Below are 144,179 nucleotides of genomic sequence, written 5' to 3'. Positions count from 1 at the left end.
GGGCTGAGGTTGGCACTGGGGCTGAGGTTGGCACTGGGGGTGGGGCTGAGGTTGGGGTTATGGTTATGGTTATGGTTGAGGTTGAGGTCTCCTGCCTGAAGTTCAAGGAGTTCCTCCAAGTGTTGTAGAACACCAAGTCTCTGTGCCACGTCCCCGACACCCAGCCACTCTAGAGGGAGAAAGAGAGGGGGAGGAAGAGAGAGAGAGGGAGAGAGAGAGAGAGAGAGAGAGAGAGAGAGAGAGAGAGAGAGAGAGAGAGAGAGAGAGAGAGAGAGAGAGAGAGAGAGAGAGAGAGAGAGAGGGAAAGAATAGAAGGCAAAGGTCACTTGTAGAACCCGTGAACCGGGGACAGAACAATAGGGATGGAGTGTCCCCATATAACACATACATACATTCACAGAAGTGCGTGGGCAAATACACACGCATACTCTGGTGCGGGCACTGGCGCGAGTGTGTGTGTGTGTGTGTGTGTGTTTGTGTGTGTGTGTTACAGCTTAAATACAGGATGCAGAGGATGTTCCTCTCTCAGCCACCAGTGAAGGACACTGAAGCCTCTCTGGACTAAAGCACACACAGGCCAGGGGTGCACTCTCAAAACCATAGTTGCTAACAACATGAGCTACTTTGTTATTTGCAATGCAATTTCCCATTGGCAACTATCCAAGTTGCTAACTGGCCAACAACTACGGTTTCTAGAAATGCACCCCAGGTTTATAGAAAGCACACTACTCCTCCCAGAGCTACAATTGAATTAAACACAAACAGTTAACACAACATTCAATCAAGCAAAGTGTTCTTCATGGATTAGGGTTTTTTTAATGAACCTGTCTAAGCAAGTAGTGCTAGTATGGTGTTAGATTCGTTTTCTCATAACAGCCCAGATGAGCCTCAAGTCAGACAGAGTCTGAATTATATCAGTCTAGTTTTAGGGTGGGAGATAGTGGTGTCAACAATGATCGATTTGGCGATGCAATCCAATGCAGGCCATGGACGATCCAGAATCGATCCGGCAAGTTCCAGAATCGATCCGGCAATTTTTTTAAGTTTCAATTACTTCCATGGATATTTCGGGAGCAAATGAATGTTAATTAAATAAAAGCACTTCAAAACATTGCAAGACTGATACAGACTGATACAGAAAACAGCCACAGACTGATTAAACATTTGCTTTGCTTTCAGTAGAAATGTAATGCATTGCAATGCATTGTAAAATTGAATCGGATCGGATCGCATAGAATCGAATCGAATCGCTACCTCCCGAATCGGATCATGAGGGCAGTGCCGATCCACACCACTAGTGGGAGATGTGTTTTGGGCTCAGGTGTCAGGTGGAGTAACAGCATATACCGTAAATTAATTAGTAATTGATGGTATATATACTGCAATGAATATGCTTCTTAGATTGCGTCGTCCTGACATTTGCTACAGCTGAAACGTCACTGACCCTTTAAAACAATGCAGAATCAAACATGTTACTCTGTGTGTGCTTACCCTGCACTGTTGCTGTAAATGTCTTATCGATATAAGTTAAGTGACAAGGACATTTTCAGAGAAGGTGTGTAGCCATTGCGGGTGTGCAAGTAACAAGTAAAAACAAGTGCTCAAGTAACAAGTCCGACAGGCGGACAACAGATGCGTCCGTCTATGCCCGTTCTGAACCTTTTTTGCCCAAACGCCCCCTTGGCCTCCTCATAACCTGTCAAGGCAATTTATCAATAAGCCTACCATGTACTGTATAAGCCTGGATTTGAAAAGGTACCATAGGATTTCAACAGTGTTGGGCAATTTACTGAAAAACTGTAATGCATTGCTGATTACATGTTACTGTCTTTTCAAAATAATCCCTTACACTACATTTAGCAATGTGGGGACCTAAGGCGAATTTAGCTAGGGGGGCCATCGGTCCATCCCATATCACATTTTTTTTTAACATAAAATCTCTATTTTTGTTAGGCTATTTTTTTTTTTAATCACGATTTTTTATTTAAAAAAAAATAATAATTACAAACATAAAAAACAGGCAAACATTACAACCCTTTCTGGACAGATTTCAATGAATAGGCTATTTGCAATTTTACATAGGCCTACATTAAATAAACTAAAATGTGAAATTCTCTTTTCACTTTAATATGAGAGCAGTGATGTCCCCCCCTCACTGAAGTGTTATTTCATGTGTGTGCATGATGTTGTCACCTATTTGAAGTGACGTTGATGTTGGATTTCATGGAATACTTTTAAATGCCGCTTTGGGAAGAAAACAGAGTAGGCGACAGGTGAACTGTCTTTCTGTCAAAACAGTGGTTTGCAGGCGTTTGCGTTTTCACGTGGATATTGTCTTCGTGGACCGTAACAGACAAACAGTAAGTTCCATAAACTAATCAATGAGACATTGGCTACGTGTACATGATGTTTTTAAGTCCGATTTAATAAATGCGATTTAAATAGATCGGATTAAGAGTTATTTTGCGATGTGTATACATGGCACTTTCACTTAAATGCGATTAAACGTCTGGGGAAAATAAAGCATTGCGATTGGACTGAGGACGCACGTGTTGAGCGAGCCAAATAAGGCACGGGGGCGTGGTTCAATGCCACCGAGATGCAGGTCATCTTCCCCACGAAAATCGTTGCCTCAGGCGGACTGAAATCACAACATTTCCCCCTTTCTCCCTGGATCATTTACAATGCTACATTAGCTACCCTGTTAGCATAGAAAAACGAGTGGTCAAATGGTAATGTGGAGTAACTTTGTTGTGCTTCATTACTTCGTGGGGCACTTTTACATCAATATATGGAAGCCACAACATTTATAGTCGCTTAGGGACTTTAAATTAAGCAAAACTTTCATGTGAAAATCAACAGGAAGTGCCGCCATGTTTTTCTCACTGGCATTGCACGCATGAGCTCCAGGCCAAAACTGAGCGACTGCCACCTTGTGGACACAAGAGGGAATCACAAGAGGGGGAATCACAAGAGGGAATCACAATTCAGAAACGCATCACGGGAGGGCGGACGGACGGACGGACGGCGGACGGACGGACGGACGGACACCAAAGCCTCTTATAGAGATGCGTGGGACGCATCTAAAAACCTTGTGTCAGTTTACGCTCCAGGGGCATATTGAAACCGTAGCCCTGATGCAGTTGCAACCTTGCTCCACTTGCTGCAGAGGGTTAAAACCATAGAAGATGTGTGTGTATATATGCCCTTGTAGTGACAACCATTTTGGGTTTATGTTGCTCAGCCTTAACGTTAATCAAGCCAGAGATGGGGGGGATGGCGGAGAAGGGGCAAAAAAAGGAAAGAAGAAAAAAGAAAAGAAAAAAAAGAAACGCTTCAGGTCATCATCCATGACTATGCAGAAACAGAGAGCAGTTAACGTCAGAGAGAGAGAAAAAAAAAACACAAGAAAAACACAGCTCTCTCTTCTGTGTTTATACCACACCAACGCTTGATAGTAATCCCTAAAGATAATCGGGAAATGCACACACACACACACACACACGCGCACGCACACACACACACGCACACACACACACACACACACACACACAGAAAGTAAAAAACTCAAGCACTATCACATCAAGTAATCACCTCCACCCATTCAAGTAAGAGAGAGAAAAAAAACCCAGAAAATAACTTCCAGATGTAGCAGCATTGTCCCCTTATTTTCCCTTTCTCTATTCTTTTCTCCTCTCTTCTTCTTAAGCAAAATCTTTACACTCGCACCATTCCCCTTTTAACCCCTCTACCCCATCCCCCACCCCTCTCTCTCCCTCTCTCTTTCTCCCTCTCTCTCTCTCTCTCTCTCTCTCTCTCTCTGCGTTCCATAGCCCGTGTCAGATAAACAGTTTACTCCATGGCCACCGTGGCCCTTGAGCCAGTGTGCAACAACCCCCACATTCCTCAACGCAACACAACGCACCCACCACACCGGCCTCTTCCCGAAAAGCAACACGACGACAGTGAACAGAGCTGGGGGGGGGTGACCCATCTCGTCCCGTCCCATCCTGTCCAGGGTTGCCAGATGAGACTGATGATGTGCAACCCAAAAAAATTGCTCAAAATCTGCCTAGAAGCACTAAATCACACCCAATTCTATTGATTTCTATAGTCAAAAATTAGCATAAAAACCCGCCCAAGTGCCATTTTTACCCACACACGGCCATCCTAAGCAGCCCAATTAATCTGGCAAGTGATCCTGTCCTGTCCTGTCCCACACCATGCACACCCCCCCCCCCCCCCCCCACCCCCCCCACCGCCTCCCCCCCCCCCCCCCCCCCCCCCCCCCCCCCCCCCCCCCCCCCCCCCCCCCCCCCGCCCCCCCCCCTACTATACATCTCTACACCACCAGACATGTTGTCCACAACAAAGGCGAATGCCTCCACCACTGGAAGCATGGACAATATCAACCCCCTAAAAAGACAGAATATGACAAGGGCAAAGGGGAAAAGCCACTGAGTCGAGCGCCGGCTCGCCTGAAGTGTGTTATCATAACACAGGTGACAGCAGAATGTAAGCTTTTTTTCCCGTTTCTTAGCCAATCAAAAAAAAAGGAAACCCAGAAACGAACAACTCTTCTTCACACAGTTCTAAAGTTTCGTCCCAAGTGACAAACTGAATAAAGTTAAAGCTTTTCAAAACAAGTGCTCTGAAACAAAGTCAATCACTCACGACACAAATGGCATCAAGCGGACTCTTGGGAAAGGCTGCAAATGGACAAGGCTGCCGTGCCGTGCCGTGCCGTGTCTCAGAGTATGCAGAGTTAGAGCTAGTTACTGAGGTGTTCCCACGAGGCATCCACTGCGGCGATAGTGATCCACTAATGGCTCTGTGAAAGTCTTGATCTTTCGATGACTGTAGAAGAGTGTGTGTGTCTGTGCGTCCTGTGACTGTGTGTGTGTGTGTGTATATGAGAGCGGCATGGCACAGCACAGAGCACAGAGTAGTGTGTGTCTAATCAAGGTGGGATGATCCACACACACACACACACACACACACACACACACACACACACACACACACACACACACACACACACACACACACACACACACACACACACACACACACACAGTCACTCCTCCTTCAGGTGTGGCCCTGGGGACAGGTGGGTCTGGACACAGGCCAGGTTCACACACACACACACACACACACACACACACACACACACACACACACACACACACCCTCATACCTGTGGTGTGCCGTCACCACCCACCACACCACACCACACCACGCCAAGCTAGACGGGGAGGCGGGAATTCAACAGGATCTTCCTCATAATGATCGCTTAGCTTAAGCCCTCTTTGTGAGAATGATACAATAAACGAGTGTACAGCAGTGTAAAAGAGTTTTCATCATAGACACGGCGCTGAATAAAAAGAAGAGTTCGGTTGTAGGTTGTAAACGCCACAGAGTAGATTTGACTGCCACCGACAAAGTGGTAATAATTTAACAGCGCTTGTTTGTTTGTTTATCAACAAGGTTACGCAAATTGTAATGGAAGGCTCAGAGGCGGAACAACTGTAAGCAGGGCCCAAGGGTAAAACACTGATAGGGGCCCATATACAGCCTACCAAAGTCATAATAGGGCCCCCCCACTACTAATACAGGAGGGCCCTGGGCCCCAGGAGCAAATGCCCTGCTCGCCCCTCCTACAGCCCCGCCCCTGGGAAGGCTTCCTCATTTCCAGAATGCGTCAGCCAACTGCACAACTAAGAACATTTTTTTTTTTTTTTTACAACAGTGGACAACCATTTTCAGGACCACCTTTGATGTCCTGAGAGGACAAGAGAGGGTGAACTTGAGCAAGTTGCCTTGATGAAGGTGTGTGATCTCTCAGTGCCATGTGTGCACTGCAGATGCATTTTCTGAAAAGTAGTAGTCTGTAACGACATACTCAAGTCACGATTTGGTTCGTAGCACGATCTTTGACCTACAGCTCGATACGCCGCACAGTTTTTTAAATGTATCTTTTTTTTAAACTATAAATGATCATTTAAAGGTAGATCAGGTTGCCAGTCACTAGTGAGTATTGAAAAAAAACAGTTTTAAAATAATAATGAGGAGGATTTGAAACTTGAAAGTAGGGGTGGGCGATATGACGATATTATATCGTGAATCGCGATATTGAGTAAAATATCGTCTCGAATCTGCCAAAGTGGAGAAATCGTATAGATCGTCTTGCAGTGAAGATGTTTATTATCAGTATCAGAGTGACGTTTTCTCACTTGTGTTGTTGTCTTCCCTTTATTCTTTACATTATTGTATTCCAATTGTACACTTTATGAGAGTATCATCAGTGTGTTAACATTTTATTGACTGCAAATTACAAATTGGAAGTATATGAAAGTTGTTTTTTGTTGTTTTTATTTTTTGGATGGAAGATCGTGATAAAAAATCGATATCGTGATTTCATGTTAAAGAATCGTGATACAACATTTTTGCCATATCGCCCACCCCTACTTGAAAGCACTATCACATTGTATCATGTGTTTTTTCTGTACTGAAGGGTAGGGATGTAAATAAAATCGAAAAGTATCGGCCGGCGATTCGATCGAATCGCATCGTATCATGGGGAATTCTTAAGAATCGAAAAGAATCGAATCGCTGGGCCCTGTGCAATGACCTAGCTCCATAACACATTAGTAGTGGAAAAGTGATTGGAAAAAATCGAATTAAACCGAATCGCATCCTATCGTCAGAGATATTCTATAGAGATATGCCAACATAATAGGTTTCTATGGGCACCTAACGCGACCAGGTTCCGGTCTGCCTAAAGGGGCGTGTCATAATGCTCCTACAATGAATAGAACAGTCCTTAGGTCTGCCTAGGTCTGCCTAAGGGGGGCCATAATAGAACCAGGAAACAATGGGCCAATGGAACCTCTCTCTCTCTACTCTCTCTGCTATCGTGGGGAATTCTTAAGTATCGAAAAAAATCGAATCCCTGATTTATCGTATCGTCATGAAGGCTGTGATTTACACCCCTACTGAAGGGTAACAAAACTTTGAAAAAGCATATCACGCCACTGCCTCACGACACTGCCTTCTTGCATCATGATGCACTATCTTGACTCTGTGCATCTCAATTAGGGGTAGACCGATACAGGTTTTTTAATGGCCGTTGCGATACCGATTTTTTTTTTCTTCACCCTTGGCCGACACCCGATTTCTGATACCCGATATTTGGAGCCGATATGGGTTTAAAAAAAGGTTAAAAAAAAAAACGAATTACATAAAATAATAAATATTGCGTATCGGCCAAAACCACTCGCATATCGGCCGATACCGATGCACTTAAAAAAATGCAAATATCGGCCCGATACCGATACCGATACATATATCGGTCTATCCTTAATCTGAATTTCTCTGTTCGATACAGTATCCTTAGAGCCCATGCCGTGCAGGTGCGTTTTCTGAAAAGGGATTTGGGTGTGTCATGATCATCATCACAGGCTGTAGTGGTAGTGCCAAAAGCAATACTGGCCTTCAATGGAGGACGTACGCTGCAGGGCACTGGCGGAGGATAGTCCTGACATGCTCTCACACTGATGTAGCATGTGGAAATGTACTGTGTTTACATGTTTATATGCTGCTGGTGGACACCTGCATTTTCTTTGAGATCAATTAAGACTTCAGCATTTCTACTGTACTCTACTGCAGGTAACTTGCCAGTGGTCATATCCACACTAGGGCTGCACGATTATGGAAAAAATCATAATCACGATTATTTTGGTCAAAATCATAATCACGATTATTAATCACGATTATTGATTTTTGCAGATTTTTTTGAAAATTATAACAAGATGAAATATAACCAAGAATGAATTACATACGGGATGAGCAAAATAAAATGAATTGTAATTATTATGTAAAGGCAATAGCATGAAACATAAGTGGACAGATCTCTGGCCAGAAACCCCAGCCTGTCAGTATGTTCTGGCTTCTCAAAAGTAGGTCACTATTGCCACGATTAAATCACGATTAAAATCATGAGTTCGATTTCACTATTTTGATTATTTTTCGATTAATTGTGCAGCCCTAATCCACACCTTTTAAGTCCACAAGTCAACCACTGGCAATGGACTTGTCTTGTAGAGTTGCTTGTTTATTTTCTGATCATGGCGATAGCCATTGGCTGCCCCGGCTGCTTCCATCTCGTCCCTATACCCACCCCAAACACCCCCCCCGCCACAGCCACCACCCCCACCCCTCCTCCTCTCGCCTCAGACCATGACATCCTCTTTGCAGTTGGAGATGGCGTGCCACATTCTAAACGTGGCGTGGGCCAAGGTCCTGCACTCTAATCTAAATATTTGTTCTCCATGTGTGAGCATCCTGGAGCCTCGCCACCCATACATACACCCCTTACCCCCACCCACCCCATTCCCACCAACAATGTCCCCCTTCCTCTCCTTGCAAACCGCACAATCGCCCTCCTCATCAGCCCCCCCACCCCCTCCCCAATCGGTTAGGTTTATGCTTAGTTTACATTATTTGTTTCTATATCGTTTCTATCGCAGATGCACTGACCCTTTCCATTAGAATACTGGAAAACGACTTCATAGGTGGAACTTAGGATTCAAAGACTCCAGAGCCCACATATGCAGTCAAATTTTTTGCATTGGGGTCATTTCATGTGAAATCAGACACCAGGGACCCGACCGACAGCTTTTTGTGACCAACACTGACTGATATAATCAAGGCTGAATGTATAGTGTCCTACCCAGGGCTCCAGAGTGCGACCAATTTGGTCGCATATGCGCCCATTTTTTTCAATGGTGCGCCTAAAAAATATTTTTAGGCGCACCGGTGCGACCAGCCATCAGTAGAACAAAATCAATTACCAAACAATCGTTTTAATGGACATAAAATAATAGTCATTCTACAGTAGTGGCCCATCATCACACAATAAAGCGTGTCGATGCGGTCATTCCTTCAACTCCGCTGAACTACCGGTAGCTTTCTCCCCCTTCCTCGTTCACAGGCAGCCCGACGTTTCAGAATAGAATGTTCGACTTCGCTCAACTATCCGAGTTCACATGTGCCAGCGAGTTTTGTGTTCTCAACCAGGCGAGTTTTGCAACGGACGAGAGAGTTACAATCACGGTAAAAACAGCAAAATGACTTGAGGATATTTTAAACACGAGAGAGTCACAATCACGGGGAAAAACTAAATGGCTTGAGCGGATATTAAACATTGCCACACAAAAACGCAGAAGGGTGCGGATAATTGCCCGTTTCAGCCGCGTGCAGAGCTGGCCAAACAACAGGTGACGCGCTAGTCTGTCGGGACTTCTGTGAGAGTTTTTTTGATAGCGACTAGGGCAGGCTACATACTGCCTATCAGTCGGCAAGGCATCGTTCATGCACCTCGAGACAACACGAGAGACGGGGAGAGGGAGAGGGAGAGAGAGAGAGAGAGAGAGAGAGAGAGAGAGAGAGAGAGAGAGAGAGAGAGAGAGAGTGAGCGAGCGAGCGCACTAGTGCTGTCGTGTCTGTTCGTAGCGCTTGCTAAGATACCACAATCATGCAGAGGGAGAGCGCTCAAAAACGGGGAAATAGACAAAACCCAATTCACTTCAGATTCCACTGTAAACATAGGCTAGGCAAGTTGTGTAATGATTTTAATTTTTTTAGCAGGGTTTGTTAAAAAAAAAATCTATCCATCCATCCATCCATCTATCTATCTTCATATTGTAACTCTGTGCTTGTGCCGTGTTGCAGAAAAGGCTGGTATGTTGATCTTAGTAGTCAAACACATACTGACTAAAAGGCTACTAATTTGATCTTTTCTACCAGCCAAACTGCTTGTAGCCAAGATTAGTTGGGTAGCCTACTGTCATGTCTTTTATAAGGAGCACATTTGGAAGACTAGCCTATAGCACATGAAAGGCTCCAGGTCTTTTAAAATATAGCAACAATAATATAATAATAATAAGTAGGGTAGGGTGGGGTAAAACGCCCCCACGGGGCAATATGCCCCCTCACCTGTTTTCCCTAAAAAAACACTAGAGGGCTTAAATATACATTTTCATTGTTTCTATGCATTACGTTGACAACGGGGATATACAAATTGTCCAGAGAAAACGACTGAAATAAAGTATTTTTTGAAGGGAAACGATTTACATGGTATTGATCTAATTTTCAGATGTGAGTAAACACGTGTTTATAAAAATGTAGTTAAGCATTATATTGCAGTATTATATGATAGAAGAAGAGTGAAGTCTGTAGTTTCAGAGTATATAGGCTGTTTGTAATGAATACAATTACATTTTAATAACTTGACCATTTTTTGAAAAAACAGCTTGTGGGGTAAAACGCCCCCTATGCAGAGGGGCAAAACGCCCCCAGGGGACTATCACAATATTAGGCTATAATAACATTATTATTAACATTACTTTGTCAAAAAACCAACATTTTTTATATTTCATGGTGTAAACAGATGTTAAAGTCTGAATATTTGAACAAAACCTAAAATATTTAAGCTAAGTTACCTCATCTATTTAAATATGCTAGCAGAGTTAGCACAGTTAGCTCAGGCTAATAACTAGCCTATTGTATAATAGGCCTATTATATTTATTAATGCATGTATTCATTTTCATATATACATTTAGCCTAGTTATTGTGATATAGACCTATATTTATTCACAATATATGTTTATTCATGCTAAATTTAGCTTGTATTTTACATTTGACTGTTCAGATTTATGCATATTAGGCCTATATTTGTTAATTCATATCATCCTTAAATAAATATGAATACGATATACTGCACTGTTGAAAATATGACCTCTCTTTTCTTTTCAGAGGTTAAAATTCATACTCTGGTCACTTTGGTGATGATATATGAAGCAAACAGGCTAGTAACAAAGGGGGGCATTTTACCCCATCTCAGGGGGCGTTTTGCCCCACTGGTGGGGTAAAACGCCCCCTTCACACCCAGTTTTGTTTTTGTTAAAATATGAATAAACTATTAATTTGTAACAATTTCCGTGATGGATTATTAATCATGTCACTGCCACCAAATACTGTGACAAAAACTAAATCATATGGCTTACTTCATCTTAGAGAAAAGTTACACTTTCCTTAAGGGGGGCGTTTTGCCCCACCCTACCCTAATAATAATAATAATAATAATAATAATAATCATTATACCACGGCAGTCTGGAATCTCCCATTGTGACGCGCTAAATTGGGTATTGATTAACTGTCTATATATGCACACCTGAAGTAGTCCCACTATTAGGTCACTTTTCTGACCGCATAACTCCAGTGTATCAATGCGCCAAGGCACGCACGTTCATAAATTACACACAAAAAAGTTGCAAGCATTACGCGCTGAAGTGACACATGTGGCACCGCCGCGTCTGGAAACACCAGCAATGTATAGTGAATCTGGAGCAAATCTTAGTAGGCCTAATCAAATTTGAAACATGTTTATTTCTCCCAACTGACCATCACTCTGTCAACTTTGAGAGAGAGAGAGAGAGAGAGAGAGAGAGAGAGAGAGAGAGAGAGAGAGAGAGGAGGGAGGAGAGCACATTGACGAGGTGCCTGTTTTGATGAAGTTAATGGCGAGGTGAGGCAGTTAGAATGTCGCCAAGATGCGCGGGGTATTTTTTTAATCTATTGAGATCTGTACATGTGTAGGAATCATGCCAACTGTAGCATGGTCTAGTGGGCAAGTCAGACGCGCCCATATATCGAATGGGTAGAACATTGAGGCGACTGACTTGACAACCAAATGCGATAGAATTAACGACTGGCTCTTGACTTGACAACCGAATGCGATAGAACTATCAACGGTGTCTTGGCCGTAGCAACCTTCAATTTAGAATTAGCAACGGCAGTTCGCCAGAAAGTTATGAAAAGAAGCTTCTTGTGGCGGAAGGAATTAGTTCTACAGAAAACCTTTGTTTTAGCCATTATAGCATCGAAATAATGCCTCAAATAAATTTCAGACAGTGTGGCAACCGTGGTATAAGCGGGATAATTGACTTCACGGTGTGCGTATAACAGGAAAGATAATGCACACCGAGGTGTAACGGCCACTCCGCTTCGCGTCGTGGCCGCATCACCACCTGGTGTGCATTATTTTTCCTGTTATACGCACACCGTGTCGTCAATTATCCCTTACTTATAGTTCTATTATTATTGCTATAATTATTTTTAATTATTATTTTGTAAAGCTGAGGTGCGTGTGTGTATGGGGTGGTGAAATCATTTGGGTGCACCTAAATTTTCTGCTGGTGCACCTAAAAAACTTTTTTAGGCGCACCAGTGCAACCAGTGCAAAAAGTTAGTCTGGAGCCCTGGTCCTACCCTCACATATGAACCTTTCCTAGTCTGTTTCTCCCTTAATATTAGTGTCAGATTCAAACCAATGCAGTTCTGGGGTGGTACCTTGCTACTAAAAAGGCTCACCAAGTATGATTGAAATCCGGGTCGGTCGGGTCCCAAAGTGTCTGATTTCACGTGAAATGACCCATTGAGAAACGCTGAGAAACAAGAATGCACAGTGCTGAGCTCTAGCTACTCGTCCTAGTTGGACAACACCACTGTGACAAGCTCCTCCCTGATTCGCTGAGCTCACGTTGGTCATGTGACCTGAGTGCTGGGAAGATAAACAAACGGGCGTGCGTCACTTCAGCTAGCGCAGACTAGCGGATATCAGCCGATCCGCACTTCTTTGTAACCAGAGTAGGTTTTTCTTGAGAGGACAGAAACTTTGAGTGTAAAAGCAAAAAGTTTGCAGGACGCCGACACGACGAAAGGTGAAAAGAATGAATGTAAACGGAGCCATACATTTAGCTGCTTACACCCACCACCTCCCTACCCCTCTCCTTCCACAGCCACCCACCCCGCATCACCTCATCCTCCCTCCCGAACCCCATCATTACCTCCCTTTTCTTCCCTTTCCTCATGATCACTCGCTCTCTAGCCTCGCGATAACCCCCTCTACTTCCCTCCCTCTCTCTCTCTCTCTCTCCTTCCCTCTCTCCCTCCCTCTCTCCCTCCCTCTCTCCTTCCCTCTCTCCCTCCCTCTCTCCTTCCCTCTCTCTCTCTCTCTCTCCTTCCCTCCCTCCCCCACGCGATAGGCTGATTATTCTGGTAATGCAGTTGGAATGTTGCACGCTGGAGGCCCAGCAGCACGCGTGCAAAACACACACACACACACACACACACACACACACACACACACACACACACACACACACACACACACACACACACACACACACACACACGCACACGCACAAAGGCACACCCACACAGGCCTCCAATGCTGACCTCATCACTGTGAGACCCTGAATGGGGTTCTATGACTGTGGTGACAGCAACCTCCAACCCCTTCGCCCTCCACACCACTGAAAGCTCTAGAAGGAAACAAACACAACAAACTATTTTTGCAGATGTAGCGTTCAGCATGCACTGTTATGAACTGTTTGAGGTAAAAAAAAGGGGGAATGTGGCGTGTAGCAGGGCGTGCATTAGTAGGCATGTAACAGGGGCCTCCAATACAACCCATGAAGCTGCTGTTCAGTTTTGCAAAAGCTGATTAGTTTGGGCTTTTTAGTTTTAGCAAAACTGGCACACTTTTTGCAAAAGTATCAAACTCAACAAACGTCTCTTTAAAATGTCTTCTTTCAGTGCAAGTTCCAGGCATCAGATTAAGTAAAATGAAACGCTAATTTCACTCACTGTTTTCTTCTCATACTGCGGCCTCAATGCCATTCCCCCATTGAAACATTACTATGACCTTATTAGACACAATCATGGATAGCAAGCTTAATACATTATGACTTGGTCATTGCCATTCTGGTAATAGCATATTTATAACAGAGAACATATCTTTACAAGACATTAAAAATGTGCATTATTGCACAATGCCAAAATCACACATTTAGGCATCAAGCTATCCTCAGTGTCTGAGCAACAAAGCCTGATTGTTGGGCATGGTGTATGTATGTATGAGAAGTGAGTGCATTTTCAGCTCAGAGCCACAAAGTAGCACTACTTAGGAAGAGAGCAGAGATAACAAGCCTGTCCCCATGATGACAGAGGACAAAAGGGGCCATGTCATAAAAACAACAACTTTAAAAAGTGGTGGTGATGCGCTCACACTATCGCCTAATGGTTTTTGCTGAATCCCACATAAAACCATAAATGAATAAAGAAAGTGAAGGACAGCACTCTTCAGATTTTCCGAAACGTTCATGGCCGAATAAACAGAGAAAAAAATCTGAAGAGTGCTGTCCTTCACTTCCTTTATTCACAAAAACAACTTTCCAAAAAAAAATTCTAGTGACATTCTCCCACACTGCTCCGGTGCATACGTGTGCAACAGGAGATTCTCCAACCGTTGACTTCACTTCCTTCAGCTTCAGCATCATGTTTCACACGAGCTATGGAGGAGCGACATGCCGTCTACAACCCCTTTGTCCATAGACGTACCACACCTACAACTAGACACACACACACACACACACACACACACACACACACACACACACACACACACACACACACACACACACACACACACACACACACACACACACACACACACACACACACACACACACAGTACATCTGCCTACAACTACACACACGCGCACACACATGGTAGATCCACCTACAACTACATACACACACATAACCGTTTACAACTACATACACACCACCTACAACTAAATACAACACAAACAGACATGCATAATACACACACATGCCACTTTACAGTCCACTTCTTGGATGACATGAACAAGTGATGGAGAAGTACGAAGACTTTGTTTTGTAGCTTGACAATGTTTCCCCATTCATCCAAAAAGTTAGTAGTGTGGTGCACTGTTACGCCTCTGTTGGGAGGCAAGCGATGGTCTCAAAAGCAGGTGCAGACAAGCAAAGGAAAGAGAAAGCTGAAGTTGAAGTCTGATCCTGTGCAAATGAGGAGCGAATTACGCCTGCTGCGTCAGCGAATCAAATCAACAGTGATTTAACCGACTTGACTCAGTCCTACCATCACTTAGCTGTCAAACTGGAATGCTGAACTATGCTTTGTATATCGGCTCACGTGATTTGCTTGCACTATCATTGTTACAACTTGGCTCCTGTGACTGGATGGCACAAAACTATAACGCGATCACAACAAAACAGTCTTCACAGACGAACACACACACAGCATTTCGGCTCCAAGTATTTCTCCCTCACCCCACTATACATGGGTCCCTCGCACAACATGCCCTGGCAGTAAGTCACCATTGCTCTCCAAGGCTCCTGGGCCTCTGGCAAAGACCACGGCAACGGCTGAAAGTGCATTCCAGTAATAGCAGGGGTACTGTGACCCCACTGCCCCCTGTGACAGTGCCACCTCCACCCAGGTTCAGGCCCTTCGACAAAGGGGTGGGGGTGACAAATGGGTCTGTGGTGTCGGGCACAGCAGGGACAGGGACCCCCAGAATTGGGACCCCTATTACATTGTTTCAAGAGTTTCCAAGTTTCAAGAGTTGTACGGTCATCATCGTCATTAAAGGCAACGGAATTCTGTGTGGACACTGCATGCACCCCCCCCCATACATTTTGATAAATAAATGAATTAAGTACAAAAATAAGTCCACACATTGAAGGTTGAAGCTGTCAGTGGCTCTGCATTCACCATCATCAGCTGTACCATCCCTATCCCCAACTCTCTACCACTCAAAAACACGGGACACTAGAACACAGATCAGGAGCACTTGGGGAGTGTGGGGTTATGTGGGGTGGTGTGGGGTTATGTGGGGAGGGAGAGAGCGCATGTTAAACATGCCATTTGACCTCCTATAAGTGAGCACACTTAAAGCAGCCATGCACTGTTACAGCTGACTGCTCTCTCTTCATGGACACTTTCCAACAGTTTAATCAGCAGCAGCAGCTTCTCAGGCTACGCTATGATGACTGGCTGCCATCTATGACACAGCGAGCGACCACACTCGATGTGATTCTTGTGGGCGTTTAAGGATTGAGTCTTGAGTTTTTGTGGGAGGTCGGCTTTGAAAGCTTTTGCTCTTTTTCACCCATAACGGCAGATTTGGCGACATGCCCATGGTCCAGTCAGTGTATTTGCATGTTTTACCACACTAATTGACAAACACTTTTGAAAATATAACTAACAAGTCATAGACATTACTCACCGTCTATTCATTTTAGTACTCTTCTTTGTGTATTTGCATGTTTTACCACACTAATTGACAAACTTTTGAAAAGATAACTAACAAGTCATAGACATTACTCAGCGTCTATTCATTTTAGTACTCTTCTTTGTGTATTTGCATGTTTTACCACACTAATTGACAAACTTTTGAAAAGATAACTAACAAGTCATAGACATTACTCAGCGTCTATTCATTTTAGCATCCTTCTTTGTGGTTATAACAAGTTCCTTTTTCTTTCACTTCGCACGTCAAAAAGTCATGACTTGGCTGACCTGGTATGTCAATTTTGGAATGGTTACCAGATTCTGAAACTTCCCTTTTCAGCGGTGATATTTTGTCTTTATCTTATCTTTAAAATATCAATGCTTTAAGAGCAAAGTTGAGCGTGAATTTTCTCATCTAAAATAATAAAAACAACCTTCCTGAGGAGCCTACCCTAGACCATGTGCCTTCTTGTCATAATTAGTTCATCTTTACACCCCCTCATGAAAAAGCGTGTCCAGATCCTCAGTTCCAGAAAAAGTTCATTCAAGCCCCTAAAGCAAAAGAGGACCATGCCATCCTTGTGACCCCCCACCCCCACCACAGATGAAACAGCTTGTGAGTTCCAGTAAAAGATTCCTTCAAGTGCCTGTGGCTGGCTGTGGTACACACACACACACACACACACACACACACTGACTGTGGCGGCAGGGTTACAAGGTGGACGTCGTAGTCACAGCAGTCATGCCACCATGGCGACAGAACGCAGGAAAATGGAGGGAGCCTGAGGGTAGGGGGTGGACCATTGACAGTATATATATTCTATTTACTCTCAATGGGGTGGACTCAGGAGGCGTCTAGATCTTCTCTGAACTATCAACCAGGGCGCTAAATTTACTTTATTCATCAACAGCCAAAATGGCTTGTAGATGTTAATCTTACTAGCCAAACACACACTAACTAATGGGTCAAACTGAAATTTCACCAGCATTTGGCCAGTTGGCTGTTGTTAATTTAGAGCCCTGCTAACAACAGTTGGATACTATTCATAACATATGGAGTGTGTAGATGTATTATCCATCATCAACATGGTGCATATGAGCCAGCCATTTCTCTTGCTGTTACACTTCAAACTTCAGTTCTACTTCAAACTTCAAACACTGAGAAAACTAGTTACAACCTAGTTACCTTTGGCTTGAGTTCAAATTAACAGGTTTATGTCCATTTTGAACTTGTTTAGCATCTAAACGTCTCATCATACGGCTGATTATGGACTCATCTGTGATCTATGTAGAGAAACAATACAACTTAAACTTAATAAAGGGGGCCTGTTTGAAGATTCCTCCATTGACTGAGTGGAGGGAGGGAGGGAGAGAGAGAGAGAGAGAGAGAGAGAGAGAGAGAGAGAGAGAGAGAGAGAGAGAGAGAGAGAGAGAGAGAGAGAGAGAGAGAGAGAGAGAGAGGAGAGAGAGAGAGAGAGAGAGAGAGAGAGAGAGAGAGAGAGAGAGAGAGAGAGAGAGAGAGAGAGAGATGGATGGACGGAGAGACCGGCAGAGGGGGAGAGGAAACAAGAAAGGCAGAGAGGGGGAAGAAGGAAAGAGGGATTATGTGAGTGGGTGGGTAGAAGAGAAGCAGGAGGGGAGGAGGAAGAGGAGGAGGAAGAGGAGGGGAGGAGGCTTTTGGGAAAAGGAGGGGGAGGGAGGAGTGAGAAACACATGGCAGGAACCAAGCAGGAAATGCTACATTCCAATCTGGGAAGAAGGCCGAACACTGTGAGAAGACTACTGGGAGAGGTGGAGAGAGGGAGAGGGCAGGAGAGAGAGAAAGAGAGAAAGAGAGAGAGATAGAGAGAGGTGGAGAGAGGGAGAGGGCAGGAGAGAGAGAGAGAGAGAGAGAGAGAGAGAGAGAGAGAGAGAGAGAGAGGGTGGAGAGGGCAGAGGAGAGAGAGAGAGGTGGGGGGGCAGAAGAGAGATAGAAAGAGAGAGGGGGAGAGGGCAGGAGAGAGAGAGAGAGAGAGAGAGAGAGAGAGAGAGAGAGAGAGAGAAGGAGAGGGCAGAACAGAGGGAGAAAGAGAGATGGGGTGGAGAGAGAAAGAAAGAGAGAGGGGGGTATAGAGAGAGAGAGAGAGAGAGAGAGAGAGAGAGAGAGAGAGAGAGAGAGAGAGAGAGAGAGAGAGAGAGATGGGAGGTAGAGGCAGAGAGAAAGGTATGAGTTTCAGTGATGCTGTGTAGTCTCTCCCTCTCTCTCCCTCTCTCCCACCCTCTCCCTCTCCCTCTCTCCCTCTCCCTCTCTCCCACCCTCTCCCTCCCTTTGAATGTACCGAGTGGTTTCTCTTGGTGTCCATTACAATCTGGGACATGCTCGCGCTGTGCAACTGGATGAGAGCCTGCGCCAAGAAACTCTGACACATCTATACACTCGACTCACTCTGTCTTTTTTTCCCTTTTACCCTACTTTCTCCGTTTCTCCACCTACATTTGCTCCATACACTACACCCTCTAAATACACGTAGCACCAGCTTTTTTATGGGTTCGCTACGCTACGATCGGTTGAATGTTTCAGTTTACATGATGATGATTCAGTTCATTGGACAAGAAAGCAACTTCCCAATGGCAAAAGACTGTGTATTCATGAAACACACACACATACATACATTTCAGAAAATTGAAAAAAGGATTCGAGAAAGAAAAGACCATCTCCTCTAAGGCGACCAGCCATCTGAGGTTTTTGTTTTTCTTCCTTCATTTCGTCTTTGTTTATCTTTCTAAGCCCATGAGAAGCCTTTCAGATGGGTCTGACTCCTGGGGAAAAGTCAGCTCAAGTGACTAAAGGAGTATACAGTATACATACACCGAGCTTCAGTTCAAACCATTTTGTTAACTGACATGAACTAATGATTTTGACATAACTTTGAAGTGCAGTCACCAAGTTGCTTAGCTTGGACTTCTTTCATTCCACTGGTGTACCAACCATTCCGTCCATTTACACATAAATCTTGTCTAGGGTGAAAACGAAACCTTAGAACACACATCTCAGTTCCTTCCAGAACTCCCCACATACATAAAAAAATAAACTTCCAAGAATTCTGTGCTTCAGAACTTCTGGGTCATTTGATCCACGCCAGGGCTGACTGTTGCCAGATTCCTTTGCTGTGGTTAGCCCCCCCACCAAATAGCCACCCACTTCAACCAAATGGCAGCGCTCGCTGGCTGGGCCTTCTCTCCCTCTTCTCCACCTCTAGCCAAAAACTCCATCATAGAAACTACATACCCCCCCCCCCTCCCCACCACCACCACCAACCCCACCCTCACCCCTCCTTCTTTCCAGTCACCATCATTTAATAGGAAGCACGTGCCCTGCTGAAGATGAGCTCTTTCTTCATCTTGGTCACTGGAGCCACCCTGTTAGATCTGTGCGAGAACATAAATGTAGGAATTCCTTTGTCTTGGAGGGAAATCCCCTTTAGGACAAAAGAAAACACTACTAGGTCTATGGCGCTTCTCCTGTGCATTTCATTTGTGTACATGTGGGTCCAGCCGTGACCGTGGACACGGGTTCGATTACGTCCCAGGGTCATTTGCCAAACCTTCCCCGTCTCTCTCTCCCCCCGCTCACTTCCTGTCCCTCTGTTACGGTCCTGGCACAATAGCACATAAAAAGCCCAAAACATGTTCTTTGAAGGAAACGGCTTAGGTGCTGCCCAACATTGCAAATAGTATTGGTTATTGCGAAGCCATTAGCTGCTTGACATTGGCCCTGAATGCCACAAGCACGCTGTATGCCTTATCATGCGACCTAATAAATCTTTTGAACAAACTATAAACTCACCGCTTCAACGGTCTGCAGATTTTACTTAAATGCAAAATCAGGATTTTACACTTCAAAGGATTATTCCAAAATCATGTCAGTGGTTCATCAACTATTTTTCTTTGCCTCCAAAAGCCAAACAAGTGGGTTTGGAGGAGTGCAGTGGCTTTCTGTAGTTGAGAGATGAATGATCGAATGGGAGACTTTCAAAAGCAACTGAAATGATGTGAAAGAGACAAAAAAAGAGTAGTTTTCGGATTGAGGAGTCCGCACACTTAAAATCATTTTTGCTGTTGTTATTACTGTTATTATTTCATAGAAGCTAATAAATAACTAAAAAAACAACAACAAAAAGGATTTCAAAGTGTGCGGACGCCTCACTCCGAAAACTGCAGTCAGCCTTTGTCTTGCACCGTTTCCTGGGATGTACACAAGCCTCACCTTCCACCAAAAGAGGCAAAGAGGTCAGCAGAAGACTAAGGAGCCACAATGTGATGGAGAGGAGACACCTCAGCTGTTAGCCCTGTGGCGTATCTCAAACAATAAACAATTGGGGGGGAAAGATTTGTTACCTTGGCTACAGACGCGTACAGCGTGTTACACATCTTCTTCAAAGCCTGACGAATGATATTACAAGGGTGTGGTGAGACACCAGACCTCTACACACACACACACACACACACACACACACACACACACACACACACACACACACACACACACACACACACACACACACACACACACACACACTGTCTGAAACAGGGTGACACATTCCATCCTCAGCAGTGCTCATGGAAGTTTGGAGCTAGAAAAGTATCAGCGTGTGACGAATTCCACGAGGGAGGAGCTTGTGATTGGCTAAGTCTGAGTGTGTGTGATGTGTGATGTGTGGTGCTTCACATTACTGTGCTTCTCAAGACACAATGCTGCATTATTATTACAAACGTGACCTTTTACTATGCACCGTTCCCGTAACCCTGTGTGGTCTCAGATGACAAACCTTACGGCCAAGGGACAAAAGTCCCGGACGAGGGTGACAGCATAGGAAACAACAGCCGCTCAGAAAACAACATGGAGGATGTTTTTGGAGGGAAAGTTTGAGGGCAAGCGTGTAATATGTGTGTTACTGAACATATGTTATCATCCTCGCCCATGTATGTAACGACACATTAAGCACAAAATAACAGAGTGCGAAGTTGTCAAATGCCAATTGTCAGCGTTGTTGAGAACTGTGTGTGACTGGAGAGACATTATTTGTAAGAATAATAAATAAGTAGTTAACTGTGGACTGTTTAGTGGAGTCGCTGGCAGGAGACAGAAGTGAAATGCTTTGTGGAAAGAGGACTCATGCCCTGAGTCAGCACAGAAGACTTTGGCTCCTTACTGAAGAGAGGAGGAGGAGGAGGAGGAGGGATGGAAAGACCATGGGTGGGTGGGAGGACGGAAGAGAAAGAGAGCGCGAGAGAGAGAGAGAGAGAGAAAGAGAGAGAGAGAGACAGAGAGAGAGAGGGAGAGGGGCATTCCTTCACTCTGAGTCAGGCCAGCTAGAGTACTTCTGCAGTGGGCACTCACTATCTCAACAAGCAGCCAAAACAAAAGCCCAAATCCCCCACTCTCCTCAGCTGCACCATTCTGAAGAAAAGACACCGGACAAACGAGGAGATAAAAGACACTGGGCAATAATGATAAGCAATTGGGCAACCATTTCCCCCTTGCTGGCAGACAGTTCCTGAGGTACCCTTGTGAATTCTTACAAGGGGTACCACAGAAGAAGGAAAAAAACGTTCTTTCTTACCAAAACACGAATCAGACATGCAGTTCCAAGGAAAGATGCAGAGCAACTGAGGTCACTACCATCTGTATCCACATTGTGAATTTGTAAAAGGAAGATGCAAATCAATGAGCAGTCATCAACGCATATATGCGTGTGTGCTGAATCTATACTTTGATGATACTGAACAGGCCGTATCTGTTTTTCCATGAGAATTAGTGGTCAATACATCTCAGACATAGCAGACAAAAATCCACACCATGTGAATTACCCCACTACAGTTACTGTGAAGCATATCTAGTGCTCTAAGTAAGCACAAACGCACACATCAAACCTTCATGCTGCTCAGATTGAGAGAACTTCTTTACTTCTTTTTATTAGACAAAAAGGTGAAGGGTCACCATGTCCCCAAACGTAGCATGTTACATCCCTGATTGATGTGCTGTCACTGCAAGGAACGAGGGAGAGCTTCAAGGCCAAACCTTGGATTTAACTTTTTCTATGGGGTCTGACTGAATGATGGACATTGGAAAAAATATAGAATGAGGTCAGTCATTGCAATACATCAAAAAGATTTGTTGCCAGTTTATCTTATCTGTAGGAATGCCTCCATTGTTCCAAGATAGTGTAGTAATGACGTCCCCGGGAGCAAACACATTGACCTGTGTGGCATTGACTTAGGACAGGCTTGATCCTTTTCAGACAGGATGACTTCATTTGATCAGAGGTAATATGCACTACATGTACATAGACCAAGGGAAGTGTTGCTAAAAGCTGTAGGACAATAAGTGTCTTGGGCCCACACTTAGAAGCAATTAAATTGGCTGAATGGGACCGGGCCAGCGCTACCAGCAGTCGTAAACATCAGCACCTGAAGATGCCATAGGCACCAGTTGTATCGCTGGAGTAATACAATGGATTTACCCGTTATCACCCCAAACCTGACCAAGCATCATCGTACTTGTATGCCGTTATGTAGTAGGCCTATAGTATTCATGTATTCTGTACTATTATGTGGGGAAAGTCACAAGACTATATGTGCCCCGTTCAGTCATAATAGTGTAGTGCACATCGACTGCATCGTCCACTTAGTGAAAGGCATGGTGCAGTCAAAACACAAGCCTATTAAGATAATGGCGAAGTAGTGTCATTAGTTTGGCTAATGCAAGCTAAGAAAAACTTTGCTGTACACATAGGCCTACCTTTCAATGAAGTATGACTGCGATATTTCCCGTCTTGGTGAAGCGCTGTAGCACCCGGTTTTCTCCCATCGATTCTGATTTTATCAAAAATGCGCGTAGGCTACACTCGGAAACGAACTTATAATGTTTACAAAGTTACTTCCAGTCGGTCCGAAGATAGTTCTCGCGTTGTATGTGTGCTTTTTCCCAAGGAAAAGGCAATATGCCGACATCCCGCTTCATATTTTCAGTTGTTCAAAAGTTCAGGAATGTCTTTTCCACTAGATTGCGCTATGGGGAGAATGCATGAAAGGACTGCCCCCTTTTACAAACCGCAAAGTCGCAGCAGCAGCAAATTCATGCTCGCAGGCCGGACACAAGCGCAACCCCCAAGCCCCCTTGAAGAAAAGTTTAACGGAGTCCAAAGTTTTTTAAGGTGGGGACTTCCCTCCTTCTGCGGCCGCTATAGGAGGCCAGTCAGACATGCTTGCGTTGCCGTTGGCTTTTAAAAACGTCGCTCAAGCATTAAACAAAAATTGACAAAAGCCCTTTGTGTATTTAGATCAGCTTCTGGGGCCTGCGAGAATGGCTGTAGAGACTGACTGGTGGCTGCTTCTCTCGTGAGCCAGCGTTGGACTGTGCCTTAACCTAATAGGCTACTGAGTAACGGCGCTGGAAATAATGTTACACTGTAGCGGGAAAGTGTTACAATATTGCGCGCCCTCTCGTGTAGCACGTTATAGTTGCTGGTGAAATCTTTATTGGGCATGACCAAGTATTGTAGGCTGAAAGTTTGTAAAGCGGTGGGATTACTGCATTTTCACTTTAACGTGGCTAGAACGGAATTTAACAGACAGCCTACTTAAGAAGACAAGTTAATGAAAGCAGCAGAAGCAACAACATACATAGGCCTAGGCCTAAAGCCGAATTATTAACACAATATGCCACAAGCCATATAAGGAACAATCTATTGAGGTATTTGTAGAATTTATATTCTCTTATTGTAAACGTTAGCCTCTTGTTTGCCATGAGTAATTTTAACATTACGTTCAATAATGTGGTTGAAAAGTAACAATAAACATATGAAAATATTCGTGTATGCTACTATGCACTAAAAAAGCATGCATGCATTATTGCACTATAGTAAGTATAGGAAGCCTTCAGCCTGCAGTTCTACCCGCAGCATGCTGTAGAGTTGTGAAAGCACTCCCTCTGGTGTTCAGATGCAACCTTTTTTTTTACCATACCACACCAACCACTGTATCATATCAACAATAGGCTACACGAGCAAATTCTTGTTATCATCATGACTAAGCCATTACTTAACCTATACTCTGGCCTCATAATCCGCAATATGCCTACTTGGCCAGAGGTGGACACAAGCAAAGGGCAGTCATGGGTAAGTCGTTCGGGCGTCAGACTTGTAGCCCAAAGGTTGCCGGTTTGACTCCCGACCCGCCAGATTGGTGGGGGGAATAATTAACCACTGCTCTCCCCAATCCTCCTTCATGACTGAGGTACCCTGAACAGGGTACTGTCTTGCCGCACTGCTCCATTGGGACGCCGTTGAGGGCTGCCCCCTTGCACGGGTGAGGCATAAATGCAATTTTGTTGTGTGCAGTGTGCAGTGAACACTTGTGTGCTGTGGAGTGCTATGTCACATTGACAGTTGGAGTTGGAGTTTCCCAGTTGGACTATTGACTATCGGCAAACTGGATATAATACAATACTTTCAACAGCCTTCTATTGATTTATCCTTTCCATCTTGTTCCTTTTTGGACTTGTTTGGAGTAAAGGTGGCATTGGCTAACCTGCAGCCAAAACTTGTCAACATTAACCTTTGAAGTAACCAAGCATACAAGTCTGAAGGAATGATAGAGGACACAGTGCTGAAGCATGCCGATGGAGTCATCCTCGTCTTGGAGTTAGTCCCTTTGGACTAATGACGGACAGTCAGAACTGTCAAAAAATAGACCAAACTGCCAGCTACATTTAAATAAACACAGACAGACCTTACAGTGTTTTTCACAACATAGTAGGCACTACTTGTGCCATGCAGGTTACCTATGTGAAGCCCATATTTGTTCAGGTAAAAAAGGAAAACCATGGCTGAAGCTGACATAGGCCTACCCCCTATGATGAAAATATTATGAAGGTCTGATTCTCACCAAGAACTGAATCACTGATATCCAACAGATCCAGTCCAGACACAGAGTTATCTAAAAAAAAATACAAAAAACAAACATGAAGAATATCAACAACAAGAACTGAAAACTGTCATAACATATAACCTACTTGTGTCACTCAGCAAAGCTACAGGTAATGTTCGAGTGTTACGTTGGTTCCACCTTGTGGTAACACAGTTAACAGCAGTCGAATTCAGAAAGGAAAACTTGTCTCCATCTACTTTTGGAAGTGGCACTATTGCCCCACTTTACGCTTAAATGTTCAATATCATATCTTTCTTTCAGTGCGTTGTGATTTGTACAATACTGAAATAACGTACCCAAAAAACTTTGCGCATGTTCAGCGAAGCCGATATGTTTTATCCAAGCTGAAACTTCATCTGGTGTCCAATGCTCCACGGGAATCATGTTTGCCCTCGTGTTCCCTCAAGTGTGAGGGTTTCGGCCTTTAGGAAAATAATCGAAGGAAGAACACCCTGTGGTATGAACTCTGGCAGAATAGCACATTCATCTTAATATCATAGAACATCAAAATGTTGACAAAGGCGGTAGGCGTCTAGTTCTTGTCCTCCAGTTTCAATTTAATGAACGCTTTGCCGTGGCGCCGCCACAGCAGTCATGAACAGAAGCTTTGTTTTAAGTCTGACCGTGGCGACCTTGACATGATAGTAAAACTTTATCAAATGGCATTTTAACATCCTTCCAAGTTTAAATGTTGTGGACTACTATCTGAGTTCTGTCTCAGTTCAGTAAGTTCGACACGAAGAAAAAAAAAATCTGTTGTCGCGCGGCGCCCCGCCAGGTGAAATCCCCATACAAGCGAACATCAGTTCACTGTAAGTGAACTGATGATATTCGGTGTCCGTAACCTTAAATCGGACCGTAACTATACTTGAGGCTTAAATATAACGTGTTAAAACTTACCAGCAATCAGTCGTCACAGACAATAAGTCTCATTTTCGGCTTCCCGACAACAATAATGGATGTACATCAGAAGCACACCTCTTCAGGTAAGGGTGGAGCCACAGCGGACAGTTAGCCAATGCCCAGTGCATCACCGGAACTGTAGTTCAAAACATTCAGCTTCATAAAATCAGTGCGCGTTCTCTCTCCCTCTGAACAATAACGTCAAGCGCTCCACCCATCGCTGCAACCTCATGCCAAGTAGAGCTGACGCTGCGCTCTCATGTGTAGTGTCTGTGCTCCATTCATGAGTTGGTGTAACACAACCACAATACGCTACACATGAACAGCCAGATTCCTAGTGTAAAACAAGTAGCCTACAGCTACTGTATCTCTGCATGTTGTTCTATTGGATATTTACCACACTAACTGGTGTTTCTTTTTTTTTCTCCAAACATTTCTTTATTAACTGGTGTTTCTGTTCAGGATAATTTGCTGAGTTAAGTGCCATGTAGAGACAGCTCCAGGTCAGCTGTTGTGGAATAGCTTAATCAAAGTATTTTTTTTTTAAATACTCGTGTGACAATGAGAGAGTGGACTGAGAGGACAAAAAGTAAGGCTGACAAATCAATGACCACATTACACAATATATTTGGGTATTGCACCAATACGTTTATTTCACAAGATTAATTAATATTAACCATGTTGAGTAAACCCAGCTGGGTCGTTACGACTATCGTCCAGGCAGACACTTTAGGATGACAACGACAAGCCCTACTGTTACAGTATTTAACATCTGGAGGTGACAAATACAAAATAAAAACTCTATCGAGTTATAACATGAGACAACTTCTACATTGCCAGAAGGTGACACAGTGACACACACACCTCTTGCCTGATTGTTCATGACAAGACGAAAAAAAAAATGGAAAGGAAAAAAAAAAAGAAACATTCAAACAGACTAACATCTTTTGTGCAGCACCCAGACACAGATGACCAACGTGTGATGTGCAATGGAAAGTCAAGAGATAAAACATCCGATTAACAACCGATGCCAGAAGCACATTTCATCTTCATCCTCCTCCTCCTCCTCCTTCCCCTGTTCCTCCTCCTCCTCCTCCTCCTCTTCTTCTTCCTCCCCGCAAAACTGTGGCAGGCGTGAAAAGCTTGCTGGTGGCTCCACTGCCCCAGGGAAAGTGTGTATGCGTCTGCATGTGCGGAGCTAAGGGGAACATGTGGGACAGAGCGGGGCAGGGGCAGATAGGGGGAGAGAGAGAGAGAGAGAGAGAGAGAGGCAGAGAGAGAGAGAGAGAGAGAGAGAGAGAGAGAGAGAGAGAGAGAGAGAGAGAGAGAGAGAGAGAGAGAGAGAGAGAGAGAGAGAGAGAGAGAGAGGCAGAGATGGAGAGACAACAAGACTAACCAATCGAAAGAAAGAAAGAAAGCCAGTCAATCACTTTATCAGTCGTTTCTCGCCCATCGGTGCAGAAGCAGAGGAGAGATGGAGGGCTGTTGGTCATTAGTGTCCTCTTGCTGGAAAGACTGACTTTATGAATGCAGCTTTGTGTGTGTGTGTGTGTGTGTGTGTGTGTGTGTGTGTGTGTGTGTGTGTGTGTGTGTGTGTGTGTGTGTGTGTGTGTGTGTGTGTGTACGCGCGCATGCGCTTGTGTGTGTTGGGATGAGCAAGGGGCGAGGGAGGGAGAGGGACAGTGCATCTTTCGGGTAAGTGCTTCCACACTCAACGAGGGGCATCTGTGCTTACGCACTGCTCAGAGCGTCCACACCAGGCAGCACTTTACCTGTAAGTAACAGAAAAACACACAAGACAAATGATCACTTACGGCCACAGTGCTCAATACCCTCTTGAAGTTTACAGACCAGGGGTGCATTTCTCGAAACTGTAGTTGTTAGCAGTTAGCAACTTGGGTAGTTGCCAATGGGAAATTGCATTGCAACCAATAAAGTAGCTACCGTAGTTAGCGACTACGCTTTCCAGAAACGCACCCCAGAGTAGGTGTGTAAATAATAAATCGATGTGTATTGATGCATCGATCCTTCGGCCAACAATCGAATCGTATCGTGGGGCACTATCTTAAAGGGACAATGTGTGAGATTTTTAGTTGTTTATTTCCAGAATTCATGCTACCCATTCACTAATGTTAGCTTTTTCATGAATATTTACCACCACCATGAAATTCTAAGTATTCATTATGACTGGAAAAATTGCACTTTTCATACATGAAAAGGGGGATCTTCTCCATGGTCCGCCATTTTGAATTTCCAGAAATAGCTATTTTTAGCTGCAAAAATGACTGTACTTGGGCCATACTAGAAAATATTAGTTTATTACTTAGTAAACTATCATGAAAAGGTCAAATTTGGCAATAGGCGACACAGTTTCAATGATCAGCATAGTTGCAGTACCTTTTTTGACCATTTCCTGCACAGTGTCCCTTTAAGTGTCAAAAACAATCGAATCGCTCGCCCCTGCCCAATGCCCTTGCTGTCAATTGTGCAACATACATGTAATAGAAGTGGAGAAGTACAGTAATTGCAAAATAAAGGAAATTAAATCGAATCGAATCGTATCGTGGGGCAGTCTTAAGTATAGAAAAATCTAATCGCTGCCTTAAGAAATCGATATCAAATCGGATCATCATGGAGGTAGAGATTTACAGCCCCGGAGCAGAGTCTCAGAAAGGCCACTTGTTTAACTGGCTTAACCAAGAATGGAAAAATGGAAGGAAGGAGGGAAGGAAGGAAGGAAGGAAGGATGGATGGATGGATAGAGTTGTAACTCAGGCCGGGCAATTTAAAGATTTACTGATCAGTGTACTAATAACATTAGTTTAGATATTACATACAACAAAACATGTTCATAACGTTTAGCTTCCTGCTAGAGCCCACATAATACAAGAAAAAGTCACAATGCCCTCTATTGATTCTGTGTGTAGAGAAGAGAATGGGCACGTTCGTGATGAAGCAGTGCTGCTTTTGCTAGGCAGCACGCATGCGCACTTTGCCAGTTTGATGCATAGTGGCTAACCAGAATGCATCAAACTGGCAAACTGGCAAAGTGTGTGTGCGTGCGTGCTGCCAAGCAAAAGCAGCACTGCTCATCACAAACGAACGTGCCCATTGATTTCTGACAGGAAGTGAGGTCACGTACCCTCCAGCAGCTCCAGACTGGCTCCGCCTCCTGTGCTCACGTGGCTGACCTTGTCCTCTGTGCCCCATTTGGCGCAGCAAGTAGCCGTGTCTCCCCCGCCTGTAGACACACACACACACACACACGGTCAGATAAACTGGTGTGCGTATACTCAAACGACACACACAGCTTGTTGCTCTCTGGCCCGCAGTGCAGTCCTTGAGAAACATAGGGATAGGGTGGGAAATAGGGATTTTTTTTTCAAAGTAATGTTTGTATGTATACAAATGGGTGCTAGATGATTGGATATGTCAAATTTCTATCTCCCCCGCCTGTAGACACACACACACACACACACAGATAAACTGGTGTGCGTATGCTCAAACGAGCACGCGCGCACGCACACACACACGCACACACACACACACACACACAGGTGTGCGTATGCTCAAATGAGCACTCATACAGTACACACATACAGAGAGGCGTTGAAGCGTACAGTATTGACGGCAGTGGGGCAGGGATGGGACTAAAGGGGTATTCCGGCTTAGAACCTTCAGCTCTCCTGTCTGCGTCTGTGAAACTACACTAGGCCTCTCCTCCTCCTGAAATGTTTTGCACTCGACTTGGCTGGTTGCTGTAATTACTACTCTCCGTCGACCACATTTGGAGCCAGACTATATTTTAAATGGGCCTGGTCGCCCACAAGTCTTCACACAGTGCAGCAATGCCTCTGAGCAAACTTCTCCTGAAAACTCATTTTGTATTTATGTACTAGCAAGATGGTCCATGAATGTGCTGTATTATATACAGTATATTTGTCAGGCAATTGCTGGAACTCTCAATGTTGAGATCAGTTTATTAATTGCAGTATATACTTGTATAATCATGTTGTGACAAGTCTTTTCAGGAAGGAGATTTGTCTTCTGTCTTTCACCAATCTGGGGATTAGTATGCAATGTATACATTATGTCATGATGTCAATACATGATGGGTTTTTTTTTGCCTAAATATTCATGATTAACGTAATGTACAAAAATATGTTCTTGCTGAAATATAATAAATAAAAGGGTATAAATAAGGTGGAAATAATATGGCTAGTGCTTCACCTCTCCCAGATGGTCTTCCATGAGGGTAAACTGTAGCAACCCACACTATTTACACAGTACAGTACACAGTAGTCACACGCTGCATTTCTGGGACTCGATGTCCAAAGGCACCATCTTGTGGCCAAACTGCATCAGTACACAAACCAGATTCAAAATGGCTCCCTCCCAAGGGCTAAAAATAAAATAGGCGTTCTTCTTCTGACCACCAGGTAATTGTGACTCCTTAAATAAATATATTCTTCGGGTTGCAAAAGCCAAATAATGTGTTAAATTTGAAAAAGCAGCATTGAAGATGGGCCTCAAATTGAAATGCCTACATATGTTTGAGGGCATGGTCCAACAAACCATTGCACTAAAAAGACAGAGAGATCTCTGTTATTCAAGATCACATTACATTCCTTGTTAAGCAGCATCACAAGGAAAACCATCCCTCCTACACAGCCTCAAATGTATTCCTAATACCTTCGACTTGTCTGAACAGGTGGGGAACAAAAACCCCCGGCCGTCACTACTGCGAGCACCACCTAGAGAAAACATCCAGCAGCCCATACTTCACATTCACACAGTCATGTCTCTACAGTGTGGGGCTTGGGGTTCTGGGCCATTTACAGTCCGCAAGAACAGAGATCGCAAATACAAAAAAAACATCCCGTCAATGTTGCCTTTTAACATGACTGAGTCGTTCATAGGGGGTCATCCCTATGTTTTTTTTTAAAAGAAAAAGGGTCCCATGTTCCCCGGTCCCAAACAAAGACAGGGGAACATAAGCCAGGCCGTGCCTTCCTAGCGACGCTTCAGCTTCAGCGTTGCTACCAGTCAGGTCAAGAGTCAATGCAAGTACTTTCTGAGTTCCCGGAAATACGGGAACTCCTCGCACTTTGTTGGGAAGCAAACAATCATTAGCAAACCAAGGGAGGCCATTTGGGAAATGCGGTTTGGGAAATGTTAATTGTTATGCTCTTGGTCAGACCAAGTCTCGAAGAGATTTGTAAGTCGATGATAGTCAGGCTAGGGGGAACATAGGACCCGGGGAACATAGGTACGCTCCCGTTTATCGGTAGGCTCTACTAACAAAAAAAAGTGTGAAAGGCAGACTGCTGCTGAAAAACAAACATTCCTGAGCTATGGCAATGAAAGTACTTTTTGGAATAAGGTTTTAAAAATGCAACCAGGTTTGTGACAAGAAAGGAGGACTCCAGAAACCCCCCTTGCTGAACTGAATGTGGAGACGAACGTTACTCTAAAAGCTGGATGCCAGTTGGAGCCCTTATGAGCCCTACTTTATTGGTTTAGCAGTAGTGATATTATTAGATGAAGTATACTAAAAACAATATTTAAAAAAGGTGCACTGTGTAATATTTTCAGTAGTTCATTTCCAGAATTCATGCGGCTCATTCACAAATGTTACCTTTTTAACAAATACTTACCATCACCATTACATTCTAAGTTGGACACCCACTTGGACACCCACTTGGACAATAAAGACTCATATGTGAGAATGCTGTTCATTGACTTCAGTTCAGCATTCAATACCATAATACCACAACAACTCATCAGAAAACGGGACAAACTAGGTTTCAGCACCTCCCTCTGCAACTGGCTGCTGGACTTCCTGATGCAAAGACCACAAGCAGTACGGGTAGGGAACAACACCTCAAGCACCCTGACCCTGAGCACGGGGGCTCCGCAAGGTTGTGTTCTCAGCCCCCTGCTGTTCACGCTGCTGACACACGACTGCACAACGACCCACAGCACTAACCATCTAGTGAAGTTTGCGGATGATACAACACTGGTGGGCCTCATCACCAAGGGCGATGAGACTCACTACAGAGAAGAAGTAGACCTGCTGGCCAGATGGTGCAAAGACAACAACCTCCTGCTGAATGGCAACAAGACCAAGGAGATTGTTGTCAACTTCCAAAGGGTCCAAAAACAACTGCCACCACTGACCATCGACGGCGATGCTGTGGAGAGAGTGAGCAGCACCAAGTTCCTTGGAGTGCACATCAGCGACGACCTCTCTTGGACCACCAACACTACATCACTGGCGAAGAAGGCCCATCAGCGTCTCTACTTCCTGCGCAAACTAAAGAAGGCAAGTGCTACACCCTCCATCATGACAACATTCTACAGAGGAACCATAGAGAGCGTCGTGTCCAACTGCATCACAGTGTGGGGAGGAAGCTGCACGGAGAAAAACAGGAAGACACTCCAGCGTGTTTTGAACACAGCGAAGAAGATCATTGGAGTACCACTCCCCTCCCTGCAGGACATTTACACCACACGCCTCACCCGGAAAGCACTGATGATCATCAAAGACACAAGCCACCCTGCACACAAACTGTTTCAGCCTCCTGCCCTCTGGTAAGAGGTACAGGCGCCTCCGTTCCCGGTACCACCAGGCTGGCGAGCAGCACAATGCACCAAGCGATCAAGATGCTGAACACTCAACCCACTCTCCCTCCACTGTCAGCCTCTAGCCAGCAAGGCCACTGACAACCCCCCCCCATTCCCCACCACCATATCTGCGACTGAACATTCCACCTGCACTACTATACTTGTGACTGAACTTTCAACCTGCACTAACTCAAAACACACACACACACACACACACACACACACACACCACACACACACACACACACACACACACACCAAACACACACACACACACACACACACACACACACAAGCACACAAGCACACTGCACTTTCTGCACTAAACCCAAACATACACACACTGACACACACACACACACACACACACACACACAGACACACGAACACACACACAAGACGCACACCGCACCTTCTACCTGCACTAAACACATACACACACATACACACACACACACACACACACACACACACACACACACACTGCTGCTGGTGTACTTGACAGACCTCTTTAATATTTATTTTTCTTCAAAATGCTACTATTACCATGTCAGAACGCTATAAAGGACTTTTTTTTAGGAAAAGCACAAAAGCACAACAAATACCTCTTAATGTGTGTCCTCTACAAGTCTTCTGTTGTCCAGTCTTGCACTTTAAATGTCTGTATGAGCACTGTCTATGTCCATACTGTCTTAAGTCCATGTATAAGTACTGTCTATGTCTATACTGTCTATGTCCTTACCTAGATTAGTCTATGTCTGTATGGGAAAGCAAGAAATGTAATTTCAAATTCTTTGTATGACCAGTGCATGTAAAGAAATTGACAATAAACCTACTTGACTTGACTTGAAGTATTCATTATGACTGGGGAAGTTGCATTTTACATGTATGAAAAGGAGGACCATCTCCATGGTCAGCCATTTTGAATTTCCAGAAATGTGCATTTTTAGCTGCAAAACTCAGTCCTTTGGTCATACTAGTAAATATTGGTTTATTATTAACCATATTTATTTTGGTTTATTGGTTTATTTATTATTATTATTATTTATAAAAAGCTCAAATTTGGTAGCAGGCAGCACAGTTTCAATGTGCAATACCTATTCTGGCCACAATCTTACACAGTGCACCTTTAAAGAACCCTGTGGGAAAATCCAGGCATTAAAGGGGTATGCCACTATTTTGGGCGTTGGCCAGGGTTTATAAAGGTGGTAAAGTGTCTTATTTTTCATGTAAGCCGTTGTCTTGCTTTAAGACAAGTTAAAAAAGAGATGCTACATACTACACGGATCCATTGACTTTCACTAGCTTAGCGACAAAGTCCGTCTTTTAACTTGTCTTAAAGCAAGACAACGCTTAACATAAAAAATAAGACACTTTACCACCTTTATAAACCCCAGCCAACGATTTTAACTGTATTAAGCCCCAAAATAGTGGCATACCCCTTTAAGAAACGAGGGAATTCCTGTTCAATCCCTTACCAATGATGGTGATGCATCCAGACTTGGTCACCTCCACCACCTTGTCCATGAGGCTCTTGGTGCCCTTGGCGAAGTTCTCCCACTCGAACACACCCACAGGCCCATTCCACACGATCTGCTTGGACCTGCCCACGGCCTCAGCGAACAGCTTGTTGCTCTCCGGTCCGCAGTCCAGACCCTGAGAAACAGGAGAATGGGGGAAAATAATGTTTGTATGCATGGCTCTAAATTAACACCACCAAACCGGCCAAAAGCTGATTAAATTTCAGTTTGGCTGGTAGAAAAGACCAAGTTACTAGCTACTTTGACCCATTAATGAGTGTGTCTTTGGGCTAATAACACCAACTAGGCATTTTGGCTGGTGACGGAAAAAAAATATTTAGAGCCCTGTTTGTATGTGTGCAAATGGATGCTAGATTATTGGATATGTCTAATTTCCATAGGTATGCAGCAGATTTGTGCTATTCATTGTTTAATGCGTAGTTCAATGTACTATGACATAGTACATTGCTTGCACTATGCAGGCTAAGCCTACTATGTACATTTATGCATTACTAGACACCATCATTTCCCTCCGGATCAATGAAGTTACTCTACTCCATGGTAGAATAATAGTAGAGTACAGCTGTTTGGATCCTGTGGCAAATTGAGGTATGTGAGATTAGGCCAAGATCTCATCATAAAAGAAATTCAGAAATGGCCACCAAGCCATATCCCACAGGAGGACTATTGATACTTACTTCTGTATTTGATATAAACAAACATGTTATGCCACTAAGTTTGCAGTATGTCAGCCTTCTCTATAACCGGTGATGTTAATTGATCAGTATTCAGGCTCTTTTTTGATGATTAATCACTGTTTACCATTGAGCAACCCCCCAAATAAAAGCAATAAAAAAGTTGATTACAAAAGAAAAGATTTCGGTGAAGTAGAAGCTTGCCCATGCTCACCATCCAGTTGGCAGGGATGCCTTGGGCAACGGTGGCAGTGCCTGTGGTTGCATGCTCGTCAAACTTGTCGCCAGTGACGAAGTCTGTGGGCAGGTTGATCTTGACCTTGTTCTTCTCAGCCTTGGCCATCAGGTCCTTCACGATCTTGGCACCCTCATCGTCATAGAGAGAGTTTCCGATCTGTAGGAGGAAAGGAATGAAATCGTGAGCAGTTGGGAGTTACAGTAGATAATCGGGAAAGGTTGGAAGTCACTTTTTGAACAAATTAATCTCTGCACACTGCCTTTGCGCTCAGTTTCAGAAACCATGTGTGGAGATTCCATCACTTGCTCATGAACTTTTGGATCCAGCTCCTGTTGACTTGTTGGATGTGCATGCACTCGGTCATGCTACTTCTGTCACTTTTTGCACTTTTTTTTAAAACTTTTTGCATCGTTTTTTACTGCCTACTGATTTTATATACTTTTACACTCACAAATAGGGTCTTGTTTAGTGCAGGGTTTTCAAGTAGGCACAGCGTTTGTGGTTCTGGCTAAACAGTAAGAGTTCTTAGATGTTATACGGCATGTTGGATATGGGTAGAGAGCGACAATATGGGTTACAATCTCAGACTGTCATAAATATCTATAGGTTTAATAGCTTACAATTTATGTAGCTCAGTCATGTTTGAATTCTTGTCGTGAAAAAAAATGTGTATGGGGTCCCCAGAAATTGGATGTCAACATGGGGTTAGAGTGTAGTGGAAGGCGCGCAAATCCAACAGGAAAGCATCAGCAGGTGCTACATCAAAAATGGCGAATGTAGAAGGGGGAAGGATCTGCACACTGCTTGCAAAAGACTTGAATTCTCCAAATAAGTAAGTAAGTAAGTATGCCCTTTATTATCCCACAATGAGGAAATTCATTTGTTGCAGCAGTAACGTAAATGTGCAAAAAGCAGACGGCATACATACAGACACGGGACCAGAAGGTTAAAAAGTATATACGATAGACAAAAATAGAGATGTTATAAAAAAAAAAATAGAAATATTTCTGTTAAAACAAATTTAGTCTTTTGCAAGCAGATGTCAACACATGGTGTCCCCATGACAAACAAAAGGTTGGGAGCCGCTGTTCCGACAACTCCTCACTCCTCACGTACCTCCATGTTGTTGAGGACCTTCAGGAAGGTGAAGGCCATGCCACCACCGATGATCATCTCATCGACTTTGTCCAGCATGTTGTTGATCAGCTGGATCTTATCTTTGACCTTAGCACTGAGGAAAGAAAGAAAGAAAGAAAAAAACACAGCAGATCAAAGACAAGCGGTTTAGTGTGTCCCATCATACTACTGTAGGACTCCATCCTAATATTTTAGGACTCTTTCACAATGAATATTAGTTCTATTTCGTTTCTACTGATCCGAAACTCATAGAACCGTGGTTACATACGGAACCTTCATTTTAAAGAGTTAAGTTAGGATCAGGAAAAATCAAAAAAGACATCTGATTCCTATTTTTTTTGTTTCATTTCATGTTTCGGTGATACTTGTGGAAAGTTAAATGAAATGCAACTGTATTATGTACTAGCTCACGCCTGCCTGATTCATGGCAAAACGCCTGAGGTCTTTCATACCCGCATAGCTTCTAAAATGACACAGCTCGACATAATAAACCATCTACTACAATGGCAGTTTTATCAGCAGTTTTGTCTGAAGCACATGGCCGCACGCCAACAAGACCCTTGAACCTCTAACTTGTATACACAACAAAGAAAAACACAGGGGGCCAATCTCTTCCTTGGCCAATGACTATGAGGGGGAGTGTATAGTACAGACGAGGCTTCGTGTTGCACAATGCCTATTACATATGGCCCTGACCAGGCCTCTTAATTAACTTTTTTCATCACCAAACAAAATGGTTAGTAGGTCTCACTTGCCAAACGCACACTCACTATTGTGTCAAAGTGGCTAGTAAGCTTTCTTTTCTAGCAGCCAAACTGAATTTTCACCAGCATTTTTACTGGTTGACTGGTGTTAATTTAGAGCCATGCATATGGCCCTGACTGTGAGAAGTAGTCCATTCAAATCAAATGTATGGATCCGTGTTACTGGTCCATACAAGGGTGGTCATGTGTTACACCTACTTTATCTTTATCTTTCCTTGCCATGTTATGCCTTCATGTTTCAAATATCATTAATTTATTATTATTTCACCTGCAACATTGAATTGCATTTGTGTAGGAAATGCACAAATAAAATGACCTTGGCTTGCCTAACACTGTATAGTATGACAGGGAAGTACCAAGCTTTTTTTCCATCTTTGATCATATTAATACAACATATGATGAGTGCACGATTATAATGCATATCGTTAAAGCTTAAACAAGTATTTAGTGTGAAAGCCGACACCTCAGCATCATGTGACAGTGACACCAATGGCCTGACACACATGGGCTTCACCTTTCTGTGTTATGCTGATGGCAAGTAGTAAAGACTGTTGCATAATGAGGTAAATAAGTCTATTACTCAGGTGAAGTGTCCCTGAAGTGACACTTAGAGGATTTGACCCGCACGGATGGCCCACTTTAGGTCAAACCAGAGACGGTGAAGGAAAAAAGTTTAGATCTTGGAAAATCTCTGGTCAAGGCAGTCGGGTGGGCAGAGTTCACATGCTGACTGACTAATCATCACCATGCTGACTTCAACCCGTCTTGTTAAAAGCTACTGTTTGGTATTGGGCTAGATATGGACATGGGCCATGTATCCACAGAGAATCCAAGGTCATTTTTTAAAACAGTCATTGATATGGGGGATGAGTGTGACCTAAAACAAGTTATAAAAACGAGTCCCCCTTCATGTTGACTCAAACATGTGTTGTTTTAACATGTGTTGTGGTTGGTACTGAGTCACATACCCTTTTGCACCTACTCTCCCAGAGATTGAAAAACACCAAGTAGATGCATTCCAGCCTTCCCTTTTGAATAGGGGCAAGGGTTTTTCTCTTTTTTTCCCTTAAGATAGATTTCATTATTCAAACAGGACCAATGGGAGAGAGAGAGAGAGAGAGAGAGAGAGAGAGAGAGAGAGAGAGAGAGAGAGAGAGAAACAGAGAGAGAAAGAGAAATCAAATGGAGATTGAAATATGACCTTGTGTCAGAATCGAACCCCGGGTTCCCAGTGTAATGGTACGGCAGCTTGGCCCACTGAGCCTTGGTGCCCACAAGGCCAAGGGTACTGCCAGTGAGACACTCTTATGCCGTGTCCAGACCAAGAGCGAACTACGCTGCCTGGTAGCGTGGGTAGCAGAAGAAGTCTCGCCTTGAATTCGCTGTATTCGCTCGAGACGCAGCATTGACATGTTTGATTCAGCTAATCACATAACGGCTCTGGCTTGACAGCCTGGGACATTCGGAGACATTCACGTTCCAATTGGTTTTCGCCGAGCAGCGTCAGAGCGAATTCACCTGCGATTAGATTCAGTTTAATCGTCGAAATTCGCTCTGGTCGCGAAAGAAGCTTCGCTCCTGGCGAATTCGCTTTGGTAGCGCAGGTCGCGTGCCCTCCATAGAGAAATAATGACTTCCTTCGCTTCATTCGCTCCATTCGTTCCTGGTCTGTACACGGCTTTAGAATCTCTGGTACTGCCGTCTCTGCACCTACCCTCCGAGGATGGCCAGGAAGGGCTTCTGTGGTTTCTCCAGAGCCATGGCGAAGTAGTCCAGCTCCTTCTTCATCAGGAAGCCAGCGGCCTTCTGGGGCAGGTTGACGCCCACCATTGAGCTGAGCAGGACAAACACCAGGCAAGGCGACTTTGTTAGTATATAATGTAATTAATACACTGAGGCAGTTCAACTCCCTAAACATCAATGAATGTAATGGACAATAAAGCACAAAATGTTAAAAAAAGAATAGGCATAGCAATGTGTATCGTCAATTAAAAAAAAAAAAAAAAAGCATTTACGAAGAATGAAAGTGGAAAACGATACAGAAAAAGTCGTTAACGGAAAGCGTCTGAGAACAGATTGATCAAAAGTTTATGTTTAAAACGGCCAATAATGAGAGAGGAACTGACAGAAGGGGTGGGGGGGTGGATTTAGCAGCAGTATCAGCAGCCGTTGCTGAACAGTAATCCTCACATATACAGAATCAGCACAGTGGGCTCTGTCTGCACAATGGAATTCCTCAGGCAGAGAATATTCCGTTGGGTTCCATGATCTGAGTGACAAGCACCTGCTTGTACAGTTCATGTAAGGCAGGGGTCGGATGCGGCCCGCCATGCCCCTTTGACCGGCCCTCCACCTCTCTGCACCTCACCAGTTACACTGGCCGAAAGAAGCAATCCTCACAGAAAAAAAAATAATGATAAAATATTCTATCTATTGTATCACTCATAAACTGTCAATCACCATATTTTTCTAACCTTTCCTTGCTATTTTTACATGTGAAGTACTCACTTCTTTTGCAAATCGCTTGTAATGATTGTAACTATTTTGTGCTAGAAATTATGGCTATAACAGGCAGTTGCCTAGCATACAGCCCACATTGATCCCGGCCCCTGATCACAGTCAGGAACGATAATGTGGCCCCCAGAGAAAAAAGTTTGGAGACCCTTGATGTAAGGTCTCCATATTATACTCAGTTGCTCTATCAGAATGGTGTTATTGGTCACAGGTTGTTAATGTGACTGTAGACAAGTGATTTCATGATATATGAGACTTGTGTGTGCGTTTCCTTTCATAGCACAACTAACTTTACCCATCTAAAACTCATGTATTAAAGTTATTCACTGTATTCCCCCATAAATTGTATGATGCTCTTTGCATCTGTAACGGAGGCTAACTAGGAGAGTTTGCGTGAAACGTTAGTAAACCTCCCTCCCGATAGCCTCATACAGTGTCGATGCCGTTGGGCCGAGGGACTGGTCCTTTAGTCCAGCGGTATCGTACTGTGCTGCCCATTTCTGAACCGATGTAACTTAGTCGACGAGGTCGCAGGTTCGCGCCCCGAGGGGGACGAACAGGTGCATGAAGTCCTCCGTCACACATGCTCTTTTTAAGTCTCTTTGGATGAAAGCTGTTTTGAATGCCGATGTAAAGGAGTGTGTGCTCCTGTATGCTGATTGTACTGTAGGCCTACCTGTGTGCTCTGTGTGCGGTGCCGAAAGCGTCGTTGACGTAGACATCGCCGAGTTTGGAGAGGGAGGCCCGGAAGGAATCGATATCCCCCTGAGATGCTTTGGTCTAGAGGTGCACACAGGAAAGATACACATTATACACACACAATGGGGTTAGTCTTCTGATCATACATAGACACTGTGAAACTACACATCAAACTCAGACACTAATTATATATCCATATTTTTTTATTTATTTGACCTTTATTTAACCAGGAAGGTCCCATTGAGGTATGAAAGCTCTTCTTCCAGGGAGTCCTGGTCAATTTACACCCAGTGTTGCGTCACCAGGCTTCAAAAGGTTATCGATGATTACCAATCTTTTTTTCAGTCTTAATGAGTCTGACAGATGTGTGAAGTTAAGCAATCACACTATCCAACTGTACACTGGAAATAAAACGTGAACTAATAGAATGTCAAACGTCAACACAGTACATTAACCCTCTTAACATAGAAGAGGTATTACGTCTACAGAGTACACACTATACAGTAGGCCTATCTCTTTTAATATTTAATGTCACGCCAGTTACACGCTTTATTTAGAACAGAAAGGGCGTGACCCCTGAACCCAGCCTAAGTGAAAGGTTGAGTCCTTCTCCACCTGGCATGTGTGCATGAGGGCAGCAGTGCTTCACTAGATCGGGCACCCTTTACATGAGTACACGCAGGGCCCCAGCTTTAACTGGGCCCGGGACAAAATAATCTGAAAGGGCCCCCTATGATGTAATGGGGTTCCAATTCTAGGAAGGTGAAAAAGTGGATCGCACTCGTGTTCTTCTTTTCTTCTTTTTTTATTTTTTATTATTTACATAGCAGCAGAAGTGTAGACAAACGTTTCGGCTGTTGCCTTCGTCGGTGTCCCAATTCTAGGCCACCTCTCTCCATGGGCCCGGGACAACTGTCCCTTTTGTTACCCCCCCATGTTGCCTTCCCTGAGTGCACCCACTAAAAGGTCAGACGGCCACCAAGTCCCCCCCCCCCCCCCCGCCCCCCCCCCCCACACCAACACACACACATAGATATACAGTACAGGCACTACTGAAGAGCGGCATACCAGTGGGGACTTTGCGGACAGGAAAAGCAACACAACCTACTCTTCTAACCTTCGAACAAATGTCAAGAAGTCACCATCATCAGGATCTGACCCGTGGCTGTCCTTTGGGTGCTCTGGCTGCAAGTACTCAGTACAGTACCTAGTCTTAACTCCCTCTCTGCTCCCACTTGGCTGCATTACAGGAAAATATGTTGTAAAAGACCTCACTTAAAACTTGATTCAGCTGACCAGAAAATGCCTGCCGCTGCAACATAGAATGGCATGCTTCCCTTATGACATTCCATTGGTTTGAATTTTACTGTTTTTAACATGTTCACGCAGCAAAAGTGTTCTTCTTACCAGCAAGTATTCTTTTGCCTGTAGGTCATGTAAGGTGTAGTTTGTTCTGGTCTATTTTTGGAATCACCACTACATCAAATCATCCAGCATGATGTCTAGACACATGCAGTTCGCGCTGCTAGCAATAGCAATAGCCAATAGCAACTGTCTCTATACAGCACATTATATTATATTATACATATAACAATCATTCAATGTGCTAAAGAGTATAGAAAGAGAAGAGAGAATATAGGCCTATATAGATTTTAGAAGGTGTTACAGATAGAAGATGATGATCACTAAAGGTTTTTTGTATTATTTCTTTTTAAAACAGGATACTGTTGGGGCAGTTCTAATTTGGACAGGAAGCTGGTTCCAGCATTAGGCAGCATAATGACTGAATGCCATTTCACCCTGTCTGTATTTGAACCTAGACACAAGCAGTAGAGGAGACTCTGCATTAGTATCTACAGGGGTTGGACAAAAATAGTGGAAACACCGGCCATTTTCCATTGTCAGCTTCCTCTTGCATCCACAGTTAATCCTGTTGGATGTGGTTCATCCTTCTTGGTGGTATGCAGACATTACCTTGGATATCGTGGCTCTTGATACATCACAAAGACTTGCTGTCTCGGTCAAAGATGCAACAGTTACACGCGCACCAAGAATTTCTCCTTTTTTAACTGGGATATATCACCCATAATGTTGGGTGCATTGCACAATTTTGAGCACATCTGTGCTCTTACCCTGCTAATTTAATCTTCACACTTCACCTTACTGGTGCAATGTACAATTAATGAAGATTGGCCAACAGGCTGGTCCACTTGAGCCATGAAACTTCCCACTCTAAAATGACAGGTGTCTCAGTTATTTTGTCCAACCCCTGTATCTTGTTGGCATGAGGCGATGGTGGCAGAGATTCTTCAAGTATAGAGATATGCCAACATAATAGGTTTCTATGGGCACCTAACGTGACCAGGTTCCGGTCTGCCTAAAGGGGCGTGTCATAATGCTCCTAGCATTGAATAGAACAGTCCTCAGGTCTGCCTAGGTCTGCCTAAAGGGGGATTTCCCCCCCAATAATAGAACCCGGAAACAATGGGCCAATGGAACCTCTCTCCCTCTACTCTCTCTGGTGGTGGCGTCTGGTCACCTTGTTTCCGGAAGCGTCCTTGCCCTTGCCCTCCTCGGCCACGTGGAACCTCAAGTTCTCCAGAAGGATGACGGAACCGTCAGCGGGGCTAGCGCACGCCGCCTCCACCTCGGGACCCACGCAGTCCTTCAGGAAGTGGATATCCCTAGAACAACATGATGCAGCAAGTTTTTTTAAAAAAAAATGGAAATGAGTGAGAGAGAGAGAGAGAGAGAGAGAGAGAGATGGGGGAAGTTCGAGAAATGATCTCAGGACCCCGTTTCTCGACAGTGTTGTTGCTAACTAAGTTAGAAACCTACATGGTTTCAATGCAATTTCCCATAGGCAACTTACTAAGTTGCTAACTAGTTAGCAACGACATTGTCGAGAAACAGGGTAAAGGTCGGGAATCAAACCTGGGTCCCCCGTGTGTGTGTGCGTTTTGAAAGCAGTTGCACATGTTCCATATGTAAGGGCGATCATGTGACGTGAAGGCTGATTAGTCATGTGACCAGCGAATCAGCCAATCACAGTTTTTTGGTAACAGATCAGATTTTTAATGACAGGACAGAAACTTGTTTGTAAACGCAAGCCGTATTCAACACGCCCGCACAATGATATGGTGAAATGAATTAATATAATCGGCTCCTACGTTTTTTAGTGAATTCATCGGTAAAAATGCATCAGTTGAATAAATAAATGAACATGTCCATCTCTATATGCATGTAGGTGGTAGCTACTGATTCAAGGCAGGCTCATCTCTGTGTTACAGAAAATAACGAATGCTGCACACTCTGCTACATGTTTTAATGTTGAAGTAAGTTTGAAGAAGGCCAGATGGCCGAAACATCACATCAACATTAAAACATGGTGCCGAGTGTGCGGCATTCTCTTTATTTTCTTTACCATTTGTATGCACAAGAAGCCAGCACCTCAAGAAAGACTTTATTGGTGTGTGATACCTCTTTTTCTAGGCTCGTCATCACTGTGTGCCATCTACATATCTGGCCCGTGCAGCTGTCTAATGGTGAATAATGGATATTCTTGTCATCAGAGCCAAACACAATACAATGCATAATGTATGCACCTAGTTACGCTATGCCCTCTGTGTGGGACTGTGTGAGGCAGTCTCACAATCACCGTACTCTTGCACTAAACTCTTCTGGGGTGAGTTTCTCAAAAGAGAAGTTGCTAGTCTGTTAGCAACTTCGGTAGTTGCTAATGGGAAAATGCATTGAAAACAGTAAAGTAGCTAATGTAGTAAGCAACTTTGGTTTCTAGAAATCCACCCCTGAGTAGTACCACCACCTGGATGGTCAGGAACGTTGGCCACGCCCCTTAACACCCCAAACTCACCTCTCTTGGCACAGAACATTTTGTACCCCCCAATCCCTGTTGACCAGCCCATCTAGTTGAAAGTGAATGGGCATCTTCCCAGGCAGACTAGACTAGACTGTCTCCTGTTACATACTCCTGGTTGTACCCCCCAACCCCACCCCCACCCCCACGGGTGTAAGTGTGGCTGGTGGGGACATGCCCATACCACTTTTGAGGTAAACCTAGATTGTCCCCGCCATGGTTTTTTTTTCATAAATATAGTGGAAAATTGCATACATGGACAATTTGCCATATTAAAGATCAACATTACAGAATAAAAAAACAATTGGCCATTGATAAACAATGTTTTGGACATAATAATTTCAGTATTCATAGTATAACAGCGCCAGAATTCTTCTATCCGCATTTTTGTATGACTACTTGCACATCGCGTTCCAAGCTAAATCTACACCTTGGCCCCCCTATTAACCAGCCTTGCTACTGGTATTTGAAGGTGAATGGGGTATCTCCCGTCACGTACTTGCCCAGCAGCGTCTTGAGCTCTGCGGCCACAGGGTGCAGGGAGTACTTGTCGGGCATGGGGTTGCCGTCGGGACGACCCAGGTGGCTCATCAGGACCACAGACTTGGCCCCATGGTCCAGGCAGTGCTTGATGGTGGGAACGGCGGCTTTGATCCTGGAGACCGACAGAGAGAGAGCGAGAGAGAGCGAGAGAGCGAGAGAGCGAGAGAGCGAGAGAGAGCGAGAGAGCGAGAGATAGAGAGAGAGAGAGAGAGAGAGAGAGAAATTAAACCAAACCACACCTGATCATTACACTCTGGGCATGTCTGGCTTACCAGCTGCATTCTGCAGTAACACAACTCATCTCCAAGTTCTGGGCATCAATCTTGATCTGCACTTTATGCAACATTTTGTGGACTGGTTCAAAACTCAAAAGGAAACTCTGTGTATGTCTTTTGGGGTAATTATATGTGGGGTTGTTTTTTTTTACTCTAGCACCTATTTGAAGTGTGTGTGTGTGCGTCTGTGTGTGTGTGTGTGTATTGTACTGTACATTTTTCTTTTGCAGTAAGGCCTTTGTGACGACTCACCTCTGGTTGTTGGTGATTTTACCGTCCTTCATGGGCACGTTGAAGTCAACCCTTTAATGAGCAAGAAAGAGGAAATTCCAATGACAATCATGACAATGACACATGGACATCAGCACAGAGTGATTCAGAACGGCTACATATGTACTCCATTATATCTCACACACACACACACGCACACACACACACACACACACACACACACACACACACACACACACACACACACACACACACACACACACACACACACACACACACACACACAGAATAGGAGATGCTGTGTCACCGCTGCTGCTCCCTGACTCAGCACTTCCCTGTGTGCAGTACCTAGAGGCATTTTCAAAGGGGCCACATGGGACATGATGGAAAATATGGATACACCTGAACTTCTTCTCACATTACTAAAACCTTACTGGCCATCCTGAGAACAATAACTGTATAGGGCCTATTAGAGGTGCTATTATTCTGACATGACATCCAGTGATGAGAATGGGAAGACAGACATCCCTCCATATGTCATCCATTTCAAGCATATGGAGAGCCAATGGGACGTGGGGAGGATAGTATCACTGGGCAGGCTGCAGATGCATGGAGGGAGAGTGTACTTTATCTATATCATGTGAGCGCATGTGTGCTGACGCGCCTCCCACTGTAGTTCTATCGCAACACTACTATCGGCCTCCCAGACAGGACTTTGGAATACTACTGGCAATTCTATTGACTTTTACGCAGCCAATAGACGAGTTCGTGCGCGCTATTACGCCCCCCGTTTCGTTCGTGTCTCCCGATTGACTAACGGCGCGTGCAAGGGAGCTAGAACAGTCTTTGCGGAGGGGATTTCAGTTGGCTAATCCGAAGGAACATGCAGAGATAGCTGATGGTTAATGTGTGTCACTCACAACGCTACTGGCGACGCAAATAGGTACCGGCGCTTTTGAGTCAGACACACACAGCAGCACGTTCGCCCACTGTCACTCTTGGCAACCACCGATTACGTAAGCCAGAGACAACTCCCCCATCCTGCAGAAGAGCTAGCTCTACCGCTATCGTCTGGGTGCGCACTTGACGCCCTATAATCAAAAACATTTTGGGGGGGATTGTTGAATATTCTGGCGCATCTTTTGTTAGTCATCATAGCCTACGAGACAACAACGAGCGTCCTGAGAAAATGCAGACGCACACTTCATGCTCATCGGCTACTACGTGTTTATTCTGCAAGCACGAGCATCAGTGGGAGGCATCACCTGTCACATAACGCTTCCATAACTTGCATATTCAGCTACACCACACAATGTATGGCTACAACCATTAAAGTATTGCTGACAGGTCAGAGTAAGGCAGAGATGTCCCTGGACCTCGAAATTCGAAAAGTAAGAATCATAATTTTAGTTTGGATCAAGCTGAAACCTCACGATGTGACATTTACAGTGGGAAGCTCCTCGCACACATTCAGTTTGCTGCACCATGGCATGACATGGGCATCGGGCACCGCTGTGGCCGTCTGACATTTAGACAACTGGGTGTTGGTTTTCACTCCTCTGCTTCACGACCGTAGAACAGCCTCCAGCTGTCTAGTTCTACTTCTTTGATATCCAAGAAACTAATCTAGAAACCTCAATGCAAGCAAAGGCCAGTGCTGAAATTGACAGAATTGGTAAAACGTGACGCTTGGCACATCGTCCACTTCCGGTACTTTCAGCACGTCGAGATAGCACATTTTAGGGAATATCTTCAGCTCAAATATACAGCCTAAAGCCGAAAGATGCTGTCATTTCCTACCAATTAACCTACGGTTTTGAAGTTTAACACAATATGAAGTCGACATTAGAATCAGTCAGACAGAAGCAACTAGTGAGCAGCGCAGCACAAATCGATGATAGCCATTCATACATATTCACCTCATGATGACTCGCTTGCCCTTCACATCCACCTTATCCAACGTGAGTTTAGATGACAGAGACATTTTGAATCTCAATTTGATCGTGCCACACCGTGTTCCTTCCCTGATGAGCCTTGGTTGCAGAGGGGTAGACGCTACTTCCCAACTGTGAATGACCTTAGCGCAATGAGGATTTCATGTATCTGTGGAGCCCGCCTTCGCACCACACACACTGTATTTGATTGGTCATCAACCTGAACGGAGACTCTTTCCTTGGATATTACTGGGTAAGGCTACGGCCAATCACATGCGATTAAATATGACAGAGGAAGTCACGTTCTCCCCACCCTACTTATAGCAACAACGGTGCGTAAATGAAATACCTTCACTTGACTAATTTGGGAATCTAACTTCAGAGGACCCATTGAAAGTATTAGTGTTAATTCATTATTAAATGTATCTAAGGCAAGGTTCTTAATGTTACATTAACAGCGTGAAGGCAGCCTGTTGTGCGTGCCACTCAGATGCACATGCTCGAAGGCGCACGTTCACCATGGTAGAAATCATGGAAATGACATGGAGAGGGTCTGAATTACGCAAAGGTAGTAGCCCACATTAAACCACATCTAAACCCGTTTCTTCAATATGGCACTTTCAATATCGATGCATTGTTGTGGGAAATGGAAGCAATAGTCACTAACTGTTAATTTTGTGATGTGTAATTTTGTGATATGCAATATCTCCTGAGGGCCTATGGGTTAGTAGTAGTAGGGCCAACGTGCATACAATGCGCACAGCGCTAGACATTTGAATCAGCTGCTTAACCCTCACTCTGTCACTTAAGCATGAACATGAGAAAGGGCATACACTCTAGGAATACAAGTGCTAAAGCAGGTTATGCATAGGCCACATGTCACCAACACCAACAGCTCCATTTTCTTATAAAGGTTTCTCATTTTTTATTCATTGATAATCAGCCGTGTTACTAAAAAGCGCAGTCTATGCCAATTTTCCTATGTATTCTTTGAATATTAATTGACAATTCCCATCATTTTGCAGTAAATAGTGATGCCAGGCAAACTGAATAGCCACATCTGAACTTATTTTCCACTTTTGAAATATGTCAGTGACATATTGTGATGACATATGGCTGAATATGAGTGACAGATGGCTGAAATGAGTGCGACAGGCTGTACCGTACTGACTCCAAATGTATACAGTATGAATGAAACGAGATTAATTTAACAGTTTAGGATACAATTAATCACAAACAAAAGACTATTTTTACAATATTCTCTAGACTTGTGCTCGTTTCATGATGTGCATCACACATTTTACAGTGTTGTTTCACCTTTCCTGGCTAGATTTTACCTTTAGTGTGATCAGATATCTAGCTCAAGAGGTAAATTAGATGACACAATAGCTAGAGCTTCTATGTCTTGGAGGGGGAGGGGTAAACGTGTTCTTATGTTAGTCTCTGATGTAATCTGGTCAAGAACAGTGCGTCCATATTAATAACACAAACTATAACGTCCACTAGGTGGCAATATAACATCAATCCTGTTTTTTTAATCAACATTGCAAGTCATGCAATGGAGACATAATGTTACTTACATTTCAAGGAGGAAAATACCCTTTTTCAAAGTCAACACATTTTCTTTTAATCAACCCAACATTTGTCTGTTTATTGTTTTTGACCAAATTATCACCAACCCTTGACTTCAATGCACATGCAGGGCAGAGCAGAGCAGAGCAGAGCAGTCCTATGATGCCAGCTACTGTGCCAACCCCTATGCCAGCGGCAAAGCAGAGGAAGAAATGAAGTCCTTTGAGTGGCTTTCTGGCATTCAATCAATCTGAAACCCTTTGCACCGGGCGATTTTATCAAGAGAGGGGGTGTCACTGATTTGGGGCAGCTGCTGAAGGGGATAGTGGCTAGCGGTCTTGGCTATGTTTCCCAACCTTTTTTTGTCTCGTGCACAAGCATTTTTTGTGTGTCATGTGTCCTGAGTAGGCCTACCCCCTCTATATCCCTGCAGTATGTGCTCAAGTACCCCTGGTTTGGAAACACTGCTCTATCCCAATGTGACCACATTCCTTCTGCATATATTTGTTATGATTACGTTTTTTTCCATGTACCCCCTGAGGTGTACTCATGTACATTACATTACATTACATTGCATTTGGCAGACGCTTTATAACCAAAGTGACTTTCAAAAGAGGACATATTCAAGCCAACATCACAAGCAAATACAAAGTGCACAGGAAATATACAGAACAGCAAGTGCAGTTGCAATTGTTGTTTATTTATTTATTTATTTATTTATTTATTGATTGATTGATTGATTGATTGATTAATTAATTAATAAAGAGTAAACACACACACACAAACAAACTAAAACATCATGTCAAGAGTCTGCCCTGGGGCTAGGCCAGCTCAGGCATTAGTTTAGCTTCTCTTGAAAGAGGAAGGTTTTTACTTGTTTCTTGAAGGCTGCAAGAGATGTACCCCTATTGGTACACGTACCCCTGGTTGGGAAACACTGGTCTAGGCAGCAGGCACAGAAGCAGCCTCTCCCTTTGTTGCGTCTGTCTGACTGCCCTCTTTTGGCGGTGCTGGCTAGCCTCCAGCCATTCTTGGCTGCATTAACCCAGTTCACTGACCAGGGGCCTATGCAAAGCTGGTTCAGGAGTGAATCAGGTTAAGTTAAGAGGTAAACCACCTAATTAGAAGAGCCTAGAGTCCGCGTTTTCTTCTCATTTTCTGAGGACTCCACGCTCTTCTATTAGGTGATTTACCTCTTAACTTAACCTGCTTTACTCCTGAACCAGCTTTGTAGTACAGTATAGGCCCCCGATCACTAGAGCCAGGCCTTAGCATCAACCTCAGCCATTGTTGCTGTGATTATTGAGACCGTGGGGCACTTTTGTGAGTTGGTTCCCTTTTTAAGATTTTCCCCTCCATTTCTGGTAATGGTTTGCTCCTATAGTCCCTCTTGTTTCAGAGTTGTAGTGTGTTGCGAGCCTTGCACTTTGCCAGCCTTTGAGGCATTTTCTGGCCTCTGTACAGTAACAGTAACAGTAGGCCCGTGCATGCTGTGACGACAGGAAGGGGGAAAGGGCAAACACACCAAACATGCACAACTTGCAGAAACCTGTTGCTGCTCACTCACAATCTCCTGCCTGTGGGGTTGGACTACATGCCTTCTGGACGGTTATCTTCATAGATTATTTGTGGCTGCAATCCTCCTGCATGAACAGCCCTGTCCCAAATTCAAAGTTGAAAATCTGAAAGCTACGCTATTCCAAATTAGGAGGAAGTGGGCCTGCCCGACCTCTGGTTAGTAGCTAAGTCTGTAACATTGCGTGCAAGAGCTCTAAAGAGACCCCAACAATAAGCCCCTTTTTGGTGACAATAAGCCCCTTTTTGTTGACAATAAGCCCCTTTTTGGTGACAAAGGGTGTATTCCAATCTGTTGACGTCTGTCCTCCCTTGCTCACTTGCCTGCTTGTGACCTCATGATGATGTCACTGATGACAGAAAATTAATTCAGTATCTTGCAAAAGCACAATTCTATTGTCATTTTCTCATTTGCAATTGGGATGGTGAATGAAAAACAGTCCCCTGAAAGTTGTTGTGGTTAGCCTGACAGCTAGGAAACTTTATTGTTTTCTCCACGGAGGAGGGTACAGGAGGCGGGGCGAGGCCACAAGCACAAGTGGAGGACGGGAGTGTGCATACTGGAATGCACCCAAAGTCTCTGGGCCAAAATAGAGCTTCATTTGGGACGGCAGCCAGTCTGAAAGCATAATGGACTAATGCTCTATTGACCTTCTTGGTGAAGATGTCTTGTTGTTGGCTGTTGTGTGGCTGCAAAGTGTGGTGGTTCGACCACTCGGCTCGGAGCTACATAAAATAACCCTGGCTAAGTACGTACAGTACAAACCCACATTTGGGCACTTTCAGATTGCGTGTTTGTATGCTGTCTGTCTACTTTGTCATTTAGTCATTTTGGGTAGGGTGCACACATTTAAAATCACTTGTTGCAGGTGCCAGACAAAAGTGTCAGACAATTCAAGAAAGTAGGTCTGTACACTGCAGAATGAGCTCCAAAAAATAAACGTTATTAAATTAAAACGGCAACGTTTTCACCCTGGATCTTACCTGACGAAGATCCAGGGTGATACAAACATTGCTGTTTTAATTTAATAAAGTTTATTTTTGAAGCTTATTCCGCAGTGTGCAGACATACCTTCTTGAACAACTTTGTCATTTTGCCATAATTATTAAAACATCATGCTTTATTTATTTGGGCATGTGGTACCTAGCCATTCCGTGCCCTCCTAGTGATGCAACAGCTTCAGCGTTGCTACCAGTCAGGTCAAGAGTCAATGTAAGTACTTTCTGTGTTCCCGCAAATGCGGGAACTTCTCCCACTTTGTTGAGAAGCAAACAATCATTAGCAAACCAAGGGAGGCCATTTGAGAAATGTTGTTTGGGAAATGTTAATTGTTATGCTCTTGGTCAGACCAAGTCTCGAAGAGATTTGAAAGTCAATGATAATCAGGCTATGTGGTACCTTGACACTTTCATGAAAGGCCATGATGCCCCCATCCACGTTGTCCTGGCCCCTTGACACCTTTCGCCCCCTGGACCTGAGCTTGGATGACATCCGTTATTATCCCACCCCTTCAGGTATGTAAAAACACAACGTTCAAAATGATTTGCATTCAGACTCAACATGGTTAGCATCTGTGTGGCCAGTCAGAATGTGATGTGGAACTTTCACATACATTCTACATTCTGGGTCTTCAATCAATCATTTCATGTTTATTAGGACCACCATGTACAATTAAAACATAAATGTTTCCATTCCATGCACTGCACCAGATTTACTTACGTACTTACTTAGGCCTTTACATTCCTTTCGGAACATGGGCCATCGATGAAGAGCTTCCACCCTTGTCTGTCTTGGGCCATTTTCTCCAGCTGTTTCCACGACAGTCCCATCTTCTTTACATCATGCTCTGTGCTCCTTCTCCAGTTGTTCTTGGCACCAGATTTAGCCTTAGGCTATAGTTTTCATCTGTAGTTCCTGACATTAAAAATAAAGAATATACAATAGAATAATACATTAGAGCAGTCAAAAACAAATTAAAATACACATAAAAACAATAAACAAATCACTCATATGGCATATCCCCTGTACCGCCCTACCCCCCACCGCCACCCACACACCGACTCGCACCCACCCAAACAAAATATAAAAATGTCTTTAAAAAAATAAAAATAACAAATAAAACATTTACCATAAGACATTGCTATCACTATATGTTGGTGGTTACAAGTTTGGTTCTTTTTAAGAGCATAAAGCTGTGACTAAAGCTTTTGAAAGAGCCACAGCTCTTCAGGTCACCTGGAAGAGCATTCCACTGTGATGTGCCTTTGTAGGAAAAAGAGGATTGCCCAAATGTTGTACGGTAAGGTGGTATACTACAGTCATAAACTGATGCAATTCTTTTTTTTGTTACTTTGTTTATTGGTAGGATTGTTCACAAGGCTTACAGTTCATTTCAACATGACATTTCATCATCATCAACTGATGCAATTCTTGAGGATCTTAGGCTATTACCTTTTGGATGATAGGCTTATGAAATGGTCATTTTTGGCCATGATGTAGAAAGTTAGACAAACTGTCTAAGATGAATTTTCGTTTACAACATAGCCTGCCCTACACCATAATTACAGTCAGTATGTTAATATCAGACAACTCTACTATCAAATCCTACAAGTACCCTGCAAAAGTACCAGCATTATGAATTACCGTAAACCCTCAAAAGAGCCAGACAAGAGTCAGAAATGTGTAGGCGACGTCACGTTCCGAGGTGATGACTACTACACCACTAGTCTGCTTCTGGAAACCAGCATTTGTTCGGTCGTGGACTCGTTTCTGAGACCCAAGGCATAGGAAACCGAATGAACAGATAATATGCACATCATGCTCGAAAGTATAGTTTTATCCAATGGGGGAATAGACTACAGACGTCCCCAGAAGAAACAGCAGTCGAGTAACAAATCAGATCTAATTCGGGGAGGTTTGGGTACCAGTTTAAATAGACTACAACGCTCCGCCCGCACCATCTAAGGGAGACGTACAAATAAAGAAAGGACAATCTGTAGTAGGCTAATATAGCCTATGATAGCATTATATACCCCAAACCTGTAGTTTGGCTTTATGCCTAAAGCTCACGCTTGGTACGTGCATGGAGGAGAAGACGTAATGTCGAGAGAGTGAAGATGTTGTGGGTTGTCCAAGAATGTACGTGCGCGTTTACTAGCAGAGTCACGTTTCTGTTCAGTACGTGGCAGGGGAAGAAATACGAAAGCTTCTCGAAATTTTCGGAGAGTTCTAGAGAGTGGTTTTGCCCGTGTTCAACACAGTGCGCGCTGACCCGAGAACTTTTTCAGCGCTCCATTTCCAGTATCAAAATTCTGCAAGGTAAGACCAAATATAGCTGCATTTGTACAATACAAGGCTACGTTGTTTCTCACAGCTCTTCTAAGAAAGGCTACGTTGTTACATCTTTGTAACAACACCAATGTCAACAACTTTGTAACAACCTGTCCAATGTAGCGAATTCTGTCATTATCGAAGTATGGCTGTAGGCTACGGTTTGAAATGTACCTCATAGCCTGTTTTAGAGAAGTTGAAGCTTATATAGATGTTGAGAACAGACCCAAAATGGGGTGATGAAATATGATGGGTTATGTCGGCACTGAAGGCGGCGAAATCAACAGTGCCTTGCTCTTTTGCGCAAGGGTGAAACAGCCTGATTTTCTCTAATACGATTAATATGTAATTACCACATTTTTTGCCTATAGAGCTTTAGGCTATGTAGCCTACATTTTGTCAATTAGTCAAACCTACCTTCTCACCATGTCAGACATGGGCTTCATGGAATGCGTTGGTATAGCCTACAATTTTCTGTACATTCGTGAGAAATTCCAAACTGCTAAAAGCCACAGAATGGCAAATAGAAGAGCGAGGCTATTCCTGAAACGTTGGTCTGTTTCTTCTCAGACTGTAGATTCCGTTGTGGAAATAATAGTGCAAACTTAATGTCATTTACTTGTGGAGACTTTAGGTGCCATGTGGCAAACATCAGGGCCAGGGTCATTAGGCCTATTTGGACTGTCTTTCCTCTCACACATCCACCCTCACCTTTTCCATAGCGCCCTTGATGGAGATGCGGGCAAGACACCAGTTATTTATTGAATGAAGCACTTTGTGAATTAGAAAAGTGGAAATGTTTTGTGGCAGGGTGTGTGTGTGTGTGTGTAGAATGTGAAGCAGGAGGTGTCAGGTCGTAAATAATCGTGGGGGAGCCCTGGCCTGCAGCCTCTCCAAAGGGCCCCACGGGGGGCCACGGGTCCCCTGCTGGAGGGAGATCTCTGGATGTGTGTGTGTGAATCAGGCTACTGTTAACACTAGTAGAAAAGCTAAATTTAGCCTCTTGTGGTCAGATAGTAAACAGGTTTGTTGTTGTGTTACATGCAGCAATGCAGTGACAGTAGCCTATGAGTGAATGCCATAGGCCAAAGTATGGGACAGATTTCTTAATCAATGCACTATGGGGCACAGTGTTTTGAAGATCTTTCCAATTATGTGGTGGAGAAAGGGGGGGGGAGAAAAAAAAAGTCTAATTCGCTAGAATTAAACGTGATGTGATGGGTGTGGTATAATCTGCACCCTAAGTGGAGTGCAACGATTATGAAGTTGAGATGTAACAACAAAGAGTATGAGAGTCCTCTCTGTTTGCTTTGATTTTATTTTTAGCATGGACATGTTTGCTCTTGATGACACAATGCAATATAATATGACATGCGGTAGGCTTAGGCTATAGATTGTTTCTTTTGTTCTCTATATGGGGTTCTGGCTGCAGGCACATAATTTGATATGATATGATAGGATAGGATATGATATGATATGATATGATATGATATGACATGACATGATATGATATGATATGATATGATATGATGGGATATGATTTGATTTGATTTGATTTGATGTGATGTGATGTGATGTGATGTGATGTGATATGATAAGTTGGTAAGGAAGCTAAATATATAAGAAGATTGTCTCTGTGCCACTGCCAGCCAGGGGTTTCAGGCTGCAGGGCTTCACTGTCACATTAGTCATCCCAGAAGACAGTGTATGGAAGAATAAATGCAACCTGACAATTGGATGTTGACTTTTTACAGAATGCATAGTTACAGCTCTAAAGGTTAAGCTACAATTTATGGTGAGGTTGAGCTACAGTGGAGAGACATTCTGACTGGAAACATGCAGTAATAGTGTCCTTGTGCCAATTACTTGTTCTGCAAACTACATTTTCGTAATAATTTAAATGCACTTACAAAAACATTAAATGATGTGAATGTCAAAAACTTTGACCATTTTCCATCTCCAGCCTCCCCCCTGCTGCCCTGACTGGATGGACACTGTAGAGAGCATGGATGCGCTTGTTTAAACAGACCAGATGTGCTTTTGACTGATGTTCAGGAATAGGTTTGGTCAGAACGCAACTTCTCGTCTGGTGTGGTTAATGCTTTGGCAAGTTCATTAAGAATTCTCTTGCCATTTTGGTCTTCTGTGGTAACATCTGCGTTCAGTCAGCATGTTCTGGAGAACTCAATTTGATTATGTTAAAAGGAAAAGAATATGCTCGAGCAACACTTAGTTTATGGACTGTTGAATGGAACAGAGAAGTTGCAAAACTAAACACAGTTGATGTATCAGCCTGCATTGCATTGTATCCCCCAATGTTTTCACATGGTTTCCTGTAGTAGGCAAACAAAGTTTAGAAACTTTACAACCTTCATGGGGGGATATATGGCATGGGAGAAGGCATGTAAGGAACAATTAAACACTGTAAAAAAACAAAGGAATGTTGGCCCTGCCGTGGCCAACCTGTAGGGCACTCGCCTGCCATGCGGGGTGACCTGGGTTCGATTCCCGGCCCGGGTTCTTTGCCGACCCCTCCCCGTCTCTTTCCCAATTCACTTCCTGTCCACCTCTCACACCGTCCTATCAAATAAAGTTGAAAAAGACCAAAACAATTCTAAAAAAAAAAAAAAAGGAATGTTATCTGTAAATTTTCCATTCCTCGAGCTGCTTGTCTAGTTGTGCATATAGTTTGTTTTGTTGCAGCTGGATTAGTCCAAACAAGTTCTGAGTTTCATGGCGCAATGTGGCATTTTAAAACAATTTAAGTGCTAAATGATATCACATAAAAAACCTGACGCTAGTCATCATATGGTCGTGCCGCTGCAGAAGATTACTGGGATCTCCCATCCTGCACGAAGTGAAGGCCACGTGTTCTGGAAACATGACAGCATTGTTTATAGCTTTGCGGTTGAGCGGGGCACCTGTGCCCTGTGTGTACTGTAATTTAGCAATCTAGAGTGGGATTAATTCTGCACAAGCAAGTGAAGGAAGGGAGCCTGAGGGGGTGGGGTTGAGAAGCTGCTGGTTTGGGATTTAGGGTAGGAGGTGAAAGTGAGGGGTGTGTGTGTGTGTTTGTGGAGTGGATCTGAAGCATGCTGTTAGGTACACAGACGCACCACACTGGCTTTGGAGTAAACACTCATCACACTGGAATGAGCTGCAGCAGCTGCGCTGGGCTGGGGACTGGGGACGGGGGTATGCTGTCTGTGCCCAGAACACCAGGCCTATTCCATCAAACAGTATTGAGACTGTCACAATGTTGTAATGGACAATTTATATTTTGTTCTTTCCTGATTATACTGCATATGTTATTAATGTGTTTTTCTGTGTATACAAAAATGCTTATTCTAGTTTGAGCCTTTTAGTTTGACCTACATCTGTTTAGAGCTACTCCGCTGTGAACTTACTGCTAGCTGCCCTTGTGAAACGCCTTGACGGTCCCAGAGCACGCTGCCATGAACCCCAAACCGTCACTACCACCACAAAAGTACAGCCTTTCAGTCATATGAAACAAACAAAGAAAAGCGCGAAGTGCTACTACAAGCAGAATTGCCAGAATTTATCCAGTGAGTGCAGTATATTTTATGTGATGGGGGAAAGTGACAACGGGGACAGAACGGGACTGTGAGTGTTGTTTTTGCTCCACAGATGTTACACAGCTGCATGACTAGAGAGGCCAGGCATCTGTGCCATATCTCCATTTGTTACTGATTATTTTTAGGGCTTGTTTTGCCTTTATCTTTTACAGGACAGTGGAGGAGAGACAGGAAATGAGTTGGGAGAGAGACAGGGAAAAGGTCGGCAAATGACTCGGCCCGGAATCAAACACGGGTCGCCGGCGTAGTAACCCAGTGCCATACCATTAGGCCACGGCCAACGGGCCGTCTTTTGTTCTCGATGCTCGTAACTCCTCTGGCGTCAACACACCAAAGAGTCTCTGAGCTCTGGGCATGAACCCCTTCCTGTTTAGTTCCAGAGTAGACCAGACGAGCATGACAACACACTACAGCCAAGATCCACTTCACTCTGAGCCAGCCAGCACTGTTTTCACCAGTAAATCAGCAATATAGAGTAGAGTAGAGTATCGTTTATTGATCCCAGGGGCTAATATGTCGGCGTCAGATTGATAGGGTGTTAAGACAGAAATGATAAGCGTCTTAAGCTCGGGCCAAATGGAATCGCAACGAGGGCTGTGTTGTAACCGAGTATGAAAGTAAATTATTACCTCGTCTTCCACCAAGGAGTTTATGTTTTCAGTTTGTTTGTTTGTCTGTTTGTTTGTCTGTCTGTCAGCAGGATGACTCGAAAACGTATGAACGGATTTGGATGAAACTTTGTGGAGTTGTTGGAAATGACAAAAGGAACAAGTGATTACATTTTGGTGGTGATCTGGATCACGATCTGGACCCAGGATTTAAAAAAAAGATTCTTCACTACTGTGGGCACTACTAGGGCAAATTTTGACATTCCAGTTTCCACGCAAAGAAAAAAACTCCACAAAAAGAAGGCAGAAATACTTTTAAAAAACAATATGGTGTAAAGTAGTCAAATGTTCTATCAAACAGCATCCTTGGCGGAGGTCTGCACTCAGTGTTCGAATTACGGGGGGTACCGGGGGGGTTTGACCCTCCCGATTGGGACTTGATACCCCCCAAATGGGACTAAATTACACTTTTGGGGGGTACTGGAAACATTGAGGTATTGTTAAAAATCAGATGTTAAAAATGTCTTGTTACTTGTAATTTTGAACGTGTACTATGAATAACAAAATAACATGAGTTTTTGGAACACCCCTTCAATGGACTGTACCACCAGCGGACGTTTCACATCCTCGCAGTTTGAGAGTTGTCAAAACATTCGGCAGCACCCACTGATAGGCAGGGTTGGTTCTGGTGCGCGGTGAATGTTACAGCTGCGAGCGAGGGGAGTCAAGGTGAAGGATCCCCGTGATTTGTGAGAAATGTACATGAAACTAATATGATTTCAACTTTAAAGAACTGAACTTACTAACACTCAAGACAGGTGACCGCCAATTCCCTTTCCCCCACGAGAGAAAAAAAAACGATAGCCCACATCAGAACTCCATCAAAGTCAACATACACAAGGGGTCTCAGTGAAAGAGGTGGACTGCAGAAAATAAAGGACGAGGCTCACCATGTTTGGAATATTATAATTTTTACTAAGTAAGAAGGCGCAAATGGATAGTGAGACTCCACAAACCAAGGATAGCTGTGTCAAGCAAGCTGTCTAGCGAGGCAAATGGATAGCAAGCAAGCTGTCTAGCGAGGCAAATGGATAGCAGCAGAAAGGTAGGAAAATTGGATTTTTACATTTTGTCCGCCGTGACAAATATAGGAGTAAATATTATTTTGACTTTGTTAGAGGCCATGCCATGTAGCATCTAGCAGTATTTTCCATGACTATGCTAGCATCTGATAGCACTTTTCAATCTCAAGAAAAGCGCACACATTACAAGCTAGCTCTATGTGGAATTTGGGAGTTGTAATTCTGATAATTTACAGCTTGATTCTGTATGTCAGGGTTCACTTTCCTGTTGACACGAAGTTCTTGGTTGTGTTTCCGTGGTCACTCACTACATAATGTTAGTTGCTAGTTTGCTTTTGGAAAGCCGCATATAGCTGTTTGTTTGAGGTTGGCTCGGGCTTTTTTTGTTCAGCATTGAGTGAGTTGGTTGTGCGTCTGTGCTTGTTGTTGCCAACTGTAAATTGGAGACGTTTTTGTTGCAGCAACGCGTGTGTATGACAGAAACTTTGGCTACTAGGTGGTTGAATCGGAGCATCAGTTTTCTCCGGTGTCGTGCTCGCTCTGGATTGTTGAACCTGACGTTGTTGCCAGTTCACTGCGCGCAGCACATAGGCAGTGTACTGCAGTGACAGATGATTTCCACTCCAAACATGCTCAAACTCTGCTTGGTGGCATTACATCTAAACCAAGCCAGTCTAAACTATTTTCTACTTAGGCCTATTTCTATGGCCACAAATCTGAAAACCCTGTCCAATATCCACTTTTACTCGCAGATGTTCATCCAAAACAGTTCAATCATGGAAACACCTAGGCTACTGAGACGGGTGCTTTGATGTGATCTTCCCGCAAACGTGGTCACTTGATTCATATGAGCTCTAGCAGGCAGTTTGCAAATAGTATATTGTTGTTGTTGTTTTGCACATCACGTCACATTAAAGCTCTGTTGTTGTATTACATTTTGTACAGTATATTACCACTCCCAGGAAAAAGATATCTCGCCCTTTTTTTTGGGGGGGGGGGGGGGGGGGGGGGGGGGGGGGGGGGGGGGGGGGGACGTCATCATTTGGTCCGCAAAAAGTCCGACCCCCCCGAACCCCGGTGGATAATTCGAACACTGTCTGCACTCTTGAGTGCATTTCTAGTTATTCTTGTCTTTTGAATAGTAGGAGAGTGTAGCTGTAGATAGTTATTTGAATAATTACTGTACTTATATGAATTCTTGCACTGCAGATTTGTATTCATAATCACCTGTATCAGCTGTACTGAAGGCAAATAAGAGGTGTTTGGCTGTGGAGTTGATGACTGGAGAGTGATGATTGATAAGAAGTGATGGTTGATGAGAAGTGACAGTTTTTAGTGGAAGTGGAAGTGTTTGCATGGCTGTCTTTCCTCACACTCTTAGCCTCTTACCCAATGCTGTCTGGGTGAACTTGCACTAGTAGAAGTGCTTGTCTGGTACAGTTTGCAGTGTACAGTGTTCTCAGTGCTTGCAGTACTTTCTTCACATTTTTGAGCTGGGACCTCATGGTGTCTGGGTGAACTCAAACTACATAGTGACGTGTTGCTCTATTTTGTTGAAGTGATAGTAGTGCTTGTATGGTTTTCTTCAAATGTTTAAGTTCTTACTCAACGGTATCATGTGTATCCATTCTAGTGATCAGGGACCTATACTAAGAAGCATGTTCAGGAGTAAGGCAGGTTAACTTAAGAGGTAACTGAAAATAAAAGAAAGGTCCGCAACACTGTTAAATGCTCCCAAATATTTAATGGCACAAAAAATAAAGGTCCGCAACACTGTTAAATGCTCCCAAATATTTAATGGCACAAAATTTTGTGCCATTAAATATTTGGGAGCATTTAACAGTGTTGCGGACCTTTATTTTCTTTTCAGTTATCTTACGATTGGTCCAGCACCTGTGCCACTGATGTGCGCGCATTCTTTGACTTTCTGAATAACTTAAGAGGTAAATCATCTAATAGAACAGCCCGGACCCATTCTAGTCATATATCTACCGCTGACCTCCCGTGGAGCCACATTTGCTGAACGCACCGCAGCGCAGACCCTCCTCCCGATCCGCCTCAGGCCAACAGCTTACTCACTCAGAGATGAGCAAGAGGCTCCATTTACGAGACAGCCTCTTCACATAAATGAACACACATGCGCATGAACACACACAGCACAGGCATGTGTGCACACGTGAACATGTGTACACGCACACACACACACACACACACACACACACACACACACACACACACACACACACACACACACAACCAGATATGTAGAGAGCTCTGTACGTACCGCTAGATTTCAGTAACTTGGATACTGCAAACAAAGTGACTGTAGGGAGAGCCATTGCTATTTGAACTAACTAAATAACGAAGGGCTGATTGGGTCAGTTTGGGGTCAGGAGAGGAATTGTCCTCTTAATTTGCATTTTAAAGGATATCCCAACTTATATGTCTATGAGGGAGCTTAACACCAACGCTCACCCACCCTAACAAACAAGTTTTTAAAACTGCTTGCACATTTGTGCCACAATGAAATTGAGTGTGGTTAAAATTCTTTTCTTGAACGTTCAGTGTCTGAACAGGTTTCCAGGTTTGTTTTGGACCAAGTTCCAGGTTTTTACACATGCTTTAAAGAACAAGCCAGCTGCAACATGTCATTGGAATAGCCAGCGTGCATGTGTGGCTGAGGTCCCATTTGTCAGGGATGGGAAGGTGTTGTCTCTCTTTAGTTAACCAATGCCTGTTGCTCTCTTTCCCCCTCTCCCTCTCCCTCTTGCTCTCTCTCTCCCCCTCTTGCTCTCTCTCTTGCTCTCTCTTGCTTTCTTTCTCTCTCTCTCTCTCTCTCTCTCTCTCTCTCTCTCTCTCTCTCTCTCTCTCTCCCTCTTGCTCTCTCTCTCTCCCTCTTGCCCTCTCACTTGCTTTCTCGCTCTCTCTCTCTCTCTCTCTCTCTCTCTCTCTCTCGTTCTCTCTTTTTCTCTGTATCTTACTCTTTCTCTCTCTTTCCCTATCTCACTCCCCTCCCCTCTCTCTCTCTCTCTCTCTCTCTCTATCTCTATCTCTATCTGTCCCATCTCTGTAGATACAGCTACGGCGAGATGCAGACGTGTGCAGTCGTCTTGGTGTTCTGCCTGTGCAGTCTGGCGTGGAGAGCAGACGCGGAGATCTTCACCTCCATCGGTAAAGTTATCTGGAGACCCTCTGGCTGTCCCACACGCTTCACTGCAGTGCACAGAACTCTGGCCTGACTTTTGTTTCGTCTTTTCTTGTCTTTCTTTTTTTGGCTTCAACAACACGTTTTGGGTTTTGCACGTTATCTGCGAAAGGGCTGTGAGGGCTAAAAATGTTGCAACAAAGAGAATTTGAAAGAAAAATGTCAGCACACTTAAATCCCCTTTATGTTCTTTTGAATAATAGGCCAAGCTTTTGGTCTACTGACCTTCATCAGGGCTCAGTCAGTAGACCGAAAGCTTGGCCTATTATTAAAAAGAACACAAAGGGGATTTAAGTGTGCAGACATTTTTCTTTCAATTTTACAGTTTTTGTTTATGTTTGGCACCTTTTAATCGAGAGTGCGGTGTGATCTGGCTAAACACGCAACAAAGATAATTTAAAAGGAACGCCTTAATGGGAGCTTTCCAGGCTGACCAGTTCTGCCAAATGTGTTATTTGTTAAACTGTAATTATGTAGTTTATATTGTGATGATGATGAATAATGGCTAATTGTGGGCGCGTGTCTTCATGTGGCTCAGTTACAACTACAACAACTGGAAAGGAAACCATAACAATGGGCAGGTCAGTTCTCGGTGACACTGTTCGATTTTATTGTTTTCCCACAAGCACACTTGTTCTTTCAGTGGAGGTACTGCGCCTTTGGACTTGGTGCCTGGTGTGGGTGCGTAGGTTCCAGTGGATTACCTTGAAGCAAGGAAGGGGAACTCGCACACCATAATGCAGAATGCAATAGTAAACTTTTGTTGCATTAAGGGAAAAAAAAGTGCTACCCAAGTGCAGTGCAGACGTTTCGGTTACAGTCAGACCATCATCAGAAGCACACTCACACATATGCACACACATATGCTAACAATGGCTTTGTTTATGAACGCAAGCCACGTCGTTCTTTTGATCTAAAACTTTTGGACATTTTGATTCTCGAAATGTTAGTGTTCCAAAAAAATGTGGTCCAAATATATCCCCTGTTGTTCGTCATTGTGGCTCTCTCTATTCCCATTTGGAGGAATGAAATAGACGATTGCATACAATCACCCGTGACTAATTATGGGTTGAAAGAGAAGACCAACACTTCCCACGTCAGTCACAGTGGTTTGGAAAACACTGGATTGACAAGAAGACAACAACATTCGTCAGTGTCTGTCAAGTGAATTGTCTGTCCCAAACTTTCAATGTCTCTGTAGCCTCTTACTGCAGATGGGGTCGCCAGCGGGCCTATTCACTATTTGCTGGAAATACTCAACAACATCATAACAACATTGCTATGACATTACTGACAGCCTTAAAGGGACACTGTGCAGGAAATGGTCAAAAAAGGTACTGCAACTATGCTACTCATTGAAACTGGGTTGGCTATCGCCAAATTTGATATTTACATGAAAGTTTACTAAGTAATAAACACATATTTTCTAGTATTGTCCAAGTAGAGTCATTTATGCAGCTAAAAATGGCTATTTTTAATAGCCATGGACCATGGAGAAGATCCCCTTTTCATGTATGAAAAGTGCAATTTTTGCAGTCATAATGAATACTTAGAATTTGATGGTGGTGATAAGTATTCATGAAAAAGGTATCATTAGTGAATGGGCAGCATGAATTCTGGAAATAAACAACTAAAAATCTCACACAGTGTCCCTTTAAGTAACAGATTAGGACATAGCCATTACAATTTTGGTGACAGTAAGGTTATAACATAGGCTCTGCGCTAAGGGGTTACAAGCATCAATGTGCAGCTCTTGTCCTTAAGGTGCCATGTTGCTCTGTAGCTGTGAAGTGTTTGATGAATAGGACGCTGTTGGAAGTGATTGCTATCTGCATTCTTGCACCTCACGTGTTGCTCCCCACCCCATTCCCCATTCCCACAGGCCAAATGACAGACTTGATCTACACGGAGCGGGAGCTGGTCCAGTCGCTCAAGGAGTACATCAAGGCGGAGGAGTCTAAACTTGCAGCTGTCAAGAGGTAGGCCAGCCAGCTGGGAGGGAAAACAAAATGATCTGCACACAATCGTGAAGCAAGATTAATCAGACACTGGCCATGTTTAATTAAATAGTTCTGTCGAGTTTACATTGCACTTTCATTTAGTTCTTTCTGAATTGTGAAGTGTTTACATGTTGTTTTCAAAACGGAATTGAGTTTTATTCTGAATTAAATTCTGTTTTCTTGTCCATACTAGTAAATATTGCGGTAACGCTTTATTTTACGGTACAGTATTTACTATGTACTTTCTGGGTAACAACTGGGTAACAGAGAGAAATTACATGGTACCTAGAATGTAAAAAGGTGGTAATTATGATGTAAATACTATGTAATTACAGGGGAAAAGCTCAAAACTTACCATGAAACTACACTGTGTATTTTCTGGGTAACAATTGGGTAACAGAGAGAAATTACCCAATTGTTATCCAGAAAATACACAGTGTAGTTTCATGGTAAGTTTTGAGGTTTTCCCCTGTAATTACATAGTATTTACATCGTAATTATCCCCCTTTTTACATTCTAGGAACCATGTAACTTCTATATGGTACAGTATTTACTGTACTTTCTGGGTAACAACTGGGTAACAGAGAGAAGTTACATGGTACCTAGAATGTAAAAAGGGGGGTAATTACGATGTAAATACTATGTAATTACAGGGGAAACCTCAAAACTTACCATGAAACTACACTGTGTATTTTCTGGGTAACAATTGGGTAACAGAGAGGAATTAGATGGTGTATAAAATTTAAAAGGGGGGTTACTACAAAGTAAATGCTATGTAATTAAGAAGAAAATATCTCATGAATTACTATGACAGTACGGTGTATTTTCTGGGTAATTATTGTTTGATGGCAATTTAAAAAAGGATGAAAGTACTACCTATTTACCTGTTTGTTTTACAGCAATACCACATTTAATTACTAGGTTAATGTGCTGCTCTGGATGGTAATTACACAACTCCAAAGTCAGAACTTACAAGGGAATTGCCCCAGTATTTCATTGTAGTTACTGTGTTTATCACCATACATACCCATGTATTGCATGGGTAAATGTGGTACTTACCTGACAAAACAATTGCTGGTGTCACACATTGCCATTGGGCTTTATCTTCATTCTTGTAGACGTTGAGTCAAAACTGTTTGGTAAGTACATGGTAGGTTTCTGCACTGTTACCAAGTAACATATATTTATTTACAAGGTAAAGAAGGGGAAACTGTACTGTAAAGTAAAGCGAATGCTCTTACCAAAGTATTACCAATTTCTTAGTAAATGAAAGATGAATCACCGCACACTGGTATCTTTGCTGGTAGTTTATTTGGTGAATTACCAATTTCTTGCCAAGTAATTAAACTTCTTTCATAAATCATGTAAGTACATGGTAAGTTTCTGCACTGTAAACCGAGTTACAAATATTCAGCTACCAGGTAAAGAAGGGGAAACTGTACTGTAAAGTAAAGTGAATGCTCTTACCAAAGTATTACCAATTTCTTACCAAGAAAATAAACTTGCTATGGTAAGTATCTGCACTGTTACCAAGTAACAGATATTCAGTTACTAGGTAAAAAAGGGGAAACTGTACTGTAAAGTAAAGCGAACGCTCTTACCAAAGTATTACCAATTTCTTACCAAGAAAATAAACTTGTTATATATCATGTAGGCCTAAGTACATGGTAAGTATCTGCACTGTTACCAAGTAACAGATATTCAGTTACCAGGTAAAGAAGGGGAAACTGTACTGTAAAGTAAAGCGAACGCTCTTACCAATTTCTTACCAAGCAATTAAACTTATTTCATGTATCATGTAAGTAGGTACGTTTCTGCACTGTTACCAAGTTACAGATATTCAGTTACCAGGTAAAGAAGGGGAAACTGTACTGTAAAGTAAAGCGAACGCTCTTACCAAAGTATTACCAATTTCTTACCACACAATTAAACTTGTTTCATATCATATAGGCCTAAGTACATGGTAAGTATCAGCACTGTTACCAAATTAGGGGTCTTACACACCAAGGCGGTAAAGCGTCGCGGAACGGCCACGTTTTTTACCGGCGTCGGTGAAAATACATTGAAACATATCTGTCCTTACACACCAACCAGCGGTAGTCGGGCGTCAGCGGCGCGGGAGCCGGCTCCGCGCCGCGCTGCATTTGGAAAATAGAACTCGAGCGTATTTTTCACGCCGGCGACCGGCGGTGTCTCATTCAAATGAATGGCAAAGTAGCATGCTAGCTTTGGCTGTGGCTAGGGTTTTGAATAGGACTGGCCGCGCACGCCGACGCTGTCAGTGTGCAAGGCAGAGAAAAGCACGCCGGCCAAAACGAAGCAGAAAGACCGCGTCCGTCCTGCGACCGTTCCGTTCCGCCTTGGTATCTTTTGGCCCTTACAGATATTCAGTTACCAGGTAAAGAAGGGGAAACTGTTCTCATAGGACTCTGTGTTAATTGCTAGCATGTAGGTAACATTTGCACTGATGTAGTCAGAGAACGGCAGGAAGTACAGGAGAAAGGTATAACCCAATAACTTAACTCAAGGGGAAATGTAATATGAGCTCATTTCCAAACATGGGACAGTATCACTTTAACATCCGAGTTGGCAGCAGATATAAAGACTCATCAGACCAGGCCTACATTTTTTACAATACAAGACTAGAGAAAGTATTGCCTGGACTGTTTCTGCTGCCAACTCGGATGGCTGCCTTGTTCCACACACACACAGGTGCATATATTTTATTATTATTATTATTATTATTATTTCATTCCAGAATTCCTGCTGCCCGTTCTTCATTTCCATTTTCATGAATATCACTTTCCAATTTCTAGGTATTATGACAGCACACATTGCAATTTTCATCAATGAAAAAATGAAAAGGGGGATTTTCTCCATGATCCTCAATTTTTAATTTAGAAACAGTCATTTTTAGCTGCAAAACTTACTATGTTCATGTAACCCAGTTGACAAATGCATATTAAAAACGTATTAGTTGATTAAATAGCATAAATAGTAAAATGGGATAATAAATAGTGATAATACTGATAAGGCAATTCATGAATGAAGGTTTGGTATCGTTAAAAACACGATTAACATAGCAGGACTTTTACTGTGACAGTTACGTTATGGGACTTTTATTTTGACATGCGTTTCCACGCATTCAGCTTTCCGTGGAGCCGTTCCAGTCAGTTGAGCTGAGAAGAGCTCGAAAGCTGAAGGAAAGACTTCGTTTCTTCGGCTCCACCTTGGAGCTAGATATTCAGTGTTCGAATTACGGGGGGTACCGGGGGGGTTTGACCCTCCCGATTGGGACTTGATACCCCCCAAATGGGACTAAATTACACTTTTGGGGGGTACTGGAAACATTGAGGTATTGTTAAAAATCAGATGTTAAAAATGTCTTGTTACTTGTAATTTTGAACGTGTACTATGAATAACAAAATAACATGAGTTTTTGGAACACCCCTTCAATGGACTGTACCACCAGCGGCCCAAGCAGCAAAACACGTTTTCTGAACCAATTGACACGTTTTTTAACGGTGTCATTTAGGTGTTGAATAAAACCAACGTGTCAAACACGTTTGTGGAACGTTTTCTTTGACACGTTTGCAAAAACACCTTTTAAAAGCGTTCAATACACGTTTAGGTTTGGTGTCAAATGACACGTGAAAATACCAACGCATCTGACACGAAATCTGAACGTAGAAATTTGGTGTCAAAAGACACGTTTCTTAAAACACTGATCTGACACCAAATTCGAACATGCAGTTTTGGTGTCAAAAGACACGTTTTTTAAAACACTGATCCGACACGAAATCTGAAAGTACAGATTTGGTGTCAAAAGACACGTTTTTAAAACACTGATCTGACACGAAATCTGAACGTACAAATTTGGTGTCAAAAGACACGTTTCTTAAAACACTGATCTAGCACTGAAGTCCAAGTTGTTTTTGTCTGAACTGGATGCAGCTGTGCAGCTCGCGCTTGGCCGGTTGCTAGGCGACCGCTCTGATTAACTGAAAATTCACTTCTTTTGCCTGACCTGACAGACCTTCACCCTCTTGATTTCACCGTAAACTTTTACTATTTTATCCTTCATCTTTCATATTTTCACCTTCTTTGACTTTACCCGCATCCTCTTTACTACCAACTATCAACCCTCCTTTTGACAATTTCTCTTTCTGGATCTACAACGTGAAACTTCAAACGTGAAACTCCGGTGAGTTGTCATTAGCATTTCGCTAATAACATTTACTCATTAGAAACAATGGGGGCTTTTAGACTGTAATGAAACGTGGTTTCCATACTTCTAGTCTACCGTTACGAACATTGTATTGTTCTATAGACTAGTATTTAAGATTACTACAGGTGCCACCTCTGTATTATTTTATTAATAAGGTGAGAAGACATAGAAGTATGTTTACAAGATTTTGTTTCATATTTCATACACGAGTCCCTTGAACCCAACGGACATTACAGTGAAATCCTCGCGACCAGCAAAGCATGATTTTTAGAGTGGGCTCATGCAGCTGCGGCCCATTATATTTGTCATGAGCATCACTTGTTGAATAAGTTCTTCTTTTCATGTTTCAGGTGAAGCCAACGCAAGCGTCCTCTTCAGCATTGACAACAGAAAGCCCAGACACAGACTGCACTCTAGCCCCTTAAGTCCAAGTGGCAGCTTGTTTTTAAAATAAATAAATACATGCATTACACATATGCTTTTCTTCTTTTGCATAACTAGGCTAACTAAGGCTATAATAATAACAGTTGTAATAATGGTAATGGCCTCATAAATGCTATAGGATAAAGCATAGGCCAAATTTTAAGCCCCTAACTGAAAAAGCAAGCCCATATGGCGCTGCGGCAGGTTTTATTTTTGGTGTCAAAAATAGGTGTTGAACACGTAATAAAACCCAAATGTACACCTTATTTGTACGTCCGTGGACGTGTTTTTCCGAACGTGTTGTTTGACACCATTTTGAAACGTTTAGAGAACGTGTTGGACACCAAAAAATAACCCTTTCAGAACGTGCTGAGCACGTAATCGGGAACCTACAAATTAACCATATCTGAACGCAATTCTGAACCTATTCTGAACCAATTCTGAACGTGTCACTCACCAAAAATAAACGTTAAAAAAACGTGTTGGGCACGTTAATTTGCTGCTTTGGGGACGTTTCACGTCCTCGCAGTTTGAGAGTCAAAACATTCGGCAGCACCCACTGATAGGCAGGGTTGGTTCTGGTGCGCGGTGAATGTTACAGCTGCGAGCGAGGGGAGTCAAGGTGAAGGATCCCCGTGATTTGTGAGAAATGTACATGAAACTAATATGATTTCAACTTTAAAGAACTGAACTTACTAACACTCAAGACAGGTGACCGCCAATTCCCTTTCCCCCACGAGAGAAAAAAAAACGATAGCCCACATCAGAACTCCATCAAAGTCAACATACACAAGGGGTCTCAGTGAAAGAGGTGGACTGCAGAAAATAAAGGACGAGGCTCACCATGTTTGGAATATTATAATTTTTACTAAGTAAGAAGGCGCAAATGGATAGTGAGACTCCACAAACCAAGGATAGCTGTGTCAAGCAAGCTGTCTAGCGAGGCAAATGGATAGCAAGCAAGCTGTCTAGCGAGGCAAATGGATAGCAGCAGAAAGGTAGGAAAATTGGATTTTTACATTTTGTCCGCCGTGACAAATATAGGAGTAAATATTATTTTGACTGTGTTAGAGGCCATGCCATGTAGCATCTAGCAGTATTTTCCATGACTATGCTAGCATCTGATAGCACTTTTCAATCTCAAGAAAAGCGCACACATTACAAGCTAGCTCTATGTGGAATTTGGGAGTTGTAATTCTGATAATTTACAGCTTGATTCTGTATGTCAGGGTTCACTTTCCTGTTGACACGAAGTTCTTGGTTGTGTTTCCGTGGTCACTCACTACATAATGTTAGTTGCTAGTTTGCTTTTGGAAAGCCGCATATAGCTGTTTGTTTGAGGTTGGCTCGGTTTTTTTTTTTGTTCAGCATTGAGTGAGTTGGTTGTGCGTCTGTGCTTGTTGTTGCCAACTGTAAATTGGAGACGTTTTTGTTGCAGCAACGCGTGTGTATGACAGAAACTTTGGCTACTAGGTGGTTGAATCGGAGCATCAGTTTTCTCCGGTGTCGTGCTCGCTCTGGATTGTTGAACCTGACGTTGTTGCCAGTTCACTGCGCCGCAGGCCAGCACATAGGCAGTGTTACCAGTGACAGATGATTTCCACTCCAAACATGCTCAAACTCCTCTTGGTGGCATTACATCTAAACCAAGCCAGTCTAAACTATTTTCTACTTAGGCCTATTTCTATGGCCACAAATCTGAAAACCCTGTCCAATATCCACTTTTACTCGCAGATGTTCATCCAAAACAGTTCAATCATGGAAACACCTAGGCTACTGAGACGGGTGCTTTGATTTGATCTTCCCGCAAACGTGGTCACTTGATTCATATGAGCTCTAGCAGGCAGTTTGCAAATAGCATATTGTTGTTGTTGTTTTGCACATCACGTCACATTAAAGCTCTGTTGTTGTATTACATTTTGTACAGTATATTACCACTCCCAAGAAAAAGATATCTCGCCCTTTTTTTTTTGGGGGGGGGGGGGGGAGGGGGGGGGGGGGGGGGGACGTCATCATTTGGTCCGCAAAAAGTCCGACCCCCCCGAACCCCGGTGGATAATTCGAACACTGTAGATATTGATAGAAAATTAATTCTAAGTTAGAGATACCTACTTCTAAGTTTCATTTTGGACCACCGAGCGACCTGCTCTGTAAATCTTTTGTGTTTTGAAGAGCAAGAAGCTGCGCTTCGTCGTGTATTGTTTCTGTTGAATCGTCTCGGTAAGGCAACCACCTGTATTTTCCCTACGGATGTAACTTGAATGTTATTGCTTATCACTGTGAAATACTTCGGTGAAACCTCAGAATTGTATTTTGTTTCGTTAATACTTGTTGTGTTTAGTGTGAAAAGGGTAGCCTATATTTTGGTTGAATTGAGTATAAGTTTAAAGCTTGGAATGAGCGGCCTGTAATTCACATGCTTGTGATCACGCACCCAGCAAGTGCGAGGGGAGAGGTCTGAACAAGTCCTCCTGATCATTACTGTGCTCGGCAATATCTGTGTGTAATTCCCGCGGTTTCAGTACCGAGTGATGTTTTTCATAGTATTCATCCTGTTATTTGATAATGGTTATGTAACTGAATGGTATGCAATGCTTTTCAGTATAAGTGAAGTGTATGCGGTTTGCATATATTTTCCTTTGAGAAGATTGATATTAATGTTGTACAACCAGAGGTGGAAAGAGTACCGAAAATTGTAGGCCTACTCAAGTAAAAGTAAGCTATCTTTAGGCTACTTTGCCAAAATCCTGCTCGAGTAAAAGTAAAAGTAGGCCTACCTATCTAAAAATCTACTCAAGTAAAAGTAAAAAGTACTTCACTTAAAAATGCAATTTGAGTAAAAGTACTTAGTTACATTTAATTAGCTTTTCTAGACAATGTAATGTTTCTTTTTCTTGAATATCGTCCTCCATAACCTCTATCTCTTGCTTGGCACCAGCCATCATCCAATACATTGATCCAAGATAGTACAATAGTGAAAATGCTGTGTGCCATCCTGCATCATCTTTAATTCCCGGCAGATTGTGGCATTATTTTGCGTGGCATTTTGTCTATTTTTTTACTCAGTACTCAGGCCAGGTTCCAGTGTAATTGAGTTAACAACTTGGGTCAAAATGTACTCAAGTACTAGTAAAAGTATTAATTTTAAAAACTACTTAAAAAGTTCAAAGTACTCATAAATGCTACTCAAGTACAATACTTGAGTAAATGTAATTAGTTACTTTCCACCCCTGTGTAGGCCTACAACTACTTTAAGTTTAAACTGTTTGAACTGATATTTGATAAGAAATGTGAACATTGTCCTGTGTACATGTGTAGCTTAACTAAGGGTATGGTTACACAGGTGAAGTTTTTTGGACCTGGATTCCGCTGTGGATTGATGACTGCGTTTGATGGCGAGCCACCCACCCCATTGAGTCGGATCCTGTCCTGTGTCATTGTACGTGGCGCATATGTGGTAGGGTTGTGACCTGCCTGTGTCACAACAACACTGACTGACTGACTTGAGTTGTTACTTTAACGGTTTACAAACTGAACTAAGGCCTTGAACTGAACGGAACTACTATAAAGGAACTACTTTTTCTTTTTTTTTCTTGAACAACTGAAAGGAACTCTTTTCTCTTTGAGGATTTAAAGGACTGATTTAAAGGACTGTTCCCAACTTTTATTTAAATTACTCACTTTTGAAGGACAATTCATTTTATTTTATTTTAAAGGGTCAATTCTTTTCTTTTATTTTGGGAATATGTACATATTTTCTACCTTGCAATTCATAACTAAAGAAAGAAAAAAAGTATATCCTTGTGTGGTGTCTTTTAATTGCACTTATCTTTTTGCACTCTCCCAGAGCCTAGTGTCTTTATTCTCTAGCTATTGAACCTGGCCTATCATCGACGTGTACATACCTAGTAGTGGGTTACATTCATACTAGTATATATTAGTTTATTACCTAAACATAATAAAATTTGGCAATAAGCAGCACAGTTCCAATGAGCAGCATAGTTGCAATACTGTCGTTTGCCACAATATACAATAAAAAAAAATGATTTCCACAATAATGCTTTGATTTGCTTTTGATGTATTTTTTTCCCTTCTTTACCTGGTAAATGAATATCTGTAACTCGGTAACAGTGCAGAAACCTACCATGTACTTACATGATATATGAAACACGTTTACTTTCTTGGTAAGAAANTCGTGAGCTTAGAATTATAAGGTTCTATCTCCGTTTATGGTAGTTCTGAGATATTGAGCATCAAAGTTTTTACATCCCAGCCGTTTTGTGAGATAGAACCTTTTTATTTTGTTAATAACAATGTGAAATAATACTTTTTTAACAAAATAACACCACACAGGCATTAATAAAAATGTAATGGGTCAGATTATGTCAAAAACTCAATTTTACCAAAAATGGAGATAGAACCTTATAATTCTCAGCTCACGAATTGGTAATACTTTGGTAAGAGCGTTCACTTTACTTTACAGTACAGTTTCCCCTTCTTTACCTGGTAACTGAATATCTGTAACTCGGTAACAGTGCAGAAACTTACCATGTACTTACATGATACATGAAATAAGTTTAATTGCTTGGTAAGAAATTGGTAATACTTTGGTAAGAGCGTTCGCTTTACTTTACAGTACAGTTTCCCTTTCTTTACCTGGTAACTGAATATCTGTTACTTGGTAACAGTGCAGATACTTACCATGTACTTACATGATATATAACAAGTTTATTTTCTTGGTAAGAAATTGGTAATACTTTGGTAAGAGCGTTCGCTTTACTTTACAGTACAGTTTCCCCTTCTTTACCTAGTAACTGAATATCTGTAACTCGGTAACAGTGCAGATACTTACCATGTACTTACATGATACATGAAATAAGTTTAATTGCTTGGTAAGAAATTGGTAATACTTTGGTAAGAGCGTTCGCTTTACTTTACAGTACAGTTTCCCTTTCTTTACCTGGTAACTGAATATCTGTTACTTGGTAACAGTGCAGATACTTACCATGTACTTACATGATATATAACAAGTTTATTTTCTTGGTAAGAAATTGGTAATACTTTGGTAAGAGCGTTCGCTTTACTTTACAGTACAGTTTCCCCTTCTTTACCTAGTAACTGAATATCTGTAACTCGGTAACAGTGCAGATACTTACCATGTACTTACATGATACATGAAATAAGTTTAATTGCTTGGTAAGAAATTGGTAATACTTTGGTAAGAGCGTTCGCTTTACTTTACAGTACAGTTTCCCTTTCTTTACCTGGTAACTGAATATCTGTTACTTGGTAACAGTGCAGATACTTACCATGTACTTACATGATATATAACAAGTTTATTTTCTTGGTAAGAAATTGGTAATACTTTGGTAAGAGCGTTCGCTTTACTTTACAGTACAGTTTCCCCTTCTTTACCTAGTAACTGAATATCTGTAACTCGGTAACAGTGCAGAAACTTACCATGTACTTACATGATTTATGAAACAAGTTTAATTACTTGGTAATACTTTGGTAATACTTTGGTAAGAGCATTCGCTTTACTTTACAGTACAGTTTCCCCTTTTTTACCTGGTAAATAAATATATGTTACTTGGTAACAGTGCAGAAACCTACCATGTACTTACCAAACACTTTTGACTCAACGGCTACAAGAATGAAGATAAAGCCCATGGCAATGTGTGACATCAGCAATTGTTTTGTCAGGTAAGTACCACATTTACCCATGCAATAAATGGGTACTTATGGTGATAAACACAGTAACTACAATGAAATACTGTTCCTTGTAAGTTCTGACTTTGGAGTTGTGTAATGACCATCCAGAGCAGCACATTAACCTAGTAATTAAATGTGGTATTGCTGTAAAACAAACAGGTAAATAGGTAGTACTTTCATCCTTTTTTAAATTGCCATCAAACAATAATTACCCAGAAAATACACAGTGTAGTGTCATGGTAAGTTTTGAGGTTTTTCCCTCTAATTACATAGTATTTACATCGTAATTACCCCCTTTTTACATTCTAGGTACCATGTAACTTCTCTCTGTTACCCAGTTGTTACCCAGAAAGTACATAGTAAATACTGTACCGTAGAGAGAAGTTACATGGTACCTAGAATGGAAAAAAGGGGGTAATTACGATGTAAATACTATGTAATTACAAGGGAAAACACAAAACTTACCAAGAAACTACACTGTGTATTTTCTGGATAACAATTGGGTAATTTCTCTCTGTTACCCAATTGTTACCCAGAAAATACACAGTGTAGTTTCACGGTAACTTTTGAGTTTTTTTCCTCTGTAATTACACAGTATTTACATCGTATTTACCCCCTTTTTACATTCTAGGTACCATGTAATTTCCCTCTGTTACCCAGTTGTTACCCAGAAAGTACATAGTAAATACTGTACCGTAAAATAAAGCGTTACCAATGTTTCTTTGTAAATATTCATGAAAAGATCATATTTGGCAATAGGCAGCACAGATTCAAGGAGCAGCATAGTTGCAGCAACTTTAAACCATGTCAGTGTATTTCAAATTAGAAACCGTTCCTCATCCAACCTGAAGAGTGACCAGAGAATTCCACCAGATCTACTTACTGCTGCTTTAATCATCAGTGCTGTGACTGTACAGTCTTAGTCACGTCTATTTCTCAAGAAAGCTCACTGCCACGACTGCAAATATTTCAGCAATGGAATCATGTTCTGTTGAAGAGTCTAGTCCAGCCAAGTAAAACATCATTGGAGTTCTATAAGGTCCATTTAAGTCAAGGAACACAAGAGATAACACTTCGGTATGACATTTTTAGTTTTTGAGTAAGTTATGAACTAAATTTGGTCATGTTCTGTGGAGTCAAAATAAGCCTGGATCTACATGTATGCATTGTTTTGGCCTTAGGTAATGCCTGTACTTAATTTAACAGTTTGGTGTCAGAAAAAATGCTTCACACGACATGCATACAGCAACACACTTCAACACCCAACATGCATACAACATGGCAATCAAACACATGCCACACTTTTGCAGCAAAATGCTCGAAAACACCTGTGCATGAAGGAAAGGTGTTCAAATGGGTCTTTATAAAAAAAGACGCTATCCTCAGTTATCACAGTTGAATTATAAAGTATGATTATTAACATTAGTACATAAAATTCACACATCAATGAACAGGACATAAAGCCAAAGTAATTAGTTTCACTGTTGAAAATGACTGCAAAGTAACGTTTTAATCATCCTAAATTTGATTTAATTGGATTTGCTCTCTGTGAAATCCACCTGTTGGCTATTTATTCTAAATTGAAACAAACGAAGGGTTGATAAATGAGAGAATGATCCCAAAGAGTAATTTTACGGTCCTCTTGTGTGTTAGCTGGGCCAATAAGCTGGACACTCTGACACGAGCATCCACGTCGGACCCAGAGGGGTTCCTGGCCCACCCCGTCAACGCCTACAAGCTGATGAAGAGGCTCAACACAGAGTGGTCTGCTCTGGAGAGCCTGGTGCTGCAGGACCCCTCCGACGGTAACCTCAGCTCTGTGTGTATGTCTGTGTCTGTGTCTGTGTCTGTGTGTATTCCGACGGCAAATGTGTGTATTCTGACCGCAAACGTGTGTGTGTGTGTGTGTGTGTGTGTGTGTGTGTGTGTGTGTGTGTGTGTGTGTGTGTGTGTGTGTGTGTGTGTGTGTGTGTGTGTGTGTGTGTGTGCGTGTGTGTGTGTGTTCCGACGGCAAACGTTTGTATTCTGTGTGTCTGTCTGTGTCTGTGTGTTTCTTTGTGTGTGTGTGTGTGTGTGTGTGTGTGTGTGTGTGTGTGTGTGTGTGTGTGTGTGTGTGTGTGTGTGTGTGTGTGTGTGTGTGTGTGTGTGTGTGTGTGTGTGTGTTTTGCACGCGTGCTGCTGGGCCTCCAGTGTGCAACATTCTAACTGCATTACCAGAATAATCAGCATATCGCGTGTGTGTGTGTGTTTGTTCCGACGGCAAACGTGTGTGTGTGTGTGTGTGTGTGTGTGTGTGTGTGTGTGTGTGTGTGTGTGTGTGTGTGTGTGTGTGTGTGTGTGTGTGTGTGTGTGTGTGAGAATGCCTGTTCTGATTGTAAAGCCTCCTCATGCGGTGTGTGTGTGTGTACTGTATGGGTGAGTGAGTCCTGAGCGCCCCTCATGTAGTAAACACAGCTATCCTAGATTCTACAAAGGTAAGATAACGTGACATGTCACTATGGGAGCAAGCCTGAACAGTTCTAGAAACTATTGTACATTCTATAAAGATAGGGCAACATAATGCATCACCATGCCAGCAAGCGGCAACCATTCAGGCTGAATCTGTGTTTGGTTCCGGTCTACATAAATGGTTGTAAAATAATTCCATATACAGATAAGTCACTATTGTTTGTTATTGTGTATAACCTAGCTCAACACTCTCAGGTAAACCTACTCATCTTTGAAGGAGGAGAGAGCTTGAGGAGATATCAGATATGCATGAGTTCACCCTCTGTGTACATTCGTCTGATGGCTTTTCAAAGTTCTCTCAAAGTTCTACTCTGTTATCTACTCTACCTTTGTCAAAATATTGACATACTTTTGCGTGTATGTGTGTGTGTGGCTATCTCCCCCCTCTTTTTGTTTCTGTTTTAAACCCTGTCACTCTCTCCTCCCTGATATCATCCAGGCTTCATCTCCAACATCTCGGTGCACCGGCAGTACTTCCCCGACGAGGAGGATGAGAAGGGGGCCGCCAAGGCCCTAATGCGCCTGCAGGACACATACAAGCTGGACTCCGAAAGCTTCTCCAAGGGAAAGCTACCCGGTGAGCCCCAGTCACTTGCGTTGAAGTTAGTTCATTCTGACAGCCGTGAGCCCATTCCATACGCATATTTTTGTAAATAAATCGTTTTTTTATCCGCTTTACATATTTGCCCGGTAAACAATCACATGGTGAGTGATTCCATGTTCTACGCCCATTTGAGTTGATGTAAGAATTGTTATTTACTGTATTTTGTCCGTATGTCATGTAAATGGGATAAAGAATATAAACAGACAAAATGTTTGCATTTAAAATACAGTATCTCCACATATGTATCTGCATTGAGGTCTGAGTTGCATTTCCCTACATATCTATGAATATTGTCATTCATTCAGGTCATTTTTAGTCAACGCTGTTCGGCCCCTTCAAAAAGAAGTCCATTGCCCTTCAATTGTTTTGAACACAGTTGTTACTTGGGTGTAAATTGCAAACTGCATTGCACCAACCGAGCCTAGTTAGCAACTATTGCTGGCACTCCCCATTTTCACACTCCGTTCACAGAAAACCATCCAAAACCAACAAATAAGAATATGATATTAATTCTCACATCCTCTGGTGCATGCTCTGTGTCCGTGCTTGCCTGACCTTTCACAAAACACTCTTTTGTTGCCCTAAGAAGGATTCCATTACCCAGAAATCATCTCTGCACAGAAAATAATCTGACTGCACACCCTTCCTTCTCTGCCCATCCCTTTTTGTGTTGGCTTGTTGGTGCTTGTTGCATGATTGACCGAATGGAAACTGGTTTTCATGGCAGGGATCTTTCAGTTCATTGAGTAGATTTGCCCCTTTATGGACCCTGCCTCTAAGCAGGCCCCTGACTCTAAGCTGGCATTGAAAGAGCTAAAATGCAGCATAGTCCCGCCTGTAAAGCACAGATCAATGGGCGATGAACGCGTCAAAGCATTCAACCTGAAGTGTTTGATCTGGGAGAGCGACCAACCAAAGCTCATGTATAGAAAAATGTCAGCATTCCATTGGCTGCCGAGCTCATTACATATTTTTTTAGCAGAAGTTCAACTTCTCTTTTAACACTTTTAACGCTCCCTGCGCTAGAAACACTTTTTGCAGCTTTTGACGCTTCTGCCACTTGCTCTTCCATTCAAAGTCAATTACTTCCGCCGCTCTCCACGCCTTCAGCACCCGCTGTCTGTCCGTCCGCACAGTAAGAGTAGACAGAACAGAACCTGCAGCGACATCTCTGACACCCCGCACCTGTTCTCTGTCTCTGCCTGTTATGTTTGGTTCACGTGAGCTGTTGTTCAGTTCACACACTAAAATGCTTTTAGCATTGTCAGTAACCTGTCTGGACTCAACTCAACTACCTCTGTTTTTAATGCTGTTTGGGTTTGTAGTGCAGCATACAGTAGTTGATGAGCCTAAATGTAGTTGTAACAGTAATTAACATTCCTTACATCTCTGTGTATTCCGAATCACCTTGTATTCCTGGTTCACTTCAAGTACCGGTAGATGATTGCCAGAATTATTACTTCTACGTGGCTTCTAGGCATTCTAAGTTGAGAAATTGGAATTTTCAACTTACAAAACAAAACTACATTGAATGGTACTAAACTGTATCATCTGAAGCCCATGACTGTTGACAGGGGTGGCAGATGTCAAGCATGGTGCCAGAAATCAGGAACTGAGCTACTAACTAAGCTACATTTAAGTTTTACTTTATTTAATGTAATGTAATGATGCACTGATGTTATGTGTTCGCAACACACACCTGACCTCTCTGCACTGTGGTACAGTATGTAGAGTAGAGTAGAGAGTAAAATAATTGTATTAATCCCGAGGGAAATTAAGGTGCCTAATAGTTAACATAAATACCAAAGACCTAATACACATAATTTCACATTGCAGTAAACACATAGCACCCACTTGGGTACAGCGATCAGCCTTACATCAGTTCACATACACAATCATTTCCTCACACACACACACGCACGCACACACACACACACACACACACACACACACACACACACACACACACACACACACACACACACACACACACACACACACACACACACACACACACACACACACACACGCACATACACGCACGCACACACATGCGCTCAGTAAAACTGATGCACTGATGTTATGTGTTTGCAGGTGGCCGTCACAACACACACTTGAACTTTCTGCCCTTTGTACAGTATAACTAATGCACTGATGTTGTGTGTTTCCACAGGGGGGCGCTACAACACTCACCTGACGGTGGACGACTGCTTCGACATGGGCAAGACGGCCTATAACGACGCGGACTACTACCACGCGGTGCTGTGGATGCAGCAGGCCCTGCGGCAGGTGGACGCCGGCGAGGAGGCCGTGTCCCCCAAGAGCGACATCCTGGACTACCTCAGCTACTCCGTCTACCAGATGGGGGACCTACCCCGCGCCATCGAGCTCACGCGCCGCCTGGTCGCCCTGGGTATGCTACATTACATTACATTACATTACATTACATGACAATACATTACCCACTATGACATGTTCCTTGCCTGTATGGTTGTTGCCTACTGTTCGCCTTGGGTATGTAGTAGTAGCACAAGTACTAACACTTGTCAAATCCACCTAGACAAAGAAAAGGCAGTGAGTGACCCTTGGACTTTATAACACCCTTTTTAGGTTGTGGTTAAAACTTTTGTTTTTTCCTGTTAAGAAAGAGCATGTTAAGTACCACTACTATTAGTAAACGAGAAATGTGTTCATCGAAGAGTGAAACAATATAAACGAAAATGGATGTGCCTCTATACGAATATACTATACTATATTGTGCTACATGATGAACGCAGATACATGTGTACAGTGATGGCACTGCAAAGTCATGTAATATCATACCACTAGTGTTGTAATTACATTGTTAGGACTACTTCTACTTTATACCACTCTGGTCATAACCGTGCCCAGAGTTTGCCCAGTCATGGAGCTGATTCAGCGCTGTTCTCGTCCTGTTCTCCAGCCGTTGAGGATGTAAGGGCATGATGTCCGTGGTGCCCTTGGCCGTAGTCGGGCCTCTTCGAGTTTCCTCTTCGAGGCCTGTCATTATGTGGTGTGACCAGGGCTAAGCTTACTCTGACCACTAACCCACTGTTTGTCCTGACACCAAGCAACAGGAAGGACACGTCTCATCCCTGTCTGAGGTTTTTTTTTTTTTGATACCATGGATTCTTTCCATTTTCCGAACTCCCGTCCTCACTTCAGTGAAAAAAAAAACAATTCAGTTTTCCCCGCTGTCGGCCTAGCCAGCCACAACACATTTGGGGGGGCTTTCCTTTTCCCCGTTTAACATCCCAATCGCAAATGCAAATTTGCTTTTCCATTATTTTTTACTTTTGATCTATCCACCGGGCATACTTTTGCCAAATTTGTCTTTTTTAAATTAATTTATTTTTCAGTCAAACTGTGAAAGCACATTGAGCTTCATGTCTTGTATGAATTGTGCTATACAAATAAAGTTGTTATTATTTGTTATTAATGGCATCTTGCGACTTCATCATGAGGCCACAAGCACTAAGGGGGACGGAAAGCCATGGCAATGGAAAGAACCCCATGTCTTTTATGTGCATTTCTAAATGGGAAATTCCTGTTGTATAAGCCAGCAGTGCCTCAGTGCAGTAGAAACGTGTTTTCTTTTCCTTGGCATTCGTCCTCGCCTGGACTGGACTTGCCTGGAAATGCAATCATTTGCTTATGATTGTGATGGCTTTAGCAGATGTCCGATTACCTGTTTAGTGACCCATTGAGAAAAAAAAACTTGTCCGGCTCCATGCATTAAAGTCTACTGCTGACGTAGCACCTTCGGGGAGACTTGCAGAAAAAAAATTGCCAACCTGAAGGAATGAAAAGTGGAGAAAAACAGTGGAAGTGATGATTACACATAAGGAAATTCCACCTCTACACACACACAGACGTGAGAGGCCAGGCATGGGGGTAGCGATGGGGAATAGTGGCATGCTAAGCACACCTTTCTCACGGGGGAGGATGGAGGAAAGCATGGGTCATTTACTCCTCTAGTGCCTCTTTTCCACTGCCGGTTTTTGATAGGCCTACAGCTCGACACAGCGCGACTCGGCCGCCACTTTTTGGTTTACGATTGAGCTGTGTCGTGCCTATTTAAAAAGCAAAGAGTGGCAGTCGAGTTGCGCTGTGTCAAGCTGTGTCGAGCTGTAGGCCTACCGGGAAAACCGGCAGTGGAAAAGAAGCATTGGTGGCGGGAATTGAACCAGTGACCTCATAGCTTGATGAGCTGAAAGTGGGGAAAAGGAGCAGAAGTCGATCCCATTGGTCATTGTGATTACAGCACAGTAGTGTACGCTAGGAAAATCCCCCCAACACTGGTGAGCAGCAGAGGGGTCAGGCATGACAACATTGCCTAGGGCAGTGTTTCCCAACCTTTTTTGTCTAGCGTACCCCCTAAGCCTCTTAGTTGTGCCACGAGTACCCCCTAATTCATGTTCTATATTGCTTTCTCTGTCCTGATGTGACTGCTCCATACATTTGTTATAATAAAAGCATTTTTCCTAGTACCCCCTGCAGTGTGCTCGCGTACCCCTAGTGGTACACGCACCCCTGGTTGGGAACCACTGGCCTAGGGAGTGGTGTCAAGGAATAGTGCCATTCTCAGCACCTCTCCTTAGTCATCTGTCCTAGGGGGGAGGATAGAAGAGGAGCAGGTCACGCCTCATTTACTCCTGTTGCCGCCAGGAATTGAACTCATGGCTGCAAATCCAATACATTCACTACTAGCCCATGACTGCCCAGTATACCTAAAATACCATAAGAGTGTGTTGCAGCAATGTGCATTCACAGATGCTGAGCTGATGACGTATTACTGATAATGTGATCATATGACCTTGTGTCTCACGAGTCCAGTTAAGACATTGTTGCTGGATGCTGTGTATTCGCTACATCGACCTAGGCACCTGAAGCAACATACACGATGTAGAAATAAAATAAATCAGGATGTTTTATTGCAAATGCAATTTGTTTCATTGGAGGCTGAGCTATTTAGGTTTTCATAAGCTTAGGGCACCTTTTCCCAACAGGCGTTAAGCACAGGCGTGTTTTGCAGTTGCCTTAGGATTAAATAGGTTAATGTGCAATGACATACCCTGATTGATGCACTATCATAGGGCCAAGTGTCTGCCACAATTAATATTTTAGGGTCATGAAAAGATCAGATCAGTTAAGATAAGGTAAGATAAACTTCATTGTCCCAAGGAAGGAACTCTCTCTTGGGCATATAGAATCACACGTTGTTTTAAGACACAGAAAAACATTCCAGAAAAGCATCACTTCTAATAAATCCTCTCTGTGTGCAATGACAGACCCCAGCCACCAGAGGGCAGGCAGCAACCTGCGCTACTTTGAGAAGCTGCTGATCGAAGAGAGGCAGCAGGCAGAGAAGGATGGCGAGCAGCAGCAGCAGCTGGCCAGCGAGGAGCCCATCCAGCTGGGCACCTACCAGCGGCCCCGAGACTACCTGCCCGAGAGGGAGATCTACGAGGGCCTGTGCCGCGGCGAGGGTGTCAAGATGGTGAGTGAGGCCAAACAGAATCTTACAAATTACACTTAAGAATTGACAAGGGATAAGCCCCCCACATTTGGGCTTGGGCCCATGGAGACCCCGGTTTCAGTCCAGCCGGGGTCATTTCCCAGCACTACCCCATATCTCTCTCCAGCTCATTTCCTGTCTCCTCTCACTCTATCCTGTCATAATTAAGGCTCAAAAAACTCCCAAAACGTACTTAAAAAAAACCTCTCAGCAGGCTTCAAGGAAAGAGATTAGAATAGAACAGAATAGAATAGAATAGAATAGAATAGAATAGAATAGAATAGAATAGAATAGAATAGAATAGAATAGAATAGAAATAAAACGACAAAATGGTGATGTCTAGAATATAGCACATTTTTTATATTTTTTACATAAGACATAGTCAAGTTATGTACAACAAATTGGTTAGTGTTTTGATGTTAAACTTACTACTTTACATAGCCTATTGATCTTGTGTACAGTAGACTGAAATTACAAGATAAGGCCACCCTATTTCTCTGAGTGTGTTGAGTCTTCAATCTGTCTGGAGTCCAGCTTCATATTTCTGTCTCACCTTATTTCTACGGAAGGGATTATGTTCTACTCTATTCTAGTCTGTTCTGTTCTATTCCACCCTCACACTTTATCTCTGCATATTTCCTTGAAGCCTGTTGAGAAGTTCTACTCGTTTCTATTATACTCTCTACTCTCTAGTCCAGTCCCACATCATTCTAACCTACTGTATCAGAATTCCCCTGAACGGACCTTTGGGAGTCATCAAGTGAAGAGAAAATCCGAAGAAGAGAAGAGAAAAGTGCTCAGGAAATGGTTCAGAAAAAATTGTGCTCTTTGGTGTTGGGGAAAAAACAATATCCAAGGCACTCTTCTTGTGGAAAAATATTTAAAAGCCTTTATTGAAAGTTCAAAAACATGGGAGCAAAGAATGACGCGTTTCGGCTCAAGCCTTCTTCAGGGGACCTTTGGGAGTGTTCAATTAGGTTGTAGATGTGGCACAGTTGTATTCACCTCTTCACACCTGTCTCTTCCTTCTCCCGGTTTGTGTGTAGACGGAGAGGAGGCGTAGTCGTCTGTTCTGCCGCTACCAGGACGGCAACAGGAACCCCCGGCTGCTCTTCAAGCCCGCGCTGGAGGAGGACGAGTGGGACAGCCCCCACATCGTACGCTACCTGGACGCCCTCACAGACCAGCAGATCGACAAGATCAAGGAGATAGCCAAACCCAGGGTGAGGCCCATAGCCACACAACATATACTGTGTATCAGGCTTGTACGAAATTCCGAATGGAAAGAATTTCAATTCAAAATAATGCCATAATACGAACACTAGGTGGTGCCATTACCTTGAATTTCTTTTAATTTAATCTACACCACCCGTTGAAAGTACATAGAACACCACCACCTAGTGTTCGTATTATAGCATTACTTTGAATTGAAATACTTTCCATTCGGAATTTCGTACAATTCTGCTGTATATACAACACTTACAGAATTATATATTCATAGTAAAATTATATAAACATAAATGAATGACCACTATATAGATATTATGTTTTAATATGTTGTATAGGAGCTGTTCAAACTGAGGGTGAGGGCAAGGGGTGGAGCTGTACTGCACCACAAAGGCAAACAGCAGTAACTACATGTGTTGTGACAAAACCCTATGGCCCAAATGTGTCCCGTTATAGTGATATTGATATGGCAAATTTACAGTAACTACAATATCCAACTGTGATGGAGTGACCATCACTAGGGTTGTGGGTGTGTTCTGACTAACATGCCAACGAGCCTGGCTCTTTGGTGTAGCGGTCAGAGCCCCGGTTTACTACACCAGAAGGTCTGGGTTCGAGTCCCAGCTGGGCAACTCTACTCCCCTTCGCTACACCAACCTCATACCAAAACTTTGAAGGGATTTTTGTCCGTTTCGATGTTGGCGCAGTTACTGAACTTTGCCTTTGTAGGGCGGTATAGGTGGGGCGAGCGGGGCTTGCGCCTGGGCCCATGGCCCAGCTGTATTGGTGGTGGTCGTCGACCTATTATGAAATTTGGCTGGCCGTATGGGGGGGGGGGGCTGGCTATCAGTCTCTTGCCCTGGGGTCCTGTGTTCAATTGTTCCGCCACTGGTGAGGGCTGCAGGGTAATCATATACTGTGTAATACACTTCCAGAATCATATATTCATAGTAAAATGATATGAACATAAATTAATACCATATACTGCAGATATTGTGTTTTATGTTATATAGTGTAAATATGATAAATTCCATCTCAGACCTTGACCTTAGTGAAGACTGGGATATTGTGATGTAATTTGTATGTATCTTGAGTGAAATTTGTCACCTGATTTTTTTTTTTTCAAACCTTTTTTTTAATAGTTGGCAAGGGCAACAGTGAGAGACCCAAAAACCGGTGTTTTGACAACAGCCAGCTACAGAGTATCAAAAAGGTTAGTGAAAGCAGTTTTTCTTTTTTTAGGACAGTGCACTGCAGAAGGTACTTGGGAAAAAATGTAACATGTAACATAGAAAATGATAATTCCCTTCAAAGATTATGCCTGTGCATAGTAGTAGAAACTTAATGCAACTTCCTGTTTATGGAAAGGGGTGTGTGTCCATCCATACTGCACTTACAATTTTATTCTCATGCAAGAGCTAATTGATCAAACATAAAAAGTCTTTAAAATACATGTTTCTCAGTCTTGGCATTTTCTGACCATGCTCGTGTTTGACATAGGCTTTGTATATGCTCTCGTAAATTCCTCGCTTGTACCAAGAGGTGGTGCTAATCTCAGAGAAATAGATGCAACATGTAGTCAGTGTACACAGTAACTGACAGGACTCCCTCAGAAGGTGAAGGCCTAGGTGCTTTGCTATAATTTGATGTATAATGTGAACTTTGTTGTGATACATTGATAATATATGATATATATACTGGTTTACATGACATTTTTTAATTTCAAATTTCAAATTTAAAAAAAAAATAGTTCCGTCAAGTTTACATTGCACTTTCGTTTAATTCCGAATTGTTTACATGATGCTTTCAAGGCAGAATGAAGTTTTATTCGTATTTAAATTGTGTTCATTCTGAATGAAATGTCTGATGTAAACGAGGCCAATGTGACATTGATGCGCTCCTCTTCCATAGTGCTTGGTTGGAAGGAGAAGAGGACCCTGTTATCGAGCAAGTCAACCAGAGAATAGAGGACATCACAGGCCTTACGGTGACCACAGCAGAACTGCTTCAGGTAGGGTACAATATCAAGTCGTGAGGCGATACCACAATGCCCTTTTATTTATATTCTTCTCCTGAGTATGTCATCGGTTCACTTATTGGTACTCTACAGTATTATGGTAGGGTATTGCGAGGCAAAACATATGAACATGGATGTGGCTGTGGATAGATTTGTGCCAGTGAATTTGTACAGTATGTATGTGTGTGTGTCAATGCATGTGTGCTTGTGATTATGTGTGTTTGTGCATGTACTGTATGTGTTGAATTAGTTTGTTCTGAGTGGACCCTGATGTATGTACTTGTGCTTTCTGCTCTTGGTTAGGTGGCCAACTATGGTGTCGGAGGTCAGTACGAGCCCCATTTTGACTTCTCAAGGGTAAGTGGTCCCCACCCCAACATAATTTATAATTGCACTTTTCTAATTTGAACAGTCAGCTCACCTCAGATCACCTCACTGTGTTTAGGCATTGACAGCATGTTCACAGGATAAGGTAAGCGTACCCATTAAGCCCACCAAAATCTAAATTTCTTTATTTTTCAATCATCTTCACATAATTTTTTTTTGTGAAATATTTTGTTAAATAGTAAGATTTACCTCTCTTCTCAATGTTTGTCACTGAGTTGATGGATATTTCAAAGTACAATATGAAGATTTTTTACGAGAAAAGTGAAAAGTCTGAATGGGCTTAAATGGTACCATTGGTACCATTTAAGCCCACTTGTGTTCCAAATAAGCTCATATAGTTATTTCTCTATCAAAATACCTGGTGAGGTGTGTGAATTGAGTTTAAACAGTGGAGCCTACATAGCATAAAAGGGTTTCAGACCAAAAATGTAAGATTTGCTAAAAAAAATAGTGCATAAAACCTAATTAAATATTACGGCATCTTTTACTTCATATACTTCATAAAATTCTACATCCAAACAGAGAAATGTATTTTTTCTTATTGATTATTGTTAGTTCATTACATTACGCCTTTTAAACCAACAACTTGGGATTGTACAGCACTTTTTATGTCCCTCAAAGGCATTTTTCATAAGCATGCATGCAAACTTACATGCATTTCAATGGGGTGCACTATTTAAGCCCACCTTGTACCCATTAAGCCCGCCTATACAAAAAGCTATTTTATGGAAATAATCAACTCCACAAAACATTTCATGATGCATTTCTTTAAAGACCAATGCCAAACAAACTGGAATATGCTTAGAATTCATACCTAACCACCTTAAGTCTTACGGTAGAGTAAGATAAAGATGGTGTGTGGTTGTATCAAGAAAATATCGGCGTGTGCTCGCTCATAAAACACATCTTTCCATTTGAAGGGAAATGCTATAATTTAGTAAAACACTGCATGTATATATATAAAAATCATTACATTTACCTCTTAGTTTACTAAATATGAAAGTATTTTCAAAACATTTGACTTGAACTAGCTGATATTGTATGATTTCTGACATGTCCCAAAACAGCAAAGTTTTGAGGCAACTTCTTGTCAGTAGTCCTGAGACTGGATTCACTTGGACGGGAATAACTCGACAATAAAAAATGTGATTTGTTTGCAATAAAAAACATTTTGTCAGTTACTAAACCCTTTAATTGGATAGGGTGATGAACAACAAAATTCACCTTTTCCCTTTCTTTAAATTGACCTCAAAGTTGAAAGTGGGCTTAAAGGGTACATGGGCTTAATGGGTACGCTTACCTTACTATCTCTACTGTGCTGTTTACCATTTACTCTACTGTGCTGTACTTATACTGTTTTACCAGATAGAACATACCTGTTGTCAATGAGGAAAAAAATAACCCAAGTGGTGTTAATGAATGTCTAACACATAACACAGAATTATTATGACCGTGCTAAGGCCAATGGGTCTGTAATCTGATCGCTGCCTACATCTACAGTATGTTATGTGAAACATTACTGCAGGCAGACTGACTGTTAGAGATCACAGGTGCATGCGGACGCCAGTCTCCTACATTCTTTAACTACTCCAAACATGTATTGTGTAATGTTATTGTCTGTCTAGTTCTTTGCTAGGACACTGTACAATGTGAGGAGACCAGGGGATCAACATACATACGTAGGTCCCAAAAGCAATTTGAAGTTTCAAATGGAGTCTCAACTAATAGAAAAAATAAATAAAGTAATACAAATCAATTGACAAATCTGCCATGACAAGTCATTTTCTGTTTTCTAATTTTCTATAATTGCTCATTTTGTGACCATGGTCGTGATGCCTCCCCTGGCCTCCTCATTTGCCTTTGAGCCAGCTCTGACCCAGACTTGGGCCAGACTTGGGCCAGAGTCGTCCGACTTTGAACGGTTATCTGGCACAAGGCAGCTTGCTATGTATTCTCCATTGTAAAGTCACCCACCGTCTGTATTTTGACAGCGCCCTAATGACAGCAACCTCAAGGTTACTGGAAATAGACTTGCCACATATCTGAACTACGTAAGTACAAAGTGCGTGCTCGACACGCGCGGCAGCGCCTCAGTGATAAGGCTTCATCCTCTGTCTTTGCTCTTAAATTTTATCTTCATAGAAAGATGAGCCTGATGCATTCAAATCATTAGGCACTGGAAATCGTGTGGCTACATTTTTAAATTATGTAAGTATGCATTCGTGGTATATATCATTCTTGAGAGTGGACAGTGCGATACTCGCCACGTCTGTCTGCTGCGTTTTGGTTGGATAACGTCGTGTTGACTGTGGCGTATAAGAAGCTTAATCACGGCTTTGATACACAGACTCCCTTTAAATACTGAACACAAGTTGATTGACATAACCCCTCTGCAACTCGCTTTCAATGCAAGTAGTGTTGCAGCATCGGTTTCATACTTATGTATAGACTCATATCTATTCTGGCCCTGCCGTGGCCAACCGGTAGGGCACTCGCCTGCCATGCGGCTGACCCGGGTTTGATTCCCGGCCCGGGTCCTTTGCAGACCCCTCCCCGTCTCTCTCCCAATTCGCTTCCTGTCCACCTCTCACACTGTCCTATAAAATAAAGTCGAAAAAGACCGACAAAAAAAATCGTAAAAAGAATCATATCTATTTTTTATGGAGGCGGGGATGGGGTTTTCGAGATTACCGCTACTGTTAATGCCAAAGTTGTGAAACCCATTCGAAACACACGTTGCACTAATTCCCAGTGCACACTCCTCTTCTGTGTCAGTCAATTTCAGTACATATTGTGGAGAGTCGTGTGCCGTCTAACATAGCTATGAGTTAATATTTTACTGTGTGAAATATGCAGGGGAAGCTGGATATGCTGTAGCCAGACGCTCTGTAGATGGCTCTAAAACACCGATCCGTAATGGTAGTCCACTCGGGACATGATTTATCCATATTCATTTTGAGAGCATTCATCTTTTTGGTCGTAAAGGAGAGTATGGAGTCCCCTGCAAATTTTGCTAGCATCTTTATTTTATTTTTTTTCATATAAGGGCATAAAAACGGTTGTAGTTATTGCATCGAGTTTCACGATTGCAGTAGTGTATGGATGAAGGGACGTAGTGCATTTCTTTCTGCATTGTGGATCCTCTTGATCTCTCGTTCCTTCTTTTTCTCAAGCATTCCGTCTCTCCATTTTCGTTTGCTTTGTGTGTATGTATGTGGCTTTTAACTTCTATTTCTAAAATGTTAATCAGGGTGAGTAAGGCATGCCCTTATTTTGTATTGTCTGTCCCTCTTAAAGACGTAAAGGTGGGCATGATAATGTTGTATTATATTCTGCTCTGTAAAAAGTCCTGTTTGGAAACAATTTAGGAACACTTAAAATGGTCTTTAAAAACTCTGAAAAAATCCAGGCAACATGCTGCATGAATCTTTTTTCACATTGGCTTAACTATAACCAGCACACTAACATGTTTTATACAGCAATATTTGCCATTATACCACGGCTTGGTAGAATTTCCCATTGTGTTCTATGGAATGTCATTTTTTTTTACATACAGTACACACATCTATGAAAGAGCTACTGGGCTCTGTTTTCCAACCTCTTTAGTGTTAGAAAATAAATGCACTGAGTTTAGAATTAGTAATGGTAGTTTGCCAATAAGTTGGGGAAAAGGGCACATTGTGGCTGAAGAAAGTAATGCCGCACAAAACAAATTGTTCCCAAAAGTTAACTTCGGACAAATGTGGTAATCATGGTATAAGTGGGATAATTTACAGTGACAGTGATCATATAGCAGAAAAATAATGTTCTTCTTGGCCCGGCCGCATTACCACCTCAAACATATATATTGTTTTTCTGCTTTATGAAAATTATCCTCAAGATAAAGAAAACGCTGTGAAAAAGCACAAATGACACCATTGTAAAAAAAGATCCATGCACACACTGCCCTCTCCTTTTTTAAGTTGGTTCCGAGCAGCACATTTTGCAATGCAGATGTGAGATGTGAAGGTTGTGAAGGATTAGTTGTATCCTCATGGGTTCTAACCAATATCCCTCCTCCCGTCCTCCCTTGTGCTTGTGACCTTGTGATGTCGTCGCAAGATGACATTGTTGCAGAAGTTTATTTCAGTATCTCTCAAAAGCGCAATTCAAATATCATTTTCGCATTTGCAATCGGGATGTTGAATGGGGAATACGTAGTCCCCCAAAAGTTGCTGTGGCTAGTCTGACAGCTGGGAAACTATTGCTTTCTCCACGTAGAGGAGGCGGGGCATCAGCCAAGTGTGAGGCCAGAAGCACAGGTAGAGGGCGGGGAGTTATGATATTAGAAAGAGAACCCCGTCTGTGCTGCGTCCTGATTGGCTCTTGTGTTGTTGACAGATGAGCGATGTGGACGCGGGAGGAGCGACTGTCTTCCCTGACTTTGGGGCCGTCATCTGGCCCAGAAAGGTGAGCATTCTCCCCAACCTGGTCATATACACACACACACACACACACACACACACACACACACACACACACACACACACACACACACACACACACACACCATGTGATCGTGCAGCAACCTGCTAAATGTTAAGTTTTAGTTTAGTTTACATACATTTGTTTTACATAGCACAGTATTTTGTGAGGCATTTTTGCACGTAATATACAATATTGTAGAATTATATTGATACAGATTGTCTGATTTATCTCCACTACATGGTAAAATAAGTTTCATCCATTGCAATGTTCACACACGTCAGAGCTGTCAGTGGCTGCTCTTTCTGACTCACTCTGACCACACTCCCATCTGTCTGTGTGTGCGTGTGCGTGTGTGTATGCGTGTGTGTGTGCGCAGGGCACGGCAGTGTTTTGGTACAACCTGTTCCGCAGTGGCGAGGGCGACTACAGGACCAGACATGCAGCATGTCCTGTGTTAGTGGGCAGCAAATGGGGTAAGGACTGTTCTAGTCTTGGCAAAGGACGCGCTCAACTTCTTGGAAAAACAAAAGTCTTTGGGTGCGCGATAAAATGTATCAACTTAAGGAAGAAAAATCCGCACTCACAGACTGCGTCTCATTATTTATTTATATTACCACCATGTCCAAAAAGCAAACGCGTTTCGGCTATCAAGCCTTCATCAGTGCGTGGTAAGGACTGTTCTCTCACCCAACGAGTGTGTTTATATGCGGTTCATTATCCCAAATATGAGGCATATCCCGGTTATGATCATTTTCGGGATAAGGTGTTTATATGAGCACAGAACGTTATATCCCAGACATTCTTGGCCGTAATAGAATTCTCTTCAAATGCATCTAGCCTGGATACCAGCCACAGCGTTCTATGGGAAGCCCCTGCATTCAGGATAAGGTGTGTACATGCGTCAGTATCCCGGCTTCTTTCGGAATACTCCACCTAGCATATCCCGATTTCTCAGTATCCCGAATAAGGCCTTATTCGGGATACTGAAGTCGGGAAAAGGTATTTATATGCTCAAGCGCAAATTTGGGATACTTAATATTCCGATCATATTCAGGATATTTAACTGCATGTGTACGCACTCAATGTGTTAGTTAGTGGGCAGCAAATGGGGTAAGGACTGTTCTCTCTCGCACATGTCTGACAGCATGTCTGTGTTTGGTTGTCATCAGTGTAATCAAAATCATGCACTTTTTGTTCAGTGAGCTTTTTGCCCATGATATGTCTATGACAGTAGATGTCGTATCCATTTTACAAAAGCATTGCGTCACTCATATCACACTCATGCCACAACCTGTTTGAACTGCTGCTATCTGGAAGTAGATACAGATCCATGAAAACCAGGACAAATGGACTGGAAAAAAAACAGCTTTAACTCAGCAGCGATTGCTGCACTAAATTCTGCTACCAAAGCATAGTTTTTATACACAAGTATAAGTACTTTTCTACTCTTTCTAACTTTATTTCTAATTATTTATTGCTTCAATCAAGAAAGAATGCTCAATTCCATTGTACGTGTTACAAGGACAGATAAAAGATATTCTATTCTATTCTGTTATAGGTAGCTGTGTTTATGATCGTTCTCCTCAGTCTTATCACAATTTTTGTTTAGTTGTTTAATAGATAGTGCGCCATTGAGTGCGACAGCAAGTTGTCTCAGCTCAAGCTTGCAGCCATCTTAATTTTCTGTGCGATTAATACAATTGACTATACTTAGCCATTTGCCTTCAAAAATATACACAAAGGATGTTTATTTTATATCATAAGCTTTATTATCTTTGTGTTAACCCAATAATGTGTACATTTTATGTGTCATTTAATAGATTAAATAGAGCTCTGTGCAAAAGTGTAGATGAAATTACGCAATCATTGTGAAAGAAAAAAGCTGAGCCGTCCTCATTTTGTGTTCACAGTGTCCAACAAGTGGATCCACGAGAGAGGCCAAGAGTTCAGAAGACAGTGTGGCCTATCAAGTCGCGACTGAAGACAGATGTTTTACACACACACACACACACACACACACACACACACACACACACACACACACACACACACACACACACACACACACACACACACACACACACACACACACACACACACACACACTCCTGCCCAGTGCCCACACATGCATATGCACAAACACACACGCTGAGTAGTATACACACAAAAACTGAGTATAAACGCATGCACGCACGCACCCACCCACAAACACACACCGAGTCCTTAAATATCTGAGCTGTTACAGTAAACCACATATTGCACCACTCCAGGTGCTGCCTCCCCTGCCGTATGTCTGATCCAGTATCCACGTTTGAGGAGGCAGTGCCCATGTCTTACCCTCTCGACAGTAGTGTACACACCCAAAGCAACCACAGTGGCAACAAAAAGACATTTATTCTCTATTTTATGACTAATACAAGACAGCAGTTTCATCAGTAGCAGCTTCTTGGATGACTAACTGGTAGGGCTGTAACGATACACTCAACTCACGATTCGGTTTGTTGTCTATCACGATTTTTGAGTTACGGTTCGATACACCCCGCGATTTTTTAAATGTATCTTTTTGATGATCGTTTATATGTAGAATCGGTTACAAGAGGTTACTAATGATGTTTTAAAAAAGTTTAAAAATAATGAGGCTGTTGATTTGAAGCTTGGAAGCACCATCACACCATATCAGGTGGTTGTTTTCTGGGCTGAAGGATAACAGAACTTTGAAAGGGCGTATCACGATACCGCCTTCTTGCATCATGATAAGAGTATCGTGACTCTGCATATTGCGATTTCTCCATTCGATACAATATCGTTACAGCCCTACTAAATAGAAAATGACAATGAGGTATGTTGCAGTTCAATGAAGACTAATCAGACTGTATGGATTTACCAACATCCCATGTTGATGAAGTACCTATTTAAAATGTCTGGTCATGAGTAAGCAGAGATAATAGAAAAGGGAAGCTCATTAATAAGTTTGGCTACTTCTTGGTTTTGGTGGCTTTTGGTGAGTGTCTGTGTGTATACTGTACATTGGCTACGTTTACGTGAGGTTTTTAATTCCGAATTAAATAATTCCGTCGAGTTTACCTGGATCTGTCATTTAATTGTTTGCATGATGTTATCATAGTGGAATTAAGCTTTATTCAGAATTAAAGTGAGTTCATTCTGAATTAAATGTCTCATTTAAACATAGTCAATGAGTTACTTGTTGACCTTGATAGTAGAGGAGACCAGACCTGCCAACAGGGTGGGAGAAACGGGCCCCAGGCCCAGAACTGGGTCCTTGTTAAATTGTATACGTATAACCGGCAATTCCGGGTACTTCGTTTGTGAAAGAATGGTCCCGCCCCTTGTGGGGGACAACAAACCGAATGTCTTATTAACTTACATGCAAGATCGGCTAGCCTAAATAAACACAGTTCATGCTTCAGCCACGGCCGTTTGGCTACATTATTTGAACAGCTGACAACACAACATGTCTTTGGCATGTTGAACGTGAACAACGCTAGTCTGCTGGTCCTTGTCTTTCGCTTCTTTTTTCCCAACACCAACAGGGCCTTGCCTTGGCTTGTCCCCCAATGTTATCCCCCAAAAAGGGGCGTAGTGTACATCAGGCTTGTACGAAATTCCGAATTGGATGAATTTGAATTCAAAGTAATGCCATAATATGAACACTAGGTGGTGGTGTTCTATGTACTCTCAATGGGTGGTGTAGCTTAAATTCAAAGAAATTCAAGGTAATGACACGATCTAGTGTTCGTATTATGGCATTACTTTGAATTCAAATTCATTCAATTCGGAATTTCGTACAAGCCTGGTGCACATGGTACTCGTCACGACGGTTATACGTACGGACACACAAGTGGTGCATTCCAATATGCGACCTTGCATCCTCCACTTGGGCTTGTGGCCTCACGTTTGCCCCGCCTCCATGGAGAAATTAATTAAGTGTCCCCACTGTCAGCCTAGCCAAAACAATTTTTGGGGGACTATTCTTCATTTACCATCCTGTTTGAAAATGAGAAAATGACTTTACAATTGAGCTTTTGCGAGATATTGAAATATAAAGCTGTAGTCAGGGATGTCATCGCAACGTATTACTTCCTGGTACGAGGCCACAAGCACAAGTGGAGGACGCAAGGTCACATATTGGAACATGCCCAAGATGGCGGGGTGTGACTCTTCTCTACTTTAAAAGTAGCCTGAATAATGTACTGCCACTCTGCTGCTTCTGTGAAAACAGCTTCTCTGACTGGAAACTCCTCATGCATGTACGATGGTGACATTCCTAAATGCATTTGGCAACGAGGGCCTTTTTTATTATGAATAATCATTTTGATTTGTTTTTGTTTTTGTTCTTTTCTATTTGTTTTTATTATCCCCTGAAATTTTGAGTATTTGAAAATGTGAGTCTTGTAAGAAAATTATACTTACATGTTCAACTCTTTACATTTGTTGAGCAAAAACTCCTCCCATTTCAAGCGTTTTTTATTTATAAGTGCATAAATTATTCCGCTGTTGGTTTGTGCTTGTGGAGACATGTACCAGTTGCACACAATAAACAGTGCTTGCTTCTTTTCAAACATGCCTCATGTCTTTTTTATATATTCATTACCATCTCAACCAAGTGTGTGTGTGTATGTGCGTGCCTGTCTGTCTGTCTGTGTGTGTTCTGATTAATCACATGAAGGTGCATGGTGTAGAGATTGTGCTTTGTCTTTCAAATTACCGGTATTACCAAAGTGATAGTTTTGGCTTTGGGTGTGTTTCCCGGGGTCTGTGCATCTGTGTTTTGCGAGAGCTATTATTGAAACCCATTCAATTTGTCCACTACACAAAAAAACACTACTACAGAGACACTCCTTTTTCAGCCAGGCTGTTCCATGTTCACCACTTTTAACCCAGATGTTTTTTTAACCCCACCTCAAACATTGCTCAAAGTCCCCCACACCAATGCAGCCAAATTGGGCTTTTTTGTCTATTCACTAAGCATTACACAATTTGTTTAACCGGAAATACAAATGTGCAGTTTCCTTGCCACTTGCGCATGCACGCAGACACACACACACAGATACACACACACACACACACACACACACACACACACACACACACAAACCAAACTCATCAGAAACATACACTGACTAATACCAACCACAGACTCCAACAATAATTTGCCATTTACATACAAGTACAGACATTTTTAACGATTGATGAGAGAGCTCTACATGCTGGGATTGCACCACACACTGAAAATTACACGCTGCAGTCAAGGGGGTGATGCAAGCAGTGGTTTGGTGTCAGGTGTTTCACCAAGATGGTACTGGGATTAAATGGGGTTGTGTCATAAGCTGTGCAATGCCCAACCCGTGAGACAGTAGACTACTGTAGTAATGGGTATCGAAGAGGCATGTAGGAGAGAGACTGCAGTATTAATTCTTATGATTGAGTAGTATTGATTATTGCAGATAGACAGTGAGACAGCAGGATAGAGAATTTAAGAGTGGCAGAGAGAGAGAGTACTATTAGGTGTAGAAAAGGCAGCAAGACTGGGTTTTGAAGTATAGGAGAGGCAGCATTGAGTATCACAGCAAGTTCCTTTGGAGTTGCCAGAAGAATCCACACTGTAGTCTCCGAGCATAAGACGAGAGATCTCACAAAATGAGAGTCCTGGGCCTCACCATTTTTATCACAATGATACACTGGATCACTTGTCTTGAAGACAGGGAAATGTATTCTTCAACAGGTACAGTCCTTTTATGTTCAACCAAATACCTACAGTACTGTTCAAATGACCTTTAACAAATTTAATGCATTCATGTGTTTACTGAAGCCCTTTGCGCAGAGCCTATTGCAACCGGACTGCCACCAAGACCGTAATGACTGTAATGAAAGTCTTAATCTGTGGTAACACTTTACTTGACGCCGGTGTCATAAGCATGTCATTACAGTGTCATAACAGTGTCATGGCACAGTTATGCACGTGTCATAAACATTATGTCCATGTCATTAACATTTTATGACTGGCATTCGGTGATGCCAAGGTTGACTTTGCCATAACCGAATGTTTATGACTTATCTATGACACTTATCTTATGACACTATTATGACACTGTAATGACATGCCTATGACACCGGCGTCAAGTAAAGTGTTACCTAATCTGTTACTATGTTTCAGTAATGTCATAGCAATGTTGCTATGATGTAGCTGAGTTAAAAATATGAGTGTAATGTGAGGTGATGTGTGGTGCTAATGTGTTACTAAGTAATTGTCTATGTGCCGTGTGCTCCATGCCTATTATCTATGAACTACTGTATGAAAAGGAAAGGACTATACAACCTCAAGAAAGTTGAAACAAGTTGTTGAATGTAAATAGAACATTTAATTACAATGCCCACAATATGATTTTGGGCCAACATTACCTTTAGCATGACATGACTTCACATGATTTCAGCGGGACAAGATTAACAAGAAAATGAATTATATCCACATCCAAGATGATTTTTTTACCTTTCATATGACATGACCTGATTTGACACTTGACATGATTTCAGTAGCATGATACGACACGTGCAACACCTGGATGTGGCACAAAAATTAATTGTTGAAGAGTGGAGTTGTTTTCCTAACTCATTCTCTTCTTGGGCATTCATGGATAAGCGGTTAGGGTGTCAGACTTGTAGCCTAAAGGTTGCCGGTTCGACTCCCGACCCGCCAGGTTGGTGGGGGGAGTAATCAAGTGCTCTCCCCCATCCTCCTCCATGACTCTCTAGACATGGTACCATCCCTCCGCACTGCTCCCTAGGGGCGCCATTGAGGGCTGCCCCCTTGCACGGGTGAGGCATAAATGCAATTTCGTTGTGTGCAGTGTGTAGTGTTCACTTGTGTGCTGTGTCACAATGACAATGGGAGTTGGAGTTACCCAATGGGCTTTCACTTCACTTGTTTCTCTTCTTGTGGGACACTCAGATCAGCTGGTTAAGCTCCTAGGTGTTGGTAGAGAGCTGGAGCAGAACCTGACGGAGTACATCGCAGCGGAGGAGGCCATTTTGGAAAAGCTGAAAAAGTGAGACACACATCCATCCACATCCAACAAGCCAGCATGCGGTCTCTTTCTCTTTCTCTTTATCTCTCTCTCTCTTTCTCTCTCTTTCTCTCTCTCTCTCTCTCTCTCTCTCTCTCTCTCTCTCTCTCTCTCTCTCTCTCTCTCTCTCTGTGATTTGTCTGTGAAAATACAATGACTGTTTGTCGTTTATTTATTGATACAGTATTTTGGGGCTTTTCATGCCTTTATTGTTATAGTAGATTAGTGAAGATGTGACAGGATAGTAGTGGAGGGAGACAGGTAGGGTAGGGCTGGGAAATGATCCAGGACAGACTTAAACCGGGGTCCCCCGTGTATGTACAGTATACTGTAAGATACATGGGCGCCACATGGTGTGAGACACAGGACCCCAGGCTTTTTTTTGCAGTGTAACCGCAGAAATACACCAGCGGCGATCTGAGCGAGTCGAGCGACGGAAGTAATTGACTTTGTATTGAGTCGAGAGACAAAAGCGATTCTGGAGACTAGAGCGATTTGCGCGACGAGCGCTACAATTTGAAGTTGAAATCTTTTCAACTTTCTATGACGCGGTTCGGCGACAAGCCGCGACAGCCAATGACTGTATAGAGGTCAGTGACCACAGCCAATGGGAATGCTTGAATGGTTTGCCTTCTGCCTGTACGGACATACTCTAGTCTCCTCAATCTCTCGTATCGCTTGCTGCTACACTCTGTCGCTTGAATCGCGTCGCCGCTGGTGTATCTCTGCGGTAACAGTGCATATGCATAGTAGGCGATCCATAACATGTTAACCAAGAAATCCCAGCCCGTCTGTGGAATTGGTTGTAAAGTAACATTCATTGTGTCACAATTTCTTTTTTTTGTGATTAACATTTTTATTGAGCGGACAGATGTAAAAATGTCATGTATAAAACATAAAAACTATATACAGCAGGGAAAGTGAGGTCATACAATAACATACTGTACACAATTCGAACTGAAAAAGATTTAGTAATGCTGCAAATTAAAATGCAGACGCTGAAAACATTTCAGACAGTTCTTCCAGTACAATGTCCCATGAGGAAATGGTGTGGGGTTTGACTTTGTGGCACAAATTCTCATGCAATATTTGCAATAACATGCAATATTTCTCATGAGGCCAAATTCAATGCTCAGTAGTCCTTGGTCTTCTGACATTAACCCATTTTAGCCTGAGGCACTTGAAAACAATTGCCTATAAAACAGCCTCTAAAAAGCTAAATGTCTCAGCCTCTGAAGCACATAAAAACATAAGATAAGTTGCATGTAAAAGCTAGGACCCTCATGTGGCATTACAATGTGCTTTTACATAGCCACATTTGAATAAAAAACTCAAATCTCCAGAGCCTGAATGCAGCGTCTATGTCGCTCCAGGCGCCTAGGTCAATGCAGCGTATACGCAACATCAGGAATGGATGGACTTTTTATTTTAAAAATTAGAAGCGGGACGAAACTTGCATGTTATGATGGCAGTGATGTCCCTACATGTTATGGGTGGTGGCGTACCATAAAGAAAAAAATATGAACCGTTTAGTTTGTGCCTTCAACTCGTTGCCCAAAGGAAGATGTTACTTGGATATGACAAAACCGAATATCTTCGGAAGGGCTCCAAATGACACAAAACTACCATGGGTCATTAGAACATGATGTGATAATGTGAAATCAAGGGCCCAATGTCAAAAAAATGGTTTTCTTCTTTAAATCTGTTGAACACCTTTTGTGCAGAACGCTGCTGGAGCTCTCAGCGGTTACAGCCAGTGTGGATTCTGCTGATGGGCTGGAGGAGTATGTGAGTAACCCACTGACTGCATACAGGCTGGTGAGGAACATGAGGAGCAGGTGGAGCAGGATGGAGGAGACCCTGGGGAAAAGCCCCTTACCTGGTATGCAGGGCCGTAACCAGACATTTTCATATACCGAGGTCAAATACTGCACGCTGTACTGCATACTGTACATTTAGAAAGCTTCAAACACTTCAGTCAAACTTTTTTTTTTCATTAATCACTGCCTTGAGGATAAATGGGGTGGTGTATATAGACAATTTATCATTGTTGATTTGTTGATCGTATATAACGGTTTTCATCAATAGATACATTTTATATTACTGAAAAAAAAAAAAAACAGAGGACATGACCTCCGTGTCCTCAATGGTAGTTACGGCCATGCTGGTATGCTGTCAGCACTGATGGATGCACAACCCTGTGAAATTATCTAGCTAGCACATTAACATGCAGTTGAGTACAGTGATGTGTTCGTCATCCCTGGCGCTCTATTGTTAATTAAGAAATGAAGGTCATTAGGTTTTTTTTTAGTAACATCATTAATTTGATTTAGAAATCATTAAAAAAATGAAAGAAGAAAAAACATGAACTAATACTGTATTTTATTAAGAAAATTGAGGCATTCCAGAATTGTCTCATGTACTGCATATTTAAAACGGAACTCTTGTATTTGTGAACAGAGTTCCTGGCGTTGATGAAGCTGATGTCAGAGGCCCTTCCGACTGATAGAGATGTGGATGGAATAGCTCTGGGGCTGCTCCGGCTGCAAGACACATATCAACTACTGCCGCAAAGTCTCATGGGTGCAGCAGGACAGCAAGGTGACCATTTTTGTGCTTAACCCCTTAACGCAGCGCCTATGTTATAACCTTACTGTCTGTCACCAAAATTGCAATGGCTATGTCTTAATCTGTTACTTCACAGTCATAGCAATGTTGTTAATATGTCGTTGAGCATTTTCTGCAAATAGTGAATAGGCCCGCGGCGCCGGCGACCCCGTCTGCAATAAAAGGCTACACTGTTATCTGTTACCAGAATGGCAATGACCAAGTTGTAATGTATAGGCTAACTATAGGCCCTGTGCACTGTCATAGTGGTGTAGCATTATGGTAGTTAAGATTTTCCAGTAACTATTACAACGCTCTAGTAGTGGAACAGTGTGTGCTAAGGGGCTACAGATAAACATTTATTGCCCAATTAAGTTGTATTATTATTAATAACAATATGTCAACAGTTCATTTTCAATTAGGTTCATCATGTAATTTTACTGTAAAAGGTTGGTGTGTATTCTGCTGAAATTACAGCCCATTCTTGTTGTACTCTCTATTCCTTGAGCTGTTCTTATTCTAGCTCATCATCAGGTATTCTCTCTGTAGAGTCATCGTTGGGCCCAGATGAAACCTTCCACATCGCCATGGTTGCGTATGAGAACCAGAAGTTCTCCCTCTACATGGGCTGGATGCTGGAGACGCTGAGGCAGCTGGAGCTGGGCTCTCTGGCGGCCTCCCTCCTCCACATGGACCACCTGCCCACCACACACAGCTTCATCCAGCAGCTGCTCACACAGGGTACGTAGGCTATGTACAGGGCTCGAGTTGTAGGGGGAAGCAGAGGGGATGTCATCCATCCCCTTACAATGAAAATGGTCTAAAATCATCCCCCTCAATGAAATTGGTCAAAAATCATCCCCCTCTAAAACAGACATCCCTTCTTCACATATTGTGTTAAGATTGCACTTTTATAGGTAATGAAGAAAACCGCACACCGATGAACTCCCATGTAAGCCATTTTATTGTGTGACATTTCCCGCCAACCTTCTTCAGTCTGAGTCCTATGGATTAACTTTTTTGAACCTGCACCCGAAACCAGTCACTGGATGTGCGTGAGATTCGATTGGGAAAATTGCACTTTTAAGGGGTCTTACACACCAAGGCGGTAAAGCGTCGCGGAACGGCCGCGTTTTTTACCGGCGTCGGTGAAAATACATTGAAACCTATCTGTCCTTACACACCAACCGGCGGTAGTCGGGCGTTAGCGGCGCGGGAACCGGCTCCGCGCCGCGCTGCATTTGGAAAATAGAACTCCTGCGTATTTTTCACGCCGGCAACCGGCGGTGTCTCATTCAAATAAATGGCAAAGTAGCACGCTAGCTTTAGCTGTGGGGAGGGTTTTGAACAGGACTGGCCGCGCACGCCGACGCTGTCAGTGTGCAAGGCAGAGAAAAGCACGCCGGCCAAAACTAAGCAGAAAGACCGCGTCCGTCCTGCGACCGTTCCGTTCCGCCTTGGTATGTTTTGGCCCTAACAACTACATTTTCCAAGTTTGTGCGGGGGGACAAACCCCCGAAACCCCCAATAACCAGAGAACATCTCTGCCCATCCCCCCTGGTTTGAGTTTACAACTCGACCACTGGGTACGTACGTCATAAGGATAGGAGGTAAACGCGCCGCTTGCCCTGGGAGCAGGACAAACAAATAACCGAATAAAAAGAGAGAAAAGTCTGCTTCAATCAGGATTTTGTTTTGCTCCCAGTTTGCTCCCACAAATGTCACAGAAAAACAAAAAAATAAGTGGGAGCCAAAATAAGAACCGTTTCTCTCTTTTTATTACGTCATCAATGCACACGCACATAGACACAAAGCCAAGTCAAAGGAAATAGTCTATCATGGCAACATGTTGGACAACTCGTTTACATGAGACATTTAATTCAGAATTAGCTCAATTTAATTCTTAAAAAAACATTTTACAATTCAGAATGGAACTTAGACTTAGACTTAGACTTAGACTTCTTTATTGTCCATTAAACTTCCATGAAATGGAAAATTTGCTTTGGTGGTGGCACAAGACACACAAGACAAACACATATCGCAGTCAACACAATAAAGAATAAATAAAAATATATATCTATATATGCGTGTGGATAAGAAGAGAAGATAAAACCTGTGGAATAAATTAATCTCATTACTCTGTCCATGTCACTCAGTTAAAAACGTATCCTTTCTACGTACAACTCTGTGTGTTCTTCTCAGCAGGCCCCAGTGAGGTGCAGGGTGTCCTTCAGCAGATGTACCAGGCCAGTGTCCAGCAGGGCCTCATCCCGGAGCTGGACCATCCCAGCATGCACCTGCTCACACGCACAGGCTCCTTCAGTAATGCGTATGAGGCCTTATGCAGAGGCCAGGGCATCACCATGGCAAGTGCCTTATATATATCGTATTGGGCTGGATTTCAGTACATTGCAAGCTGTTACATTACATCAAGCTGTTGCGTTTTTATCCGAAGTTACAGTTACAGTTATGTTAAGTTAACTATAGGGTATTGGTTTCTATTTGGGTTCTACTGCCACTTAAACTTGCAGCAACACAACACATTAACATTAACATTAACATACGATGACAGTAGCTACCGTTACCGAATGGTAGAGAATGGTATGTGGTAAGAATTAATTCAGGTGATGGTGCGAAAATCCTAAAAATCATACAAGTAGGCCCTGCTGCGGCCTAATGGTAGGGCACTGGGTTGCTGTGCCGGCGACCTGGGTTCGATTTCAGACCCGGGACGTTTGCCGATCATCCCTCATCTCTCTCTCTCCCTCTCCTCCTGTCACTATCTTCAACTGTTCTATCAAATAAAGGCAAAAAAGGCCCTAAAAATATACTTTTGGGCACATGGTGGTGATGATGATGATGATGATGGTGATGATTATAATTATGAAGAAGATGATGATGATGAGGAGGAGGATGATGATGATGATGATGATGATGATGATGATGATGATGGTGATTATTATTAATAATAATTATTATTGTTATTGTGACATGACAGCCTCCAGAGAGACAGAAGAGGTTGTTCTGCCGCTACAGTCGTGGAGGGGGTGGTGTGTCTTCTCTGTATGCGCCCTTCAAGGAGCAGGATGAGTGGGACTCACCACGCATCGTCAGATACGTCGACCTCATCTCAGACCAGGAAATAGATGTCATCAAGACGCTGGCCAGGCCCAAGGTGACTTGAAATAAAAAAACTCCTTTTTTGCTATCAAAGGGAATTTTGAAACATTTTGGATGATTTGTTTTTGCTCTGACATTGTTGTTGTTCTGAGAGTCAGTGTTGCCAGATGGAAAATGCTGAATTATTGTACCAAAACCTCAAAATTATCATTTTTGGGGGCTTTTTGAGAGGAAATTATTGTACAAGACCCAAATTGTTGTTTAGAGGCATCAAAAAGAATTGATCATACAGAGGTCAAAATGGACAAAATGATGGTACAAATACAATACTTATCTTACATCTGGCAACACTGCTGAGAGTCAAATTGTCTGTTTTTTTTTTAAAGCTTTACAGGGCAAAGGTGATGGACCACGGTACTGGAAAGAAGTATGCAACAGAAACCCGTGTATCAAAAAGGTTTGAGAATGACTTTATCGTTAACCATTGGGATAATTTCTTCTTTGCCCCCTCATTACTTGCCTTTCAAAGTTTAAATGAGTTTATTTTTGTGTGGTTTATTTAGTCAGGGACCATGTGCATATATTGCAGATAGTTTCTCGTTTATAGTTAATAGTTTATCAGATCGTTTGTATGTACCTGTCTCTGTCTGTCTGTCTGTCTCTCTATCTATCTGTCTGTCTGTCTGTCTGTCTCTGAGTGACTGTCTGTCTGTCTCTCTATCTATCTGTCTGTCTGTCTCTGACTGTCTGTCTGTCTGTCTGTCTGTCTGTCTCTCTATCTATATGTCTGTCTGTCTGTCTATCTGTCTGTTTGTCTGTCTGTCTCTGACTGTCTGTCTGTCTGTCTGTCTCTCTATCCATCTGTCTGACTGTCTGTCTGTCTGTCTGTCTGTCTCTCTATCCATCTGTCTGTCTGTCTGTCTGTCTGTCTGTCTGTCTGTCTGTATGTCTGTCTCCCCCAGTGGCTGGCTGGCTGATGAGGAGGACCTGGTGATTGGAAATCTGAATCAGAAGTTGAGTGCGGCCACTGGGCTGGACATGACTGTTGCTGAGTCTCTTCAGGTTGCAAACTATGGGATTGGTGGGCAGTACGAACCTCACTTTGACTCAAGGGTAAGGTGTGTGTGTGTGTGTGTGTGTGTGTGTGTGTGTGTGTGTGTGTGTGTGTGTGTGTGTGTGTGTGTGTGTGTGTGTGTGTGTGTGTGTGTGTGTGTGTGTGTGTGTGTGTGTGTGTGTGTGTGTGTGACGAAAGAATTATTACCAACACCAATTGTATGATCCTGAAAATTTTAACCAAGTTGTTTTCTGCTTTACAGCTTGCGAATGACACAGACCTTGTACTCAAAGGGAACAGAATTGCTACCATCTTAATATATGTAAGGCCAACACTGTGTGGTATTTCACAGAAAAAAATATTAAATATAAATAAATATTATAAAATATTAAAAGAGTTTGCATAGATGTGTGGAGGGTAATGTTTGAAAATGTATTGCTTGTTTCTTTTTGTTTTAGATGAGTGATGTGAGACTAGGGGGAGCCACGGTATTTCCTGATGCAGGGGCTGCACTAAAACCACAAAAGGTGAACATCCACGCAAAAACACAGTGCAGGTGCTGTCACATACTGTAGTGCAGCTCCATATGTACTGGTGTGTGTGTGTGTGTGTGTGTGTGTGTGTGTGTGTGTGTGTGTGTGTGTGTGTGTGTGTGTGTGTGTGTGTGTGTGTGTGTGTGTGTGTGTGTGTGTGTGTGTGTGTGTGTGTGTGTGCGTGCGCTCTTGTGTGTCGCTTGGTCATTGAAGCATCTTGTCTTGAGGCAAGATTAGGCAATTGACAAATGCTTGTCTCTTCTCTTCTCTTCTCTTCTCTTCTCTTCTCTTCTCTTCTCTTCTCTTCTCTTCTCTTCTCTTCTCTTCTCTTCTCTTCTCTTCTCTTCTCTTCTCGTCTCGTCTCTTCTCTTCTCTTCTCTTCTCTTCTCTTCTCTTCTCTTCTCTTCTCTTCCCCTCTCCTCTTCTCTTCTCTTCTCTTCTCTTCTCTTCTCTTCTCTTCTCTTCTCTTCTCTTCTCTTCTCTTCTCTTCTCTTCTCTTCTCTTCTCTTCTCTTCTCTTCTCTTCTCTCTACCCATCTTCTCTTCTCTTCTCTTCTCTGCTCTTCTCTTCTCCTCTCTTGTAGGGCTCTGCAGTGGTTTGGTATAACTTGCTGCGGAATGGAAAGGAAGATGATCGCACCTTACATGCGGCCTGTCCCGTCTTCATAGGGAGCAAATGGGGTAAGTTATTATTATGAAAAGGCTATATTGTAGTTCCCTGAAAGATAACTGTGCTTCCACAGTAATGACATAAGGAAGCTGGCCTTTGGAGAGGGTTGCGATTCAAATCTCATCCTTACCAATGACTACCTTACCATAGTACTACACACAACATTAAACAGAGTCTTCAACATATTATGGCTTGGTCATTGCCATTATGCAAATTTATAACAGAGGTCTTGTTTTAGGAGTTTAAAATACCCATACTTATCCACGTGCCAAAAGGCCAAGATACCCAGTACCAAAGACAATATGATGATAATTATAATATAATGATATTTTATGTTTTGTTTTTGTGATCACAGTGGCAAACAAATGGGTTCGGGAGAGAGGCCAAGAGTTCAGGAGAAGGTGTTCCTTATCGCCCTCGGAATGACTTCTACTGGATTTGAATTTTCACCACTAAAGTGCAGTGTGTTGTTATTGTGTTGTAATATTTTTGTTAAGGAAAAGAAATTATGAAAACATTAAAACACGTAAAAAATATGCTGTAAGTGTTTCGTATTAAATATTGTATGTCTTTGGAGCACACTAAAATATGAGGAGTTGCCAAACACTGTGCACTGTAAAAACTACAACTTGACATTGTTCAATTTTTGAGCCTCCCAACCAGTGTTAATTTTGTCAGCTTTTTTTGATTTAGTCATAGTCTTAGTCACAATGACGAAAATCAATTTTAGTCTTAGTCATATTTTAGTCATTGCCTTCCCAATTTAGTCTTAGTCTTAGTCTAAATGACGAAAATCAATTTTAGTCTTAGTCAATTTTTAGTCATTTTAGTCATTTTAGTCGACACTGTCCATAATAGAACTTCTCCACACACTGCTTCTCTTCTGAACATATATCATTGACTGTACAGAATAAACCCTCTCCGCGCACGGCTTCTCTTTATAACATATCATTGACTGTACAGAATAAACCTTCTTCACTCACTGGTTCTCTTTTTCTAAATTTTATTGAAAAACGGTGTTAATTTCGTCAGCTTTTTAAAATTTCGTCTTAGTCTTAGTCACAATGACGAAAATCAATTTTAGTCTTAGTCATATTTTAGTCATTGCCTTCCCAATTTAGTCTTAGTCTTAGTCTAAATGACGAAAATCAAAAAAGGGCATTGACGAAATATTTTAGTCATAGTCATGGTTGACGAAATTAACACTGCTCCCAACTGTGAAATTGCCAATGCCAACTTCTACTTTCTCAAGTTGAGTTATTTCAACTCACTTTTGTATGTTTTTGATGAAAAGCTGATCTTAAATGAGATGTTGAGTTGATATGGTATACAAATTGTAGTGGATGCCTAGAATGGATAAAGTCAAGTAATGAAATTGTATGCAAATTGTAGTGGATGCCTAGAATGGATAAGGTCAAGTAATCTACAGTAAGAAATAAAAGTTGGCCTCAACTCAAATTTTCAACTGCATAGAGTTTTTAAGTTATAAGTTTCAACTTTCAACTTCAGGTTTTGGAGTACTGATATTACAAAGTTGAGTGAACTAAAGGTTTTGCCAACTAAGTGTTAACCAAGGAGAGATAGATATATAGGAGGGCTTACTTACGTCATAACAGCGTATTAAGAAATGATGGCGACTCTGGCGAGGGGAGTACGGAAATTTTATTCTTCTACGGTCAGTATTGGAAGCATCAGGGTAGCATGCAATGCGACTTCTTCGAGGGTCGGAGTGTGGAACAGGTCATAGGACAGCGTGAATGTTTGTCAGCTGTCCTTAATTACCCCCAGCAATTACTGCTGACCAACAGCTGCAGTTAATTTGGCCACAAATTATCCATCATGGTGTCGCCCACACTGACCATGCGCAAGAGAGTACGGAAATTGTATCCATCGCACCCACTGACCAATGACCATGCGCAAGGGAGTTAATTTTCCATCCACTCGTGTCCTGTACTACACCGTGGCCAATGGATTCCCCCCGAGAGATTGTTCTTCTCTGTCGAATTTCATTGGTTTAAACCAGGACTCTCATACTGTTCTTGTATATCTTTGCTTACAAAAGCTCTCTTGCTTTTGACAGCGTTGACTGGCCGGCCTGCTGGCTGTTAGCCCTGCTGGTTGTTAGGCCCGCTGGCAGTGATGGGAAAATGAAGCTTTGTTGAAGCACAAAGCTTTTGTGGCAATTGCTTCGAGTAATGGATGATTCATTCAGTGCTTCAAATACTCTATGAGGACACCTGCTGGCAAAAACACTGAATTGCAGTTTGAACCAAAACGCCAAATGAAAAGGCCTACATGGATTCTTGTGCATGAATAAAATGACTGAAAAAATGCCTTCACGTTTACTTTCAGAGAACAAATTAACGGCGTGCATTAAGTATTTTAGTCACTGAAATGTGATGGATCATAATGGACATAGTCCTAAAAATCTCCTCGTCATTTGCCACAAAATTGCATCGTAGTTAGCCGGAGTAATATTTTATCCCAAAACGGCTCATTAACTTTTTTTTTTTTTTTTTTAAATGTTTATAAACTTCAGCAGCAAGAGGTCTTCTGCCATGATATTCNGTGAATGACAAAAAGACCAACAAAGGTCGGCGTCTGCGCCTTGAACTCAATGCTCGTGTATTGCTTGGTGCGAGCACTCCCAAAAAGTAGTAATCACTCAAAAATGGAAAAAAGGAGGCGCACACAAGACTTGTGTGAAAAAGTGTATTGAAGCCGAAAATATACAACAGAAGTCTAAGGATTAACTGGAGAGACAGACGTTTCGGAGCTAGTCCATTTTCAATGTCTCCAATGGACAAGCTCCGAAACGTCTGTCTCTCCAGTTAATCCTTAGACTTCTGTTGTATATTTTCGGCTTCAATACACTTTTTCACACAAGTCTTGTGTGCGCCTCCTTTTTTCCATTTTTGAGCCATGATATTCTGACCACATAACTGAGCGAGCTGGAGCAGGGTTAGAAGTACTTACGACACGATCATTAGGCTCTGAGCGCATCACTATCCACTACACCAGTGTTTCGCAACCTTTTTTGTCTTGCGTACCCCCTAAGCCTCTTAGTTGTGACATGAGTACCCCTAATTAATTTTCTATATAATTTTCTCTGTCCTGATGTGGCTGATCCATACATTTGTTATAATAATAACACTTTTCCAAGTACCCCCTGCTGTGTGCTCGCGTACCCCTAGTGGTACACGTACCCCTGGTTGGGAAACACTGCACTACACTACGGCGACAGACTCTCTCAAGTAAGGAAACAAGCTGGTATTGAAATGTAGGTGTTGCCAAATGCATTTTGTAATGACATTTAATTTTAAAATGTTCCATTTTAAAAGCCAAATTACAGTTGCCATAGGGCACCCTTGCTCATTGTTCATTTTATTACGCTAGCTGCACTGAATTCGGTGAATTCTTCCGACTACAAACCTGCAATCGCACGCAGGCTCGCAGCACTTTGATCAAGTTCAAGTTCAACTCTTTCAATTCAGTCGACTCGTCAAGTGACTGTTGAAGCTTCATGCAAAAATACTGAATCAAACCAAGATATCGCAAAACACGCCCACTCAATGCAAAAGCATGTGCTCAAGTTGGGTCTCCTAAGGGGGCGTTGTCCCCTACTTCTTCTCTTTTTGAGGTGTTTGTGCAAGACGTGCGCTACCGCCATCTACAGCGCTAAGGGGACTTCATTGATTCTCAACCTCAGGACTCCGAAGGTCTCCTAACCGAAGGTCTCCTAAAGGGGCGTTCACCCGACATAAAGTGGATACCGGAAAAGAAACGAAATGACGCTTCTTGTTAGATCCATCTTCTTTGCATCATGTGAATGGGCGCTGAATGAAGCTTCAAACGTCACGAATCACGCGATCAACTGCAAACGAATCAAGCTCCGATACATGCTTTCTCTTGCGCTGGTTCATTTTCTGACACACGCTTCGACACGGGAGAGTCATTGGGAACATCACTGCCTGCTGGGTGTTAGCAATGCTGACTGTTAGCAATGCTGACTGTTAGCAATGCTGGCTGATAGCAATGCTTGTATGGATTGGCTGCCCCCATAGTGGTAGATAATTACATTTCTGTCCCATTCACTTGGGGACCCATGATAATGAAAATATGAAATGAATAACTTCAAACACTTAGTTGATACAGCCTTGTAAGATTAATTGAATAGATCCTCTAACTTGAATCGGTTAGTTGATGTAACCTTGAAAAGTTTGTTGAATAATCAAACGGTTAGTTGGCAAAACCTTGTAAAGTGAATTGACTCAACTTAGTAATAGCAGTACTCCGAAACCTAAAGTTATAAGTTGAGACTTATAACTTAAAAACTCCAGTGCAGACAGTGCAGACAGTTGCCTTGAAAATTTGAGTTGAAACCACCTTTTATTTTTTACAGTGTGGCTGCTTTCAAAATATAATATAGTATGATATATACAGTATACATTAGTTTTCATTAAAGACATCCTGATCTCACATAATATTTTAATACACATATCCCTCCCTATTCATTCAAAAATTACAAAGGTTACAGTAAAAAACAGGGTTTATTACAGGTAGTATGTAAAAATAGTATCAAAAATTGTCGACATGAAAACGAGGGTCCAGTCCAACTACTATCCACCGAAATTCTTGTTTGGGGTTGCCATGAGGTATGTCTGTCACCTGGGCCACACAGGTACGTACTCCCTGATGTTGATGCTAGCTGCAAATTTCACAACCAAGTCAGTTAGTATAGTCAAGAGATTGATCTCAATTTCAAATTGCCCTCGGATTTGGCTTCCGATACAAAAAAATCAATCATTTTCCAATGGCTCGATTGAGGCAGGTTCAAGGCAGGGCAAGACTACCACTGGTAGTTAAGCCAGTGGAAAAAGAATGGCTTGATGTACCTACACTAACTCTGACCAGTCGAATTTGACAGACATAGGTTAATCCCGCCCCCTATAAGAACGGTGAAATTACAGCATCTTGGCCAGATTAGAAGCGCCGTAGGTCTTGGTAGTCACAAACAATAGCTTGGCTAGTAGTATCTTCATCTCTTCATCACTTCATCAAGCATTCGACTGGAGAGCCAACACTGGCCGGAATGCTCAGATGATAGTTGTCAGACTTGTAGTGCTGATCTAGGTATGGTTTTTCCACAGGACGACACAGGCGGAGAAATCGCTGGAGATGAAACAGAGAAACATTACAAGTCTATTAGAATGAGGAATAGTAATACAAAACTTGATGCAACAAGCCATAATAACATCATGCAATGACTGTATTGTTACTATTGTCATTTTTCTTTTGTATTACTTTTCCTTATTCCATGCAAGGAGTTCCATATACAGTAGGCTATATTACATATACAGTATACTAAATGGTACTATATGGTACATATACTATATGGTGTACATTACATGTCAGTGATGAACATTGTCAAACATTGACAGCTACCACTTTGGAATGCTATGTACCTGGTGCTAATGATACAATTGAATTCAAGTCTATTGGAGAAGGCAAGACAATTGACCACTACACAAAAACCAATTACTAACTTACGTCTTTCAAAGAGCCTTTTCCCATGTACAATTTGAACATAATCCAGATTGGGATGAGAGACAGGGAGATGGAGGCCAAGAACCAGCCGATGACGTTGGCCCACACAGGGTAGGTATAGGTGTTGCTGAACTTCAGAGGACTGTACCTCGCAATAGAGAAGATCAGAGTCCCCTGAGAAGAAGAGAGACAGTGGAGAGGAGAGGAGAGGACAGGAGAGGAGAGGAGAGGAGAGGAGAGATAGCAGTGTTTCAGAGATACACAGTAGGCCAGTGAATCCCAAACTTTTTCAGCGGGGACCCCCTTGTGGAATGAAGAATATCTTTGTTTCTATAATCGGACTATAAGGCTTTGTCATCAGACTTCATTGCCCAACGGCAAGTAAAGGTGGCTACAATTATGGGTCTGGAATGCTTACATGGAATGTTAACACAGGTCTAGAATGTTTCCATGGATATAGAATGCTCTTACCACACACACAACTGGAGTGATGAAGAGCCAGCAGTACTTCATCAGCTCATGTGGCCTATAACCAATCATATCCGTGATGTTGCCATAGAAGCGCTCAGCACCTGGTTCAAAACAATATACAACACTGGAAATGAATCAATACATACTATGCTATTTGTGCTGTGGTGTTGACGTACAGACAGATAGACAGACGGACAGACAGAAGAGCTGGAGAACCTCACTTCAGTGTCAGATGAAAGATCTTTAAACAAACTGCTCACCATCTTGGAAAATGAGGTAGACCCACACTACTACAACACCATTATCCAACAGAAGAGTCTGTTCAGTTGGAGGCAGAGGGGACAGACTGGGGAAATACTTTGTCCCAAGAGCCATACAACTCTATAATTTGACAATTACGTAAGGGGGAGAAACTCCTGGACTTTTCTGCGTAATGATCACCTTTATTTATTTGTTATCTATTTTCATGTCCCCCTTTTTAATCTATAGAGCAGCCCGGAAAAAGAATTTCCCCTTGGGGATAAATAAAGTTCAATCTAATCTAAACAGATAGACAGACGGGCAGATAGACAGACAGAGACAGACAGACGGACGGACGGACGGACAGACAGACAGACAGATCGACAGACTTACAGAGAGACTGATAGACAGACACAGACAGACAGATGGATAGACAGACAGACAGACACACACAGACAGACAGATGGATATACAGACAGACAGACACACACAGACAGACGGATAGACAGAGAGAGAGAGAGAGAGACAGGCAGGCAGACAGACAGACAGACAGACAGACACAGACAGACAGACAGACAGACAGACAGACAGACAGACAGCTAGCTCACCGTAGATGTAAGCAATGCTAAGGGACTGGCAAAGTGAGAGGATGAGCAGTGTGGTTCCGCTGCACACATGATGGTCCATCAGCTGAAGGATGTACAGTCCCCCCTAATGCAGACAACACACACAAGACAACAGCTCACTGGGTGTAAGTGGGAATGAATGAATGAATGAATGAATGAATGAATGAATGAATGAATGAATGAATGAATGAATGAATGAATGAATGAATGAATGAATGGATGTATTTCTCTCTTCACACCGTCATTTTGACGTTCAGTTACATCTCATGAAGTGGGAATGGATGGGAACGAGGAGGTAGCCTACTGTAGGGATCGTCTTACTGTGAGTTGTGCTCATATAATGCCTGTATCAAGCCAAATACTCCTGTCAGTGTACCCAAAAAGAGTAGAGTAGAGTAAGATGATTCAAGCCCGTGTATTTCCTGGATCCATGTGATGTCAGGTGAACGCCCCTTTAGGAGACCTTCGGTTAGGAGACCTTTGGAGACTTTAGGTTGAGAATAAATGGAGTTCCCTTGGCACTGTAGATGGCGGTAGCGCACATCTTATGCAAGCCGTCACCAAATGCCACAGAAAGAGAAGAAGAAGGGGGGTGGGGGGGGACGACGCCCCCTTAGGAGACCGAACTTGAGCACACTATTTTGAATTGGGTGGGCGGAGTTTGAATCATCTTACTCTAACTAAGAACATCTTTGGTGTAACCCTCAGGGAAGTTGCTGTTAAACTTTAAATGGATGATGAGGTCGTGTTTATGTTTTCACCTGTGTCACAAAGCTGAGACCGAGGAGGAAACTGGACGTGCAGATAGCCAGCAGAAGCAGCTCTCTCCTGAAGCCCTTACGCAGCGTGGAGAACACATCTGTCAGCGACGTCATCAGACACTCCAGGCCCACAAACTAGGAGCAGGAGAAGAAGGAGAGGAGGGCAGGAGAGGAGAAAAGGGAGAGGAGGAGAGGAGAATAGTGATAGTGAGGAGAAGGGGACAATATAAGGACACGATTAGGGAAATGGTCAGAGATGTTTTTTTTACCAATAGGCAGACCAGGGATGGATAGACGCGTTTCAGCTCTTAAGCCACACCACCACGCACTGATGATCGGCTTAAGAGCCGAAACGCGTCTGCTTGTGGACATGGTGGTAATTTATAAATAAATAATGAGACGTAGCTAGCTTGTGAGTGCGGATTTTTCTTCTATGAGGAGTTAAGTTGTGATAGGCCACCGCTCATCTGTTTAGAAGGTGCAGGATTCAGTAGAAATTTCTGTATAAAAAGAAGACAATCCGCACACTTCAGGTCTATTTTTGTGCAAAGAAGCTTTACTTGACTTGCAAGCTTTCGGTCCTTAGACCTTCAACAGATGAAGGTCTAGGGACCGAAAGCTTGTAAGTCAAGTAAAACTTCTTTGCACAAAAATAGACCTGAAGTGTGCGGATTGTCTTCTTCTTTGAGGAGTGAAAGGGGAGCCATAGTGTAGTGTAGTATACCTGGCTGTCCAGGCCCAGCAGGATGATCATGAGGAAGAAGCAGGCGGACCACACCTGTGGGCCTGGCATCATGGCCACCGCCCTGGGGTACACGATGAACGCCAGACCAGGACCTGCAGACCAGACGGTGGGTGAACATCATGTTGAAGTCAAAACTTCAAAAACTGACATACATCAAATTAAAATCACATACTGTAACTGTATAATGGGGACATGCTTTTTAAGTGAAATACACAGTGGTGTCAAAAGTTAAAAAGAAATTCATGGTGTAAGTACGACACACACATGATATTACACAGCTGTTACACCATTTACTCCATTGTACTTAATTAGATAGATCGATAGTGTTGTTTCTGACACCTAACAAGATGGAAACCTAACAAGGACCCACCAAAAACTTCATCCAAACAGTGCAGAGTCAGCTAATCGCAAGCCAAGTACAGGTCTACGTCTACTTGTTACTCAGATAAGCTACCTGTGTTGGCAAGACAAAATAGAATAGGATAGAATAGAATAGAATAGAATAGAATAGAATAGAATAGAATAGAATAGAATAGAATAGAATAGAATAGAATAGAATAGAACAGAGCCAAATAAAATAGAATACAATAGAAGTAATCTGACAACAGGTGTCAGCCTGACTCACCTGAGCTGGCCACCTCAGCCATGGACACCCCCTGCTCGTGGGTCATGAAGCCCAGGATGGAGAAGATGGCAAAGCCAGAGATGAAGCTGGTGAGGCTGTTCAGAAGGCACAGCAGGAACGAGTCCCTGGAAAGAGGAAGATTTTCATGTTAGAAAAACGTAAAGAGCTTGGAGCATTATTTTACAGCCATGATCCTCCATGTAAAGTTGTTGCTCAATGATTGATTAATTGATTGATTGATTGGTGCATTCACTTATCAATCCATTCATTCATTCATTCATTCATTCATTCATTCATTCATTCATTCATTCATTCATTCATTCATTCATTCATTCATTCATTCATTCATTCATTCATTCATTCATTCATTCATTCATTCATTCATTCATTCGTTCATTATGCAGAGTCCATGTTGGGCTTGTAGGATAGTACACTGTAGTAAAATGTGTTGACTACTGCTATATTCACACATGCAGTATTCAAACATTACATTACATTACATTGCATTGCATTTGGCAGACGCATTATAGCCAAAGCGACAAGAAGAACAAGTGCAATTGCAAAGAAGGGTAGGGTTTTTTTTGTAAAGTAGAATACACACACACACACACACACGCACACACAAAAACACACACACACACAGACACACAGACACACACACACGCACACACACGCACACGCACACGCACACACACGCACACGCACACGCACACACACGCACACGCATTCACATGTATGTCAAGAGTTTGGCCTGGGGCTCCTCTTGCGTTGCGCTCCAAGACCTACTTGTAGCAGTCGTTGTCGTAGTTGTTGTAGCTGCCCAGCGAGGTGAGGAAGCCCAGGCTGATGGCGTAGGAGAAGAAGATCTGTGTGCCGGCGTCCATCCAAACCTGAAGACCAACACCACCCCAATTAGCCGGGCTTTATTAGGCATCACACACACAAGACATGATAGGCCTATACAGTACATGCACATAGAAGTGGTTCAGGTTTACTGAAGTAATTGTATGTTTTTGAAAGGATTAGGGAAGCATGTTCTTCGTCTTAGTATTATTGGAATATTTAGATGATTCTGTGTCTTATTTTAACTTCTATTAGTATTATAATATTAACTTTCAGTATGGAATAGAATAAAATGCAAATACATGTAGATAGGTATACGGGCCACTTCTAGGGTTTTGGAGGCCCTAAGCATAACTGATCAGGAGCCCCTCCTCATAATTAAATAATAGTAATATATATATATATATATATATATATATACATACATATATACTGTATTACATATACTGTAATACATATGTACAGTATATATGTATTTTTGAGATATTTTTATGGACTTTTTTTTCGGATAGGACAGTGAAGGTGCGACAGGAAGTGAGTGTGGAGAGAGATTGGTTGGGGTTGGGAAATGACCCCGTCCGGACTCGAACCGGGGTCCCCATGGGCCTGCAAGCCCAAGTGTGGGAGGCGTAGCGCACTGCGCCACAGCACCTCCCAAATAATAGTAATATTAAAGTACGTTTTTGTTTAGTCAATCTCAATTTAGGAGGACCCAAGTTTGGGGGCAAAGTGGTTGAGTGAGGCCCTAGGCGCTCTGCTTCCTCTGCTGCCCATGCCTAGCGGTGGCCCTGGGTGTACGGTCGGTACGCACCTGTGGGTCTGCCAGTCGCGAGATGTCTGGGTAGAGGTAGTAGATGATGCCGTCCGCGGCTCCAGGCAGCGTCACGCCCCTCACCAGCAGAGCCAACAGGGTCACGTATGGGAACGTGGCAGTGAAATAGGCGGCCTGGCAGGAACGAAGAAATGCACCATCATGTTACAGATACACTACCGTAGGGTGCGTTCTAATATGCGACCTTGCGTCCACCACTTGTGCTTGTGGCCTTGCACCAGGAAGTAATATGTCATGAGGACATCACTGACAACAGCATTATATTTCAATATCTCGCAAAAGCTCAATTGTAAAGTCATTTTCTCATTTGCAAACTGGTTGGTGAATGAAGAATCGTGCCCTAAAAATTGTTTTGGCTAGGCTGACTGCGGGGAAACTTATTTGTTTTCTCCACGTGAGGCCACAAGCACGAGTGGAGGACGCAAGGTCGCATATTGGAATGCACCCTACATTACACTGAGCTGTCAGCTGCCGCCTGTTCACCTGCCTGGTACAGGTGGGTTGACAGGTGTTCTTACAAGCGCTGCTCTGCTGTGATTGCACCCTGTGTGGTGAGAACGAATTTCCCCTTGGGGACTATAAAGGCTTAGCCTGGCAACGCCATCCATGTACTCCACCCAAAGATTTAGGCTCCGTACATCGTCTGGCAAAAGCCTCGAGCTCGGTTCTCTCAGTGTTTAGCCAATCAGCAAACAGTTGAGAGTGATGACGCGGAACTCACCCGCAAGCTCTGTTACTGATTGGTTAAGGTAACTATATTCACACTTTCGTTTTGTTATTTGTTTGCTTTTGCGACGCTATATCGTAACAGGCATGCTAATAATATGGGTTTTAATTTGAGTTTGGAACTCCAATTAATTTAAATGATAGAGTAAGATCAGACCATCTACCACCCTCCACGGAGACGGATTCCTCATGGCTTTTGCCAGACTGATTGACGGAGTCAACAGTCGGCTTTTCACCCCGGCTAATAAAGGCTACTACTGCTACTACAACTATTACCACTACTACTACTACTACTACTAAATACATTACATTACACTGAGCTGACGATACATGACATTACATTACATTGAGCTGACCACACCATCATGTTACAGATACATTACATTACACTGAGCTGACGACACCATCATGTTACAAAAACATTACATTACATTACATTGAGCTGATGACACCATCATGTTAGATACATAACATTACATTACATTGAGCTGATGACACCATCATGTTACAGATACATTACATTACACTGAGCTGACGACACCATCATGTTACAAAAACATTACATTACATTACATTGAGCTGACCACACCATCATGTTAGATACATTACATTACAGTGAGCTGACGACACCATCATGTTACAAAAACATTACATTACATTACACTTAGCTGACGATTTTATCCAAAGTGACTAAACAGCTCTTTGAGCTGGTGTAACCGTGGACATCCTGCACTGTACTGTACTGTACCGTATCTATCTACCGTCTCTGGTTGAGGCTTCAGGAGAGCGGTTTACTAAAGTTCTACTGCCGAACTCTGCTAGTTGGCATCCGTTAGCATTACACTCAGGGCTCAAGTTGTAGGGGGATGAGTAGGGATGCCATCCCCCCCTCAATGAAAATGGTCTAAAATCATCCCCCTCAATGAAAATGGTCAAAAATCACCCCCCTCTAAAACAGGCCTCCCTTCTTCACATATTTTTGTGTTAAAATTGCACTTTTAACAACTACATTTTCAACATTTTCTCGAGGGAGAAACCCCTGAACTTCCAATAATCAGAATCAATCTCTGACCATACCCCCTGCTTTGATTTTAGAACTCGACCACTGGTTACACTCATCCCCCTAAACCTCACTCCCATCCGGGCCTTGCGGCACCAGTGTAACCAAGGTCATCCTGTGCGGTCCGCTTATCGGGGCTCGAACTCACAACCTTCCAGTCAATGCTCTGGTTCAGGCATGGGAGGCATAGTGCGAAACCACTGAGCCAAAGGTCCAGACCAATAGCTCTGTGCTACCTTGTCTGTATGAGGGTTCGGGAGGGAGATTTCCGAATGTTCTACCACCATGGCCAGTCATGGGTGAGCGGTTAGGGCGTCAGACTTGCATCCCAGAGGTTGCCGGTTCGACTCCCGACCCGCCAGGTTGGTGGGGGGAGTAACCAACCAGTGCTCTCCCCCATCCTCCTCCATGACTGAGGTACCCTGAGCATGGTACTGTCCCACCGCACTGCTCCCCATGGGGCGCCACTGAGGGCTACCCCCTTGCACGGGTGAGGCATAAATGCAATTTCGTTGTGTGCAGTGTGCAGTGTGCAGTGTTCACTTGTGTGCTGTGGAGTGCTGTGTCACAATGACAATGGGAGTTGGAGTTTCCCAATGGGCTTTCGCTTTCACTTTCAAACTCTGCTAGTTTGGCATCTGTTACACAGGGTAGGGTAGGTTAATCAAGGCAAGGCCTTTAGAGACCTCTACTGGTATGAATGGGATTCAAAGCTAACCTCTGATCCCAAAGCCAACTCCTAGGGACCAATAGGACACAGGGCAGTCATGGGTAAGCGGTTAAGGCATAAGATTTGTATCCCAAAAGTCGCTGGTTTGACTCCTGACTCCCCAGGTTGGTGTGGGGGTAATTAACCAGTGTTCTTCTCCCCCAAAGTAGGCCTACTTCATGGCTGAGGTATCCTGAGCACGGTATCTTCCTGCTGTAACTGCTCCCTTGTATGGTCGGATGAGGCATAAATGCAATTTTGTGGAGAGCTGTGTCACAATGACAATGGGTCTCCCAGGTGGGCTTGCACTTCACAGCTGACATACTGTATCCCTGACATATAAGTAAAAAAATAACTGTAACAATTGTTTTTCTCAGACTGAAAATACACAGATACAGTTACGAAAGTTGACAATCAGTAGGTTTTGATATATAACATGTACATTTTCCCTAGACAGCAGTTCAGAAGTGAAAATAAGCGTCATACTTTATACCTATTGAGCACGATGCTTAAATCAGCAAGTGCTTATTCTTACCTTGCCTGTGGACTTGATGCCTTTCCACACACAGAAGTAGCATATGACCCAGGTCAACAGGAGGCAGAGCGCTAGCTCATAGTGCACACTGCCCAGCTCCTCTATCCCACCCGATATACGAAGCACCCTCCTCCTGACATGTAGAGGTAGGAGACGTAGGAGAAGAAGAGAAGAGAAGTAGGAGAAGAAGTAAGAGAAGTAGAAGAGAAGACATTGAGTTATATGTAGGTGGTTAGGAGTTGAAAAAACAATGTCTGCTTCAACCAGGATTTCTTCATCCTTTTTCCGAAGAAAAGAGGAAGCAAGTAAGCTTGGTTGAAGGTAGCCTCTTATTGCAGATGGGGTCGCCGGCGGGCCTATTCACTATTTGCAGAAAATACTCAAGTACATCATAACAGCATTGCTATGACAGTGCCGAGAGCCTTAAAGGACCAGTTTGGTCAATTTCAACATGCAGTTGTAATGCTCACACTACCCTGGACTTGTCAGTACCTGAGGTTTTTTTTTCTTCTTCTTCAGCCTTTTCCGAGATTTTGGTCATTGTAATGGGGGCAGCTCTTTGTTTACATTTCATAAAAACATTTTTATCTATTCCCAAAAACATCTGAAAGGTTATACAACATCAGCAGACAACTAGCAAATAGTGGTACCTTTTGGGAAAATATTTGGAGCAGGCCTATGTTAATTAGAAAAAAAATGTAAACAAACGCTGTCCCCATTAGAATACCTTATATCTCGGAAAGGGATTAGCCGAAAAATGTGGCATCACCGGGTACTGACAAGTCCAGGGTAGTGAGAGCATTACAACTGCATGTTGAACTTGACTGAACTGGTCCTGTAGCCTCTTACTGCAGCAGGGGTCGCCGGCTACCCTTTTCACTTGCTGAAAATGCGTAACTACTTGTACATCATAACAACATTGCTATGACATTACAGAGAGCCATAGTGCTGCGCTAAGGGGTTAAGTAACAGATTAATACTTAGCCATTACAATTTTGGTGACAGTAAGGTTAACATAGGTGCTGCGCTAAGGGGTTAACTTTGTTTTTCCTTTATTTGTCTATCCCTTTACCGCTCCCAGGATAAGAACGACTGTAGAATGTGCAGGATTCAACCAGCTTCAGTGGGAGCAGCACAGCAGGCCTATGGCAGAGAGAGTTAAAGAATCTCTGCCTATGGTGTGCAGGGGGAGAGAGTAGGGGTTCGATGATTTACTGCCGTGCAGGGGTGCGGAACCTTTTTCATTCGAGGGGCCACTTCAAATTCATCCAAGGGCCGTAAAAATCCTCCGAGGGCCGTAGAAGTCCTCCAAAGGCCGTACTATGAACAACACAGACCAGGATTTCCCCCTGCACTTTAGGCCAATGTTGAGGGCAGCCACCTTTAAAGCAGACCCCATCTTCTCTAGGTTCCCTGAATATAACTTAATTGTGTTGCAAATGTATTTTCTAAGATTCCTTTACAAAATAGGTCATATTTCATGTGAAGCTGCATAGCATTACAATCATATCGGGGGCCGGATAAAACGGCCTCAAGGGCTGCACATGCCACTCCAAGTGCAGTCACATGACACTATTCTTGTTATGGTTGGCTACTACGGCCATGTTTGTAAATTTGTTCCAAGTGTGTCTAAACCAAAGCTCATTCCTAACCCTAACCTGTCGATGAAGAATGTGTGTCCACCATCCTAAAAACATGTCCAACTGTGTCCAAACCAAAAGTCATTCCTAACCCTAACCTGTCAGGGAACAATGTGTGTCCACCAACCTCTAAAAATGTCCAACTGTGAGGGGGTGCTGTGGCGCAACGCGCTAAGCCCCCCACATGTGGGCTTTCATGGTCATGGGTACCCTGGTTCGAATCCGGACGGGGTCATTTCCCAATCCTCCCCCATCTCTCTCTCCCACTCTCTTCCTGTCAGCATCTCACTATCCTGTCAATAAAGGCATAAAAAGACCCCAAAACCCTAAACAAAACAAAACAAAAATGTTCAACTGTCCCCATAACAAGAATCATTCCTAACCCTAACCTGTCAGTGAACAATGTGTGTCCACCAACCTCTAAAAATGTCCAACTGTGCCTATACCAAAACTCATTCCTAACCCTAACCTATCCGTGAAGAATGCGTGTCCATCAATATAGACAACTTGAACTCCATATAGCCTTCCTTTGACATGCCACTTCGGCATGCCACAGAGTGTAGCTAACCTATCCCCTCGTTATTTTTTATTACCCTCGACCAGGAGTGGGGAACCTTTTTCATTCAAGGGGCCACTTCAACTACAGACTCCGGGCCTTCCCCTGCCGTACAGACAGACTACGGAAGTCATTTGTTCCTAGGGCCATCCAGCTCTTCAACACCACACAGAAAGACACAATGAAAGAGATTGTCATTGGTGACTGGACTGCCTAAACCACCACCCACCACCCCCCTCCGACTCTTTTTCTCTACTGAACAGCTACACTTCACCCAACCCCCCGCCCCCCAGGATTTCCAGGATTTCCCCCTGCACTTTAGGACGATGTTGAAGGCAGGCACCTTCAAAACAGATCCCTGCTTCTCTAGATCCCCTGAATATAACTTAATTGTATTTCTAATGTAATTTCTAATATTCCTGTACAAAATATGTCATGTCATAAGAGGGTAAGAGAGGCACTCTTGAAATACCACTTACTCCCAAAACTCCACCACAGGCAGGGTCCCGTTGATTCTGACAGTGCCATTGGTCGGCTCTTTTGTGTAGGGCAAGCAGGATTCTAAGAAAATGAAGATGCTGTTGTTAGGACAACTGTAACTGTGTCTATATACCAAAACAAAGTTGTTTTTCAACCACAGCTACACAGTATAATGTCAATTATGTCTTCAAAGGGCAAGCAGGATTCTAAGGAAATGAACGTGCTGTTGTTAGGACGACTGTAGCAGAGAGAGTAGAGAGAGAGAGAGGTTTCATTGGCCCATTGTTTCCGGGTTCTATTATTGCAAGGGGGAGGGGGGGGGCGGGATCCCCCTTTAGGCAGACCTAGGCAGACCTAAGGACTGTTCTATTCAATGCTAGGAGAATTATGACACGCCCTTTTAGGCAGACCGTAACCTGGTCACATTATGTGCCCATAGAAACCCAAAACAAAGTTGTTTTTCAACCACAGCTACATGGTATAATGTTAATGATGTCTTCAAACCCTTGGCAGTGTGTAAAGGGCCCAGTGAGAAGGGCACTTGAATCCTATTTTGCTGCTAGCCTGGGAACACCCATACTGCCTTACGTTCTACACAATCGTTTCGATCTGAAAGACAATCTCATTTGTGATTAGGTCTGGTGGTAACCAGGCAATTTTGCTGCTTCTAGTGCTGACCCATCAGGTCATGTCTTTTGTGGGTAACACTTTACTTGACGCCGGTGTCATAAGCATGTCATTACAGTGTCATAATAGTGTCATGACAGAGTTAAGCATGTGTCATAAACACTATCTCTATGTCATAAACATTTTATGAATGTTGGCCTTAAGTGACATTCGGTTATGGCAAAGACGTGTCACTTAAGGCCAACATTCATAATGTTTATGACATGGACATAATGTGTATGACCTATCTATGACTGTGTCATGACACTACAGTATTATGACACTGTAATGACATGAGGTGAGGAGAGAGGGTCCGAGGCACTCTGAAGTCTGTTAAAAGTCCTTTGTTAAGATATGGGGCTTGACGTCCATATCTTAATAAAGGACTTTTAACGGACCTCAGAGTGCCTCGGACCCTTTCTCTTTACCTCAAGTTTTGCCTTTTGGTCACTGATGATGAGCACCTGTAGAGTTTTATTACTGCTACCCCACAGACGCAAATTATTCTCTCTCTCTCTCTCTCTCTCACTGTAATGACATGCTTATGACACCGGCGTCAAGTAAAGTGTTACCCTTTTGTGTGTAGGGTATTCTGGAGTAAAAAAAACATGCTGCTGGGAGACCATTGGATTCAGCCATAGTCATTTGGAAAACAGGTACACTTAAACACTTAGGGTTTTCTTTTGCCTTAAGACATGTAACAGTTTTTATCCTTTACAGTTAGACATAATGAACCTAATACATATGTTAAACAGGTACACTTGTTTTGATCTCCCTTAATGATGGAATTTGTTATCGGGTTCATGCGATGGCCTATGTGATGACTACTCAGAATCAATGTGCTTACGAATGGTAAACATGACAAATGTAATAACCATAATAAATCATGGTGAAATTCCAAAACACAGTTTTTTTTCCTCAATGGGTGATACTAAGTAGCAAATCAAGATTGGCTGTTTTGGTAATACTACTTAGGCTGAAGTTCTACCTAAGAGTTTTTGGGTAAGGCGCGGCCTCTGACAGAGAGAGTAGAGAGAGGTTCCATTGGCCCATTGTTTCCGGGTTCTATTATTGCAAGGGGGAGGGGGGGGGACTCCCCTTTAGGCAGACCTAAGCAGACCTAAGGACTGTTCTATTCATTCTAGGAGCATTATGACACGCCCCTTGAGGCAGAACGGAACCTGGCCACGTTAGGTGCCCATAGAAACCTATTATGTTGGCATATCTCTGGCTCTGACCTGTGTTCCAGCTGTTTCCACAGTGTGCCCAGGGCAGCTCCGAGCTGAAGGAGTTGAAGAGGTAGAAGAACGCCCAGGCCAGGATCACAATGTACGAGGTAGCACTGAAGCCAATGATCAGATGGCTGGCATAGCCCACACCTGGCAAGATGGCAAGATGAAGTGAACAAGTTACAGGGTGAAAGTGAAAGTGAAAGCCCACCTGGGAAACTCAAACTCCCATTGTCATGACATGACACAGCACTCGACAGCAGTGTTCCAATGCACACAACGAAGTCGAATTTATGCCTCACCCATGCAAGGGGGCAGCCCCCAGTGGTGCCTAAAAGGGAGCAGTGCAGCAGAATGGTACCATGCTCAGGGTACTTCAGTCATGGAGGAGGAGGATGGGGATGAGCACTGGTTAATTACTCCCCCCATCAACCTGGCGGCTCGGGAGTCTAACCACCAACCTTGGGGCTACAAGTTTGACGCCCTAACCGCTAACCCATGACTGCCGTTGCATTGCATTGCATTTGGGCGATGCTTTTTAACCAAAGTGACTTACAATGGAGGATATAATCATAGCCAACATCACAAGTAGATCACAAAGTGCACAGGAAATATACAGAACATCAAGAGCAGATGCTAAGAAGGGTAAGTTTTGTTTTTGAGTACACACACACATAGGCTATACATCATGCCATAGTGTGGCCCGGCACTGGGGTAGATCAAGCATTAGTGTAGTATACGATAGTTAGGAAAGAGACTTTATCTCTTTAGTAAATACTCTTTCCTTGCTTCTTGAAGGTTAAGAGAGATGTCATTTGTTCACGCAAGTCCTTCAGGGCCCCCTGCAAGCTACCAAGAATGCCCCCCCCGAATGAAAAAACAGGGCCTAATATCATGTGGAGGGGCCCTGTTTCTTCAAGTCAATTTATTCACCACCAGTCAATTCTTGACCTCGTATGGGCCCCCCTGCCTCGCGGCAACCAGTGCCTTGAGAAGTGTAGTTCTCTTCCAGGAAAATAATGGCCTTCGCATGTCCTTCAGATAAGCTGGAGCTGTTCCTGCGGTGGTTTTGTAGGCAAGGGTCAAGGCCTTGTGCTTAATCCGGGCAGCGATCGGTAGCAAGGTGATTGCGCTAATTAAAAAGGTAAAACCAGGTCATTACCACCGCCAAGGAGGTTGTGTTTTCAGTCGCGTTGGTTTGTCTGTTTGTCTCTGTCTTTCATAAGGAAACAAAGAACACATGGGCCTTTGAAGTGAAGAAACAGGCCCCCTGCACATGATATTAGGCCCTCTTTTTTCGTTCGGGGCCCCATTCTTGGTAGCTTGCAGGGGGGCCTGAAGTACCTGTGTTACGCCAGTGCACATTTGATTTGGACATCATAAAACCTCTTTTGACAAACATACAGTAACATTCACTGCTACGTCACTATGTTTACATGATGTTTTTGAAAACGTCATGTAAACACCTCTTAATTCGGAATTAAAGGAAAGATCAAAGTAAACTCGACTGAACTATTTAATTCCGAGTTAATCATTCGGAAAAGTGACAAGTGACGTTTCGGCCGTCTGGCCTCCCTCAGAAGTTTGAAGAAGGCCAGATGGCCGAAAACCACTTGTACATTAAAATATGGAGCAGAGTGTGCTAGCCTCGCGCGCCATCCTACGTACTTCCGCCAAGACACTTGGCTCCGCACTACGTCTGGTACCTGTCTTCTGTGGAGCGATGTTGACCGGTAGGATTTGTGCCAGTATTCTGACAAACGGTACTACATTGTAATTTTATCCTACGGTAGGATGTTCTGTCAGACATGTCTGTTAAACGGTCCTACATCGGCATAGATAGACGTCAGACATGTTTGTTCAACAACTTATAAGTTAAATCCTGATTTTTCCGAAAATGTCCTTCCTGCTTCCTGCAATCGCGTCAAATTAAATGAAGTTCAGACCATGAATACGAAATGGAAATGGTAGTATTATGGGATGGTCAGGACCAGGCTAAGAGTGTGCAGCATTGTCTTTACTTTCTTTAAAACATTTGTCACGGTTGTCACAGACACATGTTGACACATGTCACCTCACCCTGGAAGATGGGGCAGATGTGTCGCCAGCAGGTGATGCCCCCCTGGCTGGTGTACTGGCCCAGAGCCGTCTCCATGAAGAAGAGGGGGATGCCACAGGTGACCAGGAACAACAGGTACGGGATGAAGAACACACCTGAGGAGGAGGAGGAGGTGGAGGGGGAGGAGGAGGAGGAGGAGGAGGGGGAGGGGGAGGAGGAGGAGGAGGAGGAGAAGACATGTACTATGGTACGATAAAGGGAGGAGCAGTGCAGTGTAAAACATGACAAACTAAAGTATTCGTTTTCTGATAGGCCTACGGATTCATCTGATAACTTCATAGGTAACCATAGAAACCCAGAGAGGACATGGGGAGCTTAAATTGTTGACATTTTAGGGAGCTCACAGTTTCTTGTGGCGCCCAGAAACATGGAACCTGCCATTTCAAGAGAGACAGCAGACAGCAACACAGAGGGACCTGCCGTGGACTAACGGTAGGGCACTGGGTTACTACGCCAGCGACCCAGGTTTGATTCTGGCCTGGGTCATTTGCAGATCCTTACCCATCTCCCTACCCACACTCACTTCCTGTCATAATCCCCTTCTCCACTTCCAATCAATAAAGGCACAAAAACCCACATTCATTCCCCACAACAACATGATGCATTTCAACAAGACATTTCTAAAAGCACATAAGAGCAGCAGAAAGCATCACTGCATTGTGGATTAATCTTTGATATAAATTATTCACAACTCACTGCATCATTATCCAAAACCTTACATTACACCTAGAGGGCCACATTTGAGTATACTGAGTAATACAATTTGAGTTTACTGAGTAATAAACAAATGTTTCCTAGTATGATCCAAGTAGAGTCATTTTTGCAGCTAAAAATGGCTATTTTTGGAAATTCAAAATGGCGGACCATGGAGAAGATCCCCATTTTCATGTATGAAAAGTGCAATTTTTCCAGTCATAATGAATACTTAGAGTTTGATGGTGCTGGTAAGTATTCATGAAAAAGGTAACATTAGTGTATGGGCAGCATGAATTCTTGAAATAAAGAACTAAAAATCTCACACAGTGTCCCTTTAAAAAAGGAAAACAAAGACAGGTGTGGGCATGACTTAGGACTAACTATGGGATTATGCACTCTCAGAAATAAAGGTACAGAACTCGTCCCAGGTCAAAAAAAATTGTACTTAAGTTTACTTTAAATATATTTAATTTTCTGAAAGTATATTTTAAGTACACTCTACTTATCAAGTACAGTACTTAAGTATGGTATTTAAAAATATACTTATAGTTAAGTGTATTTTAAATATATTTTAAAATAATTTGTATTATTAAAGTTATGTACTTAAATATAGTTTTATAAAATATACTGTTAGTGTATTGTACTTTAAATGTATTTTAAGTATATTTGTATTTTAAAAGTAATGTGCTAAGTGTAGTATTGTCAAATATACTATTAGTGTATTATATTTTAAATGTATTTCAAGTATATTTGTATTTTAAAAGTAATGTGCTAAAGTGTAGCAGTATAAAGTATACTATTAGTGTATTATACTTTAAGTGTATTTTAAGTATCTTTACATTTTAAAAGTTATGTACTTAAGTGTAGTATTATAAAGTACACTATTAATGTATTGTATTTAAATGTATTGTAAGTACATTTGTATTTTAAAAGTAATGTGCTAAAGTGTAGTATTGTCAAATATACTATTAGTATATTGTATTTTAAGTCTAATTTAAGTACATTTGTATTTTAAAAGTAATGTGCTAAAGTGTAGCATTATAGAGTATACTGTTAGTGTATTATATTTTAAGTGTATTTTAAGTATCTTTGTATTTTAAAAGTTTTAGTGTATTGTATTTAAATGTATTGTTAGTACAATTGTATTTTAAAAGTAATGGGCTTAAGTGTGGTATTGTTAATTATACTAGTAGTATATTCAATTTTAAGTCTATTTAAAGTACATTTGTATTTTAAAAGTAATGTGTTAACGTGTAGTATTATAAAATACACTATTAGTGTATTGTATTTAAATGTATTATAAATACATTTGTATTTTTAAAGTAATGTGCTAAAGTGTGGTATTGTTAAATATACTATTAGTATATTCTATTTAAATGTATTTTAAGTACATTTGTATTTTAAAAGTAATGTGCTAAAGTGTAGCATTATAAAGTATACTATTAGTGTATTATATTTTAAGTGTATTTTAAGTATCTTTGTATTTTAAAAGTTATGTACTTAAATGTAGTATTATAAAATACACTATTAGTGTATTGTATTTAAATGTATTGTAAGTACATTTGTATTTTTAAAGTAATGTGCTTAAGTGTGGTACTGTTAAATATACTTTTAGTATATTCAATTTTAAGTCTATTTTAAGTACATTTGTATTTTAAAAGTAATATGTTAAAGTGTAGTATTATAAAATACACTATTAGTGTATTGTATTTAAATGTATTGTAAATACATTTGTATTTTTAAAGTAATGTGCTAAAGTGTGGTATTGTTAAATATACTATTAGTATATTCTATTTAAAGTCTATTTTAAGTACATTTGTATTTTAAAAGTAATGTGCTAAAGTGTTTTATTAAAAAATACACTATTAGTGTATTGTATTTAAATGTATTGTAAATACATTTGTATTTTTAAAGTAATGTGCTTAAGTGTGGTATTGTTAAATATACTATTAGTATATTCTATTTTAAGTCTATTTTAAGTACATTTATATTTTAAAAGTAATGTGTTAAAGTGTAGTGTTATAAAATACACTATTAGTGTATTGTATTTAAATGTATTTTAAGTACATTTGTATTTTTAAAAGTAATGTGCTAAAGATTGTTTTTAGAAAATACACTATTAGTGTTGTGTATTTAAATGTATTGTAACTATATTTACAAAATAAATAAACTAATTACTGGCCAAAGTACAGTCATTTTCCTAGCAAAAAATGTCTATATCTGGAACATGGACAAGAACCTCAATTTATGATGATGATGAATGACTCCCCTTTTTCCAGCATGAATTTTGGAAATAAACTACAAAAAATCATACACAGTACACCATTATAGTAATGTATGGTATTAGAAAATGTACTGCTAGTTTAATGTATTAAACTTTGTTCTTAAAAAATGTACTCAAACATAGTGTTAGAAAATATACATTATCAGTTATATATACCTAAACTTTATTTTACGACCTTTACAAATATGCATATTTTTTTGCATACTTACTATATTGCCTTTTTGACACTAATATTAATTGTCTTTAATGAAATGTACTCACTTATAAAGATTTTATGTTATTTTTCTTGTTGTCTTGAACAACTTCAAGTGTATTTTAAGTGTATTTGTATTTTTAAAGTCATGTGCTTAAGTGTTGTATTTGAAAACATACTGTTAGTGTAGTATATTTTAAGTGTATTTTAAGTGTATTTGTATTTTAAAAGTAATGTGCTAAAGTTTGGTATTAGAAAGAATATTTGAAACGTACTTAAAGTTAAGTATGATTTTAGTATATTAAGTACACTTGTACAAAGTTTGATTTTTAGTACCAAAAAGTCAACTTAAAATGTGTTAAAGCTCTACTTAATTATATTTCAAGTGTATTTAAGTATACTATAAGTTGTCCCAAAATAACATTCTTTAAATACACAATTTTGAAGTATATTTTAAATACAAAAATACATACTTATTAAGTATATTAAGTACACTTTTTTCACCTGGGTACTTTTTTAAACCATCATTTTAGTGTATTTTAACCTAGGCTTATTTATTCATTATGCTTTGTAACATTAAATAACCTTCCACCTTCCATTTTGTTAATGTATTTTCATGGTAAAAACACCATATTGAAGAGCACAAACAGATCTTAAAAAGGCATGTAAGGCCTTACCTATTAAACTTTTAAGCACAATACTGAAGTCTGTACTTAAGTTGTGTTATTAGTGTATTAAGTGCACTTTAAGTGTACTTTTTGGTGCACAAATTAAACATGTAAAAGTGTCTTTAATTCGATAAAAGCATACCACCACCAATGATTTCTAAGTATTATAATTAAGTATATAAAAGTATACTTAAAGTGTACTACTCAAGACTATTACTTCAAGAACGTAATTGTGCCTGTCTCAGAACAGGTAGTTGTGGCCGTTCCTTGCGTTGACAGGCCTGCCCTCTAGTTCCTACCACCTCCGAACGCATTTGGTACACTTCCGAACAACTCCGAACGAGGTCCGAACAAAGTGCTAACTGGTCCTAATCAAATCCGAACAAATGTGAACCTTTTCGAACGTGTTGCGAACAGTTTCGAACAGATGGGGCAAAGCGGCCAATCAAATGCCACGACGTCGTGACGCCGAGCAACCAATCACAAGTGAGATCGCCTTCCCAAACACTGTACACATGGCGGCTGTTTTGAATTAGCGACTCTGTCAATGACAGAATGCAAACATCGGATATATCAACGCAGGGCTTTTGGTTGGTTCCAAAATCGGTGGTAAGTGGTGTTTTATCATTGTAATCATTAGTGTACGTTTTCATTCCGACTATTTGTTGACTCTGTCGTGAGAATTTAACAGGCGGAGTTATCGCTAACCTATGTTAGCCATGAATGGAGCCGTCGTGTAAACAAACGCTGATAATAAACTATCCTTTATGTTAGTGACATGTAGGCCTATCCCCTTTACGTTAGTGTGATCGGGATAGTACAGTAACATCGTGATTATGTTATTCTTACTGTTCAAAATGCTGGACGAACGTAAAATGAAACAGATCATATGTCACGAAGGGCATAAGAAGTTGCGACACGAAATGTATCACATTTTTCACACAGAACCTGTAGTGCCTGATTAATTCTGAAGTAAAACGATATGATGAAGCAGACATTTTGATGGTTGGGCATATTGTGGGCAATTAGTGGCTTGATTTGACATAGTAGCTTAGGCTACAGTTCTGCTGTAGCATGTGTCCATCTTTTGGTGTAACTGTGCTGGATCTAATTTCAAATATGAAAGCAGGGAAATCCACCACTTAATGCCATGGCCTCTGTCTTAGGTATGCTCAGGGCACTTACAACAGTAAGCCCATAATGGAAGGAATGCCATTTTGATGCCAGTCCACTTCAGGGTTTTGTGTGCAATAAGTTTAGTGTTATCTGTTATGAGTTATTAGTGCCTTCCTATGTTTTTGTTTTCTGTTTTTCTCCAGTCCACTAATACAAATACACTATCTTTTGCTGGTCATGGCAATGACGCATCACAAGGGAGGCAGGGGTCACAGGCTGAGAGAGAGAGAACATCTAGCTTTCAACGGTGATGTTGTGGAGGCATGGCCACTTCTGACCATCTCTCTGACCACACTGGAGACAATAAGCTTACCTGCTATTTCCTGTTAGGCTAAGGACACGAGACTGGCCACTATGATGCCATACTCTGGGCTCCATCACTATCTATAAGCTGGGTCCTCAGCCTTTAACCTGAAGATGTAAGCGCTGAAGCCCACGCCGTCTTTGCAGCTCAGGTAAGCAACACCAACACAATCCCAGGCACCAGTTCTACTTGTAAATAGTTTGGGATGATAGTAATGACCTATGCCGGACCTACATTTAACTTAACAATTGCCTAACATACCTGGATGGTTTAGTGCAGGGGTCCCCAAACTAAGGCCCGGGGGCCGGATGCGGCCCGCCATCTCTCTGCTCCTCACCATTTGAACTGGCCCAAAGAAGCAATCCTATCTTGTCTTGCTAGTTTCTCATCTCACTGTAATATAAACAGACCTACCATTGTATCACTTGTATCACTCATAAACTGTAAGGAACTGTGTTCCTTGCTATTTTTACATGGTTATCAGAAATTAAAAGGAATACCTGTGGTATTTCAAATAGAAAAACATGTGAAGTACTCACTTCTTTTGCAAATCACTTGTAATGATGAACTATTTTGTGCTAGAAATTATGGCTATAACAGGCAGTGGCCTAGTATTAAAGCCCACATGATTGATCCGGCCCCTGATCACAGTCAGGAACGATAATGTGGCCCCCAGAGAAAAAAGCTTGGGGACCCCTGGTTTATTGCCAACTACCTTCAGTGTGCTAAGTTGTGATGCAACCCTGAAAGTGAATTTAGAAATGTATGCCACCCCGATTCTCACCAAATAGTATTAAATAACAGCAGTAAACCACTTGGGAGCTCTGTAAAGTATGATCTCTCTCTCTCTCTCTCTCTCTCTCTCTCTCTCTCTCTCTCTCAGCCCACTCCATCTCGGCGGTTCACTCAATCTCTTCAGGTGTGAGTGGCAGGGGTGAGCCTCCTCGGAAACGGCAGGTCAACGATGACTACCATTACACTTGTGCACAGTGTGGCCCGGCGAAAAACAACACAACAGGCCACATTCAACTGATGGGCCGTTGGTACTGTCCTTGTACTGTACTGTCCTGTCCTGCCTCGGGACTCTATTATAGATTGGAAGGAGTCAGTCCATGCAACTGCCTTGTTCTGTAAATTGGGTGAGGATATTGGATAGGTGGACAATGGGATATTAAATGATACACTATATAATTTCTGTGTAAGTATAATGCATACTACACCTAATATAATAATAATTACATGATTATACATTCATTTACATTTTTGGTGCTGTTTTCACGCAACTCTTATGGTGTAAGTAACACAGCCATCCGTTGGGTGGAAGATCCAGGTGCAAATCCTGGCAAGAGTGTCATACAATGCAGCACAAAAATGTATATATTTAGTTATATAGTTTTAAAAAAGAAAATACAGTTGAAAACTTGAGTAGAAGGACGTATAATATTAGTCTGTATGTAAACAGAAAATAAATTCTCTCTTTTCCTCTCTTTTCTCTTTCCCCCTTTTCCCCCTCTCTTCCCCTTCTTTCCCCCACCGAGGCAGTCCATTATGCCCCATCTTTGGCCGAGTGGTTAGAGTGCAGGTCTGTGGTTCAGTGAATTGTGGGTTCGAATCCTGGTTGAGGCAGTGGTTGTTGTCTGAAGTGAAGGTGAAAGGAAGGTTCATGTGAATGGCTGATGGTTGTGAACAAGACAATGTACAATGGAAATGAGTAACTGGGGGCTACATTAATGTTTTTTTCATATACTTTTGAAATATATTTAAAGTGTACTTAAAATAAATATATTTGAAATGTGCTTAAAGTAAAATCTACCCTTAGTATACTTAAAATACATTTAGAGTCAATACACTTAAAATGTACTTAAAGCGATTTTTGGGAATATATTTGAAATGTACTTAAAGTAAGTATGTTTTTAGTATATTAAGTACACTTGTACAAAGTTTGATTTTAGTACAAAAAAGTCAACTTAAAATGTGATTAAGCTCTACTTAATTATATTTCAAGTGTATTTAAGTATACTATAAGTTGTCCCAAAATAACACAACTTAAGTATGTACCTCTGCAGTATACTATAAAGTACTTTCTCATGACATTGAAATAGATTTCTAATGTACTTAAAATGTGCTTATCCGCATGCTAAAGTTCACATTAAACACATTTTAAAGTGACTTGGTTAGTATACTTATAATGTACTTAAAGTTAAATATATTTTTAGTATATTAATTACACTTGTACAAAGTTTGATTTTAGTACAAAAAAGTCAACTTAAAATGTGATTAAGCTCTACTTAATTATATTTCAAGTGTATTTAAGTATACTATAAGTTGTCCCAAAATAACACAACTTAAGTATGTACTTCTGCAGTATACTATAAAGTACTTTCTCATGACGTTAAAATAGATTTCTAATGTACTTAAAATGCACTTATCCACATGCTAAAGTTCACATTAAACACATTTTAAAGTGATTTGGTTAGTATACTTATAATGTACTTAAAATTAAGTATGTTTTAGTATACTAAGTACACTTGTACAAAGTTTGATTTTAGTACAAAAAAGTCAACTTAAAATGTGATTAAGCTCTACTTAATTATATTTCAAGTGTATTTAAGTATACTATAAGTTGTCCCAAAATAACACAACTTAAGTATGTACTTCTGCAGTACACTATAAAGTACTTTCTCATGACGTTAAAATAGATTTCTAATGTACTTAAAATGCACTTATCCGCATGCTAAAGTAAACATTAAACACATTTTAAAGTGACTTGGTTAGTATACTTATAATGTACTTAAAGTTAAATATATTTTTAGTATATTAAGTACACTTATACAAAGTTTAATTTTAGTACAAAAAAGTCAACTTAAAATGTGTTTAAGCTCTACTTAATTATATTTCAAGTACATTTAAGTATACTATAAGTTGTCCCAAAATAACATTCTTTAAATACACACTTTTGAAGTACACTTTAAATACAATAAAACGTACTTATTAAGTATATATTAAGTACACTTTTTTTTTACTTGGGGTCACTGTGGCAGTACCCTCAAGGGGTGTACCATTGCGTTGCTTGATTGGTACCCCCAAAAAGAGGTGTGTTTAGTTTCTTGCAATGTCGACCAATGTGCATCTGTCACCTCTTTTTTGAGGTACCACCCAAGCGACGCAATGGTACTCCCCTTGAGGGTACTGCCACAGCAACGAGTTCTTTACCTTTATTTTTGAGAGTGTGCCTACGGTAAACATCTCCATAGATTGTCAATACAGATTATTTAGCTGTCAGTCCATTGACAGAATCAGCTGACAAAAGCAATAGGAGAAAGCTAATATCGTAGAGAGTGTCAAGTAGCATACATATAGTACATACAGTACATGAACACAGAAGAAGACACAAAGACATTACACACAACATCGCACGTATACATGGGTTCACAGTATTTGTAAACACAATGTTGTGAGGAGGGGCAAGACACTGGCAGCCAACCACGTGAGCTAATTTTTTGACCAACAGCGGTTTCCAACAATCAGAGGTTGAGTTGTGCGCAGCTAGTTTCACACAGTCTTGTATATACATATATTCACAAGGTCAGATCTCCCTATCCCATTCACATACACACACACACACACACACACACACACACACACACACACACACACACACACACACACACACACACACACACACACACACACACACAATCAAAAGCAGGGGTGGGGAACTTTTTCATTCGATGGGTCACTTAAATTCCTCCAAGGGCCGATACCATGGACACAAACCAGAATTTCCCCCTGCACTTTAGGCCTATATTGAAAGCAGCAATCTTAAATCAGATCCCATCTTCTCTAGGTTGCCTGAATATACTTAATTGTAGGCCTATTGCAAACATAATTCTTAACATTCCTTTTTGTGCTGTCTGTGGCCGTGCATAATTTGCCATCACTAACACTTCATATTGGGGATATCACTATTATGCATTCACATGAGAGTGAAAACTTATCCGAAACAGTATCAAGCGATTAGAGATGTTATGGCCTGTGACACCACTTTTAAGGTAGAGAGATCGAGAGAGAGAGGGAGGGGGGAGAAAGCGAGAGAGAGAGAGAGAACGACAGCGAGAGCGAGAGAGAGAATTCTTGTTTACATTTCCTCTCACCCAGATCATCAACCCCCTTTCATATGTAAATTCCAAAACACATTTCTCATCTCATTTCCTGACTGGTAGCCTCTTGCTGCAGCTGGGCCAATCAACAGGCTGAAAACGGTCCGTGTATATTTTCGTTCATTCACTATTCTATTTTGGATATCACAGGAGAAAGGAATAAGGACTCGTTTATGATGATTTACGCTTGAACATCAGTTTATGAAATAGAACCAAACGCCATATTTTGCTATTTTGTAGGTACTGAAAATGAAACGCTGAATCTTAGAAAAGAGAGAAAAGCAATAAAGAAAAACGTCCTTCTGAATTGCGTCTTTTGTTTATTCAGAATTCGGGTGACCTGAGAGTAAATCCTGGAAGGCTGGTTTAGCCTTCATTACATGGTTTCTTTGGAGGCAAACGGACTTTGCAGGCATTGTTGATGCAATATACAGAACGTTGCTACACTTCAACGATGTGGTCGATCTGTGATGACTGTGCGAGGAATTTGTGTCATGAGATGGTTGCGTAGGCTATCCATATCAAGCAAGCGCCACAAGCATGTGCATACGCGTCACCACCATTGAGTAGGGCGTCCTAGAGGGGGGTAGAAGAATGATTTACTGTCTATTTTTTTTACTTAAACTTATCAACCAATTTAACTTTCGAAACAACATTTCATGTGCTTAGGCTGGTCTTAACACTTGATTGTATTTGGCCATATAGCCTATTATAGCGTCCTAATCCAACAGAAGTGCAGCTGTGCGACCGGGACAGATATCTTCGATGGGAAGGGGTAGACCAACTGTCATCGAGAACATTGACAGTTCTTACGATCAGCATCAGTTTCACAGTTCATCTCAAGCCTTTAGGTGTATCTACCCGGACATATTGCTTTCCAACAATATCACTAATGTTCCAAATACACCAAAGCGAAATGTGTATTCAACATGCGTAAAACTTGGTATGGAGAGTGCGCGCTTCAGCTCATTACACTTGCCAGAATACGCAACAGTTTGCGTGAGAACACTGCTTTGGACCGTTTGCTCCCTAATGCATATTACTACATGTGAAAGGGTATAATAGGTTATTGATTCCAGAGACTTTAGCCTTTATTTAGGCTATAAAGTTGAGTCCATAACATAAAGGGAACTTCATCTCTATTTTATAAGGCGAACGCATGCTCCAATACAGGCCTAACCATCACGCGTGCTGCGCATAGGCCTACTAGCCTGTACATCGCAAAAATGTTTTTCATCATTCTATTATTTTTCTGTTGTGTCTCTGGCTCCAGCTACTGTTCTGTGTGTCGTTTGGTAGTTAGACCTTTTCTGATGCGACTCAGACGGCAAACTTTCCTTCCGGGTAAACAGAGGGGGAGGGGTCAGTCAAATGAAATTCAATAAATGAATAGCCAAATATCACAAATTGAAAAACGATCAAAAATGTTGTCATTTTTTTATAATGCTATTATGGTATGAAGTAACACATGCAGAAAACAAAATACAGCCATTTCTGCTTGTATTGCTTTAATCAAAACAAGAAGTTGCACCCTTTTTTGAATTTCATATTTCATTCCAAAATAGAATAATGAATGAACGAAAAAGTACACGGACCGAAAACACTCTACTACATAATAACAACATTGCTATGACAATGGTCCGTGTATCATCCGATCATTCAATTATTCCATTCATTCTGGCAAACGGAAAACGAAATAACGACTCCATAGGCCTATTTTGTTTTCCAGTTTTTCCATATTGCCAAAAAATGGGGAGTTATGTTGATTTTCCTTTTCCCAACTCAAAACGGAACATGTAATAAACGACGAAACCAAAACGAAATAACAACTCTAATTTACGATTATTGGTCCCATTTCCCGCGGTGCTTTTCTGTTGGGGACTTTTGATTCCTAAAGGTATTCTAAACATATCCTGACATTTTCAGCTTGTTACTAATTTGTTCAATCCACCCACTGAATTGTAATTGCGCTAAAACATGAAAAATCATCAATTTTGGACCCCATCTGGGCCACCATATTGAATTTCTCAGAGATGCCAAGTTGGATTCCTCTGGATTTTTTGTATGTTGTTCCTATTATAGTTGAGTGTTAGCATACAATATTTGATGCCAATCCACCCATCCATTGAAAAGTTATTACGTGAAAACATTAAAAATATCTTACATTTTGGACGACATCTTGAATTTCTCAGAGAGCATAAGGGGGATTCCTGGGGACTTTTAGTATGTTATTCCTAAAGGTATTTTGAACATATTCAGAAATGTTCAGCTTGTTACTAATTTGTTCCGGGTGAAACCCTAATACTCTTGGCCTATTGTTCTAATTCTACTTCTGCACAAAATAAAAATTGTGGGCTCCCTTTAAAGAACAAAAATTTCGGGCCCCAGCACTGACCACATCATAGCCAGGGGGGTCTGACCTAGCAAACTGCCAAACAGGGACGTGCACAGGAATCTCAAAGGGCAGTTGCTCTAACCTGAAGAAAGGGCACCCCCCCCCCCCCCCCCCCCAAAAAAAAAAAAAAAAAACCATCAACAATGAGCGGCCTTCAGAATTTTTAGGAAACTGCACCATGGGTATTATTATTTTTAGTAGTAGTAGTAGAAGTAGTATATTATTGTCATAATTATTAATATTATTTTATTGTATAGTATCCTGAATATGCGTACCATATGATATAACATGCTAGTTTTTAAACATGTAGGCCTACCTATTAATCATATCAGAGAAGATCAGCCTTATGCCCACCTGCCCTAAATGTCTCCTGATCCATATTTCCTCATGTGTGGTATGTGGCTGCCCCTATATTAAATGAAATTATGAGAAAAAGCCTTGATAGTTTTTAAACCTGTATCAGTCACAGAGAGATGATCAGTCTTATGCCTACCTGCCCTACGTGCAGAGGTCTGTGGCTCTGAGTCATCCTCATCTTAAATGAAATGAAATGATGAGTAAATGAATAGGCTAAATATGAGGATGCTTAATCAATTAACCCACTGTCATCTTTATAATCCTTGTAGCAGCCAAAGTAGACTTTAAGTTATAATAAATAGAAATAGTTTAAAAATGGTTAAAAAGATCATTTAATTTGAATTTGAAATTTCATTAATAGGCATATTCCATGATTAAAATGATGAATATTATATAGGAAAGCTAAAACAATAAGAATTCACAGGTTTAGGTCATTTGTTGGGTCTTTTGTAGCCTATATTAAAAATGTGTACTGTCGCTTTAAGAATTGACGAGCCGGCTTTCATTTCAGACCGCAAAGAACCGTGGCGTGGGAGCACCAGTTCTTATATGTTGCTCTGAAGCTCCGAGCTTCTCGCAGACTTTATAACCTTTTATTTTCATTACAGATATTTTAGTTAGTTCATGCACATTTTGTAGGCCTATGTCTTGAGAAGAACAGTAAACGTCAGTTATCACGTGGAGTGGATTTATTTCAATTACATGGACATTGACAGTGGAAACAGTATCTTTGGGTCGGAGAATATATCAGCGTAAGAAAAAGCACTTTCCTAGCGGTCTCACCAAGATCAAACCTCTACAATCCTGAAAAAGATTCTCTGCCTCACCTGCACCTGTTCATTTTTTTCGCAGCCAACTCTGCAGAGATGTGCTTCCTTTAGCTAGCCTACCCCCTTACGTTCTCTCTTGCTTGATAAAACGACATGTCATCTGCATGTTTCTTAGTTGGGTTAGCCTTCCACAAAACAACCTGAGCCATGTAAAACGTTGACTGCAAGCTAGCTGGCTGTTGTTTTTCCCCAATATCTGAACGTGGCACACCCCGGCTGTCAGATTATTTAGGATCACTAAACGTACTAAACTCGAGATCGGCTTTAAGAGACATTAATTGCGATCATGTAGTTTAATACTGTGTAGTCTGCTGTGTTTCCAGCTCACCTCAGGCCGTCAGGGCAGTCGCTCTACTCCCACGACATCTTCGACATATTTTGCGTCTCTGCCCTGGTCGCATGCATGCTTGTTCCCCCCTCCCTCCCTCCCATGTAGAGCTGCGCGTGCCCCCGCAACGCGCATGCTGCCCCTCCCTTTGCCTATCTCTCGAGGTGCAGGTGAATCTGAATTTGAAAACTGAATTTAGGAAGCTTCAATCAAAAATGCGAATTGCAAAGCAAATCAGTTGAAACATGAAATCTTAGCCTATTTTTCCGAGGCATATCTACAGCTGGCTGTCGGGTTTTTTTTGCTACCTAAACGTGGCGCTGGCTGGCTGTCAGATGTAGGCCTATGATAACTAAAAGTTCTAAACTCAACATTGTATTAGAGAGGTTGATCGTGAGCATATTTTGTACCCTAATATGTAGACTGTGTGTAGGGCTCTAGCCGACACCCAGGCATCTTCAAAATCTTTCGTGTGTCTTATAGGCGCTCAATCGCCTGTCGCGTGCCTTCTCCCAGTCCCTCCCCACCGGAGTTGTTGCGTAGCCTATCTACCTGGCTACCTCACATCGCTCGTGCCCATTCTCGACGGGTCTGATGAATTTGTATGACTGACTTAAGTCTTTATTGTACAAAACTTCAATCAAAATTATGAATTATAAAGAAATCAAATGATATTGAAATATGAAATTATAATTGCCAATGCCATATTATTTTCCCCTCCCTTGGAAGGGCAATATCAGCCAATGTGGGCAAAAGGGCCGTTGCTCGGGCACCGTGGGCAACTATGCTGTGCACGTGCCTGCTGACAAACCTCCAAGGCATCACCCCTGATGTCAACACCACAAAATTGCAAAATCAAGGCCCAGCTGTGGCTCAATCAGCTGGGCACTGGACTGCTACACCGGCGACTCGGGTTCGATTCCGGCCCGGGTCATTAGCTGATCTTTCCCTGTCTCTATCTCCCCACTCATTTCCTGCCTCTCTCTTAGGGCTGCACAATTAATCAAAAAGTAATCAAAATTGTGGTAAAATAGTGAAATCGAACTCATGATTTTAATAGTGATTTAATCGTGACAATAGTGACCTACTTTTGAGAGCGTCCTTGAAGCCAGAACATACTGACAGGCTGGTGTTTCTGCCCAGAAATCTGTCCCCTTAAGTTTCATGCTATTGCCTTTACATAATTATTACAATTCATTTTATTTTGCTCACCCCGTATGTAATTCATTCTTGGTTATATTTCATCTTGTTATAATTTTTTTAAAAATCTGCAAAAAATCAAGTAATCGAGATTAATAATCGTGATTATGATTTTGACCAAAATAATCGTGATTATGATTTTTTTCCATAATCGTGCAGCCCTACTCTCTCTCATACTGTCCTATCTGAAAAGTAATAAAAAAGCCCCCCAAACAATTGCAAAGCGAATACATAACAATACATGACCAGCAACACCCCACCGCCCCACATCATAAAGAAATCTTTTAAACCATCATCATCAACCAACTCATCATTATCTCCAAAGCTTTTTCTCACTCACCTCCGCCATTCTTGTAGCACAGGTAGGGAAACCTCCAGACGTTTCCTGGTCCGATGATGGCCCCTATGACTGTCAGGATGTACTCGGCCTTGTGACCCCACCTCCCCCTCACGTCCACCTTCTCCTGCTGCTGTGGTGACTCCTTGGCTGCCGGTATCATGACAGCCATCGCAGGCCCCACCACTCTGTTGCTGCCATTCATGGTGCAAGAAGTGGACACTAGCCAAGCAAGAGCAAGAAGTCCGTGGGATGAGTCTATGTGCAGGGGGAAAAGAGCAAGTGGACATTAGCCAAGTCAGAGCAAGAAATCTATATCTAGGGGGAGAAAAAGAGGTGGATGACAATATATAACTGTGGAGGAGGAGTGGAGGAGTGGGGAGATGTGAGTGGAGAGAGGTTGGAAGGGGGTGTGGAGATGGGCCTGGGGGAGGGGCTAATTACGTTTACGTAAAAGCTTTTGGAGGAGGAATTTGGGGAGTTACCCAAAGAAAAGTTTTGAACCTCCCTCTCACCCTTACCACCATTTTTGGGAGAGAAGAGATTAAAGTCTTCCTGTATCAGCACAAACCTTTTCCTCTGACAAACCATTGTCTGTACATTATATATAGACCACTGTTCATGTGCCCTGGACCATTACTTTGTTACTATAGTCCACCCCTCTCACTTGAGACTAGGATTAATTGGGATTTCCCTGTAGGCATTGTCCTACAGTAAAATCTCAATATTGTCTGGAAATCAAGTCGTCCCCGCTACACAGTCCACAGCGTTGTTAAACCCTGGCTTGATACATCAGCCCCTTTGATACTGTCATAGTAATGTAGTTGAATATTTTTTTTAGCAAATAGTGAAATTAAATGACAGTTAGCAGAGGGACTAGACGGTGGCGGATAAACCATACCAACGTAGTGTGATTGTGCTTTATTGCCAGTGAGAATATAATAGGAGTTTGTTTTGACCTAGAGTGGTCAAAATGAACAAACACTGCATGATTTTAAAAGGTCTAGTCTTGTCCAGGGGTTCCCAAACTTTACTATGACGAGGCCCCCCACACACTGGTAGATTCCAGCCAAGGGCCCCCTGATATGAGCCATGCTAATAGCCACACTATTTTTTGTGCACCTGGTTTCACAACTCAAGTTGGTGCATTCCTAAACCCATTCAAGTACTGCAGAAAGCATAATAGAAAATTATTTCACTGGGATTGTTTAGCTTATTTTTGGCTAATATGTCATTTAATTTATGAAATTATTGAGTTTATTTTGCAATATTTTCCCTGAACAACCTCCCTTGGCACCCCTAGCATCCCCTCACGCCCCCCCAGGGGTCCCCAGCCCCCACTTTGAAAACCACTGGTCTAGTCCATATACCAAAAGATGTATTATTATAACACCCTCTACTGCTGGATGTTTTACCTTTACCTTAACTCGTTAAGACACAGCCTTATAAATTTGCTGTTACCAGAATGGCAACGATCAAGTCATAATGCACTTACTAAAGGCCCCGTGTTATGTCATAGTAGTGTAGTACTATAGTAATTAACTTTTCAATCACTACGTTTACATGATGTTTTTAATTCCAAATTAATCATTCAGAATTGAATAGTTCCGTCGAGTTTACTTTGATCTTTCCTTTAATTCCGAATTTAGAGGTGATTACATTACGATTTCAAAGGAATTGAGCTTTATTCCAAATTAAAGTCAGCTAATTCCGAATGAAATGTCTCATGTAAACGTACAGCAAATGACTATTACAGCGTTCCACTGGTGAAACTGCGAGTCCTATGGTGCTACGTCCCACTTGTAGCCCATACTGTAGGCTGCCAGTTAGCAGTGGTGGAAAAAGTAAAAGTAGAAGTACTTTCGTGGTGTAATTACAACAGTAACATATGATATTATATAGCTGTTACACCGTTTACTCCATTTTACCTACCTATTGAGATAGACTTTGTTATTACTGAACAACTATAAAAACCTAACAAGGACCTATCACAAACTCAACCCAACCTGTGCAGAATTAGCTTATCGTAAGACAAGTACATTGGTCTACTTTTTACTCAGATAAGTTACCTGTGTTGGAAAGAAACTGCATTTCTTTTTTTTACTTTTACTTTTACTTTGTCCACCACTGCCAGTTAGATCTCCATTATCACAAGGTGAGTGGCGATGGAGTGACTGGCAGGTGGAAAAACTGGACTGACAGAGTAACAGGCTTAGAGTTTCATTCCGCCTGTATTTTCAACTTAGGTGATTTGACTAACTAACTTACTTAATGGGTGTGGTAATTAGGATCAGTGGTGTGTTGTGAATGAATTGGCTGGAGCAAAATGTGACCTTCTGAAGTCAGGTTTTTCTACCTCTGGTGACTGAGGTGTCCCCATATACATCTTGCATGTTAAGGAGTTTTAGGCCAGAGGTTGCCAGCAAAGAAAGTATATTGGAGAAAAACGATTGCTGGCTGGAAAATGCGTTGGCCACGCCATGATGGATAAAAAAATGTGTCTCCGGCTGCTGCGAGTTCCAGCTCTGTTCAAAAGTGGATGTCTGGTTGTCAATGGCTACGTTTGCATGACACATTTAATTCA

The 144,179-nt window shown here is 42.2% G+C and overlaps 5 protein-coding genes across 6 annotated transcripts in view; 2 read left to right on the top strand and 3 right to left on the bottom strand.

Moving 5' to 3' along the window:
- amot (angiomotin) overlaps positions 1-26,148 on the bottom strand; it is a 62,909-nt gene extending 36,761 nt beyond the window's left edge. The window contains exons 1-4 of the mRNA XM_063202967.1: positions 26,055-26,148; positions 25,451-25,576; positions 25,113-25,163; positions 1-169 (exon numbers count right to left, since the gene is read on the bottom strand). The exon at positions 1-169 is cut by the window's left edge and continues 170 nt beyond it. Coding sequence (XP_063059037.1) covers positions 1-169; positions 25,113-25,163; positions 25,451-25,538 — 308 coding nt within the window. The 5' untranslated portion in view covers positions 25,539-25,576; positions 26,055-26,148. The remainder of the gene's footprint in view (positions 170-25,112; positions 25,164-25,450; positions 25,577-26,054) is intronic.
- A 536-nt stretch (positions 26,149-26,684) lies between these two features.
- pgk1 (phosphoglycerate kinase 1) lies at positions 26,685-47,266 on the bottom strand. Its single transcript, XM_063202966.1, has 11 exons — positions 47,097-47,266; positions 45,199-45,249; positions 44,628-44,783; positions 42,791-42,935; positions 40,229-40,332; positions 38,753-38,872; positions 36,254-36,368; positions 35,114-35,293; positions 34,163-34,340; positions 29,200-29,298; positions 26,685-27,829 (listed from the first exon to the last, which is right to left on the bottom strand). The coding sequence occupies exons 1-11, from the start codon at positions 47,159-47,161 to the stop codon at positions 27,789-27,791; spliced, it is 1,254 nt and encodes a 417-aa protein (XP_063059036.1). The 5' UTR covers positions 47,162-47,266; the 3' UTR covers positions 26,685-27,788.
- A 5,828-nt stretch (positions 47,267-53,094) lies between these two features.
- LOC134452524 (prolyl 4-hydroxylase subunit alpha-2-like) lies at positions 53,095-95,772 on the top strand. Of its 2 annotated transcripts, none has more exons than XM_063202965.1 (15): positions 53,095-53,577; positions 61,949-62,046; positions 63,963-64,059; positions 76,097-76,248; positions 77,391-77,528; positions 79,729-79,968; positions 82,868-83,076; positions 84,141-84,317; positions 85,464-85,534; positions 86,233-86,332; positions 86,642-86,695; positions 88,717-88,776; positions 91,106-91,174; positions 91,569-91,665; positions 93,103-95,772. In XM_063202965.1, the coding sequence occupies exons 2-15, from the start codon at positions 61,965-61,967 to the stop codon at positions 93,171-93,173; spliced, it is 1,617 nt and encodes a 538-aa protein (XP_063059035.1). In that variant the 5' UTR covers positions 53,095-53,577; positions 61,949-61,964; the 3' UTR covers positions 93,174-95,772. The 2 variants fall into 2 exon arrangements, with proteins under 2 accessions (XP_063059035.1, XP_063059034.1); XM_063202964.1 differs by lacking the exon at positions 88,717-88,776 and adding an exon at positions 88,868-88,933 and having other exon boundaries at positions 53,096-53,577.
- An 877-nt stretch (positions 95,773-96,649) lies between these two features.
- On the top strand, positions 96,650-106,701 carry LOC134451720 (prolyl 4-hydroxylase subunit alpha-2-like). Its single transcript, XM_063202123.1, has 13 exons — positions 96,650-96,935; positions 98,160-98,256; positions 99,999-100,156; positions 100,735-100,875; positions 101,431-101,622; positions 103,087-103,247; positions 103,880-104,056; positions 104,388-104,458; positions 104,964-105,114; positions 105,318-105,377; positions 105,514-105,582; positions 106,172-106,268; positions 106,613-106,701. The coding sequence occupies exons 1-13, from the start codon at positions 96,851-96,853 to the stop codon at positions 106,681-106,683; spliced, it is 1,530 nt and encodes a 509-aa protein (XP_063058193.1). The 5' UTR covers positions 96,650-96,850; the 3' UTR covers positions 106,684-106,701.
- A 3,969-nt stretch (positions 106,702-110,670) lies between these two features.
- Positions 110,671-141,802, bottom strand: LOC134452522 (sodium- and chloride-dependent GABA transporter 2-like). The gene is made up of 14 exons (XM_063202963.1): positions 141,599-141,802; positions 126,628-126,762; positions 124,558-124,698; positions 122,653-122,734; positions 119,978-120,110; positions 116,927-117,061; positions 116,059-116,162; positions 115,273-115,397; positions 114,627-114,739; positions 113,903-114,037; positions 113,124-113,226; positions 112,276-112,376; positions 111,808-111,978; positions 110,671-111,429 (listed from the first exon to the last, which is right to left on the bottom strand). The coding sequence occupies exons 1-14, from the start codon at positions 141,798-141,800 to the stop codon at positions 111,307-111,309; spliced, it is 1,803 nt and encodes a 600-aa protein (XP_063059033.1). The 5' UTR covers positions 141,801-141,802; the 3' UTR covers positions 110,671-111,306.
- Positions 141,803-144,179: the final 2,377 nt, after the last annotated feature.

This window comes from Engraulis encrasicolus, chromosome 7 (genome assembly GCF_034702125.1).
Source record: "Engraulis encrasicolus isolate BLACKSEA-1 chromosome 7, IST_EnEncr_1.0, whole genome shotgun sequence".
Lineage (NCBI taxonomy): Eukaryota > Metazoa > Chordata > Actinopteri > Clupeiformes > Engraulidae > Engraulis > Engraulis encrasicolus.
This window is presented reverse-complemented; position numbering and strand designations above follow the sequence as displayed.

What these genes read in the sequence shown, in the direction of transcription:
- LOC134452524 (XM_063202964.1), top strand. Translation starts at nt 61,965, where the DNA reads ATGCAGACGTGTGCAGTCGTCTTGGTGTTCTGCCTGTGCAGTCTGGCG. An exon ending in TGGCTACATTTTTAAATTAT is followed by an intron (nt 88,934 to 91,105) that starts GTAAGTATGCAT and finishes TGTTGTTGACAG; the next exon opens with ATGAGCGATGTGGACGCGGG. An exon ending in GTTAGTGGGCAGCAAATGGG is followed by an intron (nt 91,666 to 93,102) that starts GTAAGGACTGTT and finishes TTGTGTTCACAG; the next exon opens with TGTCCAACAAGTGGATCCAC.
- LOC134451720 (XM_063202123.1), top strand. Translation starts at nt 96,851, where the DNA reads ATGAGAGTCCTGGGCCTCACCATTTTTATCACAATGATACACTGGATC. An exon ending in CCAGCAGCTGCTCACACAGG is followed by an intron (nt 101,623 to 103,086) that starts GTACGTAGGCTA and finishes TCTTCTCAGCAG; the next exon opens with GCCCCAGTGAGGTGCAGGGT. An exon ending in GAAACCCGTGTATCAAAAAG is followed by an intron (nt 104,459 to 104,963) that starts GTTTGAGAATGA and finishes TGTCTCCCCCAG; the next exon opens with TGGCTGGCTGGCTGATGAGG.
- pgk1 (XM_063202966.1), bottom strand. Translation starts at nt 47,161, where the DNA reads ATGTCTCTGTCATCTAAACTCACGTTGGATAAGGTGGATGTGAAGGGC. An exon ending in AGGACGCTTCCGGAAACAAG is followed by an intron (nt 40,333 to 42,790) that starts GTGACCAGACGC and finishes GTGCACCTCTAG; the next exon opens with ACCAAAGCATCTCAGGGGGA. An exon ending in TGGATGCATCACCATCATTG is followed by an intron (nt 29,299 to 34,162) that starts GTAAGGGATTGA and finishes GTGTGTCTACAG; the next exon opens with GCGGGGGAGACACGGCTACT.
- LOC134452522 (XM_063202963.1), bottom strand. Translation starts at nt 141,800, where the DNA reads ATGAATGGCAGCAACAGAGTGGTGGGGCCTGCGATGGCTGTCATGATA. An exon ending in CATCTGCCCCATCTTCCAGG is followed by an intron (nt 124,699 to 126,627) that starts GTGAGGTGACAT and finishes CCATCTTGCCAG; the next exon opens with GTGTGGGCTATGCCAGCCAT. An exon ending in TCACTCCAGTTGTGTGTGTG is followed by an intron (nt 111,979 to 112,275) that starts GTAAGAGCATTC and finishes TCTTCTTCTCAG; the next exon opens with GGGACTCTGATCTTCTCTAT.